The 140,615-nt window shown below is 47.9% G+C and overlaps 6 protein-coding genes across 13 annotated transcripts in view; 4 read left to right on the top strand and 2 right to left on the bottom strand.

Annotated features, from left to right (window-relative positions):
- The first annotated feature begins 29,669 nt into the window (after positions 1-29,669).
- On the top strand, positions 29,670-43,322 carry Kcng2 (potassium voltage-gated channel modifier subfamily G member 2). Its single transcript, XM_090352942.1, has 2 exons — positions 29,670-30,341; positions 41,984-43,322. The coding sequence occupies exons 1-2, from the start codon at positions 29,670-29,672 to the stop codon at positions 42,692-42,694; spliced, it is 1,383 nt and encodes a 460-aa protein (XP_090209068.1). The 3' UTR covers positions 42,695-43,322.
- Positions 43,323-45,483: 2,161 nt separating this feature from the next.
- On the bottom strand, positions 45,484-76,465 carry Slc66a2 (solute carrier family 66 member 2). Of its 2 annotated transcripts, XM_090352940.1 has the most exons (5): positions 75,632-76,465; positions 70,325-70,458; positions 64,790-64,843; positions 54,865-55,081; positions 45,484-46,598 (listed from the first exon to the last, which is right to left on the bottom strand). In XM_090352940.1, the coding sequence occupies exons 1-5, from the start codon at positions 75,832-75,834 to the stop codon at positions 46,391-46,393; spliced, it is 816 nt and encodes a 271-aa protein (XP_090209066.1). In that variant the 5' UTR covers positions 75,835-76,465; the 3' UTR covers positions 45,484-46,390. The 2 variants fall into 2 exon arrangements, with proteins under 2 accessions (XP_090209066.1, XP_090209067.1); XM_090352941.1 differs by lacking the exon at positions 64,790-64,843 and having other exon boundaries at positions 75,632-76,464.
- A 150-nt stretch (positions 76,466-76,615) lies between these two features.
- Hsbp1l1 (heat shock factor binding protein 1 like 1) lies at positions 76,616-92,467 on the top strand. 4 transcript variants are annotated; one of them, XR_016538800.1, is made up of 5 exons: positions 76,616-76,708; positions 82,248-82,329; positions 84,561-85,218; positions 85,744-85,824; positions 86,921-86,991. XR_016538800.1 is itself a non-coding variant. In XM_090352939.1 (4 exons), exons 1-4 carry the CDS (start codon positions 85,168-85,170, stop codon positions 92,435-92,437), a joined length of 219 nt encoding a protein of 72 aa, XP_090209065.1. In that variant the 5' UTR covers positions 84,213-85,167; the 3' UTR covers positions 92,438-92,467. The 4 variants fall into 4 exon arrangements, 1 of the variants encoding a protein (XP_090209065.1); XR_016538799.1 differs by having other exon boundaries at positions 82,205-82,329; XM_090352939.1 differs by lacking the exons at positions 76,616-76,708; positions 82,248-82,329; positions 85,744-85,824 and adding exons at positions 88,778-88,872; positions 92,432-92,467 and having other exon boundaries at positions 84,213-85,218; positions 86,921-86,987.
- A 2,068-nt stretch (positions 92,468-94,535) lies between these two features.
- Txnl4a (thioredoxin like 4A) lies at positions 94,536-108,450 on the bottom strand. 3 transcript variants are annotated; one of them, XM_090352937.1, is made up of 4 exons: positions 108,093-108,450; positions 103,632-103,702; positions 99,886-99,989; positions 94,774-94,883 (listed from the first exon to the last, which is right to left on the bottom strand). In XM_090352937.1, exons 1-4 carry the CDS (start codon positions 108,243-108,245, stop codon positions 94,867-94,869), a joined length of 345 nt encoding a protein of 114 aa, XP_090209063.1. In that variant the 5' UTR covers positions 108,246-108,450; the 3' UTR covers positions 94,774-94,866. The 3 variants fall into 3 exon arrangements, with proteins under 3 accessions (XP_090209062.1, XP_090209064.1, XP_090209063.1); XM_090352936.1 differs by lacking the exon at positions 103,632-103,702 and having other exon boundaries at positions 94,536-94,883; positions 108,093-108,444; XM_090352938.1 differs by lacking the exon at positions 108,093-108,450 and having other exon boundaries at positions 94,536-94,883; positions 103,632-103,696.
- Positions 108,451-108,516: 66 nt separating this feature from the next.
- On the top strand, positions 108,517-131,718 carry LOC150049529 (uncharacterized). 2 transcript variants are annotated; one of them, XM_090352935.1, is made up of 7 exons: positions 108,517-108,582; positions 114,064-114,127; positions 120,313-120,697; positions 121,535-121,706; positions 124,375-124,553; positions 128,423-128,519; positions 130,551-131,718. In XM_090352935.1, the coding sequence occupies exons 2-7, from the start codon at positions 114,116-114,118 to the stop codon at positions 130,705-130,707; spliced, it is 1,002 nt and encodes a 333-aa protein (XP_090209061.1). In that variant the 5' UTR covers positions 108,517-108,582; positions 114,064-114,115; the 3' UTR covers positions 130,708-131,718. The 2 variants fall into 2 exon arrangements, with proteins under 2 accessions (XP_090209061.1, XP_090209060.1); XM_090352934.1 differs by having other exon boundaries at positions 108,528-108,882.
- Positions 131,719-134,858: 3,140 nt separating this feature from the next.
- The window catches only part of Rbfa (ribosome binding factor A), a 22,779-nt gene continuing 17,022 nt past the window's right edge, over positions 134,859-140,615 (top strand). Inside the window, exons 1-4 of the mRNA XM_090352933.1 lie at positions 134,859-135,053; positions 137,792-137,834; positions 139,809-139,985; positions 140,602-140,615. The exon at positions 140,602-140,615 is cut by the window's right edge and continues 99 nt beyond it. Of these exons, the coding sequence (XP_090209059.1) occupies positions 134,890-135,053; positions 137,792-137,834; positions 139,809-139,985; positions 140,602-140,615 (398 nt within the window). The 5' untranslated portion in view covers positions 134,859-134,889. The remainder of the gene's footprint in view (positions 135,054-137,791; positions 137,835-139,808; positions 139,986-140,601) is intronic.

Genomic DNA, 140,615 nt, shown 5'->3' with positions numbered 1-140,615 from the left:
TGGGGGACTGAGAGCGGGGGATAAAAGCAGTGAACAAAGGTGGAAAGCTGAGAGAGCTCAAAGAGAGTGCTCGGCGATGGGAGTGCTTCATCTATCAAAAGCCCGGACAGCAGAGTGGACAAGAAAAAAGGCACACCTGACAGGGAGGCGCTCTCCCTGGAGGGGCCAGGATTACGTAAGGCCGGGGGGAGCTAATATGCTGCAGACATTCCAAAGAAAGATAGGAGACGAGAAATGCAAAAAAGACAAACATTTCCAATATGTTTGTCATTTATTGGTTGTATTATGTGGTCTTTTTGCTGATTTTTTAGGCTCTTTGTATATTCTGGATATTAAACCTCTATTGAATAGCAGGCAAAGATTTTTCTCTCATTCCAAACATTGTTACTTAATTCTGGTCATTGTTTCTTTTGATATGCAGATACAATGGTATTTGTCATTTTTTTTATTGTTATTATAGCTCTATTCACAAGGTGCAGAATCAGCCAGGGTGCCCATAAACTGATGAGTGGATGTGTGCATGTGGGTCTATTTGTCTGTGTGTCTGTAACAGAATATTATTCAGCCATAAAAAATGAAATTATATCATTTGTAGGAAAACAGGAGGATCTGGAGCTTTTCATGTCAAATGAAATAAGCCAAACTCAAAAAACAAATGGCACATTCTTGTAATCCTAGCTACTCAGGAGGCTGAGATCTGGAGATCCTGGTTTGAAACCAGCCCAGGCAGAAAAGTTTCTGAGAGACTCTTATCTCCAATTAACCACTCAAAAGCCAGAAGTGGTGCTGTGGCTCATGTGGTAGAACACTAGCCTTGAGCACGAAGAGGCTCAGGGACAGTGCCTAGGCCCTGAGTTCAAGCCCCACAACTGACAAGAAGAAGGAGAAAGAGAAGAGGAAGAAGAAGGAGGAAGAGGAGGAGGAGGGAAGAGGAGGAGGAGGAGGAGGAAAGAAAGAAAGAAGAAAGGAAGGAAGAAAACAAATGTCACATGTTTCACTCATTTATAGTATATAGACCTAAAATAATGGTGATGATGGTAATGCAAGAGCACAGAGCAGACAGACATCTAGGAAAAGACGGGCTGTGCAGCAGAAGTGGGGAGCCCCCAGGCTCTTCAGGCTTCTAGATGCTAAGCCAGGATCATGCTAGGACAGAGAAGAGATCAAGGCTGCCACCTGAGGAGGCAGGTTCAAGTCTCCTTGCTGGTGGCTGTGGTGATGGTTGTGAATACGGTGGGAGACTCTGGACCATCCACTCTAAATGTGTGACACGCACAGTGTCTAGTTCTACCTCAGTAAAGCCTTTGCCAAACACCATCAGACAGAATGTCATCCTATTTTGAAAAACAGCCAAAATGTAAAAATTATGGTAAGTATGGAGACTAAAATTACTAATTGGAAGTAACTCAACATATGTGGAGGTGGAGACCTCACCTAAGGAATCCTGCATAGACAAAGCTGGGAGAGCTTCCTGAGCACCTGGTGATTGCTTGTGAATGCCTGTGCTAAAGAGAAACAGAGTACACCAGATCTGAAACAGCTACCAAACTGAGTTACGCAGTTCAAGCTTTCCAGCAGAAGACTCTGCTGAAGTCCATTCGTCCTGGAATAGCCGCCTCCTTGACTCTGTCAGCCAAGCAGCTCTTGGTCATACACTTTTGGTTAGGGGCCGCTGGATCCACAAATCCTTATTTGCTCAGATGAACTCATTACAAACTTATTGTGCCTCCATTTATTTTATGACATGCTTAATTTACAACAGCCTCCGGCACAGCCTCACTTAAACATTCAGTAAATAACAGTTAACCACATGTCCTGGGAGACCCTTGGCTAAGGGCAACTGTGCATACAAGACACGTCCTGCTGGAGGCACAGAAACTGCACCATGGATGGGTACGTGTGCATACGAGCTTCCTGAGAACATGGACTGCAGGCGATGTTCTCCCCAGGGATTTTCTGCTCACATGTGTCTGTCAGGACTCAGCAGTGTGTTACGATGGTGAAGGAGGGAGCCAGGACAAATCTGAAGATGTTTATATCCTGACACATTTTTTTTTTACCAGTCCTGGGGCTTGAACTCAGGGCCTGGGCTCTGTCCTTGGACACTTTTTGCTCAAGGTTTTCACTCTGCCACTTGAGCCACAGCACCACTTCTGGCTTTTTCTGTGTATGTGGTACCTAGGAGTTGAGCCCAAGGCTTCATGCATGCTAGGTGAACACTCTACCACTCGACCATGCGTCCGGCCCTCATGAAGTGCTGCAGGTAGAATTCCATTTAAATGTCTTTAACATGGTGTTGAAAACTGGAAAACCCTGGAACTGTTCATTTTCTATTAAGTAGCGGGAGACAGTAGCCTTCTGGAGAGTGTGGCCGTCAGCCTCACGAGCTCCAAAGTCAGAGACCCTTCCCAGGGAGAAGAAAACAGCACAACAGAGCCCCCAACATTCCCTTCCCAGCCTGGTGCTGGGCCGGCGCTGGGGAGAAACGCGTCCATTTCCGCGCAGTCAGTGGTGCGGACACCAGGTCGACTCGTGCCCTCCAGGTCTCTCCAAGGCCACCTGGAGCTGGACAGCCCCCGTGCCTTGACTGGAAGAACACCTCTGCTGGCCTGTGGCTGTGGTTTGCTTCCTCCCCTGGGGAGAGGGTACGGGAGGGAGGTGGTTTGTGCCTCCGGCACGGCCCCTGGGGATGAGTGTGTGCGCACCGTGGGTGTGTAAGGATAAATGTGTCTGGATGGGCCCGGGCGTGGCTGGTTTGGGTGGTTGGGTCTTGCTCTGTGTCTGTGCCCGTGCACCTGTGCGCGGCAGGTCCCGCGGGGCGCCCAGGGCGCGCCGGCCCCGCTCCAGGTGCCCAGGAGCCCCGGCGGGCGCGAGGGGGCGCCGCTCCCCCGCGGGCGGGACGCGCTGGGCCGGCGGGCCGGGGGCGGCGCGCGGGGCGGTGCCGGACTCCGGGCTGCGGGCTCCGGGGCGCCCGCTCCGCCCTCAGGAGCCGCAGCGCCGCGCGCGGAGCCGGCGGCTCGGAGCCCGCGCCCGGAGGTAAAGTTGCGCTCGCCGCCGCCCAGGCCCGGGGTCGGGGGGCCGGGGCCGGGTCAGGGGTCGGGGTGGGGGCTCGGGAGCCGGGGGAGCCCGGGGCGCTGCGGGGCGCCGGGGACCTGTGCGGGCGCCGCCCCGTCCCTGGCTCGCCTCGCCTCGCTCCAGCCCTGGGCGCGCGGGCTCGCGGCTGGGCGGGCGTCCGTGGCCGGGGAGGGAGGCTCTGTCTTGTTGGCCCGCCTGGAAGCCCGGTTGGGAGAGGGAGGGAGCGCCCAGGAGGGGTCGGGGTCCAGGCTCCTCAGAGAGGACCGGGGCTCCCCGCGCACACCAGCTTGGAAGTGGGTGCGCCCAGCTGCAGAGAGAGGGCAGGAGGGCGAGTGCGAGGGACCGGGCCCTTTCCTGCCCGATGGCCCGGTAGTCCCGTGGTCTGGTGGTCCTGTGGTCCTGTGATCCTGTGGCCCGGTGGTCCTGTGGTCCGGTGGTCTGGTGGTCCAGTGGTCCTGTGGTCCTGTGATCCAGTGATGTGGTGGCCCCGGTGGCCTGTGATCTGGTGGTCCGGTGGTTCTGTGGTCCGGTGGCCCAGTGATCTGGTGGCCTGGTGATCTGGTGGCCCGGTGGTCCAGTGGCCCTGTGGTGGGGTGAACTCCCTGCCCACAGCCTGCGCCCCAGCCTTCCCAGCTGAAGGTACCCTGGGCGGGATGGGGGGAGAGAAGAGGGTGCCCGCCCTGCCCCACTCCACATGGGACCATGAGAAATGTGGGCGGGGGTCTGAGCCCTGTGGGCACCCCTCTCGACCCCAGCCTCAGAGTTCCAGGGACCTCCCCTCTCTGTGGTGACCCGTGGACCCCCCTCCTAGCCCCCGTGGCCTGGCAGGCAGGGGTCTGAGAACCATGCCCTGCATCTCCTCCGAAACCTCCAAGCTGTCTTGAGCCCCTAGAACTCGGGAAGTCCTCCCTTCTCCCCCAGCCTCTGCCCTCCTCTGCCTCTGGCCGCCCAGGTGACACAGGAGAGGAGTTGGAGTGCAGCGTCACACTGCATGGTGGATTCTGACCCCAGTGGGACATCTGCAGTGACCTGCGGGGTGGTCACTCCCGGAGGCCAGAGGGGGAGAAGCAGGCAGAGCCTCCAGAACACTTTCCATTTCTGCAGAGAAACCAGGGGGGAGTCCAGCATTCCAGAGGCTCTCGTCCCCTTCCTGCATCCCCATCCTCCTTCCCTCATCCCCTGTCCTCCCGTCCTCCCTCCCTCATCCCCTATCCTACCCACCTCCTTCCTGCATCCCCAGTCCTCCCTCCCCCACCCCCTCCTCCTTCCCTCATCTCCTGTCCTCCCTGTTGCATCCCTGTCCTCCTTCCCTCATCCCCTGTCCTCCCCACCTCCTTCCTGCATCCCCGTCCTCCCTCCTGCACCCCCTGTCCTCCTTCCCTCCTCCCCTGTCCTCTCTCCTGCATCCCCTGTCCTCCCACCTCCTTCCCTCCTGTCCTCCCCACCTCCTTCCTGCATTCCCTGTCCTCCCTCCTCCACCCCCTGTCCTCCTTCCCTCACCTCCTGTCCTCCCTCCTGCATCCCCTGTCCTCCCCACCTCCTTCCCTCATCCCCCATGCTCCCTTCTGCACCCCTGTGCTCCTTCTCTCATCTCCTGTCCTCCCTTGTCTGTCTTCCAGCATTCCCTGTCCTTTCCGTCTCCTTCCCCCACCCCCTGACCTCCTCCTCCGGTGCCTCTGGATGTGGGAGGAGCGTCCAGGCCACCCCTGGGAGAGCAATGGCACATTTGGGGACCCAGCCCAGTTGGCTGCTCAGCCCCAGATGCCTGGCCAAGGACTGTGCGGCACTGACAGAAATGACTTGTTTCTGTGTCTTTGCGGGGAGCTGTGATGAAAACAACTTTTAGATTTGTTCCAAGGCCAGTGCCAATTTATACATTCCTCTTCGCAAATTCTTTTTTATTTCTTGAGCTTTCCATAACTTAAGAAACAAATTGGGTGTTTGTAGAGGCAAGGGAAGAGAGGGGAGTGAGTTCCTAGCTGACATAGAGAGAAATGTGTGTTTTTCCATTCTCAGTGCCTGGCAGGGCCCTGTGTGGGCCAGATGCTCAGAAAATGTGTGCTGGTTGATTAATTGTTTGGGTTTTAATTAAGAGTTTCTACCTAAAGTATGACCGGGAACAGCATTATCCAAATTACAGGTGTGTGAGCCAAAATTAATAGGTCAGAACACAAAGGTTGGCAGGTACTGGTGAGATGGGGTTTGCCCTGCCAGCGCAGGGATCCAGGTTCTTCGCACCCTGGCCCGTGGGGCTGGCGCAGTCTGGGGCCTCGCTGTCCCATGCTTCTTTCTGGGTTGGTCTCCCAGGCACGAAGAGGACAGGGTGTCTGGAAGGTTGTCTGGAGTGGAAGGTGTTGGTTTAGAGCCTGTGCTGACTTGTGGGGGTTTATGAGGGAGCAGACGGCAGCCCTGAGCAGTGTGGGAGCAGAGGTGGGCAGGCCAGAAGGCTGAGGGCGGGTCCTAACACCCCAAGTGAGGGCCCACCCGCCTGTCCTCCAGGGGTGTTTCCTGAGGAAGAGACATTCTGGCGAGGCTCTTTCCAGGGGTTCTCCAGGAATGAGGACCTGCAAGCCTCCCTGTTCAGGGAGTAGAGCCCCTGACTGAGCAGGGGCTGCCCTCCATGAGAGGGGCAGCAGTGCCTGAGGGGTCTGTCCTGAGAGACAGTGAGAGGCCAGATGCCCATGCCACAGGCCTGGAGCAGAGCAAGCTCCTACCCAGGCCAGGGCCCGGCCCACAGCCTCCTGACTGGCTGAGTCAGAGCTCTTTGGAATGGCACTGTCTGTACCTCCAGCATGGGAAGCTTGGGGTCCCTGTGGGAGAAGCAGTACCCGTTCTCTCACCATCCAGCTACCTCCTTGGCAGGGTTCCAGTCATTCTCTCTCCCAGCAGAGCTGATGCAGATGGGGACAGGGCCCCTTACCTGCCGGGCACTCATGCGGGAAGCATTGTGCCATACCAGAGTAGAGCTAGTCATATCTTCACTCAGAAAGAAGCACCCAATGTTTTAATCTGATCGGGAGTTCAGAAGACTAATGGAGGTGTGGAAATAGGAGAGAACATCACATTGCTTTAGCCAATTAATGAGGGCAAAGCTACAGAGTAAAATGTGCCTCTGTGAGGGTAAAGGCCCAGCTCAGCCCAGGCTCCTACAGGACTTCAGACGGGGCAGCCCCCTCCCTGTCAAGTAGAGGCGCCCCTCTTCCTCCAAGGCCCACAGTTGTACTGGTCAGGCACCTGTGCAGTGCAGTCTCCACCAGGCCAGGCTCCAGGCAGGAACAGGATGCAGGCTTAGCCGAAGCCCAGCGCAGCTCCCGCCGTTCTGCAGCCTTCCTGGGTATTTTTAACTGGCTCAGATGTTTAAACAAAGATGCTTAAGGGTTAGATTAGACTTGGGTGGTGTCTCGAGAGTGCAGTCCAGAATTCAGGAGTTCAACAGAACCTCGGAGGCCTGTGTGTGACTAGATGGCTGTTTTAACTAAATTCCATCCAGAAGGAGCAGGTTTATTTTTGACGAGGCTGAGCCGTGGTGGGAGGTTTGTGTAGGCTACTTGTGCCTGACTTTTGGATCCGCTTGCCGACACCACAGGCGGATGGGCTTCTCCGGTGTCACTGGTTGCATTCCAGTGGAGTCCTGTCTCCAAGATGTTGTGTCACTCACCCTCTCTGTGTGGCTGGTGGAAGCCTGAGTCCTTGGCCCTGCTCTGTTCCAGTTAGGCAGGTGAGGAGTTACAGTCAACGTAGCAGAGCAGGCCTGGGCCGGCTGCCTGGACTGAGGGCCGTGTCCACAGACGGGGCCCCGTAATCAAGGCACGTGGAGGGCAGCACCCAGCTGTGCAGTGGTCTTTTATTCAGAGTTGCTGAGAGACCTTTGGGCTGAGGAATCCATGCAGAAATGTGCGTGTCTGTGGATCAGGAGGGGCCCGGGGGAGGGCAGTGCCCACAGAGCACTCCCAGTGGACAGGCTCATGGGCTCTGCACATGGCGGGCGCCGTGTCTCTGTTACCTGAGCTCTATCTACCACTCCCTTGGTTTCTTCCTGGATAGGCCTTTTCTCTCTCAAACGCTTTTGCAAAAATGTTGGCATTCATACTTGCTCAGAGGGAGCTTCAGATTCGCACGTCTCCTTGACATACTCTGGTGAGGACAAGGCAGAGCCAAGCCCTCTGTCTTAGGTGACGCTCACTTTTAGGCTGCAGCACAGCCCTCTAGATGGACACAGCTCACTCTCCTCGACAAGTTAACAGAGGAAATCACCCCTCCTCCTTTCTTCGTCAGCTCAAGGTAATCAGTTTTCAAAATGTGCATTGCCTCAGAGCTAGAGTTAGAAAGTTCATAAATGGATTTTATTCTCATCCTCCCCCCGCCACCCTTCCTCCTTTTCTTTTTGATTGGTTATAAGGCTTGACTCGAGGCCTAGGCACTGCCCCCTTCCTTGCTCAAGGCTAGCACTGTACCACTTTGATCCACAGCACCACTTCTCTGGTGGCTAATTGGTGAGAAGAGTCTCACAGCCCTTCCTGGACTGGCTTTGAACTGTGATCCTCAGACTTCCACCTCCTAAGTAGTTAGGGTTACAGGCATCGGCCACCAGTGGCCCGTTTGGTTATTTTTGTTCTGTTTTGTTTTTAACGTCCTTTTCACCCTTCCTCGGAGACCTGGGGTCTCTGCTGGACCTCAGATCTCTACTGCAGATAAGCATCCACATCTTTTCCCATGTGTAAATGCGAGAATAAAGCCGAAGCCTCTAGAACTCTGGAACTCCAGGCTCTTTCAGCTGGAAAGAGCTTGGACACGAGCAAGCTCACACCACGAGCGGGTTCCCATCTGTGGTCCAGCCCAGTTTTTCACTGTGAAGTGATTTGCACACTCTGTGCTCAGCTCTCACTTGTGTTCCCACCCTCTATTCCATTGCAGTGCAATCCAGTGCCCGAGGCGAGGATGTGTAGCTCTTAGCACTAAGAGGGGTGGAGATCCCACATCTCCTAAGTGAGTAAATTCCTTACGTGTCCTTCCGTCCAGCCTGTGTAGGAGTCAGCCTTTCTGTGGCTCCGAGCTGGGCCCCTGGTCCCAGCCTTAGTCTCTCTAAGTCACCATGAACCAGCCCCCTGCCTGAGAGGGAAGCACCAGGGGAGAGGCGCTGCGAGCCTCTGTCCATGCTCCTCAGGGTGCACTCGGGAAAGGCTTGTCTACCTAATGGCAGAACCTGAAGGCTTTTTCCCCCTGAGGGTTTTTTCAAGTGTGCCTTATTTGTACAGGAGGAATGGGTTTTATTATGACATTCTGCACATGTTTAGAATGCATGCTGATTGGGTCTACCTGTGATGATCTGTTGCCCTTCTGTGCATGCTGGGTCCTTTCTTCTTCCCAAAGTGCTCCCCTCTGCTTTTCATGTCTGTCTATCACTCTATCTCTATTCAGCAGAATCTGAGATTTTAAGAAGAAAAGATACAATGAAAGGCATAGAGAAGGAAATGTTAAGAGGAAGACTTAGGAAGGGAGAGGGCAGACATGGTACATCTGGCCTGGCAGTCGCATGGGGAAGACAAGAGGATGCAGATGCCCAGGCAACAAGAGCGGAGGGCACCAGTGCCCAGGCTGTGAGGGCAGAGGACAGAGGGTGCTGGTACCCAGGCCATGAGGACAGAGGACAGAGGGTGCTGGTGCCCAGGCCATGAGGACAGAGGGTGCTGGTGCCCAAGCCATGAGGGCAGAGGACAGAGGGTGCTGGTGCCCAGGCCGTGAGGACAGAGGACAGAGGGTGCTGGTGCCCAGGCCATGAGGACAGAGGGCAGAGGGTGCTGGTGCCCAGGCCATGAGGACAGAGGGTGCTGGTGCCCAAGCCATGAGGGCAGAGGACAGAGGGTGCTGGTGCCCAGGCCATGAGGACAGAGGGCAGAGGGTGCTGGTGCCCAGGCCATGAGGACAGAGGGTGCTGGTGCCCAAGCCATGAGGGCAGAGGACAGAGGGTGCTGGTGCCCAGGCCATGAGGACAGAGGGCAGAGGGTGCTGGTGCCCAGGCTGTGAGGACAGAGGGTGCTGGTGCCCAGGCTGTGAGGGCAGAGGGCAGAGGGTGCTGGTGCCCAGGCTGTGATGACAGAGGGTGCTGGTGCCCAGGCTGTGAGGACAGAGGGCAGAGGCTGCCTGTGCTCAGGCCATGAGGACAGAGGGCAGAGGGTGCTGGTGCCCAGGTTTGAGGACAGAGGGCAGAGGGTGCTGGTGCCCAGGTTTGAGGACAGAGGGCAGAGGGTGCTGGTGCCCAGGCCATGAGGACAGAGGGTGCTGGTGCCCAGGCCATGAGGACAGAGGACAGAGGGTGCTGGTGCCCAGGCCATGAGGGCAGAGGGTGCTAGTGCCTGGGCTGTGAGGACAGAGGGCAGAGGGTGCTGGTGCCCAGGCCATGAGGACAGAGGGTGCTGGTGCCCAGGCTGTGAGGACAGAGGGTGCTGGTGCCCAGGCTATGAGGACAGAGGGCAGAGGGTGCTGGTGCCCAGGCCATGAGGACAGAGGGTGCTGGTGCCCAGGCCGTGAGGACAGAGGGTGCTGGTGCCCAGGCCATGAGGACAGAGGGTGCTGGTGCCCAGGCTGTGAGGACAGAGGGTGCTGGTGCCCAGGCCGTGAGGACAGAGGGTGCTGGTGCCCAGGCTATGAGGACAGAGGGCAGAGGGTGCTGGTGCCCAGGCTGTGAGGACAGAGGGCAGAGGGTGCTGGTGCCCAGGCTGTGAGGACAGAGGGTGCTGGTGCCCAGGCCGTGAGGACAGAGGGCAGAGGGTGCTGGTGCCCAGGCTGTGAGGACAGAGGGTGCTGGTGCCCAGGCTGTGAGGACAGAGGGCAGAGGGTGCTGGTGCCCAGGCTATGAGGGCAGAGGACAGAGGGTGCTGGTGCCCAGGCCATGAGGACAGAGGGCAGAGGGTGCTGGTGCCCAGGCTGTGAGGACAGAGGGTGCTGGTGCCCAGGCTGTGAGGACAGAGGGCAGAGGGTGCTGGTGCCCAGGTTTGAGGACAGAGGGCAGAGGGTGCTGGTGCCCAGGCCGTGAGGACAGAGGGTGCTGGTGCCCAGGCCATGAGGACAGAGGGCACCTGTGCTGGTGCCACAGGCCGTGAGGACAGAGGGCAGGGGGTGCTGTTGCCCAGGCTGTGAGGACAGAGGACAGAGGGTGCTGGTGCCCGGGCCGTGAGGACAGAAGGCAGAGGGTGCTGGTGCCCAGGCCGTGAGGACAGAGGGCAGAGGGTGCTGGTGCCCGGCTGTGAGGACAGAGGGCAGAGGGTGCTGGTGCCCAGGCTGTGAGGACAGAGGGCAGAGGGTGTTGGTGTCTAGGCCGTGAGGACAGAGGGCAGAGGGTGCTGGTGCCCAGGCTGTCAGGACAGACAGCACCTGTGTTGGTGCCACAGGGAATCGCTCACCCACCAGCAAAACCATCTGTGATGCCAACTGATGTCAGGTACCTCGTGAGCCCAATGAGTAAAAGCAAGAAATGGGGCCAGCAAGATGAACTGAAATGTCTGTGGGTACATTACTACAATATCTAGATAAAGAGTCTATTCAACCTTAGAAACCACAGATGACCTTGTGCAACAAAACAAATTAGAACTTAAAATCAATGGTCAAACCTTACTGTGTTAGCTTTGGTTCACGTGTGTAACCCTAGCTACTCTTGAGGCTGAGGCTGTAGGGCTATGGTGTAAAGCCAGCCTTGAAAGCCTGGGAGACTGGATCTGTAACCAGAAGAATGCTGGGCTAGCGTAGCCCTCAAATGGTGGAGTATCCATTTCATGTAGAAAAGGTATAGTGCCAAATGCTTATGTTAGAGAGAAGGTTTAAAATCATAAGATAAATCACTAAATAGAATTAAAAGAAATCTACAGGAAATTTTCACTGGAAAATTCCACCAAATATTTAAGGAAGATGAGGGAACATTTTCTAATGATTGCATAACCCCATGACTACACTGACAAAAAAAAAAGCACAAAAAATATGTTTGAGTGAAGATTCAAAATTGTGTGTGTGTGTGTGTGTGTGTGTGTGTGTGTGTGTGTGTGTGTGTGTACACATGTGCGTATGTGTGTTACTGGAGCTTGAACTCAGGGCCTCACACTCTTTGTTAGCTTTTTGCTCAAGGCTGACACTCCACTACTTGAGCCATACCTCTACTTCTTGCTTTTGCTGTTTATTGGAGGTAAGATTCTCTTGGGGTTCGTCTGTTGGGGCTGGCTTCAAACCATGATCCTCAGATCTCATATCATCCTGAGTATCTAGGAGCCATTGAGCCCAAGCTAAAAACCTTTATAAAATATTTGAAATTAAGTCCAGAATGTATAAAGTTACTGAACCAAGTGACTTTTAATCCATTCAACACTAATTCAAGGCTCAAACATCAGTATCTATCAGTCAGTATTAACAGAAGAGGTAGTTATATTACTTGGTATGAAAGAGCATTTAACAAAATTCAACACTAAGTCCTAACAAAAACTCCCAGAAAACAAAGTTGACGCTGAACTTCATAAAAGAGAGGTACAAGAACACCCTGCCTGAAAGGCTAAGAGCTTTCTTGCTAGAACAATAAGGGGACCACCACTACACTGGAGGTTTACAAAGACAGCAAAAAGAACAAGTGCCATAAAGAAAGAAAAGCAACTCTCCCTATTGCAGGTGACATGATCTTATAGAAAATGCCACCAAATGTGTCTCCAGAAGTTTCCAGAAATAATAAATGAAATCAGCAAGATTGTAGCATACATGATCCAAAGAAAGGGGCAACTATGTCTCTGTGCCAGCAATTAATATGCACACCAAAATTTAAAACACAAGGCGGACTAGAAATATAGCTCGATGTTAGAGGACTTGCCCACAGTGTACAAGCACTGAAATAAATTATCATCGTTCCAAAACAAAAGCACTAAATATTTAGGTACAAACTACACAAAGCATCTGTATGCTGAAAGTTAAAGATATCAGAGGCAGCCTAAGTAAATTAAAAGAAATCCCACGTTTGTGGATTAGAACACTGTATGTAGGACAGAGCTCAGTGTCAAGATGACCTATAGCTTTTCAGCAACTTGAACACACATCTAACACGGCTTCTGTGCAGACACAGGCAACCTTATCCTAGTTCCTATGAAAACATGCGGGTCTTGTAAAGGAGAGCACCGTGGTAGAGTCTTCCTCCGTGTGTGTGTTGACTATCGCTGTGGCAAAAATACGAGCCAAGACGCTCTACTGGATGTACAGATGATAAAGCAGGATGTGACGATATGTCCAACACCATCAGCCACCGGGGACATGCAGATGAGACTAAGCTCAGGACGCACCTATGAAAAGGGCTACATGAAACACTGATGAAGAAGGAGAAAATGACCTTTCATTCAACTACTCTAAAAAATGCCCTGTCAGATCTTATAAAACGGAAAAGCCCGGCCTTGGGGCTGGGGCCTGTCCGGGAGGAGTAGTGACCCTCACCTGGAGCCTGAACCGAGGCGTTCCAGGCCGCCTTCTCACCTACAGTCAAAGCCTGGGAATCACCGGTGTCCTCCACCGGGCGCGTGTTTAAATGCGGGTGCTTGGGTGAGGCCAGACGCTGTTCTGCTGTGAGAATGAGTAGATTACTGGTCCATAGCCCAGCTGATCTCCAGGGACCTGGGTGGAGTGAAAAACCAATTGCCCCGTCATCCAGCCCCACCATTTCGTCTCTACAGCCTCCTGGAGCAGGAAGTGGCCGAAGTCCGGAATAGCAGAAGCCGGGTTGTGGAGGGCACGGGAGGGCTTTAGCGGGCTGGCGACCTCCTCTGCCCTGCTAGCAGGAAGGGCTGTCACCACTGGGGAGCCAAGTAAAGGATACAGGGGTGGCTCTGTGTGGTGGTCAGTGGAGCTTTCAGCATGAAAGTAACTTAAAAACTGTACACATAAATTTATTTATCATACACAAATGCAAAATACAAAATCTGGACAAAAAAATCACCTTAAAAGTGATCTCCTAGCCAGGCACGGTGGCTCATGCCTGTAATCCTAGCTCCTCAGGAGGCTGAGATCTGAGGACTGCAGTCCAAAGCCAGCCCGGACACTAAAGTCCATGAGACTCTTATCTCCAATTAACCACCAGAAACCAGAAGTGGCGCTGTGGTTCAAGGGGTAGAGCGGTAGCCTTGGGCTGAAGAGCTCAGGAGCAGCGTCCAGGCTCAGAGTTCAAGACCCATGACCACTTAAAAAAAAAAAGTGATCTGTGGGGAGCATATTTGACTTTGAAGAGTGGCCATTTCCCCCTTCTCCCTATAGAGACTGGCCAGGGAGTCCTATAGAGAGATGTCCACATTTTCCCTTGATGTCCCAGGGGCCTCTGGGCACAGGTCCAGACCACGGTCCAGACCACGGTCCAGACCAGCCCAGGGCAGTAGTTATGGTAGACCTCAACTTGCCTTTCCTTTTCCTCACTCCAGAGTCCCTGCCTGGGCAGCCAGCCCATCTCATGTCCACTCCTTTCCTCCCTGTCCCCTTATTGTTAACTCGTTGTTATTATGATGATCATTAACTAATCATAAAGAAAGCAGGGCAGGGTTCTTTGAGGCAGACCCGGATCCATATCCAGTTCATAGCTGAAGGACCTGGAAGAGACCCAGGGGCCTGGCTGGCCTGGGCTGAGCTGGCCCTGCTGGCTTCGCGGGCTCCCGCTCAGCCCAGGACCCCCGCCCTGCATTACAGCCTCCAGACGATTAATTAAGATTCATTTAGAGGCAGCTTTCCGAACGGAGACAGTGTGGGAATGAGACATTTGTATTATTCCCACTCATTGCTTTTCTTCCAGAAACGAATAATGGGCTCATTTCAAATTGAATTAAAAGGGTATTAACACATGCAGATGGGAGAATAATGTGTCGTTTTCTCTCGTGACTTTAGAGTCACTCCCATGCTGGCATAGTTCTGGGACATCGGGAGGCATCTCCTGACCATGGAGAACGTCCCGGGCGCGTGGAGGCCCGGGAGCTACGTGGGTCACCAGGACCCCAGCGGCAGTGGGAACCCCCACGGGGGAAGGGCCAAAGCCAGCACAGCAGTTCTGAACCCCACCACTGGCTGGACATGGAGAGCAGATTCCTAACAGCGGGTAGGGAGGCAGCCGAAAGCCACCACGGTCACCTGCTGTCACCCTGCCACACATTTGTCACAGCAGTTGCCACCCACTCCTGTCACTATCACACCCTGTTGGCATTGCTGTCATCACACAACCATCTCTCCCCAGTCATACCCACAGCTAAAACCTTGTTGTCACACCCTCCCATGTGTGTGCCCGCGTGCCCTGTGTCTCACACCCCTCCCGTGTGTGTGCTTACACCATCCCCAAGCCCGGTGTGGTCCGGTGTGACCCGGTGTGGCCCGGTGTGGCCCGGTGTGGCGGGGTGTGGCCCGGTGTGCTGGACCATCAGCAGCGACCATCGTGCTCCTGCTTCTCTTGTGCTTACTGCCGTGCTGTGAACAACTAAAGGAGCCATGGTCTCCCCAGATCTCCTGAGCAGAGGGAGGCAGCCACCACCGCTCCCAGACCCCAGGCTTGGCCCCCAAGCCTCTGCTCTTGTCCTTGGTTCTGAGCCTGCTGAGGCAGAGCAGGGCAGGCGTCCTTGGAGCGGCCCCAGGCTCCCTTTCCAGCTCATGGCTGGAGGTACCCAGCCATCTGCATGCCTGCACCGAGCTGCTCCTGGGCCCTGCTGGCCCTCTGGCTCCAGTCTACCCCAGGACCCCTGCCAAGGCTCTGGTCCATCCTAACAATATATCCACTCAGACCTTGGTGCCTTGCAATTTGACCCATCCTGGCCCTTTGTGGATCCATGTCTTTGCCTGACTCTTGATGTGCCTGGTCTGACCTTCTGCACAGGTCCTCCCTGGCCTTTGCTGCACCATTCCAGGCCCCCTGTCCAGCCTGTACACCTGGAGTGGAGACACAGGGCGGGGAGTGGAGGCAGAGTCCCCACTCACGATGGGATATGGGCTGGATCCTCAGGGAACTGTGACAGTCTTAAACCAAGTGACCTTCAGTTTCTTCAGTAATGTCTACCCCTAAACTCTATGTCACTGGTCAGCCTCTGGCATGGACCGTGACTCAGCTAGGCCGTGTCCCAGCCCGATGATGGGTCCAGCCCCAGTGAGGCAGAGCCAGTGGTGTGGTAGCCTGGCTCTCAGCTGAGCCACTGCCGGTGCCTTTGTCCACAGCAGGGACAGCTACCAAGGGCTCAGGGAGGAGGAGCACTCAGAGAAGGTGGGGTTGGGGCAGAAGATCGGCCATTGCACCCCCTTGTTGAGTCCGTGAAGCGGCTGCCTGCCTGCTCCCCTGCTGCCCACACCTCTTCACATACTGCCCTGTGGGCTGCATTCACATCTCTCTTTTCTAGGCTCTGGAGCAAAAATGCTGATGTGAATAACCATTTGGGAGGAAAAAATGGTTTTAGCAGTATATTCACATACAGATGTACTAATTATAATTCTCTTCCTTTTTGTTGGAACAGAATTAGCAGTCGCAGCTCTCCTAGAACATGATATTCTTAAACCCTCGGGTGTACAGATATGCAGAGATACCCAACTACAAAAAGGCATGTGCGAGTACACACATGCACACACATGTACTCACTGTTTTTGTGTGTGAGCATGTGTTTGTATGTCTGCCTGACTGTATCTCGTCTGTGTAGGTCTACCTGTCTGCCTGCGCACGTGTCTGTACAAATAGGAATTTATGTCCATGTGTGACTATGTTTGGGTCTATGTATGTGCCCTTTGTCCATATGTCTCTGGGAGCATCGAGGGTGTGACCCTCTGTGTCTGTGTGAACATGGTGTGAGTGTGGACACCTGTGTGTGTCTGTGTGAGCATGTGTACCATGTAGATCTGTATTGCTTGTCTGCTGTGTATGTCTCCTTGGCATCTGAGTCCAGATCCTCCTCTCCTTTGCATCAGGTGTGGCCTACATTTCTCAGGTGATTTGATTATGTGAAAAAGTTGGCAGCAACCTGAAGACAGTGTCACCTTGGCTGAGAATGTCTGACTGCTGCCACTGTGACACCATACTTGAGATGATGAACTTGAAGGATTGTCTGGGCTCAGGGCCTCAGTCCACGGTCACTTGGCTGAGATGATGAACTTGAAGGGAGACAGTTTATTTGGATTGTCTGGGCTTTAGTCCGTGGTCATTTGGCTGAGGTCAGGGCTGCAGTCTGTGGTCCCTTGGCTCCATTGTTTCTAGGCTGTGGTGAAGCAGAGCATCATGGCTGAGTGCATGTGGCAAAGAAAGGGCATTCCTCTCAGCAGGAGCGAGGGGCCAGGAACAAGGCTTAACCATCACAGCGAGGGTCCTTGGGGACCTGCTCATCCTGCAGGAAAGGCAAAAGACTGTGAGCCTGAGTGCAGAGGCTGGGGGCACTGGGAAGCAGGCAAGCCTGTGGCACTGCATCAGTGATAAGGGGCGAGGAGGAGCAGAGGAGGAGCAGAGTGACTGACTAGGCAGAAGGCAAAGATGAGATTCAGTCTGGTGCTTAATAAAAGCCAGTATGGCCAGAACCCTTGGATGTAGTGTGGCAGACATGGAGTCTCTTGGGAGCCAGTGAGCCTGGTGTAGGCGGGTCACAACAGTGGAGGGCGTGGAGACTTCCAGAAACACAGGTCACAGAGATGAGAGATGGCTGCTGCCTGGCGGGGGTCACAGATGTTGTTGGTATGAGAAGACAAAGCACAGGGCAAGAGCAGGCCCCAGAAAAAGTCCTTTCCCTGACATAGGAAGGTGAAGGAGCACAGGGCCTTAGCACGGGGCCTGAGCACGGGGCCTGAGCACGGGGCCTGGGCCTGACCCTGAGCTGGAGGAAGGAGGACATATTTCTTCCATTCTCTGTGTGACATTCCTGAACAGCTGTCTAATTTGTTCATGGAGATGGGGGACAGGGAAGGAGCCAGTACCAAAGAGCTAGGATGTTTTCATTTGTCTTGTCAAAAAATTACACGTGGAGACTGCTTCTGCAGAGAGGAGAGAGGATGTTGTGTGGGAAAGCACAAAGCACAAAGCCACGGTTCAACCACTGGGATCCCTGGGGCCCAAGCCTGAGCGGTTTGGGGATCCCAGAGCACCGGTAGGACCTGCAGAGCCAGGGAGGCAGTGGCTGGCATGTGCTGTGGGGAGATGGACTGACTTGGACTCTCACCAGTTCCGTCGCCTGCCCTGAACACAGACTTTTTCAGGGGTTCTAGAAGCACACGCAGCCTATGAGAAGGCACCGTCTGCAAACAGTCAACTGGGATGGTCCCCACGGGGCGACGGAGGGGGGGGACAGGACTGCCTTCCAGCCAGCGCTACCACCTGGAAACATGGAGCCTATCTTTAATCAAACTGTTGGGGACCTGAAAAGCACTCATTCTTCCGATTAGGTAACCAAACCTGGTGTTAAAATAGGAAGGAAGGAGACTGCTGGGGAGCGTGAAGATGACCACAGCCCACGAATCCCCGGGGCCCCGTTCCCTGGAGCCTGCTAGGGGCGCCGAGGGAGGGTGGCAGAGGGAGGGCATTCCTGGGAATTTCCCCCCGTCCTCCACAGCTGTCCCACCAGCTGCAACCATGCCAGCTCCACACCAAACATGAACGTTACTGGAATTAAATTCCTGGGTCCACTCCACCATCAGGCGCCCTGGGCAGAGCTGAAGTCCATCTGCCTCCCCCTGAGCACCTGTTTGCCTCCGACCCCGGGCTGCTGCTGTACCCCACAGTTTCCTCAGCACTGGGTGTCCCCCCCACCTATCCTCTCCCATCCCACCTCATGTGTCCTCCTTTCCTGCTCCTCCTCACCAGCCCCTCTTCTTCACCTGCCCAGGCCTCTCCCTTTTTGACATTCCTCTTCCATTCCTCCTCCTCCTCGCCCTCTGATGGTTCTGTTTTCCGAGTTCCCACATCTCTGGGTTGTGCACTCTTCTCTCCTAGAGACCTCTGTTAGAAGATGCCAATAATCACTTACGTGGCACCCGTATGAACCAGAGAGGTTGATATGCAAGGCCCAGGGCACAGCCAGGTGCCCCAGACCAGATGCTTCTCCTTCAGAGTTGGCCCCGAGACTCCCACCTGCTGAGGGTGAACCCTCTCAGGCAAGCAGGGGCAGTTCACACCGAGATGTCTTTTCAAAGAAAGGTGCGGTCTTTCCCGTAGCCTTTCCATGTGTGACCCATCCTGTCATTCATCCACCCTACCCTGAAGGGAAATCAGAGCCTACTTTCCCCTGAAAATTGGCCATGAAGAAAAGATATTTTATAACTCTTTTTTACCTTAGTATTTCAGTGTTTCTCAAACTCTAGTTAAGAATCCTATGACATTTAACCCAAGTCTCTTACAGTTTGATTTAACTGGTATGGTTGCCAGGAATTTTTATTGCAATTCTAATTGTTGTTTTCTTTTGACACCCACATTGTTGGTGCTGTGTTTGGGAAGTGAGAAATCAGAAACTGAGTTATAGAACAAAACCCAAATGTTTGGCCACAAACATGAGAACATTAGACAAAGTTGAGTAAATCAAAGTATATTGTGGGATTGGGTAACAGGTGGACATAGAGAGGGCCAGGGATGGGGCCAGAGACCTCCTGCCTGCCACTGCTTTTGGGGGGGGGGAGAGGAGGGCAGGAGCAAATCCAGCCAGGAGCATCAGAAAGCCTGGTGTCCAGAGCCGGGGAGCGATGGCTCAGACCTGTCATCCCAGCTGCTCTGGAGGCTGAGATCTGAGGCCCAAGGTTCACAGCCAGCCCGGGCACAAAAGGACCTGAGACTCTTATCCCCAGTTAACCTCTAGAAAACGGGAAGTGGGGCTTGGCTCCAGGGTAGGGTGGTAGCCTTGAGGGGAAGAGCTCAGGGACAGCGCCCAGGCCGAGTTCAAGCCCCATGACCCACAAAAAATAAAAGAAAGAAGGAAGGAAGGTAAGTCTGGTGTCCACCCTTCCTCAGAGCACAGACCATCCACTTCCTCTGAAGATGACATCAGGGACATAAGGACATCAGGGAAGTGTCAAGGGACCCCCACCTTCTCAGCCCATGGGTGTGGATGCCAGGAACACCCAGCTCACGCCCTGTCATGCAGAGCCCTCTCCTCAGGTATTGGCCATGGCTCTGAGCCACCTGGGCTTCCCTCCTTCCCCACCAGTCAGGAGTCACTGCTCACTAAGTCAATGGGAGCCAGCACTGTGGGGCCGGCCACTGACGATTGACCGCTGTGGGGCCAGTCACTGAAGAACTGACCACTGTGGGGCGGTCACTGAAGAACTGACCACTGTGGGGCGGTCACTGAAGACTGACCGCTGTGGGGCCGGCCACTGAAGACTGACCGCTGTGGGGCCGGCCACTGAAGAACTGACCGCTGTGGGGCGGTCATGGAAGAACTGACCGCTGTGGGGCCGGCCACTGAAGACTGACCACTGTGGGGCCAGTCACTGAAGAACTGACCACTGTGGGGCGGTCATGGAAGAACTGACCGCTGTGGGGCCGGCCACTGAAGAACTGACCACTGTGGGGCGGTCATGGAAGAACTGACCACTGTGGGGCTGGTCACTGAAGACTGACCGCTGTGGGGCCGGCCACTGAAGACTGACCGCTGTGGGGCCGGCCACTGAAGAACTGACCACTGTGGGGCCGGCCACTGAAGACTGACCGCTGTGGGGCCGGTCACTGAAGAACTGACCGCTGTGGGGCCGGCCACTGAAGACTGACCGCTGTGGGGCCGGCCCCTGAAGACTGACCGCTGTGGGGCCGGCCACTGAAGAACTGACCACTGTGGGGCCGGCCACTGAAGACTGACCGCTGTGGGGCCAGTCACTGAAGAACTGACCGCTGTGGAGCCGGTCACTGAAGAACTGACCACTGTGGGGCGGTCACTGAAGACTGACCGCTGTGGGGCTGGCCACTGAAGACTGACCGCTGTGGAGCCAGTCACTGAAGAACTGACCGCTGTGGGGTGGTCATGGAAGAACTGACCGCTGTGGGGCCGGCCACTGAAGACTGACCACTGTGGGGCCAGTCACTGAAGAACTGACCACTGTGGGGCGGTCATGGAAGAACTGACCGCTGTGGGGCCGGCCACTGAAGACTGACCACTGTGGGGCCGGCCACTGAAGACTGACCGCTGTGGGGCCGGTCACTGAAGAACTGACCGCTGTGGGGCCGGCCACTGAAGACTGACCGCTGTGGGGCCGGTCACTGAAGAACTGACCGCTGTGGGGCCGGCCACTGAAGACTGACCGCTGTGGGGCCGGCCACTGAAGACTGACCGCTGTGGGACCGGCCACTGAAGACTGACCGCTGTGAGGCCGGTCACTGAAGAACTGACCGCTGTGGGGCTGGCCACTGAAGACTGACCACTGTAGAGCTGGTCAGTGTAGAGCCAGCCACTGTAGAGGATACTATATAAGAAGATACTATATGAAAGGAAAAGTATTGATTCCCTGACTCATATAATTGTAATCCTTCTGTATATCACCTCTATAATGACCAAATTAATAATAAAGCAAAGACTTTATGTAACAGAAAAAAAACATGTAGTTTTAAAACATTCTGAGGCAGTTACTGGCGGCTTTGCTTATTTATGTGCCTTGTTCTGTGGATAAGAGTCATTAATCACCACGTTTTAGCATGACATATAGATTTAGAAATTATGTCTCATAAATCATAACAAAAAATAACGATCAATTTCTCTAGCAACAACATGGCTAAAACTGGATCTAATTAGCAAATTTTCTGTTTGGTTCCTCATATACTTGTATACCTAGTGAAAAAACCCTTTGTAACTGTGTCACTTGACACATAGAAAATAAATCCAGTTTAAAATGGAATAACTGAAACTTGATTATGAGTTTAAACGATTGGGAAGAAATGGTAGGAATAATGCTACTGCTGCTCCTTGGAATTTTATTGCAAACATCACCTGAGTCATATTGTACTTAAAATTATTTACTTTGGGCTCTTAACTCATAGGTTATTGTTTATGATCTCCTCTATTTTTTCTTTTAAAAATCATCTTTAAGCAGTTGTCAGTGGAGTTGCCATGTAACGCACGTTTATAAATATAATATGCCTTGATCAGTGCCACCCTTTTCAACGTTCTCCCCGTACCTCCCCTACCACCTCTTCCTGCATTCTTCTGAATTTTATAAGATATACGCTGAATTCTTGGCTGCATTCTTCCCCCTCCTCCTCTTCATTTATCTACCCTTTTCCCTTGACCCCACCCCACTCTTTTCAAGAACCTGCTTCCTGTTGTTTATGTTGTTGAACTTTGATTTGCACTTCCAGGGAATTACACTATAGACGTTCTCCCTTGAACCTACCATATTTCAGATAGTTCATTTGTTTATACTTACATACCACCCAACATGTTGACTTATAAGTTAAAGGTAGCTTCCACATGTTATTGAAGACATGCATCCTCTGTCTCTCTGGGCCTGACTCACTTCACTTAACAAAATTTCTCTAGGTCTTCCCCTTTCTTTACACCCAGCGCAGTACCACTCCCTCTAATGAATGAGTAAAATTCCACATGTATGTGAACCCCGTTGTCATCCATTGACGGGCATCTGCGCTGATTCCGTACCTGAGCCATGATGAAGAGTTCTGCAAGGAACATGTTGGATTTATTGTAGACTAGTTTAAAATTCTTAGATACATTTCCAGGAGTGAAACTGCTAGATAGAGTAGTTCTAGGCTTTTTTTTTTTTTTTTGAGGAAGCTCTACATTGCTTTCCAGAATGACTGAACAAGTTTACATTTCTGCCAAAGTATATGAGGGTTTCTTTTTTTTTGGTCTGTCATGAGGCTTGAACTCTGTGCCTAGGCATTATCCTTGAGCTCTTCAGCTCAAGGCTACCACCCTACCCCTTAAGCCACAGTGACACTTCTGGTTTTCTAGTTCATCGGAGATAAGAATCTCACAGATTTCAGTGCCCAGGCTAGATTTGAACTACGATCCTCAGATCTCAGCTTGGTGTGAGCCACCAAGCTCAGCTGAGGATTCCCTTTTGTCTGTCCTCACCAGCATCTGTCATGGTTTGTTTTCTTGATATAGCCATTCTAATTGGGGTGAAATGGGATCTCAGTGTTGTTTTGACTTACAGTGATGAGCATTTCTTCATGACTTCCACCAATACTCTCTTCAGTCATTTATTAATTGGTTTTGGGGGTTTTTAAAGGATTTTTTTTGTTTGTTTGTTTGCTAGGATTACAGGCGTGAGCCACCGTGCTGGGGATTGAGAGGGTTTTTTTTATTGATGCTGATGCTGGAAGATAGATAAGGATCTAGCCCCCGTTGTCTGCATGTGGATATCCAGTTTTCCCAGCATCATTTGTTGAAGGGGCTATCTTTCTTCCAGCCTGTGTTTCTGGTTCCCTTATTGAATATTGGAAGGCTATAGGTTGGTTTTACTTCTGGGTCTTCCATTCCATTCCATTGGTCCATTGCTTTTGTGCTCGTGCCAAGCTGTTTTCATTACTGTACCTCTGTAGTAGAGTCTGAAGTTTGGTGTTGTTATACTTACAACACTACTTTTCTGCCAAGGCTCACTTTTGTGATTTGGGGACCTTGATGGACCCATGTGAATTTTGGATTGTTTTCTCTATCTCACTGAAAAATGATGTTGGAATTTTCAGGTCTTCCCACTCCTTTATATCTTCTTCTATTTCCTTCTTTAAGTTTTATACTTGTCACTGTAGAGATCCTTCATGTTTCATCTTCATAAGTTTCATATTGCTTTCTTGATAGGACAAGATTGAGAAATGCAGATGCTCAGCAAGCAGTAGCCTGTGCCCTCTTTGTGACTGGACCCACTTACCTTTCAACAGCTCTCAGCTGCAGCCACTCGTTGTCTGCTGGAGGAACAGTGCCTTGCTTAGTTGCATTTCTTTGCCATGTGACCACAGTCTACGTGGTCTGTGTCCCCTCGCTGCCAAGTGGGTACCCAGAGAAGATTCCGCCTAGCAGAAGAGACAGGGACATCTCCGAGAGGCAGTGTCCTAGACTGCCCCACTTGCCATGAACCAAATTTATGAAGACACTGGAGGCACAAAGGGAAAACTAATCAATACCTTTCATTGGCAACATCTTAGCATGAAAAATTCCTCAAGTTCTTAAATGGTTTACTCGTAAGCTCAACCCAAAGCCTCTTTCTGCCTCCTGCTTGGTATGAAGGATCTCCCCAGTGTCTGTATTTACTCCCAGCCCACTGTCCTTTTACACACACTGGGACTTCCTGGGGCAGCCCACCCTCCACACCACCACTCACCACTAATACCCACACGTGTTGCCACGTGCCCCTGGGGGGGCAGTCGAACCCCGGGCCTGGGAGCCACCCAGGAATGTGCCCTATTACTCCTATCAGCCTGCATAGCACCTCCCTCCCCAGGCTGCTCACATGGCAGGGAGGCCCACTCAGAACAGCCACAGCAAAGCAGGGGTGACAATGGTGACCACTTGCTACTTTGCCCTTCCTCTAAGTCCAGACCTATCCATGTGTGTCCGTAGTTCAGGAAAGGCTGTCAGGGCTGGAGACACACTAAGTCTCCGCTCACTCACTCATCCAGCTACTGAATCACTGTACAGTGCTCACCACAGTGCGTTGGTCAGCAGTGCCCTGCCAGGGGTATGGGAGGAAGAGATCTCCTGCCCAGGAAGACTGCCCCTGAGTGGGGCAGCCATGGGTGAGGGGTCCCCAGTGCCCAGTCTGCCATGATGAGCAAGGGGGTCCCTGGGACCACATGATCTCAGCAGCAACTACAGGGTGGCCAGTAGTAATCCAGGCAGCCATTGTTTTTCACTTCAGTAGGGGTAGTCAGTCATTCTGTGAGGTGGTCAACACTTAACTGGCCTTTGTGTTAAATGCCTTTGCCACACCATGGGTCAGTGCTGGTACATGAACACACTTAATATGATGGTGAGGTTCAGCAGGTTATGGGCTTATCTGGTCATGAGATGTCATGAGCAGAGGAGCATCTTTCCTGTCATTTATTCTACCTTATGGGTTTGGAGTCTGAGGGTTGTTGGCAAGTGGTTTGGTGACTAGGTCAGGATCTAGGGCTTCTACCTACTCTTTTTGTGGGTGATGGGACTTGAACTCACCTAAGTGCTGTCCCTGAGCTCTTCAGCTCAAGGCTACCACCCTACCCTTGAGCCAAGCCCCACTTCCCATTTTCTAGAGCTTAATTGGTGCCGGGGCCAGCCGGCAGCAAACCAGGGTTCGCAGATTGGGATTCCTGAAATAGGGGCAAGGACTAGGAAAAATTAAAAGAGAGACAAACAGATGGAGTTCGGGAGGTCTACAGCCCAAGTCAGCAGTCCAAGAAGGCTGTGAGCTCCAGACTGCCGCCTAAGACTGTCCTGTTTATTTTAAGTTCCGACCTTAAATACTCTTCTTAAAACTAGGGAACTGCCAGAGGCTACATTCATACAAAATAGTAAACAAGTCACATATAGGATAAATGAGAAAGGATTAACATTGCTTAAAGTTATCCTGATAAGAACTGATTGACATTGCTTAAAGTCATCCTGATCAGAGTTACTTCCTTGTGTATACAGTTGTGTAGGTCCAAGGTCAGGTCCAAGGTCATTGACCCCACAGTCAGTCCCCAACAAATTGGGGATAAGAGTCTCAGGTCCTTTTGTGCCCAGGCTGGCTTTGAACCTTGATCCTCAGATCTCAGCCTCCTGAGTAGCTAGGATTACAGGTGCGAGCCACTGTGCCCAGCTAACTTTTTTTTTGCCAGTCCTGGGGCTTGAAGTGAGGGCCTGAGCACTGTCCTTGGATTTTCTCAAGACTAGAGCTCTACCACTTGAGCCACAGCACCAGGTCTGGCTTTTTCTATGTATGGGGCACCGAGAAATCGAACTAGGTCTTCATGCATGCTAGGCAAGCACTTTACCATTAGGCCAACTCCCAGCCTCAGCCTCCGCGGACTTCTGTCTGATGACAGATGCTGTGTCTGACCACTGGCCTTAGGAGAACACACACTTCTGATGTCATGTGATGACTTGGGTTAGGGCTAGAGCTGGGAGAACTCCAAGCCATCACACTGTGCAAAAGTAGCATTTAATTCGCACCAACAAACAATGTCCCCTCAATGGCCTTGTTTCAAGAAAGCTTTCTCTAGTTTTTATAAGTGTGGTGGCCTAGGGAGGAGATAATGTTGGCATGGTACTTCCACTAATACGCCATTAACCTCCTGCCAAGCAGAATGACACCGACTCTGAAATACTTAGCTCTCTGAGGAACATGCTATTTCCAGCTTAATCTTCATTGGAAATCTGTGATACAAGTCAATTCCAAGAGCCCCTGTGCCATCAGAATGTTTAATGACTCCTGATAACAGGGGCTTTCCCAGAGCCAGCCCCTGGGACCACACATATGGAAGGCTCAGGCCAATTCTGTGAGCATGTGAGGGTTTGGGCCTGCTCAGGATTTGAGGTGATTGTTCTGCCTGCAGTTCTGCACCCTGGGTAGCAGCCACTGGCCTTGTGGAATTGTTGACATCTGCATAGTATTTCATCTGCCATCCTCAGGCCAAGTGTGGCACTAGAGAAAGCCTGATCTGAACTCAACCTGCAGAGAGGGAAGTCAAGATGTGCAATTGCTGCGCAGCCAGCAAGTGGCTGGGCTGGAATGGTCCCAGCACTGTCTTTGGTGTCATGGTGTGAGTGCTGTGTCTGGCAGGATTTTTATTTTATCATCTATTTTTATTGGTGCTGTTAGGGTTAAAACTCAAGGCCAGTATCAGCGTGCACCAAGGTCAGAATGGACATATTAAGTTAGGGTGGATACGGAGGAATAGGCACAGATCCCCTGAGGGGTGACCAGGCCTGGGGTGGACCCACACCAAGGGTCAGGGGTGACCTGAACCTCTGCAGACTCCTTCAGGCTTTGCCCACACCCTCCAGGAGCCTCTGCTATGGGTCAGAGCCCTGGCTCTAACCCGGGCTACCTAGTGCAGGATCCCGTGGTAACGTAAGGCATTTGGTTCCGCTGTTGTGAATGAAGCTGAGTATCTTTTGCCACACTCAGAGCTTCTTTTCTGACTTGCCTGCTTTCACACCAGGCTGACGGATCTGGCTGGCACCTGCAGCGTCTGGATGCCAGCCTCCTTCCAACACAGGATAGGGATGAACAGATCTTGTAAAAGCCAAAGGACATTGACTTGAAAACACTTTCAGCATAGCATGAATACTGTCCATATTTTAAAAAGAACACTCTGGGGGAAGAAAACACTTTGTAGCAAAAGTTTCAAGTTTCAGCCTGCAATCCAGTGATCTGCCTGATTAATATAGCATAGCAAAACAATTGGAGACCACCTGTGACTAATGTGATGCCAGAATAGCCAGGCTGCCTGCAGACATGGCTCCAGGGTATAAAATGGGGCAGACAAGAGGTCACTTAGAGGGAGTGCTCCAGCCACCATAGCCAGTTAATTCCTCTGGGGAGCCTCTGCGCGCCAGGTAGAAACTGCTGTCCTCAGCTCTGACTTCAGCAGTACCGGAAGAGAACATACGCCAAGTCAACCCGTAGCCTGCAGGATTTGGGATTTGAGCAGCACTGGGATTGGCGTTTTAATTTCAGACAGAAGGCCATCTCACTGGTCTCTGTGCATTCAGCTTGACCATGGGACGGAGGTGCTAACCCACGCCCGTCAGAGGTTCATGACCATGGCAGCCAGGACCTGGGCAAAGGACTTGGGTCGAGTCCTGCCTGCAGCTGAGGATGTACAGGGCCTTCTGCCGTGGGAGGGGAGGACCTCACGCCTTGCTTCCCGGACAAATGGAGACAGCTGCTGTTCCTCGCCTGCAGCTCCAAACGCAGCATGTTCAGTGTTCCAATGTCTTCCTGCCTCATTAGCAAGTTCATCCTCCCAACTGATCTTGCCTGCTACAGCAGCAGCCCAGACATTTCTACCACAGATTCTTTGAATAAGTGAGCCTCCCTGCCCAGTGCTTCTCCCAGGCGCTCCCACCGGTGCAAGTCAGGGCCTCGTCCCCCGGAACCCTCCTCTCCCCACCTCCTGCACTGATCCTTCCTGGGTGCCATGCTCGTTTCTGGGGTGTCCTCAGCACCAGGACACTAGCATGCAGAGATGGACACTGACTGTTTGTGGAAGGGGTAAATGATTGGGGCACGAGTGCCCACAAGATCTCTGGTCTTGGCTGCATTCTCCTGGCCTCACAGGTGGACTGGCTCTTGAAGGTCACAGGTGACAATGATGGTTGGACATTTGCCCACCACTTTCTCCTATGTTCACACTGCATAATACAACTTCCCCTTGTGCAAAGCAACCCCCACTAGTTATAGGCTGGTGGCAAACGTGAGCTGTGCTTCATCATTCTCTCATTGCCCCATGCTCCCATGTGCCTTTGTCTGTAGTTCAGGTATGATGTTTCACTGTAGACCTCTGTGAATTTACCTAACTTGGTGCAGGTCACTGGCTGTTTTTTCCATCCAGTTTGAGGATTTTTGACATTGTTTTTTCAGGTGCTCTTCTCTCCCCTCCTTTTGGAACTTGTGTTATGCAAAGCTAGGCTGGCTTCCTGATTGTGTCATCACACTCTGCTCCTAATATAGAAACAGAGGCCCTCCTTCAGGGACTGCCTCCCTATTCCCCCCTCCCCCCGCATTCTTCTGTGTTTGCTACACCCTAATCTAGTGCCGATATTACTGAGACCTGTTAGGGAATTTTATTGTTGGAGTGCTGAACTGAGAGGGGCTGTCAGGTTAGTTCCCTGAGCTGGAAGCTAGGTGTGGACCCAGGATAAGACCCTCCCTACAAAGTTGATTGTTACTTTTTTTTTTCTTCTGGTCCTGGTGTTTGAACTCTGGGCGTGGGCACTGTCCCTAGTTCTTTTGCTCAGGGCAACCACTTGAGTCACAGCTCCACTGTGGAGACAAGAGTCCCACAGTCTTTCCTGCCAGGAAAAGTCAGTCTCCTGAGTAGCTAGGATGACAGTCATGAGCCACCAGCATCTGGGTTACCTTTTCTTAAAGTCCCTGTGGTCACTGGAAGCTATGTTAGTGCCCAGAGCTCCATAAACTTTGGAAATTTTTACTACCTTTTTCCTTGCTTTAGGGTATCGATAGTAAGGGCTGGGCCAGGCACACACTTTCCTGATGCTTCTCTTTTGCATCCTGAGCACACTGGGAGGGCACCATGCCTCCTGCAGGTCTGAGGTCCTCATAGCTCTCAGAAGCGCCATCCCAAACATCTGGGGACAGAGACATCATTCTGAGCAGCAAACCCCGGGGCCTGGAGCTGTCCTCAACAGCATGGGAACGTAGTGCTTTTATTGTTTTTTTAATTTTTTTTTGCCAGTCCTGGGGCTTGAGCTCAGGGCCTGAGCACTGTCCTTGGGCATTTTCCTCAAAGCTAGCACTCTGCCATTTGAGCCTCAGCACCACTTCCGGCTTTTTCTATGTATATGGTGCTGAGGAATTGAACCCTGGTCTTTGTGCACAGTAGGCAAGCCCTCCACCACTAGGCCTGCCTTTATCTATTTATTTATTTTTAAAATAAAATTATCATGGAAATATGTGTACTTCACAGGAAAGGGCTGTATGGACAATAGTTTGCACGCAAACTTAGAAAGCTTTCAAACCCTATGAAGAGTTTTTGGACACCAAATACGGAACCTCTGCCTTCCAGGAATCAAGGCCCACTGACAACCCTGACTCTGTGGGCTACCATCTCTCTAGACTCATGGTTTTCAACTTCTGCTGTGCAGTGAAGTTATCTGGAAACTGTGTGCAAAGCAAAGCAAGCCATTTTCATGATAGAAATGTTAGTAAGTGCACACAAAGGGATGAGAGTGCTGAGCTACAAGTGCCCACTCCAGCTCCAAGAGCTGTGACCCACAAGTCTCTCCCGCAACTACCAGTATCCCAGACACTACACCAGCTGAGAACACCCAGCTAGACCTCCAAGAAGAAACTCCCACTTACTTACATATCACAAGCCATTACCATGATTTTACTGGTTCCTGTGCAGGTTTCCTTGCTTACTCGGAACTGTTTTTTAATAACTGGTTCCTTCTGCACAATGCCAATGTGCATCTGATCACGTAAAATAATATCCAATAATAATATTGAACTCCAGGAAATGGGAAAGAAAAACGACTAATTGGTTCCTTCTAATCTGAATGCAAAACAGTGTCCACACACTGCGGTAGCTGAAGTGGGTTACTCCTGGCAGCTCCCGCCTGCCTTGTCCCTCTTGACATTTATATGCCGGGTCACAAATATGTGAACAATGTCACGCCTGGCCCAGAACTCTCCAAGACCTGCCCTCCCCACTCGCCCGCCGGAACCGACCGCGAGCACGCGTCCCTGTCTCTGAATGAAGGTCAGGTTGCTATTTCGATGGGATCGTCCAGAAAGCTTGCGGGCTCTGCTCTTTGGATTAGGTGCAAGGAAAGAAGGGATGCGACTGGGAGGGATGTGTCCGCCCCCAGCCCAGGCCCCGGGGAACCGTCGCCTCCCCTCTCAACGGGCGTCTTCTCTCTTGCAGGCCCAGTCTCCTGGCCTGGCCCTGCGCCACGACTTGGCGGCTGGCAGACCCTGGGCGCGCCCGGCCGGCGGATGGGGCGATGGCTCGGCTCTCGGGGCACGAGGAGCCCCCGGACGGGGAGCCCGGGGGTCGGCACGGCCGGGGCGCGGCCCGGGGCGCGGCCCGAGCCCGGCAGGTCATCATCAACGTGGGCGGGTGCCGGGTGCGCCTGGCCTGGGCGGCGCTGGCGCGCTGTCCCCTGGCGCGCCTGGAGCGCCTGCGCGCCTGCCGCGGCCGCGACGAGCTGCTCCGCGTGTGCGACGACTACGACGCCAGCCGCGACGAGTTCTTCTTCGACCGCAGCCCATGCGCCTTCCGCGCCATCGCCGCGCTGCTGCGCGCCGGGAAGCTGCGGCTGCTGCGCGGGCCGTGCGCTCTGGCCTTCCGCGACGAGCTGGCCTACTGGGGCATCGACGAGGCGCGGCTGGAGCGCTGCTGCCTGCGCCGCCTGCGCCGCCGCGAGGAGGAGGCGGCCGAGGCGCGCGCGGGGCCTCCGCGGCCGCCGGGCCCCGCGCCCCGGAGCAGCCCCGCGCGCGGCCTGGGCTCCGGACGGCTGGAGCGCGGCCGCCGCCGGCTCCGCGACGTGGTGGACAACCCGCACTCGGGGCTGGCCGGCAAGCTCTTCGCTTACGTCTCTGTGGCCTTCGTGGCCGTCACCGCTGTGGGCCTCTGCTTGAGCACCATGCCGGACATCCGCGCGGAGGAGGAGCGGGTGAGAGCGGGGTGAGGCGTGGACGGGAGGGGGAGCACGGGCGATGGACGCGCGCCTGGGCAGCCCGGGCGGTGGACGCGCGCCTGGGCAGCCCCGGGCCGTGGACGCGCCCCTGGGCAGCCCCGAGCCGTGGGCGCGCTCCTGGGCAGCGCCAGGCCCCAGACCTCTCTCGCTTAGGCCAGGGTGAGTTCCGGATGCGGCTTCCCGCGAACCCCCAGCAGCTCAGGCGGCCGCGAGCGCGCTGAGGGTCGGTCACTGTGTGCACGCGCCCAGCTTTGGTCCCTCCTGACCGCCACCACGTCTGCCGGGGGCAGCGAGGGTCACACACGCTCCGGCAGGTTCAGCCCCGGGGACGTTCAGGGAGCCTGAGGGGAGGGCGGCGTGGATGTGCTGCTCCAGAACTCCCTGCCCCGCTCCAAGGCGCCCTTCCCTGCCCGGATCTTCCTCCCTTGGGCAGAGCGGCTTGAGGTCAGGAGCCTCCCCTCGACAGAGCCCTGATGCCCAGAGCCTGCCATTGGGTCAACTCACTTTCCAGGGAAACAGACCCCACCCCTGGCAGCCTGAACTGCAGATTAAGGGTAACGTGTAGGAAACTGATTTGGCTTCCTTCATTGTTTGGTGCCCCAAGACTGAGCTGTCATTTCATTTCACATTGCCCTAACCAGCATCCTGGATTTGCTGGGTATAATTCATGCCAGACATGCATGAGCACCCACCACTCCAAGGTGTCAGTACTCTGAGTAGCCGATACCCCCGCACAGTCATTGGGAGAGAAAGGGGCCCAGGACAAACCAGGGCTTCCTCACCTTCTAAAGGGTCTGGGGGCCCGTCCCCTAATCCTTTGGGGGCACTCACCATCTCCCTGTGACCCATCTGTTCAGATTCCTTCTAGCACTGTCTTCTTAACTCCATCATCAAACTAGATAACAAGATAAACTGGGCATCAGTGGATTGCACCTACAATCCTAGTACTCAGAAGGTCTGGCTCAAGAGCACCGGCCATGACCAAAAACAAACAAAACAGCTGAGCAAGAGTGTAAGGTCCTGTCCTGTCCCAGGATGCACACACACAGCCCAATCTTTTTCCCTTTCCCCTCCTTCCCTCATCTCACTCAGATGCCAGAGGCTCAGGGGTTGCCAGGCAGGTTGCTAACCTGTTCAGTGGCCCCACAGACTCCATGATGGCACAGCTTGATGAGGAAGGGCTGCCAAGCCTGTAGCCCTGGATCCCAAGTTGGCCCAGGGAAAACGCCCAGGTTCAAGGCAGAAGGGTGGCGCCGTGGGTAAGGATCCAGGGCCCCAAACCCACAGTGATAACCACATTAATGGAAGCAGGCTTGGCTGCCAGGGAAGGGGCATGGCCCAGCACAGCGCCAGGCTGTGTTCTATGAGTACCCTCAGGAGTCACTAGAGCAGACAACACAGGCCTCACACAGGGCAAGCGGGTTCTCACACAGCTTTGCCAGGCGGAAGTTCACAATGGGTTCTCTGGGCTACAATCCAGGCTGCTGGCTGGGGTACAGTACTGACTTTTAGTGTGAGACCATCATGGCTCTTTACCACTGCCAAATGTACCCCCACGGCCTTTGACCCCACTGTTCCAGGCTCCCTCTCAGGCCCTGCCACCCAACCTATCCACCTGGGTGTCCCCAGGCAGCTTTCCACCCCAGCTCCTTAAACACTTGCCAGTGCCATTGCCATGTGTGATGACATGTTCCAAGGTCTGGACACTTTGGAGCAGCTGTTCAGCTCAGAACCATGACACACCCTGAGGGAGCCTCCCACCCTGGCCTCCAGGAAGAGGGTTGGATCCTATGTGCCTCCATTCGTGCTGGGAGCCAGACCTGCCCCTTGGCTCGGGAGCCTGGCACACCTCTGTCATCCTCACAAAATCAGGCGCACACAGGGGAACCTCTGCCTGAGACAGCGGCCAGGAGAAGTTCAAGATGTAGGGCTATAAAGACGCATGTTCACACAGCCTTCCACTGCTGCCCCAGTGCCACGCTGGGTTCATGACTATAACTTCAGCTACTGGGGAAGTGGGGACTGGGAGGGCCATGCTTTCAGGCTGGTCCAGGCGAACATTTTGAGAGAACCCCGTCTCAGCCAGCAGCGAGGCAAGATGGCACATCTGTGAAACCAGCTACACAGGAGAGGATTAGTTTCCACACTGGCCAAGCAAAAGTGTTTTTTCTTTGAGTCAAAATCTCAACACAACAAAACTTGCTAGGCATGGTTTGCATCCCAGATACTGTAAGACATAGAAATCGGAAGCCTTGGTTCAAGACATAGAAATAAGAAGGCCTGGGTTCAAGCCCACTGGGCAAAAAACAAAACCCTGACTCAAAGATAACCAAGAAGCAGGAGTCTCTGAGATCAGTACTGCCAGAAGTTGAGAGGGGAAGGGAGGGAGAGGAGAGAAAGAGAGAAGGAGGGAGGGAGGGGAAGGGGAGGAGAAGAAGGAAAAGGGAGAGAAAGGAGAGAGAAGCTGTCCTGAGATGCCTGTCTTTTTCATACTTCATGGCATCAGACTTCAGCAGTGCCCTGGGGCTTCCTGGACTGCCCATGACACAATCCATGTGGGCTCAGCCTTTGAGGTGCTCACTTAGTAGCTGAATCTTTCCTAGAAATTTTTCAGTGATTTTTGAAACCTACAATGTTCTCCTGCTGTGGAACCTGACTGTCTGTGGCTACAAAAGTTGCCCTAAACCCTAGTCCTCAAAAACTCCATTCTGGAAAACCCACCCAGCATGCTATTGTCTGTTCCTGGAGGAAGCCCACACAGCCATGTGCAGGCTCCCTGGCTCTGCACACCGGACACTTGCCTTTGGATGCTGTGTCTCAACACAGGAGGAAGCCGGAGTGCTGGGGGAGGGAGGGTCTTATCACCTCCCTCGCAGGTGGAGACTGGGCTCAGCACCCACTCCCTGCCATTGCCATACTGTGGGAACCTGTGCTGGGTCCCTCTGCTGTCAGAAACAAAACCTCCAGTGAATCTACAGCATTCACGAGAGAGGCGATGGAGAATTCTCTCTGCTGGCACCCATGCTGGCACAAAGGCTAAGGTGATGTCTTGGGGTCCAGCAGCCATGACAACAGCACCACATGGACCTACAGATCCTAGCACAAGCCCTGTTCAAGGCTGTCCCTAATCACTGAACCACCTGGAAAAGCAAGGAACCCCTGCCCAGAAACTGCAGTGTCCTGAAGCCACAACTGAGGTTATGAGCCATTTTGTCAAGCTAGAAAGTGCTCTTGGTAGCAAGAAGTGCCCAGAATAGGTTTCTAGGCCCGGTGGGTTCCTTTGTAAGGTTGATCATGGGTGATTTGTGACATATGGAGAGACGGTGGGCAACACATTTTATTCCAGCAGAGAGCTGTCAGGTTCCTCCTGTGGTGGCAGTCGTTAGTGTTAGTTGTGTTGCCTGGAAGGGGAGCTGAGGCCCGGGCCAGTGGCAGGGACAGGCTGTGCTTGCCAAACCTACCCGAGAACAGCTTGACAACAGCCTGTTGCTGCTGAGGGCCCTCGGGGTACAGGGTGGTTTTCAGAATCCATTGCCTCCTTCCACATTTGAGCATCTGGCTGTGTGAGTCCATGGGTCCCTCTAACTCACCTGATTAAATCAAGGCAGCATATGTAGTTGATTTCCTGATGGTGTTTCAGTGCGAAATTCACTGAGGACATTTTGTAATAACAATGTCAAAAGGTGGCAGAGTTTTGTTGCCCCTAGCACATGATTCAGGCCAGAGCTGTGTGAGCCTCTGGTGAAGCCCCTGGGGTGGCTAGTCAGGGCTCCCTAACCATGCAAGGGAAAAGGTGCTTACAGAGACTCCTGATAAGGAGTGGGTTCACAGAGTGGGGGTCAGAAGCCAAGATCTGCAGTCTCAGTTGGAGATCCAAGAGAGCCAGTGGGCTCTTGAAGAGGCAGAATAGGATGCCTCTTCCCATAGACAGAGTCCTTGTCACACAGGAGGGCGGGCCTTCTGCTAGGCATTCGTTTGACTGGACCAGGCCACTTTCTGGAGAGGGTCACTGACTGTGTCCCCTTCTCCCACCCACAGACACATATCTGGCCAGTGGCTGCACCCCACAGCCCAGGCTAGTGGATACACACTTCTCTGCACACAAGCTCCAACCTCAAACCCCATCCCTCACACCAATGGCTGTGTGGCTGGATCTGCTTGCTGACATCCTCGTAAAGCTAGGCCTGGACAGGTGACAAACCAGACTTCCCAGTTGACATGGTTTGTGTTTGTCCTCACCTGGCTTCTGGGTGTGTGGGGTGAGCTGCAGGCATGGGGGGAGCAGGACAGGGCCTGTCCCAGACCCTTACAGCAGAGACGCCTGGTCCCGGTGCACCACATTCAGGGGCTCTAGTGAAGAACTTGATTCTTCTGAAAAGAACAGAGGGACTCCTGGGAAAGCTCTCAGAGCCCAGGACTTTGTGTTGCAGTGGTGTACCAGGGATTGTTCTTCAGAAGGTGAGCAGGTCAGCAAGCATGGTGCACAGCAGTGGTTCAGCCGTGACTTGCCAGCCAGTAACACAGTCTCAGCCGTGACCTGCCAGCCAGTAACAGACACAGTCCCCCTCATAAGTGGCTGGTCCTTCTAAGCCTTCTTGGGATCTTCAGGGTTCTGTCTATCTTCCCTGTGCAGCCAGCCAACCAATAATACTGCTTAGTATGAGTTCCCAGCCCTGCTCATGTCCCTGCCTGCAGCCCATGTTGATAGGAGACCTTTGTCTCCTAGAGGCACAGGAACAGTTGAATCTAGCTAATTTTCAGGGAACAGGATGAAGATAAACCCCAGGGCACCCATTTCTCTACTTTCTGCAAACATTTGGCAGAGAAAAACTGGATTTGTTTTAAAAGATTCTTAGTCTGAAAAGTAAAAAGTCTCAAATGTCTAGACTAGAAGCTACCTTTTCTGTCATCACAAGAAGGAAAAAACAGATACTAAATTCTCACACTGCGCTGTTCTGATTCTCTTGTGTTTTTTCAAAAGGGGAAAACATTTATTTCTCCTCTTGAGCTTTGGTTGTCTCATCAATCAAATGTAGGTTCTTCAGAGATGAGACTGAATGATTCCTGTGGATTGAAGGATTTATTTTATTTACCTTTTTGCCTAATAGAATATGAATATTGCTGGGCATCTGTGGCTCACACCTGTAATCCTAGCTACTCAGGAGGCTGAGATCTGAGGGTGCAGTTCAAAGCCAACCCTGACAGAAAAGTCCATGAGACACATCTCCAATAACCTCTAGAAAACCAGAAGTGGTGCTATGGCTCAAAGTGGTAAAGCACTAGACTTGAGCAAAAGAGTTCAGGGCCAGTGCCTAGGCCCTAAGTTCAAGCCCTATGACTGGAAAAAAAAAAAAAAAAAGGTCCTCGATACTTAGATTTTTTAAAATCCTGTGTAGCATCTGGACTGGTTGGATATGTCTATTTAAAGTAGGAATTATGTCTGCAAGTGGTGTAATATACACACAGTTGTGTATTATATCCACTGGCTGTGGTATCATGAGGAAGTTTTGACTGAGTTAGTGAGATGCACTTACTGATGTGTGCAACAGACTTGGTTGATTAAATGTTTCACTATGACGAAAAAAATCCCGTGTAGGAGAAACTAAATCATATATGACTAATAAAAGAAAATGCCAGTGAATATATTTTTTCCTTTTGGAAGAACTCTTTTTAAGCTTGGTATAAAAGACAGAAACCATGAGGGAAAATATTGAATAGTACAAAAGTGTAAACCTGGTATAAGCCCTCCCCCAACTTTAAAACTGTAAGAATAAAACTACAACACAGATGACAAAGGATGATGTTATTAATATATAGGAAGTTCTAAATAAATTAAGAAGATATTAGTGTCATACTAGGAAAGAGGCCAAGCCTATGAACCAGAAATGAAAATCTGCAGTGCCCAAAGAGCATAGAAAAAAGATGTGGGGTTTTTGGGGGTGGGGGGGAGAGGGAGAGTAAGGACATTAAACAATGAGCTATTGACTTATCTCATTAGCTAAGACAAAATAGTTTGTCACACCAGGCACATGAGCAGTATTTAAAAATGGGCTTTTCTCCTACAGCTGCAAGAATGTGAAAATGGTGCGTCCAGCTGAGGAATGAGTGAACCCAGGAGGTCACAGGCTGTACATCTTAGAAGTTATGTTCCTAAACACATGGCTTATAATAAGTGAAGACCTAAAAACAGCGGTGTATGTGCTTTTGTGTGTATGCATGTGTACATGTGTGTGTGGTGTGTGTGGTGTGTATGTGTGCTAGGAACTATGGGCTACATCTAGTATCCCAAAGTATGGGATACTTATATCCTCTATTCTAAGTCACTGATGTAGAACACCAGTGTGGGCTATGGCCCAGAGGGAGCAGATGACATTAGCTGCTAAATGGAAAACAATGGCTCTGCATTTTGTGCTTTTATTGTGCTGAAAGGAGATCTGATCCAAGATCTAGGGCCTTCTGCCCTGGGTGGGACACCATCTCCACCGACTCAGGGGACCACTGTGAGTGTCCTGGCTCTCATTCCAGTTGCACCTTGCTCAAGGACCTCAGCACACTGCTGACAAGGGGATGCAGGAAGCTCCAGAGAGCACAGCAAGCTCATGGAGCTGGCAGCACATAGGTACACAACCGTGGGTGCCCCTGCGCTCAGGTCTTGTTCACCCAACCCTCTCAGTAGAACCCAGCAAGTTCTTCTGCTGGGGCTCTGGGAAGTCTCCTCAAGGTGCTTGAGGTAAGGCTGCTCATTTATTTATATAGCATAACACAAAACTACATAAAATGTTGGCAGGAGAGACTTATAGTTTGAAATGTAATTCAGTGTTTCTGCATAAATGCCTGCTTGCTGTTTTAAAACAATTGTTTCTCTTCAGTAGATTTGACATTCTTCAACTACTTTTCTGTTTGCATTATAAAGTCTGACTACAATGGTTCTTTGCCAGAGATAATTAAAATAAGCCTCAATTCAGCTCAAAGTTGAATTGTTATGAATTCATAGTTAACGAAATGAGTTAATAAATGTTTTGTTCAGGTATTACTGCAGCTGAAGATGAGGTCTGCACAGAATCCTAATGAATGAGGAGTCCTCAGGGGCCTAGAAGCTCACAGTGTCTGAGTGTGGACAGCACAAGCTAGGGTTGCCACCTCCCCAAAGCAGATAACTGGCCATCTCCCTAGCCACATAAAGTGAGTCATGGCTGATGAAGAGATGGGAAAGTGTCAGAAAATACACAGGCAGGGGTTAGAGATTTAGCTCTGTAGAAGAGCACTTACCTGGCAAGTGCAAGGCCCTGAATTTGGTCCTCTTCTCTGAAAAGAAAGAAAGAAAAAAAAAACAGAAAAGAAAGGGGAAAAAAAGAGAAAGTACACAGGCTGACAGGCTGTAGTCAGAGGGACATGGAAGAATTCTCGCTAGTCATAATGAAAAGGAAACTTCTTGCTGGGCACCAGTTGACTCACACCTGCAATCCTGCTACTCAGGAGGCTGAGATCTGAGAACTGTCTTTTGAAGCCAGCCCAGGAAAGAAAGTCCATAAGACTCTTATCTCTAATTAATCACAGAAAAGGCGGAACATGGTACTATGACTCAAGTGGTACAGTGCTAGTTTTGAGCAAAAGGAGCTCAAAAAGGAGTGCCCAGGCCCAGAGTTCAAGGCTCACAACCAGAGGGGGGAGGGAAGAGTCCATACAGAGCTTATAGAACAAGCAAATGTGTTAGGAAGGTCACCAGATTCAAAACAACATATAAAAACCTACTGCATTTCCATACAACGAAGTATAATTATAATTCAGATTTGATCTCTTCTTCAGCTAGCTAGCTAGAAATCTGATGCTTGCATGTGTAGCGTTTCATGAGCTGGAAATTACAAAACACAAATGAGAGATATCCAAGACAAAGTTAGTGGAAACAGACACCACAGCTTTTTTATATTTCATATCAAAGCCCAGCCTCTGATAGCAGGTCTGAAGACTGCTAAATCCTATCTAAAACAAGCTGAATGGCCAAGGAAAGGCAGAGGAACCAACTTGAAGAACTAGCTGGTGGACTCCCACCACTTGACTTTAGGGTTCACTGCAAAGCCCGGCTGGACCTCACGGCCCTGAGAAGCCAGACATGCAGATCAGCAGACACAGACGGAGAAGCAAATGGGGAGAAGAGAGCCTTCTTTAATAATGTTCCTGCAGTCACCGGACTGCCACATCAACCCCAGCCAAGCTGTGAGCCCAGTACTCAGGAGGCAAGAGGATCACAATGTCAAGGCCAACCAGGGTGTGACACAACCCTGCTCATGTTGTCTAGTGTTTTGGGTTTTATTTTGTTTGGTTTGGTGGTAATAAAGTTTGAACTCAGAGCCGCACACTTGCTAAGCAAGTCCTCTATCACTTGAGCCATGTACCTAGACCTTTTCTGCTTTTGTTTTTTCTAATAGTCTCATGTTTCTGTCCAGGGCCTCAGACCTCAGTCCTCTTCCATGTGGTCTCCTGTGAGACTGGGTATGAACCACAGCTCCTTGGCCCCATGCCTTACATTTAATATAAAAAATCAACTCAGGGCCAGGAGTCTGGCCTAATGGTAGCATGCTTGTCTAGCATGCACGAAGACCCAAGTTCGATTCCTCAGTACCATATACATAGAAAAAGCTGGAAAGAGTGCTGTGGCTCAAGTGGTAGAGCCCCAGTCTTGAGAAAACCCAAGGACAGTGCTCAGGCCCTGAGTTCAAACCCCAAGACTGGCCAAAAAAACAAAAACAAACAAAAAAAAAAACCTCCAAATGGCTCTAAAAATAAAATGTCAAACTAAAGCTTATTCTAAGAACTATAAAGATTTAGAAGAGTCCAACATAAAAAACATGAGCTATTGAAGAAAAAATGGTAAAGTGCACTTCATCAAAATTAAACACTTTTACCTGCAAAGGACAGTTACCAGAATTGGAAGACAGGCCTTAGACTGGGAGAAAACACTTGCAAACCACAATTCTGACAAAGGACTTGCAATTAAATTACGTAACAAGCCATATAAATTTAAGAAAGCAAAATTTAAAAGGGAACAAAAAGTTTGACAAATAGCACATACATGAAAAGATGTCTTCCATGTGATATACTAGAACCACACAAACCAAAACACAGTAGCCACCACAGCCACACCTTAGAAGGACTCTAAAGTGGGGAGGAAAAAACCAGAACTGGCAGGATCAAGTGCTGGTCAGGTGACAACACCTGGAGTGCCAGTTCCTGGGCAGCAGGGGGAGGGGACACAGTTGCTGTCTCCGGCTGGGTCAGTATTGCACTGTATGACCAAGCAGCCACAAAAGAAAGTGTATGTGCCACACAGATTTGCTCATGAATGCCTACTCCAGCTCCACTTATAATAGCCCCAAACTGTACACAAGTAAAGTTTGCATCCACAGATGGATGAAGGACAGATGAACAGGTGGATAGATAGATGGCAGGATGGATGGACATGCTCTGGCACACAGTTCACACTGTTCAGTGGGTCAGGAAAGGAAAACAAACTACTGATGCTTCTGCATGCACAGAGCTCAGAGCACACTGGGCTATGAAATACCACAGCCAAGGGGACAGCCCAGCCGTTTTACTGTATGACCACTGTCAGGACATGCAGGGCTCAACTGCTACTGGGAGAGGCTTATGAAACCATTCTAAGTCTTCCTTAGTGGGGGTGACAGGCCTCTGTGCTTTACCAAAGCTCATATAATGGGAACTGAGCAATTTCTAATAAGTATGAGAGCATGTCTGTCCTATAAATCTGCAATCCACTTGGGATAGCCCAGTGATGGATTCTGTAGTGGGCTTGGCTTTATGTGGTTTTTTTTTTTTTGGAAATAGTGAATGGTGTTATTTGCACTTGAAAACGTGCATCTGCTTGAACTCAGTATTCTTATGTATGCAGGAAAATGGGACGGTGGGCACAGGTCTGAGCAGCCACCTACCTCTTGGGTCCTGTTAAGCATGTCTACTCAGATGTCTGAATAACTCCATAACTGAGTTGCTCCCTGGGAGGCAACAGAGCTTGAGTTCTTATGAGTAACTGCAATGTCTTAGTTCTTGTTCTAAGAAGGAAAACAGGAAAAGGAGAAGCTGCCTGCAGCCCAGCTGGACTGTGACCAAGTATCCATATGCAGAAATTTGTCTTTTGTGCCTAGTTTCATGTCACGTTTCCAGGTCCTTAGGTTGCTGCCACTACTTCATTCTTGTAGCCCTGCCATAGTCCAATGGGTCTATATACTGCTTTTGTTTATCCACTGTGCGCATCTGTCACATTGCCCTTAGGCCCTTATGAACAGTGCTGTTACACAATTAGTGGATTTGGTTATGTGGACATATGCTTCTTTCTCTTGGACACTTACACACAAATGGAATTATGAGGTCAGTTGGTAACTGCGTCGTCGTTTAAGGAGCTGCCAGAATGTTCTTCAAAGAACCATGCACTTGTCCCTCCCGCTAGCAGGGTTTGAGATCCCCCGAACTGCGCACCCTGATTTTTGGTTCTGGCCACCCGCTAATTAAGCACTTTCCCATGTGCTTCCCACCTTCCTTGACAGGAATGAGGACGGTTCATTTCTTTTAGCATATTCCCTAGGACTTTCTATCCACAAAATCATCTGTGAGGGGCCAGGAGTGTGACCTAGTGGTGGAGGGCTTGCCTAGCGTGTACAAAGACCTGGGTTCTAGTCTTCTGTACCACATACACAGAAAAAAAGCCAGAAGTGGTGCTGAGGCTCAAGTGGTAGAGTGCTAACCTTGAGAAAGCTCAAGCTCTGGGACTGGAGAAAAACCACCTATTTCCTCTTTACCAACTTGAATATCTTTAATTGCATTTTTGCCTGTCCCTCCAGTTCACTTGTGTGTAGGAATGACAAGAGTAGACCTGATTGACGCTGGGGAAAGCATTTAGTCTTCTAGCATTAAGTATGATGTCAATTACTGGCCTCTGTGGGTACCAATATTTTTTTTTTTCCAGTCCTGGGCTTGAGCTCAGGGCCTGAGCACTGTCCTTGGATTTTCTCAAGGCTAGAGCTCTACCACTTGAGCCTCAGCACCACTTCTTGTTTTTTTTTTTCCTATGCATGTGGTACGGAGGAGTCGAACCCAGGACTTCGAGAATGCTAGGCAAGCTCTCTACCACTAGGCCAAACCCCCGGCCTGTGGGTACGATTTTAAGTTTCTGGTTGTCTCTGATTCCAGTAGTCTGGGTCTTCCCTCTTTCTCCGAGTCACACAGAGCTGTCAATTTGCTGCTCATTTTGAAGAACTCATTTCTGGCTTCCTTGGTTGCCTACTTAACTCCTGCTGCTCTCATCTGTATGGCTTCTTTCCTTCCGCGTGCTGTGAGTTTTGTTTTTGCTTTTTTCCAGTTATTTTAAGATAGCGTATTACCAGATTTTTCCTTCCTTCCTTGCTTCTTCCTTCTGTTCTTTTCCTTTCCTCCACTCCCTTCCTTCCCTTCCCTTCCCTATTTCCCTTCCTCCCTGCCCCCTCCCTTCCAACGTTCCTTTTTTCCAGCAGCCCTCAGGCCTCTCTGGGCACACTCCCCACCCTTCCCGCATGCTTCCAGGGCCGGGGCCTCCCGCCCATGCCCATCAAGCGTCCCTCTCCTTGCAGGGCGAGTGCTCCACCAAGTGCCGCCACCTTTTCGCGCTGGAGACAGTGTGTGTGGCCTGGTTCTCCTTCGAGTTCCTGCTGCGCTCGCTGCAGGCCGAGAGCAAGTGTGCCTTCCTGCGGACGCCGCTCAACATCCTGGACGCGCTGGCCCTCCTGCCCTTCTACGTGTCGCTGCTGGCGGGGCTGGCGGCGGGCCCGGCGGGCAGCAAGCTGCTGGAGCGCGCGGGGCTGGCGCTGCGGCTGCTGCGCGCGCTGCGCGTGCTCTACGTGCTGCGCCTGGCGCGCCACTCGCTGGGGCTGCGCTCGCTGGGGCTCACCGTGCGCCGCTGCGCGCGCGAGTGCGGGCTGCTGCTGCTCTTCCTCGGCGTGGCCGTGGCGCTCTTCGCGCCGCTCGTGCACCTGGCCGAGCGCGAGCTGGGCGCGCGCCGGGACTTCTCCAGCGTGCCCGCCAGCTACTGGTGGGCCGTCATCTCCATGACCACCGTGGGCTACGGCGACATGGTGCCGCGCAGCCTGCCCGGGCAGGTGGTGGCGCTCAGCAGCATCCTCAGCGGCATCCTGCTCCTGGCCTTCCCGGTCACTTCCATCTTCCACACCTTCTCGCGCTCCTACTCGGAGCTCAAGGAGCAGCAGCACCGCGTTGGCGCCCGCGCCGAGCAGGACGATGCCGGGGGCCGCCGGGGAGAGGGCCTGGCGGGAGGCCGGGCCTGAAGTCACCCTCCACGTGCCAGGGTAGCCTGGAGGGATCTCAAGCGGGCACGGTGCGCCGCGGGTCACCCCGCCTGTCCCTCACCAGACACTGCGCCGTGCCCCCCACTACCCCCTGCCGAGCTCCGGCCCCGGCTGGGGAACCTCGCCCTGACCTCTGGTCCCACCTGCGCTCCGCTCCACCCCGAGCATGCAGTCCTCCAGCCTTTCCCTGCCCTCCTTGCTGGCTTCTGGGGACGCCACATCGCCCTCTGTTGGAACATTTTCCCCAGAAGGGGCTCCAAGACGGCCTCTCCTCCAACCATGCTGCTTTTCCTTGGAATGAGTTATCACCCCAGAGAGGGCACCTGCAGGGCAGTCCTGCCCACCACACGCTAGCTTCCAGTAGGGAGGGCCTAGTGTGGCACAGAGGTCCATGTGGGCTCTTGTACTGTGCACACATCTGCAACTCAATAAAAGTACCAACCTCATCTCACAGCTCTAGACCAAGTTTCTCTAGCATGGCATAACTGGTCTGTGGGTTTGCGGAGCCTTAGACCCCAGGCAGGGGTCAGCACACCGGAAAGTTCCTGGGATCATGGCACAGCAGGAACTGAGGCCTCTGACGTCCCTGCCGACTGTGTACCCTCTCCTCAGCACCAAACCACCCAGGTGTATGCACTAAGCCTGGCATCTATCTGGTGGCCCTGCTTCCCTGGGTTGTATGGACCCACAGCTCAAGTGAGCCAAGATTCTCATGGTGCGCCAGGTTCTGCTTCGCCCCCAGCAACGCACGGGCATGTGCACAAATCAGCTCCCAGTGCATCTCCTGTCAAGGCCCAGGGACAAGAGATGAGGACCTAGGGGGTAGGAAAACTGAGATATATGCCTGATGCTGACCAGGCAGCCTTTCTGCAAGAAAACAACACAGGAGAACTCTCTCACAGCCGGCTACTTTTCAGGACACCCTGACTTCTCTCAGACCAGCATAAGCTTGTGACAAAAAACCTGCCCCTGGCAGACCCCCCCAGGAATAACAGCTAGGCCTGACACCTGTCCTCTCCCCACCAGCCAGTCCTGACACCTGTCCTCTCCTCACCAGCCAGTCCTGACACCTGTCCTCTCCCCACCAGCCAGTCCCGACACCTGTCCTCTCCCCACCAGCCAGTCCCGACACCTGTCCTCTCCCCACCAGCCAGTCCCGACACCTGTCCTCTCCCCACCAGCCAGTCCCGACACCTGTCCTCTCCCCACCAGCCAGTCCTGACACCTGTACTCTCCCCCAGCCAGTCCTGACCTGTCCTCTCCCCCAGCCAGTCCTGACACCTGTCCTCTCCACCAGCCAGTCCTGACCTGTCCTCTCCCCACCAGCCAGTCCTGACACCTGTCCTCTCCACCAGCCAGTCCTGACACCTGTCCTCTCCACCAGCCAGTCCTGACACCTGCCCTCCCCACCCCCAGCCAGGCCTGACACCTGTCCTCTCCACCAGCCAGTCCTGACACCTGCCCTCCCCACCCCCAGCCAGGCCTGACACCTGTCTCCCTGCCCCACCCCCAGCCAGTCTTGACTGTGAGATCTGGGTAGAGTCTCTTAAGCCCCTGGTTCTTGCACTCTGTCCTAAAGGAGGGCTCACTGTTCCCTATTGGGCCCCATACCTCTCTGGCCAGGGCCAGCTGAGTCTGTCAGGGACATGGAGAACCAGGACATGCTAACCCTCCCCCCCATCACCCCAACACATTCCCCTCACACGGGTGGGACATTATACACCAAAAACATGTACCTAGACTGCCCCTCAAGGGTAACTGAGGACTTGCTCAGGCCTCAGAAGTGAAAGACCTGTGCCAGAGAACAGCCTCGGTGACCCCCCAGGACTGGCCTCATTCAGGGTGCCTCTTCCCCGGCTATGTACCTCTCCCAGTAGAACCTGACCTTCATAGAGATGCCAGGAGTAACCTAGATCGCTGTCCCCAGGAAGACAAGGAAATGGTGGGAGCCAGGGCTTCTGCAGTGGTTCTGACCAATTCCAGGAACACCACAACCAGGATGAAGGCACCAGAAGCCACCCTAGGTGACAGGATAGAGGGCCTGCCCGCTGGGTTGCTGGGAGGAGGGGATGGGGAGGACACTTACTGTGGAGCTGGCATGCGATGCTTTGGCTCATCCTCTCTCAGAAGATCAAGCACGCTGCCCTGTTGCCCCGCTTCCAAAAGGACACAGGTGGGTCCGGGAACGGCCATGTGCTGTGCCCACAGCTTCCTATCTGCTTTCAAGGGACATGAGCTCCCTGCACTCACACTAACCTTCTTCCTCAGTGTTGACAGGAGCCACCCTGAGAGACCTGTGTGGGGCTTTCTTGTGCATCTGGTATGTGAAGTGACAGCCGCATGACTAAGCTAAGAAACAACGCTAGGCTGAGCCTGTTTCCACCCCAGCATCGACTGCTGAGGACAGGATGGGGTCAGCTGTGGCCAGCTGGCAGTGTGGACCACAATCAACATGTCGAGGGATTCCTAAACATAGGAACCCAGTGGATCCCCTCCTCCAAACCTGCACCACCCACCCTTCCCCTACACTGGCACCACTGGCCTCTTGTTCCACCCCAAGCCTGTGCCCTTCCCCTCCCCCACCCCCAAGCCTGTGCCCTTCCTCTCCCCATGCTCCCCAAAACTTGCACCAATACCCAAGCCTGCATCACTCGTCCAGCCCCACCCCTCCCTATCCTAGCCAGTCCACCCGCTCTAACTCCTCTCACCTTCCTTCTCCCACGCATCAGATCCACAAGCCATATGTCAACCTAGAAGTGCTCCATGGGTACATTCACTCAGCAGCCACCAAGCCTGCAGTTGGTGACACTTTAATTTTGAAGCAATTACCTCTACAGACATCTCCCTTCATTAAAAAAAATAATAAACATCTTCAAAGCATCTCTGGCTAAAGAGCTAAGCAGGAGTCGTCTCTGAAGGGAAGTTGGGATGGAATAACACTGACTCTTCGGCCAGCCACAGCTGAGCCCTGTAGCTGCCACCATCCAGGTGGCATGTGCACAGAAGCGACCCCTTCCACCCAGCAGAGGGGAGATGCCACTGTGGGAGGCATCTAGAACATTCTGGTCTAGGAGCTGAGAGGCCAGCATAGGGCTGCTGAGCACCGCACGGCCTCACGGCAAACTGAGAGAGGGAAAGAACACAGTAACAGATGTCAAGCCAGCAGCTCCTGCCTGCACCAGGCACAGCAGACAGCCGTGCCAGGCAGAGGGGAGGACAAACCGGCCTCCAGCAGCTGAGACCTGCTCTGCCCAAGGAGCCTCAGGCTGCCAGGCAAGGTCTCCTTGTTTGCCTGACGAGACGGGTTGGTGGGCTAGGGTGGAGAAGATTGTGGAGCCCCATGGCCCTTCCAATGCGACCAAGGGCCAGGATTTTCTGAGAGGTGAGGACTGCCATTTCCATCACCTTCAAAACATGGCCAGCCACCCTGGATTTGAGATCTGTTCTCACCATCCTGGTGGCAGCTGAACATGAAGGAACACCAACCCTGGACCCAGGCACCCTGAGTGCCCCCAGGCTGACACTGGTTGGAGAACCCAGCACCCAGTCTCCATCTCTGTCTGCCCACATTCCCTGTGCTGCCCACAGCGTGGGCTGCCTAGGCAGGCACAGGAGCACAGGCAGCCGGTCAGTGCTCAAGGCTGCGATAACATGTCCCTGTCTTCCCTGGACAGCTCACAAGGCCTTGGCACTGACGGGATGCACTGCGTGGGGCACCGGCTTCTGAGGATGATGGGCAAAGGCATAGGCCTGCCCCAGAATGGCAAGGTCCACCAGCACCTGCAGCAGCCCACAGACAGAGAACTGCAGGGGCGCACTGTTGAGCAGAAAATAGGCCGTCTTGAAGGTGTCGCCACTCGTCCACATGAGCACCATCTTGAGGCTGTGGGAAAATGAGAAGGAGTCAACGGTCACCCAGGGAGACAGGGGGGCATGGTGGCCGTCAGTGGTGTGAACCAGAGGTAGGGGCCACACCAGGAAGAGAAGGGTGAAGCACCGTCTGAATCAGTGACCCTGGTCCCGAAGAGGAGGGAGACACCAGGTCCCCAACCCCATGGGAGCTGCAGCACGGCTGAAACAGCCCGGCTTCAAGGACACCAGAGCCTCACTGTCAGTCAGCCTGGCCCAGGCCGGCTGGCTCCTTCCCCAGGCTCCTCCAACCCCAGATACTGGATCTCCATCACCAGTCCCAGGCCCTCCTGAAACAATGACCCAAGTGCAGACACTCCTCCTCACAAACCCACTGAGCTGTTGACATCTGTGGCAGACAGTGTACATGTGGGTGTGGGCAGGGTGTCTGTGTCAGGGCCGGTGTCCTGCACATCTACACATGGAACATTCTGTGCTCCCCCTGTCCCCTGCCCGTCCTGAGGGTTTACATACTGCCCACCAGGCTTTCTCCTCACTCAATTCTCTTCCAAATGTCAGATTTTATTTTACGGACACATGTGAACCAAGCTATAATGAAGGCACACTTAAGATGTCGTTGAACTTTTGTTTATGTCCTTTTATCCTCAAATCTAACTGGAAAATCAATTTCAAAAAGAATCCACATGAGTAAGCTGCAGGCACATCACCTGTAAAGGATCACAGGAGAGCCAGGCAGAGCTCTCTATTGGCTGGTATTTCCCACAACGTTCACATCTGGTGTCCAAGGCCAGGTTCAGCCGCTCCGAGGGCTGACATCACATCACACAAAATCACTACAGAATTCACTGAAAACAACTTTCACAGGGTCTTCCAATGGAATAATCAGACTGAGAAGAGAAGCTTTGAGTTCCCAGTCTAAACCAGGGAAAGCTGAGCTGTTGGGTTCTGAAATCCCAGGATGCCGACTAGATCCAGGAGACAGGCAGTCTATTATCAGTTGTCATGCAATGGCCTCCTAGATGCTTCCTGTGCCCAGGGAGGGCAGAGCTACTCTGCTGATCAGGACGCAGATGAGGTTACAGGCAATGCCTTACTGCCCAGGGCAGAGCCCAGGACCCCAAGAGCCCAATCCCTAGGACTCACCCAGATCCTTAGGACCTCCTCCCCCCAGGAGACAGTCACACTTGCCAGGCCCTAGGAAGCCCCAGAACAGTTATGGTTATGCACACCCAGAACAGCTAAAGCACAGGTGCATGGTTCTCAGTTCCAGCTCTAAGACTCAGCAGGGTTATAGCCCTGATTGACAGCAGGCTGGGCCACAAGTGGTACAACCTAGCTTACTGGGAGACTGGAATCAGGTGTGTCTCAGCTGGGCTTGTGCCTTCCCTGCTGAAGGTGACACGCTTGTACCTCAGCTAAGCACCCTCCAGGGTGGCCTGGAGGGCTCCAGTAGGCAGAGAGCTTACACAATCCAGCCCATGTCACACTGTAAATGGGTGTGGGATCTCCGTGCCCAACTTCAAAGTCTGGGACAGGGAGGAGGGGCCCAACCTTGGCCTGTCTGTCCCTTTTCCCCACTGCCTTCCAGGTGGCCCCCTCACCCACCCAGAGTCAGAACCTAAGGCCACAAATGCACAGGCGTGCTCTCCAGACAGCAGGTGGAGACTGAGGTCATCGTGGTGCTTGGTGCTGCTGGTGTCCAGGACATTCTTAGCTTGCCTTTGCCCTGCAGGCAGGATGGCTTGTGAGTGACGCCACTGCGGTTCTTCTCCCAAGAGAGAAACCTGAACTCACCAGGGCCCTGATCCCAGCCACAGTGCAGCGGGCTCAGGGGGAAGGGAAAGGGCAGCAGTTTTGGCTGCAGGGACCAAGTTATCTGCACATCACACCCCACAGTAACTGACATGCATGGGGGAGGCACCCGTGTCTGCGGGGACCAAGAGCATGGCCAGGATTTTTGGTGTTTTCCATTGTTGCCCATACTTGATTGGCTACAATCCCTCCCTCCAATAAAAAGTGTGAGTACTACAAATTCTGCTCCTCAATGGCTTCCTTATGCCACAGAGCCCGTCCTCAGCCTGCTGTGGTGAGCCTCGCAGTGGCGGGGGACAACCGCCTCCCTCCCTGGCTCTCAGTGTGGGAAACCCACCTTGGGAAGGACACCACCCAGAAAGAAGCCAGAGCCTGGAAGGGGACAGAGGCGGGGGAACTTTGGCTTCCAGGAGTCTATGTTTTCTGCTCTCAGCAAGGCACTAGTGGCTGGCAGCCTGGGCATGGCTGTGGCTCTCTTCACACCCCTCATTGCCAGCTGCTGCTCCTTCAAAGGGTCTCTTGACCTGACCTCTTTTCCCTCTCCCATAGCTTTATTCCAGGCTCCAGTGACCTCATTCTTGGCTCCAGCATTTTCCCTCCAAAGTAAGCTGCCAGATCACTATTCCTAAAATACTCCTTGCCTCATCCTGGCCCTGGTGTCAGTCAGCAAAGCCCGGAACCCAAGGCCCAGGAGATAAGAATCAACTCCTGCACTTGGTGATTTGCTTCGAGCCCCGGTGCACAGGTATGCGTACCATCTTGTTTCTAGCCCAGAAAAAAGGATGAGCTTCCTCCTTGCTTTCTACAAAAGCCACTCCAGGATTGAAACCTGCCCAAGTCATCTCTTTTCACACCCACCCCTGTCACCAAAGGAGCAGGAAAGCCCAGGAGATACTGATATCCAATTAACCACCAAAAAGCCAGAAGTAGAGATGTGGCTCAAGTGGTAGAGTGCTAGCCTCCAGGAAAAAAGCTCAGAGACAACACCCAAGGCCCTAAGTTCAAGCCCCAGGACTGACACCAAAAGAGGATGGGGAAAGAGATCCTGAACAAACGGTTTATCAAGAAACTTTAACAAGGGTCACATGAAAAGATGCTCATGGGCCAGGAGCTTGGCCTAGGGGTAGAGTGCTCACCTAGTATGCATGAAGACCTGGGTTCAATTCCTCGGTACGACATACACAGAAAAAGCCAGAAGTGAGGCTGTGGCTCAAGTGGTAGAGCTCTAGCCTTGAGAAAGCCCAAGGACAGTGCTCAAGCCCTGAGTTCAAATCCCAGGACTGGTTAAAAAAATCCAACAAGAGGGGCTGAGGGTAAATGAAGACCCTCATGGCTGGTGGGTGTGGAGTGGCAGAGCCACTGTAGAAAACAGGCTGGCAGGTCTCCGTGGGTCACACCATATGACCTAGCCATTCCACAACTAGTACCTGCCCCAAAGAAAGGAAATCATTCACGCCTAACATCTGGAGCAACATGGAACAGCTCAAATGTCCACCAACTGAAGAACAGATAAATAAAATCTGGCAATTCCATAGAATGAAAGGCTTGAAGCACAGATATGTTTACAACACAGAATAGCCTTCAAAACATTATACAAGGGGCCAGGAGTTTGGCCTAGTGATAGAGTGCTTATCTAGCAAGAACAAAGATCTGGGTTCAATTCTTTGGTACCACATATATAGAAAAAGGCAGAAGTGGTGCTGTGATTCAAGTGGTAGAGTTCTTGCCTTGAGAAAGCCCAACGATAGTGCCCAGGCCCTGAGCTCAAACCCCAGGACTGGCAAGAACAGAAACAAAAGAAAACATTATACAAGTGGGTACTGGTGACTCATTCCAGTAAACCTAGCTACTCAGGGGGTTGAGATCTGAGGATCATGGTTCAAAGCCAGCCTGGGCATTAAAGTCCATGAGACTCCTACCTTCAATTAGCAACCAGAAAACCAGATATGATGCTGTGGCTCAAAGTGGTAGAGTGCTAGTTCTGAACAAAAAGAGCTCAGAGACAGCACACGAGAACTGCATTTATGTTTCACAACCGACCAAAACCAAACAAACAAAAGCCTTTATGCTACATGAGAAGTCAGACACAGGCCATACACAGCCTGTCTCTACTTATGTGAGTGTTAAAGAACAGAAAAATCAGGGGAGACATGGAGTGGGTGAATGGTGGCTGGGGTGCTGATGAATCTGGGTTTCTAAACATTTACAGCAATGAAAGTACTCTAAAATTAGATCATGATGCACAAGCCTGTGTTCATACAAGTGTATTGAACACTATACTTCCCGCTTTTTCCTGTGCATGTGGTACAGAGGAATCGAACCCAGGGCTTTGTGCATGCTAGGCGAGCACTCTACCACTAGGCTATACTGGCGGCCCCTTTAACTAATTTTTGATTGTTATTATAAAGGTGATGTACAAAAAGAGGTTATTGTTTCATAAAGCCAGGTAACGAGTATATTTCTTTTTTGGACATCACTCCTTCCTTTGCTTACAGTTCTTCCCTCCTGTCCCTGCCCACAAGTTATATAGTTCATTTTCAACATAGTATGCATTGTATCTTAATAAAATTGCTGTCCTAAAATGTCACAGAGCTCTGTGGAATTCTCTTCCAGCCTCCTGTCACGGTGGGCAAGCTGACTAGCCTTTGCCTGTGTGGGCACTACATATAATGTGCATTCCACACAGAGCACACCTGCTGTTCAAACACCAGAGTTCCGCAGAGGTCTGGAGGGACAGATGCATTCCAAAGAAACATTGACCTCATTCACTCTGAATCCCCAAGGCCTGCTCTGGGATTAAGGTGAGGCCTGGGGGCTCTGGGAGCTGCAGAGCCTTCTGTGAGCCAGGCATAGCCTGGGTCCCAGCAGCCCTAAGTGGAGATGTCCCTGAGAGGACAGATAGCCCTCAGCTTCTTCCTCACTACCTAGCTGTTTGAGCACATGCCTGCCTGTTCCCGAAGCACTGTCCTGACACAGCCCCCATGGTCACTCACAACCAGAACCGCCCTGGTGGTGATCCTCCTGGATCACCAGGAGGGAATCCACCCTCCCCAGATCCTGCTACATCCCTGCCTCCATGTGCTGTAGTTCCAGTATCTCCAGCACCTTCCCCAGCACCCTCCTGCCCCATTCTTCAATAATAACATATTCTACTGTTGGTTGCTTAATGCCTGGTCCCCTCTTTATCTTTTACAACCACCCCTGCTCTCCAATAATTACTTAAAGAACAGTCTTCAAATCTAGTAAAACCAGGAGAAAGGAGAATGCAAATGCCACACAAAATCTTCCTTTCAGAGTTTGCTGCGTTAATTAGTAAAGTTACTTCAAAAGCATCCTTGTTTCTTATCATTGGTTCCAGAGCCACAACTACTTGATATTTTCTAAAAGGGAAATTGTTATTCAGAAATATCTCCTGAAGTTGCTCCAAGATAGTGAGAAGTATTTGTGCATGTATCTGTGTACACAGAGGCATGTGTGAGCATGTGTGCAAGCAAGCATGCATGCTGAGCTGTACACACATATAATGGCTATATATATGAGTGCATGGAGCATGTGTGGGGGTGCCTGTGTGCAGGGGACACGCGTAGGTGTGTGTAAGCTGCACATGCCCCCGTCTGTACGTGTGTGCACGGACGTCTGTACACATGAGCACTTCTGTGCTACAGCTTTCCAAGAGGTCTGCTACGAGCTGCATAACCTCAGGACTGACTCAAGGAGGAATCACTAGGCCTCTCCATTCTTGAACTCCTTACACACCTCTGTTCAAGGTACAGCTCGGACCAATGAGTGCAGATTCCACAACACTGACCCATTCCCAGCTCAGGGCAGTACTATGAAAAAGAAAACTGCATACTTTGGTGCGGTTTTCTGGGCTGGCCACCAAGCTCCTGGTTTTTGGTGGGTAAGCACCCATGTGCATGTATTCACATGTTAAAGGCATCATCTTAAATGGAATCCTTGGAGACCCTACACTATATGAACTCGTGTTCAGAAATCATCCTTCCAATGGTTCTAAATTCTACAGGATCTGTGGGCGCCATGAGCCCCATCATCTGGAGACAGGCACAGACAACATGAGACTTTAGCAGTGAGTCCCACCACAATCCAACATGTTTCCAGGAGACACATATGCAGGAGAAGCTTGACCAGAGACAGAACCCAGATGGGGGGAGACAGCTCCCAGGCAGCCCTCTCCAGTACCCCCACCCTTCCTGGCCCCACACCTCCCCACTGGAAACACAAGAATAGGCACCCCTGAGGACTGGCACAGGGTCTCTGAAACACCTCTTAGACCAGAAGTCAATCAGGCTTCCAGAAGTCTTGGGTGACACCGAGGCCTTGCCTATGTCTGAGTAACAGAAACCATGTCTTGGTGCTCCTATGTCAGGAGAGACTCTTATGGGAGCTGCCATCCTGTCTGATGGCTTGGGCTTGCCACAATCTGAATGTTCCTGTCTCACCAGAATTCACAGCGAACTCTCAGGCAACAGAACCAAGAACTAGAGCATCTCCAGAGCAGAGAAAGGACCAACCACAAAGTCTGAGCTTATGTCCTGTGGAATCGCTGAATGGCTTCCCATGTTCTCCACCTGATAAAGGAAGACACAGTGAACAACAGGGCCTACAGGGTATGGAGCACCTACCTTCCTCCAGGGGCTCAGAAAGCTCTCCACGAGAGCAGCCTTGCAGTGGTCTACACCAGAGACCTTCACCCTCCCTGTGAGTGCTCTGTCAGGTACTTCCTAGAGAGGAAGTGTGCTCTGTGAAGCCCTTACCAGTGGGGAAGGGACAGGACAGCCCGTGGTTAGGACCTGCCATCTTCACTACAGGGCTGCAACAATCCCAGGTGCCAGGAGATGGCCTGGGATCTCACAGAGCCTCCTGCAGAGTGGCTGAGGGATGCCAGCTTTCAGATGGCCCCCATCAGGGCTGAGCCCAGACTCAACCCTACAACTACTGTCTGTCTTTCTTTCTTTCCTTCTTTCTTTCTTTCTTTCCTTCTTTCTTTCTTTCCTTTCTTTTTGGGTGAGTCATGGGACTTGCACTCTGGGCTTGAGCTCTTCAGCTCAAGGTTACCAATCTACCTCTTGAGCCACAGCACCACTTCTAGTTTTCTGGGGGTTAAGTGGAGGTAAGAGTCTCACGGACTTTAGTGCCCGGGTTAGCTCTGAACCTCTATCCTCAGATCTCAGCCTCCTGAGTAGCTAGGGTTACAGGCGTAGCCACTGCACCTGGCATCCCACAGCTACTTTCTAACGACCTCTGCATATGTGCCTCCACCAGTGCCTCCCCTGTACACCCACCAGCCCCAAACAGGGCCTCGGATCCCCATGGCTCCCTCCACCACTTAGGAAACCACATAGACCTATTCAGTCTTCAGCCACACCAGCCTGGGCAATCGTGATCTACTGTCATTCCTTCACACCTCTGTGCTGAGCCCAGGACCGTACGTCCCACGCAGCCCTCTGGCAACATACTGTGCCACACAAAGCCCCCACACTACACCTTACACCAGCACCCACGTTTGTACCTACACTGCACAGCTGTAATCGCCGAGCTGTGTGAAGAGAACCACAGGAACTGAGGCCGTGCCCTGACCTGACCCACACATGCTGTGAAATCCATTCGGTCCTTTCTCACCTAAATCCTGTGTTGCCACCAGCAGGTATGTTTGATGGGCTGGGTGTGGTGACTCACAGCTAACAGGGAGGAAAGCCTGGAAGGATCCAGCCTGGGCAAACACAGCAAAACCTCATCTCAAACAAAGCCAGGCGTGTTGTCACTTTACTATAATCCTAACTATGTGACAGACATACGTAGGGGGATTGATCTTAGCTCTGGGGTGACCGGACGAAAGCTAAAACACCCAAAAAAGCAAAAAAGAGGTAGAGCACCTGCCAACAAATGCAAAGCCAAGAAGTAAAACTCCAGTACTATTAAAAAAGAAGGAGGAGGAGGGGGGTTGGGGGAAGGCAGGCAGAGAGGTAGGAAGGGAAAAGGGGAGGGGAGGAAGGAAGAAGGAAGGAAGGGAAGAAGGGAGGGAGGGAGGGAGGGCCTGCTTAATGGTACCATTCCATTGACCTAAATGAGCAGTGGGGAGCAGTGTCAGAGGGTGACTGGGGCTGTATACCACAAGCATCGAGTGCACACTGAAGGACAGACTCAGGCCTATCATCTTAGCTACTGAGGAGACGGAGACCAAGATGACTGCAGTTCATGGAGAACTGTGTGGGGTTCAGTGTTTTTGTTAGGTGTTATTTCCCTCAGGGTCTAAGTGAACCTACAAGAGCTGCCCTGTGGGGTGGGTGTCCCGGCTGGTACGGCTCCTTGATCCTCAAGACTCCTGCAGCCCGGGAGGCTTCTGAGAGCCTCTGCTTCCCTCTCCCACCCCACCAGGAGTGCAGGCCCAGTGGTTCCAAGTTGAGAACACTTGGTGTGCCTCATGCTGGGCCTGGGTGGCACCCTACCTCATGCCTTCTGTGGAGCGGTGGCAGTAGTTTCGGTACAGCTGTGGCACGCCCAGCATGGCCTCAGTCAGCACGGCAAAGAAGCCCAGCGTCTCCACAAACAGGGTGGAGTCGATGGACAGGTAGGTGATGTAGCCTGCCACCCCTGTGAAGGCCAGCACACACTGCACATAGTCTGCAAAGCTGCTCCAGTGCCAGAAGTGGTGAGGATCAAAATCTAGGGGGAGAAAGCGAGAGTCACCTTAGCTACATAGGCAGGCCGGGGTGCAGGTAGCTGGAGACACAGCTGAGAAGCAGGTAAGTCAAGCTGGTGGGAGGAGCACCAAGATCACCAGGCCAGTCTGTGTCAGTGTGAGGCCAGTGGGCCAGCAGATGAAGGCCAGAGTGGTGCAAAGAGATCAAGATCGGCCTGGGGTGCTTGAGAGACGTGAGAAAGTCAGTAGAGGGAGATGTGAGCTGTGTATTCTGATCAAGGCAACTATAAAATAAGGTTGTTTGAGAGAGTCTATATAATCCAGGCTCTTGAGCTCCTGAACCTCCTGTCTCTGCTTCCAGAGCACTGCCACCACACCTGGTCTGATCAAGGTTCTACTGAGGGAGTTTAGTACAGAAAGCAAACAACATAAAGGATGCTAGATTTCTTAATGGACTATGTTATTTCTCATCTCTTTTGTTGTCCCTTGGTTATTTCATATTGTTACAGTGTCTTACCTTGTTATCTGATTATATTGTATATATGTTTATTTATTTGAAATAAGATAGGGAAGGCGGAAAACAAGCCAAGGCGAGGGGGTGGGGAGGGAAATGGGGACAAAACCATGAGAAGGGGGTAGCAATGATTGTTAAGTAATGCACCTTCTATCTGGCAATATAATGTAACCCTTCTATTAATTACAATAAAAATATTTTTTTTAAAAAGATGCTAGACACCCCTCCCATAAATCCTATGCTCCCTCTACTCCGTTGCCGGCAGCAGTCCCCTCGGGAGTCCCTCCCAACATCACACTCGAACCAGCTGTACGAAGGGAGCCCCATAGACCAGGTGACAGCGCTGAGTCCTTTTACGATCTAATCCAAAAATCCTTTCTCCTCCTAAATTCCTCGCAACTGGCCCTTACTAAGTCCTGCTGGCTCTGCTATGACACCCAGCCCCCTTTTTATGAAGGGGTTGCTGTAAAGGGGCAGTGTCAGATCTCCTCAGACCTTTCATCCTGCCGATGGCATCCAGGGCCAGCCTCACCCTCACCCTCCAGCAAGTGCACGGCCAAGGGTTATGCATAGGGCAGGTTCCTGAGAACAACTTTCTTTGTAATGAAACTCAAATTTCACCCAGTACAACTGGATACTTGATACCCCTCAGTGACCCTTGGTGGGCATGTTCCACTCGACTAACTCCCTGTGCCCATATAGCAGTACTCAACCAAACAGGGTTTTGTGTGCTTGTCCACCTGAATCCACACTTAATTTACCATCAAGAGGGAGAAGTGTTTGATCCCCAGATAGTCCCACTAAACAGAAAAAAGAGAGAACCTATAACTGCCTTAATCTCAGTATTATATTGGGAGCCAGTTTGGCTGGTTTAGGAATGGGAACTGCCTCTTTCATTTCCCAACAGCAGACCACATAGAAAAAATTGAATCCTCTGTTTCCCACCTCCAAGAATCCCTCAGTTCCCTGGCTGAAGTAGATATGCAAAATAAGAGAGGACTAGATTTATGTCTACAGCAGAAAGGCCCCTGTGCAGCCCTTGGCGAGGCACGCTGTTTCTACGTAGATCATTCAAAGTTGGTTTGAAGCCTGGTATAGTAAATCCCCTCGGTTCACCACTCTTATGTCTGGCTTATTAGGACCCCTAGTAATGTTGTTACTTTAACTAACTTTTGGACCTTGCATTCTTAATAAGCCTGTGCAATTTATGAAAGAGAGACTGACCATTCAGTTAATGGTTTGGAGAAATTACTCCCCTTAGGTGAAATAACTAAGAAAAATAATTTCATAGAATTAGTGAAATATGACCCATAATTGGCTCCTCCTGCAGAACAATTGAAGGGGGAAATGAAGAGATGAAAAAAAGCTTCCCCCCATTTTGAGGCAGCAACCATCTTGTTGTTTATACCCAAAAGCGCCCATAAATTAAAGAAGCAGGATTGTGGTGTCCATAAGTTCCTGGAACTGACCTGTTAGTGTTAAAATTAAAAGTCATGTAAATTCCAAGGATAGCATTTGTTTTCCAAGCCATAAAACTACCCTCAGATATCTGAATAGGACTCAACCGGCATGGGAACTTCCCGTTAGCTTCCATTGCTCTAGAATGTCCCTAACCCCCACTTTATTTTATTCAAACATCTGGTTGCTTTTGCCTTTATAAGCCTTGTCAAATTTCAGCGCAGGGCTTCCTCCTAAGCTCCGCTGTGTCGGTGTGCAGGACGCAGCCCGAGCTGCAGCCCGCCTTGCTTTTGCATTTCAAAAAAAAAAAAAAAAGATGCTAGAGCAGGCATGTGGCTCAGGCCTGTAATCCTAGCTACACAGGAGGCTGAGATCTGAGGATTGCGGTTCAAATCCAGCCTGGGCACTGAAGCCATGAGACTCATCTCCAATTAACCACTAGAAAAGTGGAAGTGGCTCAAAGAGGTAGAGCGATAGCTGAAGAGCTCAAGGACAGTGCCCAGGCCCAGAGTTCTGTATGCCCAGGCCCACAACTGACAAAAAAGAAAAAGAAAAGAAAAAGATGCTACAATCCTTTACCTTCATTTTCATAGTTCTGGAAAGTTCTGGGATTCTACCTGGGCTTGGGCTCTGTGACTCCGAGTTAACTCTGTGCCTCAGTTGGTTCCCATGCAATAGCACCTTCTGGGATGATTCTGCTGCTGCTGTGACAACCTTGAGTCTTGTGCAAAGCACCCACCAGTGCACAGCTGCCGTCCCTGCACAGCTGTTAAATAGTGTCTCTTGCTCCATATGGATTATGTAGAAACCACTAGCACCAATTAGTGAACTCAGTGATACCCTGATGGAGAAGGAAATACTAGATCACTAGTCCTCCTGGACTCTTCCAAGCCTGAATCATTTTATGGGGACATCTTGAGGACTGGTACCCTCAAATGGGGATTAACCTAGGTCTTCACACATGTTAGGAAAACTCTACCACCAACAGGTTCTCTGCACCCCAACTCCAAGAGCACATTTTATCAAAGAAAGCATCTCCCACATAATGACATAAAAACTTGGTTGGTTGGTTGGTTTTTGTGTGTCATGGGGCTTGAGCTCAGCATAGCAGCTGTCCCTGACCTCTTCAGCTCAAGGCTACCACCCTACCCTTGAGCCAAGCCCCACTTCCCGTTTTCTGGAGAGTAACTGGAGATAAGAGTGCTTTCTCGAGGTTAATTGGAGATCAGAGTCTCAGGTCCTTTTGTGCCTGGGCTGGCTTTAAACCTTGATCCTCAGATCTCAGCCTCCAGAGTAGCTAGGATTACAGGCATGAGCCACAGCGCCCAGCTTGGGTTTTTTGTTTGTTTGTTTGTTTTTAATGTTCTGACTGCAGTAAAACTGCAGCTATGAGGTTTCAGAATTCCAGCCTGTCCTGGGAGTAGCTTCTCCGCATCTAAACAGTACAAGTAAATCCCCACGAACCTCCCTTCTGCCCAAGTGTGGGTAGGGAGGAGGGGCCTAACTTCAGTTACTCAGAATTAACACGGGAGTGGTAACTGATCCTACCCAGAAACGCATGCTGAGGTTCAGCTACTTTTCAGTGTCACCACAAAAGCAGCTCAAGCTAAAGATTCATGGCAAGAATGTGCCTCCACGTTCCCTACCACTTGGCATTGCTTGTACCTCGCCCACCATCTATAAGTGAGGTCTGTTTCCCACCCTACCTTCCAGGCAGGCTCAGGATTGTCACCCATCTCATCCCAGCCTGGCTCCAAGGAAAAGATCTGCCCTCCTGGGGTTGGCGTTTCCACTTGGCTCAGCCTTCACCTAGGTAGAGTCCAGGCAGCCCAGGTAGCTTACTGACCCAGTGGTGGAGCTCTGAGACAGAGTAAGTCCACAGGGCTGAGGCCCTGTGAGGGAAGCGGGTGCTATGCACAGGCCAGGCCCTCAAGCTTGCAGTTCATAATCTGTTCTGGGTTTGGTGGTCTTTGTGCTGTGTGTTCCACATGCCTAGTGCTGGTCTGTACCCCTTCCCAACTTGGGGTCATCCTTGCTGTGGCCTGCAGGGTGGGCACAGGGCTTCTCCCAGGTGAGGGGGTGAAGAGAGCTCACTCACGTGGCCTCCATCCCACCACTCCATCAGCTCTCCCTCACTCCTAGCCCTCAGGGAGCATTCACTGTAGGTCTTCAGAGGCAAAGCAAATTGATAACTCAATTTCTGCCTCTGGATGTGGCAGGCTGAAGCCAGCAGGCCAGTGTGCTATCTGAGGGTTAGTGGTGGTGCTCAGAGACCCAGGGGCCTCTGAAGAAGCAGCCCGAGATGGGAGTGAGGACCTGGACGAAGAATGCCTCCCGGGCCAATCAGTAACCTAGGGCTGAGAGCAAGCTAACAAAGGAAGACAGACTCTGTACTCTAGCTCTACCTCCAAGAGACAAAAGGCTGAGAAAAGCTTGAAAGGATAAAGATATTTTAAATATCACTTAGATCTCTGGAGGCAAAGAGGTAAATGCTCCTTCAGCACGATCTGCATCCACAGACAAATAGCTAGCTAGGCACAGTGGCTCCTGCCTGTAATCATGGCTACTTTGGAGGCAGAGATCAGATTGCAAGACACAAACTTCTCAAGACCTCATCTCAGTCAGGAAAAAACTGTGTCCGGTGGCAAACCAGCTACCCAAGAGGCATGATATAGAAGGATCATAGTCCAGGATAGCCTAGTCAAGACACAGGAAACAATATGAAAAATAACAATTCCTGCCTAGCAAGCATAAAGCCTGAGTTCAGCCTCCAGTACTGTCAAGAAGAAAAATGAAAATGGACGAAGGGTCCAAACAGACCTTCCTCCAAAGAAAGACAAACGGCAAGAAGCACACGAACAACACTCAGCACCAGTGTTGCTGCTGGAGACCCATCAAACTATTTTGGGGCAGAAAGAAGGCAAGTCCAGACAAGAGGGTCTGACCTGCACAGCCAGCTCCCGCCTGAGCAGGTTGAGGCCGATAGTGAGGGCAACCACCAAGGCCAGGACAGCTGTGCAGTGTGCGAGGGACGTGCAGTTCTGAGTCTGCTGCAGCCCGTTAGCACCCTCGTGTGGCCCGTCTGTCCCAGTTCAGGCCTCTCTTGTAGAAGCAGGAACGGAGCAAGGTGGTCTGAAGTGCTCCCATGGCTGAGGGCTGGACTGGTCCCTCTCCTCCTCCTCCTCCTGCCCAGCAGATGAGGCTGGTCCCTCTCCTCCTCTTCCTGCCCACCGGAAGACTAGAAAGATAAACCTCAGAGAGTAGAGCAAGACAAGACACAGGCCCTCCCAGTCTTGACACCACCCCTGAGAAAGTAATGCCAAGTTTCTGAGCTCCTGCTGCCTAACTACACATCAGGGTGAGCAAAGGTGCCGTGCCCTCGATGACCGCTGGTACCTGGAGGCTAGGGAGGATCATGACCACGGAGAGGCTGCTGGGAGCAGGTGACACAAATGAGCACCAGCACAAAGCTGGCCGACAGAGGCCACTGTAGAGCCTCACAGGTGCTGGCAGAGCCAGGAAGAGGGGTAATTAGCAAAAGCCATTTTGGAGGAAGAGCAGTGAAAAAGATGGCCTCAATGACCATCTCAGTCTACTGTGGAGCAGTGTCATGGTGCAGCGTGAATACAGTGGCTGGGTATGGCTGACATCGGGGCAGCACTCCCAGCACCTACAAGGGACCAGGGAAAGCCAGAGCCCATCAGACTCCCTGCAGGAGGTCAGGCTCAGACTCTCCCAGCCAGCCGGCCACTGTCCCATCCTGCTACATGAGAGTGACAAGACACTCTCTCCCAAGCAGGAGATCACTGTCCACAGCTGCCACAATATGTACCTCTAATGCTCACTTTAAACAAAAAAAATGGAGATATGCAAAAGGCAGGAAAACATAACTCATGAATGGTCGGGTGAGCAATACCAAAGCAGGGCACAATGGACACACAGGGCTTCTGATAAGGTGCTGGACTTCAGAACCAAACCTACAAAGTACATGGGCTAGAGATGTGGCTCAAGCAGCAGAGCATGAGCTGCAAGCCAAGTGAGAACCTAAGACTCTGAATTTAAGAACTAAATAGACAAATTCTTCCCAAACAGCTATTTTATATATGATTAAAGGAACCTACAGCGATTAGAAAGAAGGGGCACAAGGAGAGCATCTCACCAAAGAAAGAAAGAACATCAGACAAGCAGGGAATCATGAAGAACCTAGTAAGAATCTAGGAGACAAAAACTAGACTGAAGTAAGATTCAAGAAACAAGGCCATGTAGGACGAGGCTAAATGAAAGGACCTCTAGGACATGGAAACAAGAGCCATATAATGGATGATTGTTGTTCTTAATGTACTATGTAATTTCTCATCTTTTTTGTTGTCCCTTGGTTATTCTCATGTTGTTACAGTATCTTACCTTGCTATTTGGTATATTATATATATAATTATTTGTTTATTTGAAATAGGAAAGGGAACGGGAGGGTAAACAAGATGAGGGGAGGGGGTGGGGGGAGAGGAGGGGAGACAAAAACATGTGTGTGTGAAGTAATGCACCTTCTATCTGGCAAATATAACTGTAACCCTTCTATTAATTACAATAAAAATAAGATTCAAGATAACTAGAAAGCAGATCTGAGTGAACAGAAGATTCAGTGGACTTCAAAGATGGATTATTAGCCAGGTGCCCATGGCTTACACCCATAAGTTTACGCCCATGACTTACGCTACTCAGGAGGCTGAGATCTGAGGATCATGGTCCAAAGCCAGCCTGGCACAAAAGTCCATGAGAGTCTTTTTTTTTTTTTTTTGGATGGGTCATGGGGCTTGAACTCTGCCTGGGTGCTGTCCCTGAGCTCTTCAGCTCAAGGCTGAATTCAAGCCCCATGACTCACACACAAAAAAGAAGTACACAGGAGTGCCAGGTATTGGTGGCTCACACCCGTAATCCTAGCTACTCAGGAAGCTGAGATCTGAAGATCTTGGTTCAAAGCCAGCCTGGCACAAAAGTCCCAATTAACCATCAGAAAACCAAAGTGGAGAAGAGCCACCTAAAATGTCGTACAGAAGTTACCATTTCATAAGTCAGAGAATAAGTACATTTCTTTCTGGACAATGTCATTCTTTCTCTGAGCTTATTTGTTCAAGGCTAGTGCTCTACTACTTAAGCCACTGCTCCACAATTGAGTTTGGGTCATTAATTGGAGTTAGGAATTTCATGTACTCTCCTGCCAGGACTGGCCTTGAATCATGATCCTCAAATCTCAGCCTCCTGAATAGGTAGGATTATAAGCATAAGCCACCAGCACCTGGCAGTAAGATTTCCATATGTTACCAAAATTAGCATAAATTTGAAGGAATTAACCTTAAAGAGAATTACTTTGAGTGGTAAAGATCATTAAAGGAATTAAAATGCTATACTAGGATATATTCATTCAATACAAAAGAAGGCAATAAAAGAACAATGGTTAAGGAAAAGCTATAGGCATGTAGGAAACAAAAAGTAAAATAGCAGTTGTAAATCCAAATGTATCAAACAATTAGATCAAAGGGCAAAACTGACAGGCTAAAAAGTTAAATCCCTATATGATGTCTTACACAGAATTCAGATTTAGACACATAAGAAAGTTAAAAGAAAAGGAAATAACTAGCCACTCAAGTAGCAACCAGAACAGGCTTTACAATACAAAGTACCAGTAGAACAGAGTAACAAACCCATCGGGAAAATACAATAATCATGAATGTTTATGTGCTGAACAATAGCTCCAAAATACAGGAAGCAAGATGTGACAGAAATGAGAAGGGAGCAATACCATTTAAAAACAGGGACTTCATTTATCAGCTGTTGTAGCGGATACAACCATCAGGCAGATGAATAATTAGGAAAGAGAAGGCTGAGGAACAGGATAAACCACTGACTGGACAGACTTCTCACTTATGCTCAGCACCAAAGCCAACGCTTCTCATGCCCACATGGACAGACCATGCACTGGCCATCAAAATAATGTTCAATTTAAAGTACTGGAGGGCTAGGAAGGTGACTCAGCGATAGAGTGCTTGCCTAGCATATATGAAGCCCTGGGTTCCATTCCTCAGTACATAAACAGAAAAACAAGCCCAAAATGGTTCCGTGGCTCAAGTGATAGAGTACTAGCATTGAGCAAAATAAGCTCGGAAAGAGTGTCCAGGCCCTAAATTCAAGCCCCAGGACCATAAAAGAGAAAATAGATAGATAAACGTATTGGAATCAAAGTGTGTTTTGCAATACAGTGGAACTAAAGTAGAAAGAAACAGCAGGATGAAATTTGGGGAGTTCATCAAGATGTGGACACTGCAGCACATTCCTAAATGGCAAGTGGGTCAAAGAAATCTTGAAGGAAATGAGAAACTAGGGTGAACAAAAACAGAACCCAGCCAAAGCTCATCGTGCATTTCCAGAACTACTTACAGAAAAATATTGCCGTAAACAACAACATTTCAAAGAAAGAAAGAACAAAATCAGCTGTGCACTAGTGACTCACATCTGAATCCCAGCTACTCAGATTTGAGGATCTCGGTTAGAAGCCGACCCAGGAAGGAAAGTACAACTATCAAAAAAGAAAAAAACTAGAAGTAGAGCTGTTGCATAAGTGGTAAAGCCCTAGCCTTGAGCACAAATGTTCATGGACAGTACCCAAGCCCTGAGTTCAAGCCCCAGGACTGATAAAAAAAAAGATATAAGAATAAAAGAAGGATCATTATCAAAGCACAAAAATTAAAAGGGAAAAAAGTTCCAGCAGACAGACAACTGAAAGAAACTCAGGAAGAAACAGAAGACCTGGATAGATCTGTAACAAGACTATATTCCTAACTTTAAAACTTCCCATAAAGAAAAACCAAAGCATAGATGAATTCACTAGATAATTTAAAGATGAATTAACTCAATTCTTCACAAACGCTCATTTCCTAACTTATTTTATAAAGCTAATACTTAGGATAATACAGTTGTTATCATTAGGATTTATTAAAACAAAGTCATTACAAGAAAGCTACATATCAGGACAGGCCGGGGAGACTCATGTTTGTAACCCTAGCTACTCTGGAGGATTAAGGTTCAAGGCCAACCAGGGCAAAAAGGTCACAAGATTTCAGGTTATCAGAAAACATTGTAAGTGTTGGCACACACCAACTGTCCCAGCTACAGCACAAGAATAAACAAGGGCCTGTACAGATCAGCCCAGAACAAAACAAAATCAAAAACAAGACTCAACTAAAAATAATGAACGCAAAAAGGGCTGGGTATGTGGCTCTGTGGGAGAGTGATTGCCTAACAAGCACAAAATCCTGGGTTTGATCTTCAACATTTCAAAAAAGAAGTTGCAGGATACAAGATAAATATGTAAAAAAAAAAATCAATGTTTTTTTTCTACAGAGTAGCAATGAAAAGATGGAATTAGAAAAACAGCTTCATTTTCAATAATATATTAAAAAATTTGTAATACATTTCAAACTTACAATCTGGAATTTTCTCCTTCCTTCCTTCCTTCCTTCCTTCCTTCCTTCCTTCCTTCCTTCCTTCCTTCCTTCCTTTCCCCTCCCCCAAACCCAGCAGGCTCTACATCTCTACATACTTTTTAGTGAAGCAGCACTGCTCTAGCTGTGAGTGTGCTGTGGACAGGCCATGCTAGGTGAAGCAAGGAAAGGCAGGCATCGATGGAAATACTAGCAGAGGGACAAACTGCAGGCAGTGACACAGAGCAAGCAGCAGGGGCAGCCTCATGCAATGTAGTACATACCCAGATAGGGCCGCCTGGGGGGAACTTTGAGTTCTTCATCCTTACTGTCTGCAGCTACATTTAAAAGGGAAAAGAAGCAGGAAGAAAGAAAGAAAGAGAGAAAGAGAGAGAGAGAGAGAGAGAGAGAGAGAGAGAGAGAGAGAGAGAGAGAGAGAGAGAGAGAGAGAGAGAAAGAGAGCAGACTGGTTTAAACGTTGATTAACTGTCATTGTACAGCAAAAACAGAGACAAAACATTGGAACAGAAAGCCACAAGATTTGTATTTCTGGGCATTCAAAAATTCCCTTTCTTAGCTATTCTCCAAGCCTACCCTTTTCCAATATCCAAAAGACAGTGCACAGGAGTAAAGGGAAAAAACGTTAAGTGAAATCACTCAATTTCTAGCACATGAAGCCTTTGACAGAAAGCAGCATGCCAGCCCCTTTTACAGTATTCCCCGAAACTCAAGCAGACTGCAGTAGAGGCCAGTTTACCCAGAGCTGAAATGACCCTGAGGGCTGCTTGGTAGAGCTGTTTCAGATCACATGCAGCAATATGTCCACTGTCAACAGACAGCTGGGGTTCACATGGGAACTTTTAGCATGGGGCAGACACTCTGCCTGAGCAGGAATCTCCTACAGGGCAGCCCAGGACAACAGAAATAACTGGCCCTGGTTCAGTCTCCCTGCTAATACTTAACCAGTATAGCTGCCAAAGGCTGGCAAGGCTAAGGTGTCTCTGCAGCTGACAGAAGCCTCCAGTAGTCTGGGATTGCAGTGAACAAAACAGAGGTGTGATCAAAGGTTGTGTGTTCCCTCCTAGTACATTGCGGACTTTAAAGTGGAAATGCCACAAATAAGCATCTAAAAGAAAATACTACATGACCTCTGATGCCTGGATTTTGCAGACAAACCATCCAGGTACAGCAGAGGCAGTGCAAAGAGAAAGAGGGACCAGGAACAGTGCCTCACTCCTGTAGTCCCAGATACTCAGGAGGCTGAGCTAAATGTTATCAAGACTTCGTCTCAACCAAAAAGTTACGCATCACCATAGAGACTTGGAGACACAGGTGTGAAGGTCAGTCTGAGGCCAGTCTTGGCCCCAAACACATGATCCTACCTAAAAAGTAACTACAGCAAACAAGGGTTGGGGAAGTGGCTGGAGCACCTGCCTAGCAAGCTTAATTCAAATCCCAGTGTTGCTGAGAAAAAAAGTATTTTTTTTTAATGGACATGGGGTTTTAGCAAGAAGCTACAGACCAAAACACTAAATTTAAAAAAGAAGACTGGCTGGGCGTGGTAGCTCACGCCTGTAATCCTAGCTATTCAGGAGGCTGAGATCTGAGGATTAAGGTTCAGAGCCAGCCGGGGTACAAAAGGACCTGAGACTCTAGGAAAAGGGAAGTGGGGCTAGGCTCAAGGGTAGGGCAGGGCAGGAGCCTTAAGCTGAAGAGCTCAGGGAAAGCGCCCAGCCAAGTTCAAGCCACATGACCTACCAAAAAAAAAAAAAAAGACTGAAGACACATCACACAAAAATAACTGATAAAGACCCATCAACCATCACAGTATGTCTGTGCCTGGATCCCAAGCCAGGGAAACAAAAGTACCCAAAAAAGTTAGAAAATGAACTGGATGTATACAATGTTTGTGAGTAGAAATAGGTGTCAGATGTGAATCAAAGTCCAGTTACAGGGGTACCTTAACTGTGCTCTCCAGATTTTTGTCTCAGTGATAAATTTTATCATTAGAGTTACACTGAAGGTGCTCAAGTGGTAGAACACCATCAGTGAGGGGAGAAAAAAAGACCAGACAGAAATAAAACAGATATGATGAGACAGCCACATACTCATTCCCTAGTGTGCTTACAGAAGGAGTGACACCCCCGGACCCCAAAGGGTCCTCTTGAGCCCCATGGGAGACTCTCTCCCCCACTCCAAAGTGTACATGGCAGAGAAGTGGGGAAGTCTATGGAATGAGGTATATTTTTAGTTTGATTCCAATTTTGAAAATTATACAAATTTTGTGATAGACCACTGACTGCAAAACGAAATAACAGAAAATGCCCGAAATGCTTGAAGTTGTCAGCTGGGGGTGGGAGAGGGGGAAACTATTACTTCTACTCTATATTCCTCTGCCTTCTCCTAAAAGTGTGCACTTTGTATGTTCTTTATGTTCAAACAACAAATTACATAGTTTCTAATTAAACCTGCCTGTTCATTTATGTTTCTTTTATCTTAAAAATTAATGACTTTGCTGGGTGCTGGTAGCTCTTGCTATAACCCTAGCTACTCAGGAAGCTGAGACCTGAGGATCATGCTTCAAAGCCACATGAAAGTCTGTGGGACTCTAATCTCCAATCAACCCCCAGAAAACTATAAATGGTGGTGTGGCTCAAAGTGGTAGAGTGCTAGTCTTGAGAAGACAAGCTCAGGGACAGCACCCAGACTCTGAGTTCAATCCCACAACTGAAAAACAAAAAATTAGTGTCTTGCAAAAATTTAAATCTCTATAAGACAGCTGGAGACATTTTAGTCCATCTGACTATCCCATGGGAATATCTATATGGCCTATTCAAAAGCTTCTTCAGAAATTATTCTTAATTTCACAGAGCGTTTGCATGAATTTGTGCCTCTGAGGCACAAGGCAGCCCTGCAGGGTGTCTGTATTCTCGGGTGATACTCAAGGGTGTATTTGGAACTGACAACCTTCTTTGAGCTATGGAGCTGCTGGCAGGACCGGGTTGTCTTCTCAGCCTGTCTTCCCAGGGACTCAGCAGCCACGGGGTGGAGGCCATGGCTGTGTATTGGTGCCAGATCAGCGAACACAGGTTTCTGGGTTTTTTACACCCTCCCTCACACTTCTAGAAGACTGAAGGAAGTGAAGCCACACAGCTAATTAAGGCAACATGTTGAAATATGTTGGGGTCACTATTTCTCTTTTTTTTTTTTTTTTGACACCTACATTGAGCATTTATTTTGTGCCATGCTCTTTGCTCAGCTCTTTCCACACATTAAACACATTATCGTTTTCACAATAATCTCCTCAGATAATAAACCCCAAACATCTCTAGTTACAGATTCGCACACTGAAGCTTACATGAGATAATTTATAGCCATTGACTTGTAGGGAACTCATTCCATTCAAACCCATGCTCATAACCATACTCTTCTGACATTCAGCCACAGATGAGGAAATTTATTCGAGGCACTTCCTCATACCAGGAATAAAGGAAGGGAAAAGAGAAGTGCCATCTATGGCCAAGTAGACTTACTTTATTCTTAAATCTCAAAGTGTAACACCTGAGATGAGACATACCAAATCCTATTGACAAAATTCTTCAGGGTAGATGATAGGAAAAACTAGGCAAATATCAGAGCTGACTCAAAGCAGACATGAAACTGGCCATTGTGGCTCATGCTACTCAGAAGGCTGAGATCTGAGGATGCAGCTGGCCCAGGTGGACAAATACAAATGAGTCATCTCCAGTTAGTCAGCAAAGCCTGGCATGGGTCCTGTAGGCTGAGGCTGAGAACACGGATGTTTGGTACAGAGAGGGGAGACTCTCCAAGAAGCAATGCCAGAGTCCACAAAGAAAGTGCTTTGCCTGAACAGCTTTGCTAGCTCTGGTGTAATTTAAACCCGCATTGTAACAGGAAGGCAAAGAACGACACTCGGAGGAATATGCCATCAGTAGGAAGAAAGGGCGAGAACGCGTCAGAAAACAGACATCAGTGGCCATCTTTTTTAAGGTCACAGTCGTCCAATTGGTCTCCTCAGAGTTACTTATCAGAACAAGAGGCTGACCTACTTTCTACAAAAATGAAACGGTGCCATTTGTTCATCTAAAAATAGGCCCATAGGGGCTAGGAGTTTGGCCTAGTGGTAGAGTGCTCACCTAGCATGCACGAAGACCTGGGTTGGATTCCTCAGTACCACATACATAGGAAAAGCCAGAAGTGGTGCTGTGGCTCAAGTGGTAGAGCTCTAGCCTTGAGAAAGTCCAAGGACAGTGCCCAGGCCCTGAGAGTTCAAGCTCTAGGACTGGCAAAAGAAAAAAGAAAAAAAAAAAAAAAAACAGGCTCATACAGAAAGAGAAGGATCTTGCTAATGAAAAGAAAATAACAATCATTACAAGGACTCTCTTCCCAGCAGGCCCTAAACTAAACAAATCTGGGAAATCCTCAAAGCTGAGACCTCTCTCTCTCCCTCTTCCCCCCCCCTCTGATAAATACCAACAGGAAACTGAGTGTGGTGATACACATTCACCTAGTACTCAGGAGAGACTGAGGCAAAAAAATGGAGAGTTCAAGGCCAACTTGGGCGTATGATAGGTTTTGTTTTTGGTTTTGTTTTTTTCTTTAGAGGGGTATAGGTGGGTGTGGAGAGGGAGGGAGGAAAGGTGAATGGATGTGATCATGCTATCCAGCATACACTATGTGTAAAATGACCTATGTAACTTGTGGACAGGGATGATTTGGAGAAATTGGGAGAAAGTGAAGGAAAGGATGACATTGTTCAAAAAGAAAAAGATACTCATTACCTGACTTATGAAATGGCAGCCCCCAATATAACACCTTAATAATAATTAAAATAATTTTTAAAAACAACAAAAAAGAAGCCAGGTGAGGTGATTCACATCCATAATCCTAGCTACCAGGAGGCTGAGATCTGAGGATCAAGGTTCAAAGCCAGCCCTGGCACACACGAAAAAAAAACCCTGAGATTCTTATCTCCAGTTAACCTCTAGAAAATGGGAAGTGAAGCTTGGCTCAAGGGTAAGGTGGTAGCCTTGAGCTGAAGAAGAGCTTAGGGACAAGACCCAGGCTGAGTTCAAGCCTCATGACCCCCCCCCCAAAAAAAAAAAAGAGAAATGGCCTGGCTCAAGCCATGGAGCACCCTGTCCACATATGTGAAGCTGTGGGTTAAATCTGCAGCACTACAATGGAGTGCAGGTATTAGGAGGGAGTTGTTTCAGTTAAAGGAACAAATGAGAGCAGGGCTTTGACCTTCCTACACACAAGAAGCCCATTAGCATGCATACTCACTACAGCATGTCTGAGTAAAAGGAACATTTGCAAAGCAGAAGGCAAAAACAGGAAGCATTTCTTGCTTACAGGCTGCCTGAATTTGAGGGATGGATGAATGTACTAAGCACAAATGGACCCACCTATCCCCTATACCAGCAGAGCACCCACATGTGCTCTGGGGCCTGGAGTACCCACGCCTAATTCTGGATAGACAAACAACAAGGTATGTGAGAAAGAATACACTGGATGGTGGGAATGTGCTTATAAGCAGTCATCCTCAGCTCTGTCTTTCTGGGATAGAACAGAGCTATTCCAAGAAGTTGTTAATTCCTCATCCAGATTCCTGCACAGAACTTTTGTCTTGAATTTCACATTGAAACACCATTAATCTACCATCAGTTACAGATAACCACCATTTAGTGAAATGGAAGCTGCTTAGATAACACTAAAGTGGCTTTTCGTTCACCAAATGAACAGGGGACGTTTTGTTTGCTGACTTGGTGAGGCTTTATTTTGGAATGGTTACCCACCTGCAAAAGAGCGGCGTTTTAGGTTCAATTCATTTGCCACGCGTACTTCAGTGCAGAGTTTCAGCATCAGCAGCATGGTCAGGATCATGATTACGCTCTGCCACAGCAGCGGAGACTCAAAGTGCCTCCCAAACCTACAGAGGTAGGGAGACCCATAGTTAAGAAGGATGTGGGAGGTGAGACCCTGCCTAGGGAAACCTCCCCAACCTTTCCTCTGATCATTAGCCTGTTGAGACTCTCACCAAGTTAGCCACAGGTTTTGCCTCTAAAGGGAAAAACTACAATCCAGTGGCAGGCACAGCCAGAGTGTCTCTACTGCATCCATTAGACCACCAGGAGGAACTACAGCATTCAGGTTCCCACTGCAGATGTAGTCCTACCCCAACCCTACCATGCTGGCATGAAATCCTAGCTAAAATTTGCTGAAAGGTAGTTCGCACACTGAACTCAGCTCTATATACAGCACAATTCCCAACCTTTCCTAAAAACTTCAAGACCCACAAATGCCCAGAAGTACATCAGCCCTCTGCAGTCCCATCACTTTGCAGTCAGAAGAGATCTGATGCCTGAGTTTCCTAGGAAGATGGCAGAAGTGCAGCACTGCAGCAGGGCTGGTGGCTGCAGCTCTTGAGCCAGTGCCAAGCAGGTGCCTGGCCCTTATCAACATGGGCTGTTAACAGACTCAGTACCACTGGGCATATTAGCAGACACCACTGCACTCAGGCAAATGTATCAAGGTCTTACTGACCCAGGGCAAACAACAAGCTTGTTCAGGGGCTACTACCCCACCATACCATCTGCATGGCTGTAATGATAACTCACTGAATGTTCTATAAGTTAAAACAAAAAATGTGCCAGGTGCTGGTGGCTCACACCTGCAATCCTCACATTCAGAAGGCTCAGCTCTGAGGATTGCAGTTCAAAGCCTTCCTGGCCAGGCAAGTTTGTGAAACTCATCTCCAATTAACCTCCAGGAAATCAGCAGTGGCACAGTGGCTCAAAGTGGTAGAGCACTAGCTTTAAGCAAAAGAGCTTAAGAACAACACCCCACAAGTTCAGACCGCATGACTGACAAGACAGGTGTAGTGGTATATGCCAATAACCCCTATACTCAGGAATTTGCATGTTCCAAGCCAGCTGAGCTACATAGCAAGACCTTGTCTAAAAACAAAAGAAAAAACAGGGCCAGGAGTTTGGCCTAGTGGTAGAGTGCTTGCCTAGCATGCATGAAGACCTGGGTTTGATTCCTCGGTACCACATATATAGAAAAAAAGCCAGAAGTGGTGCTGAGGCTCAAGTGGTAGAGCTCTAGCCTTGAGAAGGTCCAAGGACAGTGCTCAGGCCCCGAGCTCAATCCCAAGAATGGCAAAACAAAAACAAAACAAACAACAAAAAAAAAAAACAGCCTGAGGAAGAAGTCACAGTAGCCTCAAAACAACAAAGCAAAGGGATTTTTTTTTAATTTTTTATTTTTTTTTGGTCCATCATGGGGCTTGAGCTCAGCCTGAGCTTTTCAACTCAGGGCTACCACTCTACCTTTGAGCCAAGCCCCACTTCCCGTTTTCTAGAGGTTAACTGGAGATAAGAGTCTTAGGTCCTTGGGGCTGGGAGTTTGGCCTAGGGGTAGAGTGCTTGCCTAGCATGCATGAAGACCCGGGTTCAATTCCTTAGCACCCCACATACATAGAAAAAGCCAGAAGTGGTGCTGTGGCTCAAATGGTAGAGTGCTAGCCTTGAGAAAGTCCAAGGATAACACTCAGGCCCTGAGCTCAAGCCACAGGACTGGCAAAAAAAAAAAAAAAAGAGTCTCAGGTCCTTTTGTGCCCAGGCTGGCTGTGAACCTTGATCTTCAGATCTCAGCCTCCTGAGTAGCTAGGATTACAAGCGTGAGCCACCCAGCCCAGCTTCTCAGTCTCTTGAGTAGCCAGGATTACAGGAGTGAGCCACCAGCACCTCGCTAGGAATGAATCTTTTAACTAAGGAGATAAAAGACTTCTATAGTGAAAACTACAAAACAGGGAAGAAGACACTAGACTATGGAAAAGCCTCTCATGCTCATGGTTTATCAAAATATTGTGGATGGCTATAGTACTGAAATAAATCTATAGATTCAAGATAGTCTCTACCAATCACAATGTCATTCTTCACAGAAAAGAAAAGAAAAATCAATACTAAAATTTATATATAGGCCTGGAGTTTGGCCTAGTGGTTAAAGTGCTTGCCTAGCATGCATGAAGACCCGGGTTCGATTCCTTGGTACCACATACATAGAAAAAAGCCGGAAGTGGTGCTGAGGCTCAAGTGGTAGAGCTCTAGCCTTGAGAAAGTCCAAGGACAGTGCTCGGGCCCTGAGCTCAAGCCCAGGACTGGCAAAAAAAAAAAAAAAAAAAAAAATTTATATATAAACTTAATCTACCCCAAACAACCAGAGAAATATTGAGTAGGTAGAATAACACTGGAGATATCACAATACTTCAAATTACGTTACAGAGACACAGGTACCGAACAATGTGGTACTGGCACAAAAACAGACATGCAGACCAGTGAACTAGAAGAGCCACAGAAAGCCATATAACCGTCTGATTTTTTCTTTACAAAGGAATCAAAAATATACACTAAAGACATCCTGGGGAAGGAAATGGGTACAAAAGCATGAAAAGGGGGTATCAATGTGTGAGAATATACCTACTACCTGGTGAATGTAACTGTAACCCCTATAGATACATTACCCCAACAATAGAAAAATAAAAAAGACAGCCTGTGCAATAAATGGTGTTGGGGAAATTGGCTATCTACATGCAGAACACTGAGACAAACCGTCTCTCACCCTGTACAAACTGTATACCAGGTAGATCAAAGACCTGAAACTCTGAAACTGCTACAGACAAAGCATTAAGATTCAGGCATAGGCCATGACTTTCTGAACAGTACTCTAGTTGCTCAGGAAATAGCAGCAAGAACTGACCGACGGCACCAAATTAAAAAGCCTCCTCACTGGGTGCTGGGCGCTTATATCTGCAATCCTAAATACTCAGGAGACTGAGATCTGAGGATCGTGGTTTGAAACCAGCCCAGGCAAGAAAGTCCGTGAGATGCTCATCTCCAATCAACCACCAAAAAGTCAGAAGTGGCACTGTGGCTTATGTGGTAGAGCACTACTAGCCTTGAACAAAAGAGATCAGGGACAGTGCCCAGACTCTGAGTTCAGGCCCAGGCAGGATCCAGGAGAGACCAGTTGTCCTCTGTCCCTCTCTTCTTCCCAGTCTTCTAGATAATACTAGGGAACAGGTGTCCTGTGTGTCCAAGCAGCCACAGAGGCATGGGTGGCTTAGGACAGCCTGAGGAATGTTTTTGCAGAAAAGGATACTGTGGACAAGGGGTGACATTCATGGAAGACAGTCCCTCTCCTCCAGAAATCTGCTCACAGGCCTCTCTGACGCCCTAGCCCAGCAAGGAGAACAGTCCCCATGCACCTCTCCACGTGGTCACAACAGGAAACTGGTCTCATTTCTGGCTTCTCCAAACCAGAGGCTCAGCTGTACATCCGATGTTTTGTTTTCTTTTACAACTTAGAGGGAGAAGCTCTCTAAATGGAAATTTTCACACTTGGTGGTCCAATTTCAGGCAGCTCTCCATTACTCTGGAGAGAATTTATTCCACAACCCTAAAAAGTGTAATGCCCCTTAACAGTTAAACACTAAGCCTGGGTGGCCTTTTGAAGGGCATGTTCCCTCCCATGTGTGCAGAGTAAACAACAGAATTGCACACAACTACATTTAGAAACCTGCTTCCACTTAACCTCAGACTGAATGAAGGCCGTGCCAATGATACCATATGGCAGCTGGGGGCCTCCAAACTGGGTGGAAGGAAAAATAGGAGGATGGGGGGGGAGTGGAGTTTTTCAGCTTTTGATTACACAAAAGTGTGAATCAATCATGGTCTCTCCTTCCAAAGTAGCTTAACCCAGAGACAAATCTCTGGGTGAAGCCCTCAAATGCTGTAGTAACACCCTCCCATTTCCCACCTCTCAAATGCTGTAGTAACACCCTCCCATTTCCCACCTCTCAAATGCTGTAGTAACACCCTCCCATTTCCCACCTCTCAAATGCTGTAGTAGTAACACCCTTCTATTCCCCACCTCTCAGAGTTGAACTGTCACTAGCTCATCTCCTAAGACTGTCAAAAACACAATCAAGCAATGGTCAAATGAGCCCAGAACTGCAGCAGAATGCAACGGAGCAGCAGAACTTCCTGTCCAAGAATTCTGAGACACATCCATCACTTATAGTTTAATGTAAATTTTAATCTAAATAAGTTTGATTTAAACAATAGTAAAAGGCAGATACATAATGTTTTTGTTTTTTTTTTGTGAGTCATGGGGCTTGAATTCAGCTTGGGCGTTGTCCCTGAGCTCTTCAGCTCAAGGCTACCACCTATCCTTGAGCCTCAGCCCCACTTTCAGTTTTCTAGAGGTTAACTGGAGATAAGAGTCTCACGGTCTTTAGTGCCCAGGCTAGCTTTGAACCGTGATCCTCAGATCTCAGCCTCCTGAGTAGCTAGGATTACAGGCCTGAGCCACCAAGCCTGGCTTAGATACATGATTTCTTATGAACAAAAAATCAAAAAGAGCTCTTCCAACGGCCACCTGGGCCCCTCTCCTAGATTCTCTGTCCATCATATCATGAGAACTGCCAGGCAGTTCTCCCAGGACACAAAGGCCTTGGGATCATCCAGCGGGAAGAACCTCAGGATGAGATTATGACATCTCTTTTCATTTCTCTGTAAACTCATCCTCCTCTCAAGTCTGTTTGATTTCAACAACTGTTAAAATTAATTGCAGTTTCCTTAGCAGAATGCAAACGGTAATGGTAAGCGGGTCCAAGAAGAACAAGAACTCTCATAGGCTAGTGTGACTTGCTACTTAAGAAACAAGACCACACAAGAAGGGCTTCCGGGAGAGCCTTCTGCACACAGGCCGACGAGGGCCTCCTGTACTCCCCGCTGGCTTGATTTCTCACCTCAGCACTGGGAAGGAGAGGGCAAGGGCGCAGTCTCCGGACAAGGCACACAGGAGCCACGTATCAGACGGCGGCTAGCAGGCCCTGAACGGGTGGGCAGATCTGCCGACTCCACTGGAGCCCTGCTCCGACCTGTCACCTTTCCAAGAACCGCTTCTAAGTTCAGTGACGCAGCCTGCGGCCGGGCGGACGCTGCGGCTGCGGCTCCGGGGCGCACGCTGACACCTCCACCCCACCCCTCCAGAGAGCCAGTTCCGGGAAAGCCCGGGTCCCAAAGTCCCCAACTTACCAGAAGAGTATCCGTAGGATATTGGCCACTAGTAACACCAGACACACGTGTGTGGAGAAGCCGTCGGCATTCTGAGTCCTGCGGATGTCCCTGTACTGCGGGATGTAGGGCACGACTCCTCCAAAGACCATGGCCCCGGCGGCCACCCAGGAAACCAGCTGGTGCAGCGGGACCAGAAGCCAGCCCAGGCCTTCGGCTTCCATCCCCGGCACCCGCACCGGCACCGGGGCTGCCGTGCGCCCCGGGCTGAGGTCGCCGGGCCGAAGCCCGTGCGTTTCCCCGGCTCCTCAACGCGCGCGTGGCCGGTCACCCCCACATCGCAGCCGCGACCCTGCGTAATTCTCCACGTCCTGTCCTGGCAAGAAAGAACGCAGGTGGCAGCTGGGAGACGCGGGGCCGCGCCGCCCCAGCGGCAGAGCACGGGCTGCGGGGCAGGGAGGCGGGGGAGGCCCGGCCGGGCCGGGGCGCGACGCGGGGCTGGCGGCGGGAGCAGGGCCCCTCCTCGGACCCGGGGCGCGCGAGGCCTGCGGGGCTCGGAGCTGAGACGAGGAGGGCGCCGGCTGCGGGGCGCGGGGCGGAGGGCGCGCGGCTCGGGCACGCCCGGCAGGGGTGCCGGACGCGGGCGCGGAGAGGAAGCGGGGCGCGCGCGACGCAGTCCCGGCAGGGGCGGCGCGGCCGACGCCGGCCGCCCGTGGGTGAGGGGCACGCGGGCCGCGCCTCCGGCCGCGGGTCCCTGGCCGCCCAGTCGAGGCTCCGTCGGGATCCCAGAGAGGGACGCGCGTCGGAGAGACCCGCGCCCGGGCCGTGCGCGCCGCGCCGGCCGCTCCGTCCGCGCACGGTCCCGGGAACGCCAGCCCGGCCCGCTGACGCCACAATGGAGGCCACGCCCACTTCGGGGCGCCGGGCGCCGCCGCGGGGTCCTAGTGCGCACTCGGCCGGGCAGGCGAGACGAGACGGGTGGGGGGGGGGGGGCGGGCGGTAGGCGGCTAGGTGGAGACTGGACCCACTGGTCTCGGAGGCGTTAGGGACCAAGTAGCGGCGCCAAAGGGCAGTGAGCACCCAGGTCGACGGCTCCAGGTAGGAGACGCCTGGCCAGCCAGAGGGGTGCTAGGGGCGCGCACGGTGGTGCACAGGGGCAGCGCGCAAGGAGGGGCGCAGGGTTGATGCGGGCCGTGGCGAGGCGGAGATGTGTTTACTGGGCACTGGAGGAAGTGCCAGGCCTGGGAAGCCACCCAGAGAGGTGGGACTTGACAGGGAGCCCCAGAATCCAGGGGTGGGAGCGCTGGAGGAACAAGCTGTGGGGCTGGACAGCCCTGGCGGACAGGAGAGGTCACGCACCCACGCGCGAGCCGAGGAACCGCAGCTCTGAGCCATCACCGCTGCCGGCTCTGGAAATCAGTCAGGTCCGGCACTGGGCTATTGGTTGGCATGGGCACTCCACAATTTGCCGAGCGTCCTCCACCGGATGGCTGTGGAAGGCCAGTCTTCAGGGTGCCCTGAAGCACCCTTCAGAAGCATCTGACCTCAGGGTGGATTGGTGCCACCGGAGTGCTGAAGCCAGAGGACCCAAATGGCCGGCCTGCTTACAGTCCTTGGACGGCAAACACAGGAAGCTCCGCCCCCATCAGGCCAGGCCTGACAGCCCTGTGGCAGAGGTGTGCAAGTGTTACCAGGGTTGGTGGGGGGCGGGGAGCTACGGGGCATGCCTCATGAGTCAGCTTCTTCAGTCTGTAGCTTCCAACTGGCCTGGCCTCCCACGGGCCATCTGGGTGGTTTTGCAGGAAATCATGGGAACACAAACAAGCAGGGAAATGAACACAGAAAGAAGCTGTGCGGGACCTGGGAGAGGGAAAGTAGGTGTTGTGGCTTAGCAGTATCTTCCCCAAGCTCCAAAGCCTCTAGAATGTTCCATCATAGACTCTTTGTGCATCCAGTGGTCACAGTTGTTAATTTTGTCTTGAATATAAAGAGGCTGTGGAGACCCCTGGAGTGAATTGGTGCTTCACTATTGTTCAGTATTGATAGGTAGTCACCTCCAGGAGCCCAGGCAAGTGGCACCCAAGACCCTGCCCCAACAGAGGCCCCTAGAGTGACCTGGTACTTCTTTTTCTTTTTTGCCAGTCCTGGGGCTTGAACTTAGGGCCTGGGCACTGTTCGTGGGCTTTCTCAAGGCTAGTGCTCTACCACTTGAGCCACAGCACCACTTCTGTTTTTTTCTGTGTGTGTGGTACGCAGGGCTTTGTGCATGCTTGGTAAGCACTCTACCACTAGGCCATGCTCCTGGCCCGCCTGGTACTTCTTAACAGCTGGATTCTGGATCCAAGTACAGAGTCTATACATTTGTGAAGCAGAAGAACAGTCCAGCTCCTCAGATACTGGCTGCATCTGGCTCCCTGCATTCCCAAGGGATGATCCCTCCCCACCCCCCAACCCCACCAAGTGTATGGCTGAAGAATAACAGCTCCTGAAATGTCATGTCGGTGTTACCCTATTGGGAACAAAACAAACACCTCATTTTTGCAGCTGTGATTTAAGGGTCTTGGAGTCCTGAACCTAGGATGAAGATTATCCGGGTAGGCCCTTGTAACAAGATGAGGCAGATTTGGTAACACACAGAAGAGAAGGCATGTGAAAGTGGAACAAGACTGGATCTGTGAACTTCACAGTAGAATTGAAGCAGCCACAAGCCATACATTGAAGAAGCAAGGAACAGATTTTCCCCTCTGGAGGAAAGAATGGGCTGTCAACGCTCAATGAAAAACTGACTTCAGACTTCCGATCTTCAGAACTTTGAAGGAATGAACCCGGCTGTTGAAGCCACTGCATTTATGGTCATTAGTTACAGGAGACACAAACTCCCACAAGGCCCCACAGAAGCAGAGCTACTCCACCACTAAATTTTGCAGTACTTTGTTAGGCCCACACAGGGAGGGTATAACTCAGCCTGTATGCTGCTGGTAACCAGCTTTACATGGTGCCCAACAAATGCTTCTAAAGAAGCACACACGAGCTGGGTGCAGTGGCTCACGCCTGTCATCCTAGCTACTCAGGAGGCTGAGATCTGAGGATCAAGGTTCAAAGCCTTGCACAGCCTGAGCACAAAAGGACCTGAGACTCTTATCTGCAATTAACTTCTAGAAAACCAAAAGTGGGGCTTGGCTCAAGGGTAGGGCAGGGCCATAGCCTTGAGCTGAAGAGCTCAGGGACAGCATCCAGGCTGATGATATCAAGTTCCATGACTCCCCCAACTCCACCCCCTAAAGCACACACAGGGGGGCTGGCTCCAGGGAGCTAGGGCATTATCATACCTTCCTTTTTTTTTTTTTTTTTTTTTTTTTTTTTTTTTTTTTGCCAGTCCTGGGCCATGAATTCAGGGCCTGAGCACTGTCCTTGGACTTTCTCAAGGCTAGATAGAGCTCTACCACTTGAGCCTCAGCACCACTTCTGGCTTTTTTCTATGTATGTGGTACCAAGGAATTGAACCTGGGTCCTTGTGCATGCTAGGCAAACACTCTACCACTATGCCAAACTCCAGGCCCTCATACCTTCCTCTTAAGAAAACCAAAAGGTGGTTGGAAACTGCCCTTGGGAAGGTGGGGCAGGGTGAAAATTCTACCAAGGACAGTTTCATAGTGCAGGGCTCACATTTGTTCCAGACTTTCCCATCTTCCCAGACTGAACTCTTATCCCCACTAAACACTCCTTCCTCCTCCCCAGCTCTTGTAGCCAACATTCCACTCTCTGCAAATTTGACTTTTCTGAGCACCTCACATTTGAAGATTTATGAGAAGGCAATTCTCCTTCGTTCACAGTATGCTACTACTGGGTCTTGAGCTCAGAGCCTTGAACTTGCTTTCACTTGGCCACTGCCCCCACCTCCAGGGTTGATGGTCCACACCTTCAGCTTTAAATCTGCCCTCCATTTCAAATTTCCTTCTCCGCCTTGCTAATTTCACAAGCATGGGGCCTCCAAAGTTGATCCTTGTTGTAATGTATCAAATGTGGTTTATTCCAAAATGTACCACATACATATATTTGCATTTGTACTTTGCTTATCCATTCATCTGTGGATGGACATTTGTATGGCTGCCTGTTTGAACTCTTGCGGATAGAGCTGACATAAGTATAGGTGTGAAAAATCTGTTCAAGATTGCATCCACGCTGGGCACTGGGCACGTGGCTCACGCCTGTAATCCTAGTTACTCAGGAGGCTAAGATCTGAGGATCAAGATTCAAAGCCAGCCCTGGCACAAAAGGACCTGAGACTTATCTCCAATTAATCCTTAGAAAACAGGAAGTGGGGCTTGGCTCAAGGGTAGGGCAACCTTGAGCTGAAGAGCTCAGGGACAGCGCCCAGGCCAAGTTCAAGCCCCATGACCCTCAAAAAAACAAAAAAAGAGATTATATTCACTCATTTGTTCTGATGTAGGCTTGCTGTATCTTACAGCCATTCAATGTTTAATTTTTCAGGAGTTTCCAGACATTTTTACAGTGGTTGCACAATTTAACATCCCCACCAACAGCATACAAGAATTTCCATTTCTTCTCTAACAGTTGATATTTTCTATTTTTTATCATAGTTGCCTGTAGTATCTTATTATAGTTCTGATCTGTATGTCCCTAATTAGCGATGCTCAGCATTTTTCTGTGCTTACTGGCCAGTGTCTTCCTTGGAAATGGAAAAATATCTGTTCATCTTTTCCTTTTTTGGAATTTGTGATTTCTGCTGTTTTTGTTTTTTCAAATTATAGGACCCCATTAGAGATTCAGAATATCCAGCCCTTATCAGATACATAATTTGCAAGTATTTTCTCCATTCTGTGGAGTTAGTTACCTTTTCATTGTGTTGATAAGTGTCTTTTGAGGCACAAAATTCTTAATTTTAGGAAACGTAACTTATGGAAGTGACTGTGCTTCTGGTGTCATATCCAAGCAATCAGTGCCAAGTCCAGTCATGAATCATTTCAAGTCTACTAGGGATTTTATCACTTTAGATGTTTTTACATCTTTTGTCCCTTTGGCTTTTTAAAAATCTACATAATAAAGGTACAATGTCATTCTTTTGCACATGGATGTATAGTTTGGAAATTATGTGGTTTTATGCCAGAGAATTGTCATACTTTTCATAAGATTGATGAATGGAAAGAAAAGAAAAATGAATATACAGCAGCAAATGTTCAGTTACATCATTGCATCTAAGGTCCTGATTTGACTTCTAAAAACAAGTCTGTGAGCCAAGGGGCCCTCTTTGGTCTTAGATGAAGGCTGCTAATTCTCTTCACCCAGAAACAAGAAGATGCCAGTGAGAGGTCTATGCGCAGCAGCTTCTGCCTTGATTCTTGCTGGTCCCAAGGCACTGGGGGAGGCACACTTGGCTTCTTCCACTTGCTCCTGGAACTTGTGGTCTGATCTCATCTCCCAGAGTCTAAAGTGAGCAACAATATTTGGCTCACATGGGCTGTTGTCCAGATTCACTGAATGTGGGACATAATTATTAGTCCCTCTCCCAGTGATGTCCTTGAAGCATCCTTCTTTGTGGAAAACCTTTCCTAGCCTCACAGGTAAATGGAGGACATGTTTGCTGAAACCTCACAGTATACCTGGGAGCATTATGGCCACACCAGTACCACACCTGCATCCACAAAGGATTATGAGGCATCTTTGGAGGAAGGTCCTGGAGCATGTAGTTTATAAGTTTTCTGAATGATCAGGGCTCTGCTAGCCATAGAGCTGTGCTGAGATGCATGTTTCTTATTATTGTAGAGGTGATGCAGAGGGGCTACATAAGTTAGGTAATGAGTACATTTCTCTTTGAACAGTGTTACCTCCTTCCTCATTTCCCTTGTTTTTCCCTCCTTCTCCCCTCCCTACCCTCCCCCTCCTGCAAGCTGTATAGTTCATTCAATATAGTCTCTTAAGTATCACTGCTGAATTGTTTCCTTTGTTCCACTGTTTCTGTGCTGAGATGCATCTTAATCTCTTACCTTCTCAGCTATGATCAGGGTCTGTCTCTGCTATTTACTAGCTGCATCAAAGATTTTGCTGTCCCCTATAATGACTCCAATTTTGGAATCTTTTGTTGAAATGCCTTGGAGTTTTTTGGGGAGAGGGGAGAGTACTGGGGTTTAAAGTCAGAACTTTCTTTGTGCTTGCTAAGCAAATACTCTAGCACTTGATCCACTCTACCAATCCCTTTTTGTGTTGCTTGCTTCAAGATAGGCTCTCATTTCATGTGTGAGTCAAATTGGATCCATCTTTCCCTTTTCTGTCGGGAGGCATGTACCAATGTATCCATCCACTATGCTTCCCTCGTAGCTTGAGACACTGGCTACTTGAAATGTCTTGTGAGCCCTTCTCATCCAGCTCTTAACTCCTCTGTGTTCTTTCTGTTCCAAGCTCAGAGAGGGGCCATTACCCCTCCAGAAAGGCCCTCTTCCCCATCTCCCTTCATGAGCCTACCAGGCTTCCTGTGGGGTAATCCTGGGTTGTCCCCATCAGACTCACCTAAGAGCAGACTCCTACTGTCTGCTCAACCTTTTAGGCTTTGTGGGAACTGGGGATCTTTTGTTACAGCCCACAGTCCTTCCTGCACTGTCTGCATGCCATATGCCAACAGACCCTGCTCAGGCTGATCTGGATGTTTGAAAGTCTCTGCATGGCTGGGTCAGATCTCTGAAGCTCCTGGGAGGCTCAGGCAGGTAAGACAGAGGCCCTTCCAGGCTGTACCTGGAATCCTGACTACTGGGCTCCAGACTGAGCTCCCTGCTTGTTAGGTTATACAAAAAGTACATGCAGGCTGGGTATCGGTGGCTCACGCCTGTAACCCTAGCTACTCAAGAGGCTGTGATCTGAGGATCGCTGTTCAAGGCCAGCATGGATATGGAAATCTGTGAGACTCTTATTTCCAATTAACCACCAGAAAACTGGAAGTGGTGCTGTGGTTCAAGAAGTAGGACACTAGTCTTGAGCTGAAGACAGGATTAGGAATAGCACCTAGGCCAAGTTCAAGCCCCATGACCAACCCCCTTCCCCCTCTAGAAAAAGTACAAACGTATGTGCATTCATAAGCTTGAGTCATATCTGTACCCCTAGCTCTGACTAAATCTGGCCCTGAGTGCCAGTCAGCTCAAGACTGCCTTTTATGTTCACAGTAGGCATCCTAAACAGATCCAGTTCTACCAGCTGCCAAGGGAGAGGTTCTAGTGAGTGAGGAAGCAATCCTGTGCCCTCAAGATTCACGAAAGGCTACTTGTTCTGTGTCCTAAGCTTCCTATAACAAGCCTTCCTCTGAAATAAGCAAGCAGAGGGTTCAGCTTAAGAACAAGCTGGGTAGCCTCCTAACACTTTAAAGACAGGGTGTGGTCCTGGAATTTTCCAGAGAGAAAAAAAGCTGTTGGGCAGGTTTCTTGCCTTGAGCTGAAGATGACCTACTACCCCACCCACTCATGCCAAGCTGTAAGCACAGCTCAGCATGCCCAGCACCGTTCCAGTCCAAGGACCAAAGCATTTGCCAAAGAGGCCCTGAGGGGCTGACGCCAGGCCAACTGCCCGGCCCCTCCCTCTTGTCTTTCCTGAAAACGATCTCCCCTTTCATTCTTTTTTTTTTGGGGGGGGGGGTCATGGGGCTTGAACTCAGCCTGGGTGCTGTCCCTGAGCTCTTCAGCTCAAGGCTACCACCCTACCCCTGAGCCTGGGCATTGACCCTGAGCTCTTCATCTCAAGATTATCATCCTACCCTTGAGCCAACCCCCACTTCCCAGTTTTCTAGAGGTTACCTGGAGGTAAGAATCTCAGGTCCTTTTGTGCCCGGGCTGGCTTTGAACCTTGATCCTTAGATCTCAGCCTCCTGAGTAGTTAGGATTATAGACGTGAGCCCATTTCATTCTTAAATTGGCTCAAATGAGACTCAGTCCTTCAAAACTATTGTGTATTTCTTACACCAACCTTTGGACTTTTTACTACCCATATCCAACGTCTTCTGTGGGAGGCTGCAGCCTTTTCTCCCCAGACCTCCTGCAATTTCACAGCCATTTTCAAAGAAAACCCAGATGGAAGCAGAAATAGGAAAGTTGTTGGTTTGAAGTTAGCCCAGGCTACATAGTGAAGCCTTGCCTCAAAAATGGAGCAAGCCAGAGCTGATGGCTCACAGCTGTAATACTAGCTACTCAGGAGGCTGAAACTTAAGGATTATGGTTTAAAGTCAGACCAGGCAGCATAGTCTGTGAGACTCTTATTTCCAATTAACTACCAAAAAGCTGGGAGTAGAACTGCAGTAGAGCATTAGCCTTGAACAACAATGTTTAAGGTACCCAGGTCCCCAAGCTCAAGCCCCAGGATCAACACAAAAACAAAAACAAAAAGCAAAGACCAACCAGTAATCTATATAGCAAGCTACTCAGGTGGCTGAGATCTGAGGATCATGGTTCAAAGCCAGCCCAGGCATGAAAGTCCAAAGTCCATGACACTCTTACCTTCAATTAACCACCAGAAACTGGAAATGGTGCTGTTGCTCAAATGGTAGAGCACTAGCCTTGAGCTGAGGAGCTCAGGGACAGTGCCCAGGCCAAGCCCAAGCCCCATGGCCAACAAAAAAAATTTTTTTTGTTAAAGTTAATGACTACATTTTAAAAATTGCCATTTTAGCAGCTTCATTGAGGTATAACATAAAAACCTATAACCATGACATAAAAACCCAAACTAATACAAGTTTTTAAAAAGAATATTCATAGGCTGTATTGCACTCTAAATGTCCTTCAAGACGTCATCCTGTACCTAGTGAACAAACTTCCTCCGTTATACTTGTGACTTCTATTTTGTGTCTCTGTAACTTGTCAATACTTTAATATATGGTCTTTCCGCTACTGTTTTCGATGCTTACCCAATGCATTGGAGAGCATGTACTGGTGTATCATTCATTCCTTTTTCGTAGTATTTCCACCACACACCACATCTTCCAGCCCGCTCCTCTGCTCTGATGGCTTCCGGTGGTTCTCCCTGTTGACCACTCTCAGCAGGGCTACCAGGACCTTGGTGGACCTAGCAGCCCCAAGGCCAGGGGTAAATCTTAGTCTGTGAAGTGGGGGCGTCTTTTCCTGAGGCACACACCCGGGGGGTGACCGGCTGCAAGCCTGCTCCCTCAGAGCCACAGCTCCCGGCTACGAAGCAGGGTCTTGAGATCTTTCCTCCAGACGCTCCATCACTGCGCTCGGAGCCCTGGGGGTGCGCGGGCGTGCGCTGAGGCATTTGTGTAGCTCAAAAGGCGGGTGTGTGTGGTCGGCCTCCTGGGCCACTCATCAGGTAAGCTTGTACCTAGTAGGAGGGAGAGCTGCCGGCAGGGGCGCGGGCGGACGCGGAGACCCGGGTCGGGACTCCTCCCGGGCCGCCTCCGCCTCTGAGGGGAGGGCGGCGGGCCGGTCCACTCCGCTCGCTCCCCCGGCTCGGAGCAGCGCGCTCGGCCCTGCGCGGTGGCCCCACGCCCCGGGAAGCCCCCGCCTCGCTCCGCCAGCGGCCGCCCCGTCACTGCCCTTGGAGAGCACATGGAAGCGTGGAAGCCCGCGGCCCCGCGCGGGGCAGAGCTGCGGAACGAGGTAGGTACGAGGTGGACGGCTCCCCCTCCGGCCCGCGCGGCCACCCTAACTACAGTCCTCGCTTGGCTGGGGTTCTCCTGCCCGGCCCGGCTCGGGAGATTCCACTCGGGCACCCCCGCCCCCCCGCCCTCCAGCAGCCCGGCTCCAGCCCCACCCCGCGCGCTGCCCACGCCCGCTGGGAGATTCCACCCCGCCCCCAGCCCCACCCCGCGCGCTGGCCACGCCCGCTGGGAGATTCCACCCCGCCCCCAGCCCCACCCCGCGCGCTGGCCACGCCCACTGGGAGATTCCACCCCGCCCCCACGCCCCACCCCGCGCGCTGGCCACGCCCGCTGGGAGAGTCCACCCCGCCCCGCAGCCCCGCCCCCAGCCCCACCCCGCGCGCTGGCCACGCCCCCTGGCCGCCCCCTCCTAGGCTGGGAATTGGGCCTTACCCTAAATCCCCGGCATCCAACCTGGCTTTCCTGTTTGACAAAGCAAGCTGCAGAAGAAAGGAAGACTAGCAATTCCGTTCTGTGTACGTAGGCTAGGGGGACGTTACCTCTGGGGACCCAGGCCTAAAGAACCCCTCCTCTCTGCTCCGGGCAGCAGGCAGCGCAGACCCAGGTGAACAACAATTACACCCGTGAGACCGAAACCAGTCAGTAAACAACCAAAAGCCAAGGAAGGCAGCACCGTTTCCATATGCTGTTTCTGAAGAATTTGAGAAATCCAAGTTACTGAGTCTTGACGTACTGTCCAGCGGCTTCAACTCTGGACCTGGAGCCGTCCCTTGACCTTTGCTCACGGCGGATGCTCCACCACTTGAGACAGTACCGCTTCACGCTTTTTTGGTCATTAATTGGAGATAAGTCTCAGGGACTCTCCTGCCCTGGCTGGCTTTGAACCATAATCCTCAGATCTCAGCCTCCTAAGTAGCTAGGATTATAGATGTGAGCCAACACTTTTTTTTTCCTTTTTTATAGTTCAGCTCTCACATTTTTAGGTGAAATGAGAAAAGACAGGGCCTTCCTCCCCTCCCCCAGATTGTTTCACTATCTCATTTTCCTAATATTTGGCACCTTAGTTAAAAATCAGTGGACTATGCCAGACGCCAGTGGTTTATGCCTGTAATCCTGGCTATTCAAGAGGCGGAGACCTGAAGATTAGTGACTCAAATCCAGTCCAGGCAGAAAAGCCTGTAAAATTCTTATTTCCAATTAATCAAAAAATAGCCTGGGGCTGTGAGTGTGGCCTAGTGGTAGAGTGCTTGCTTAGCATGCTCAAGGCCTGGGTTCGACTCTTGGTACCATATACACTGAAAAAGCCAGAAGATGCTGCAGCACAAGTGGTAGAATGCTAGCCTTGAGCACAGAAGAGGTTCAGATCCTGAGTTCAAGCCTCAGGACTGGGGGGTGGGGGGGGGTGAATCCTCAAATAAAATCCTAAAGGACAGCAACAATGCTCTGAGTTCAAGCCTCAGTACAAATACACACATCAATGGACCATAGACAAATATCATGGTACAAGGCTGTAATCCCAGCACTTGGGAGCTGAGGGAAAAGGATTGAGAGTTCAATGCCAGCCTGGGGTAGGATGCGTCCTCATAAATCAAAGCATGACAAATTAATGGACCATGTAAGATGGGAATAATTGATATTTACAATGTCCTGCATTAATAATTAATATTCAGCTTATAGTGCTTTTTTCTTTTTTTTTTCAGGCAGAAAATCTACTTCAGGAGCTTCAAGAACATTTTCAAGCTCTTACTTCAATGTTAAACCTCAAAAATATCCTTTTCTATTTTTAGTACATACAAATATATTTGGATTTGCCAAATTACTATGGGCCTTTTTAGCCTTTCTTTTTTGCTTAGGATTCCCAGTAGATTTTTTTTTTTTGCCAGTCCTGGGATTTGAACTCAGGACCTGGGCACTGTCTCTGAGCTTCTTTTGCTCAAGTCTAGCTAGCACTCTATCACTTGAACCCCAGCAACACTTCTGGCCTTTTCTCTTTATGTGGTACTGAGGAATTGAACCCAGGGTTTCATGCATGCTAGGCAAGTACTCTACCACTAAACCACATTCCCAGCCCATAACAATTGTTTTGTTTTGTTTTTTTGGTCAATCATGGGGCTTGAACTCTGGGCCTGGGTCTCTGGAGCTCTTCCACTCAAGGCTAGCCCTCTACCATGGTTTTCTGGTGGCTAATTGGAGGTAAGAGTCTCACAGTGTTTCCTGCCAGGGCTGGCTTCAAACCACAATCTTCAGATCTCAGCTTCCTGAGTAAATACAATTACGGCCATAAGCCCACCAGCGCCTAGCACAGTTGTGTTTTTATGTGGCATGATGATTCATCTGTAGCACAGAAGGTTCTCATTACTTCTGGGTTGGCCACACAGATCATTTGAATGATGAGTATAGAGTTCCAGAAGCAGAAATGCACAACACCCCACTGTAGGGTAGGGCTTACCCTCAAGACTAGCTGGACAGTCTGTCTACAACACCAAGTCATAGGTAGTCAAGAACGACAAATGTCCAGTAGAACATTAGACACTGAGCACTTTGACTAAAAGTAGCTCACAGTCTTAAGAGACATGAAACAAAACAATGTTTCCAGCTTCAGCAAATCCAGAGTAACATCTGCCCTAAAACTTTCTCAACTTGATCTTACTTTACACAATGTTTCTTAAAAACTGTGCAAGTACCAGGCACCAGAGGCTCACATCTGTAACCCTAGCTACTCAAGAGGCTGAGATCTGAGGACTGGGGTTGAAGCCAGACCAGACAGAAAGTCCATGAAACTTTTATCTCCAATTAACCACCAGAAAACTGAAAGTGAAGCTGTGGCTCACAGTGGTAGAGTGCTACCCATGAGCAAAAGAACTCAAGGACAAAGACTCAGCTGTGATGTCCAGCCCCACAATTGGGGAAAAAAAAAAATGTGCAAAGTATTTGCATTTGGACTCTGAAGATAGGTTCAGGGCACAAATTATTCTCAAATATGATCAAATTAAGCCACAGAGAAGTTAGTTTTCAATTTCCATTATATTTATACTCAGTTTGTTAACACATACTGAACTCATATCCCCACGTACATGCCCAAGGAAAAGGAATCAGATTTTCAAAAACAAAAACAACTCATTCCCAGGCACCAATCAATGGCTCAAATGGCTCACATGTATAATCCTAGCCATTTGGGACACTGAAATCCAAGGGTTACGGTTCAAAGTCAGCCCAGGCAGAATAGTCAGATGCTGTCTCTAATTTCAGCTGAGTTCAAGCCACCATATCCATGCTTTAAAAGAGAGAGAGAGAGAGAGAGAGAGAGAGAGAGAGAGAGAGAGAGAGAGAGAGAGAGAGAGAGAGAGAGAGAGAGAGAGAGAGAGAGAGGAGAGAGAGAGAGAGAAGCTCAGGAGCTGATATACACTGACATTACCCTGTCTTCAATTCCTTCCACTTAAAAAGTGCTCTGCTGTGGTATATGCATGCCTGTGGAGGTTTAATTTGCAGCAGGTTTTTAAAGACATGGTTGACTGGCTGGCACATACTTTACTTCTGTAATTCTCCTAACATTGTACTGGAAGAAATGGGAAATCGTATTGAGGATTTACAGAAGAATGTCAATGACCTCATGGTACAAGCTGGGATTGAGAAGTCTTTGAAAGAACAAATGGTAAGGTTATATTAGGGTTACAGACCCTTTAGCATCTCTCCTGATTTTTTTCAATTGAAAAATACAATCCTACACTTGTTTAGTATGTAATTATTCTTTCGGCACCACATGAAAACCCTTAGTAAATGCTCTGTTCTAAATATACCAAGATGCTCATAATTCCTTAAAGAGTGCACATTTTAAGCGAAAAAAAAATGTATTTTGTTATTTTTGGTCATGGGGCTTGAACCATGGGCCTAGGTGCTGTTCCTGAGCAATTCAGCTCAAAGTGAGTGCTCTATTACTTTGAGCCACAGTGCCATTTCCTGGGAAATTTTATTGCAAAACTCAGATTTTAAAGCTGGGGGTTTGTGGCTCACACCTGTAATCCTACTCATTCAGGAAGCTGAGCTCTGAGGATCACACTTTAAAGCCAGCAAAGGGGGTGGGGGTGGGGGGGGTCTGTGAGACTCTTTTGTGTGTGTGTGAATAGTGGAGCTTGAGCTCTTTAGCTCAAGGCTACAACCCTACCCCTGGGCCTGGACATTGTCCCTGAGCTCTTCAGCTTGAGCCACAGCCCCACTTCCCATTTTCTAGTGGTTAATTGGAGATAAGAGTCTCTTGTTCTTTAGTGCCTGGGATGGCTTTGAACAGCAATCAGTGATCAGTGATGATCAGTGATTGATCGATCATCAGATCTCAGTCTTCTGAGTAGCTAGCATTACAGGCATGAGCCACTGCACCAGCTAAGTCTGAGAGACTGTTACCTCCAATTAACCACCAGAAAACCAGAAATGGCACTGTGGCTCAAGTGGTAGCGCGGTAGCCTTGAGCTGAAGAGCTCAGGGACACCAGCCCAAAGTTCAAGCCCCATGGTGCACCATTAAAAAAAAAAACCAAAAAACAGATTTTAGGGGCCTGGAGTATGGCCTAGCAGAAGAATGCTTGTCCAGCATGCACAAAGCCCTGGGTTCAATCCCTCAGTATCACATACACAGAAAAAGCCAGAAGTGGTGCTATGGCTCAAGTGTTAGCCTTAAGAAAGCCAAAAGACAGTGTCCAGGACCCAAGTTCAACCCCCAGGACTGGCGAAAATAAATTAACTAATAAATAAATTGGGAAGTGGTGCTGTGGCTCAAGGGATAGGGCAGTAGCCTTCAGCTGAAGAACTCAGCAACAATGCCCAGGCCCAGAGTTCAAGTCCCACAACAGACAAAAAAAAAGTTAAAAAGATAATAAAATCAGATTTTGGGGCTGGGAGCTTGGCCTAGTGGTAGAGTGCTTGCCTAGCACTCACGAAGACCTGGGTTCGATTACCATATACATAGAAAAAGCCAGAAGTGGTGCTGTGGTTCAAGTGGTAGAGCTCTAGCCTTGAGAAAGCCCAAGGACAGTGCTCAGGCCCTGAGCTTAAGACCCAGGACTGACAAAAAAAAAAAAAAAAAAAAACAACAACAACAAAAAAAAACCCAAATCAGATTTTATTAGAGTATTTTTCACCCCTACTTTTTTAGTTTTTTGGCAGTATTCAAATCACAATGAACTTGAGGTTGGAGTTATTAACTGGTAGTTCCTTTTTGAGATAATACACCATATAACCACTTAAGTCATATGAGCTCTTAACACATGCCTACAGTGGCCCTGAGGATCCCACTCAGTCCCTCTGCAATTGAAATATTCCCTCTCTAATCAGTTTTGCAGTCTTGTGGAGGCAAAAATGCTGTTTGATGTCTCCAACTCAATTTATGGCATTGTAACATGCATGGAGACATAGAATTATGAATATGACCAACCATGTTTTCATTGAACAAATTGCTTTTGTTTCACCCACAATTGTTAACCTGTGTCAGATATTAAGTTACAACAAATGATCACTTTATCTGGCTGAATTGTTTGCTCATGATCAGTGATTAATTTAGTTCTGCTACTTGAATTCAGGGCCTGTGCCCTCTCTTGGCTTTTTTACTCAAGGTCGGTGGTTACCACTTGAGCCACAGTTCCTCTTCTGGGCTTTTAGTGGTTAGCTGGAGACAAAAAATCTTATGCACTGGGAATGTGGCTAAATGCTTACCTAGCATTCATGAATCCCTAGGTTCCATTCCTCAAACTGTAGAGTGATAACCTTAAGCAAAAGCAGCTGAGGGACAGTACCCAGACCCTGAGTTCAAGCCGCAAGACTGGTTAAAAAATAAAGAATCTTATGTGTTTTCTTGCCTGGGCTTTCTTTGAATCACTATTCCTAGACTTCGGCCTCCTGAGCAGCTAGGATTACAGGTTGAGCCACTGGTACCCAACTATCATCAATGAATTATTAATGTCTGAATCCGGCATTCTGGCTAATAAGACCACTGTGCAAACCTTATCCTGCTACCCAGGATTCAAAAACATGGATTATGATGGAGCTCTAAAAGCTGAAGTATACAGAGGGGCTGAGGTGAGAGGATCACTTCCACCCACCATGGGCTCTGGGTGACATGAGACTCCAACCTCAAGATCAGTTTTGGAGCTTTCATTCAGGGCCTGAGAATACTGACCCTGAGTATTCTCAAGGCTAACACTCTACTACCTGAGCCACAGAACCACTTCCAACTTTGTGTGTGAAGAAAGTAGTTGTCCGAACTTCACCCTTAAAGAGGCACATTAAGGCAACATAAATACAAGGTCATACATCTAAAAGTTTAGAAGTTAATAAGGCCAAGCTTGGTGCTAGTGGTTCATGCCTGTAACTCTAGCTAGTCAGAGAAGGCTAAGATCTGAGGATCCTGCTTCAGAGACAGTCAGGGCAAAAGATTCTATGAGATTCTTATCTCCAAATAACAACTACAGCCTGGAAGTGGAGGCATGGCTCAAGTGGGAGAATGCCAACCTTGAGGGAGAAAAAAAAAACCTAAGGGAGAGCACAGGCCCTGAGATGAAGCTCCAGTGTGCACACACACACACACACTACCCATAAGGCCTTTTATGTGAAAGAATTATCTGTTCTTCACCAGGGCTTGTGCTTTGACCTTTGGGATTCCTCAAGCCTCCGCTTACATTGGGGAGGACAATCTGTGATGCCTACTAATGACCCCTCCAACTTGTAGAATGGGCATTTTATCTTTCACCTATAGTAAGCTACATACTTTTCTAGCATGCACTACAATGTGAATGTCGTTTTTACTGAGATCTGAACACACACTGACGCCTGATGCAGGCTGAATTTAGCTTATATAAAAGTTATAGAGGAGCTGGGTGCTAAGGCTCATACCTATAATCCTAGCTACTCAGGAGGCTGAGATCTGAGGATCATGATTCAAAGCCAGCCCAGGTACTAAAGACTGTTGAGACTCTTCTTTATCTCCAATTAACCTCTAGAAAAGTAGAAGCAGCACTGTGGCTCAAGGGTAGGGCAAGAGCCTTGAGCTGAAGAGCTCAGGAACAGCGTCTAAGCCCAGAGTCTAAGCCCCATGACTGACACATACACCCCCCCCAAAAAAAAAGTTATAGAGAAAATGAGTGTACTTTATTGAAAACTACATGACATTAACTGGAATATTAATTAGTATAATAAACTAATCAAATTTAATTTTTTTTCTTACAGACCTGAAGATGTTATTAAACATGTCATGTAAAACAATGAAGTGAAAACTGTTCTTTTGGAGTAATAACCTATTCAATAACCGATGCTTTTTTTTTTCTTTTTGGCCAGTCCTAGGACTTGAACTCAGGGCTTGGGCACAGTCCTTGAGCTTTCTCAAGGCTAGCGCTCTACCACTGGAGCCATAGCACCAGCTTCCAGATTTTTCTGTGTATGTGGTACTGAGGAATCAAACCCAAGGCTTCCTGCATATTACCACTAGGCCATGCTTCCTGCCCTGATGCTTACATATTTTGCTAACAGTCCTGGGGCATGAACTCACTCAGGGTCTGAGTGCTGTCCCTGGGCTTCTTCAAAGGCTAGTGTTCTACCACATGAGCGACAGAGCCACTTTAGACCTTTTCTGAGTAGGGAGTTGCAACTTCTGCATGTTGATATGGACTAAGTGTTTATGTCACCCCAAATTCCTATAATGAAACCCTGGCCCCAGTGTGGCTGGGTAGTAGCCTCAGGAAGTATTTGAGATTAAATGCAGTCAGAAAGGCAGGACCCTAGTTCAGTAAGACTAGGGTCTTTGTAAAAGACAGAGTTCCCTCACTTTTCCTGTGTTCATGCTAAGACTAGGACCATGATATGAGAAGGCTAGGGCATGAGTCCTGAAACTAAACTGCTTGGAACCTTGACTTTATTAAGGAAAAAATAAACCTTTGATGTTTATGTTTCCAAGTCTAAAGCCTTTTGTTCTATTAGCCCAAGAAGACTGACAGGAAGTTACAGTAAGTAAACTGTTTGCTAATCTTGTTCTGATAACAGCTTATACAGCTATTATCAATAAAGTATAATTCACATACCAAAAATTTTATCCAATCAAGGCACCAGTAGTTCACAGCTATACTTAATATTAGCTACTCAGGAGGTTAAGATATGAGAATTATGGGTTCAAATTCAGATTAGACAGAAAGTCCATTAGATTCTTACCTCCAATTGGCCACCAAAAATCGGAAGTGGTATGGCTCAAATGGTAGAGTGCTAGCCTTGAGCACAACAGCTAAGGCTCTGAGTTCGAGTCACAGGACTGGCACACAAAAAGTATACAGCCAGGTGTGGTGGCTCACGCCTGTAAATCCTAGCTACTCAGGAAACTGAGATCTGAGGATCACAGTTCAAAGCCAGCCCAGGCACTAAAAATCCATGACTCTTATCTCCAATTAATCATTACAGATGAGGTCATGCTGGAGTGATGTCCTTTTGACTGGTGTCAATGTGAATGGTGTCCTTCACAGAAAGGTAAAATTTAGCAGGGTGTCAGTAGCTCATGCCAGTAATCCTAGCTACTTGGGAGGTCTGGGGATTCAACACCAGCCAAGGCAAGAAAGTCCATGAGACACTTATCTCCAATCAACTACTAAAAAGCTGAAAATGGTGCTGTGGCGCAAAGTGGTAGAGCATTAGCCTTAAGCACAAAAGCTCAGGAATGGTACCTAACCACTGAGCTCAAACTTCAAGACTGACACCAAAAGAAAAGTTAAACTTAGATATAGCATATATAGGCTGGGAATGTGGCATAGTAGTAGAGTGCTTGCCTAGCATGCATGATATCCTCAGTTCTATTTCTCAGTACCACATAAACAGAAAAAGCTGGAAGGGGCAGTGTGGCTAAAGTGACAGAGTACTAACTAACCTTGAGCAAAAGAAGCTCAAAGACAGTGCATAGTTCAAGCCTAAGTTCAAGCTCCAGGACTGGCAAAAATAAATGAATAAAATAAGAGACAGCACATGAAGATAGCACACAGATTAGATTAAAAATAAGAGATTGTTAACCTCTAGTCAGGAGGGAGGTCTGAGACTGATTCTTCACATAGCCTCAGCTGGAACCAAACACGAGACACCTACACTTCAGGTTTGTCTGCAGAACTGAGGGACCACAAGTTTCTTTGCTGAGGTCACTCAATTTGTGGTACTTTACTATGACAGTCTTAGCAAACCAACCAAATATGCAGGACTAAACAAGTCACAAAAGATGCATTCCTTGATTTACCTCCAAGAGCAAATACAGTAACCCTTCCTATCGAAACATTCACACACCAAAGTTTCTGAAGACAATTACCACTGTTCCTTCATTGTAAGTTTATTTGCTTCAGCTAGTTAAGGCCACACTGCCCTTACTTCAAAAACCCTTCCACCCTTGACTCACACATACTTTCCCAAAGGCTTTGAACAGCTGAGATTATTTCCACATGGGAATGACTCCAAATATTTATGTGCAGCTTATGAGGGCTATGCTCAGTATCTGTACTTCGTGGAGTAGTCCTTGGGAGACACCACCAATCCCCGTCCTTTGCGGGCACCGCGGTACACGGTCTCTATGATGTCCACCATCTCCTGCTTGTCTTCCATGGCCCAATTAATCTTGTTGTTGTTACCAGTGCCCAAATCAATCATGATGTGCTTGTTCCTGAAAAACAAAAGGAAGAATTCCACAAATTGCCCCATTTTTTTCTGCTGTCCCAAGCTCTTCATTGGTATCACTTAAGGACATACATAATTAAGAGGAGAGATCGTGCCTTAAAAGAAGATAGACAATGGGCCAGGAGTTTGGCCTAACGATGGAGTGCTTCTTTAGCATGCATGAAGACCCAGGTTCAATTCCTCGGTACCACATACATAGAAAAAATCGGACGTGATGCTGTGGCTCAAATTGTAGGATTCTAGCCTTGAGAAAACCCAAGGACAGAGCTTGGGCCCTGAGCTCAAGCCCAGGACTGGCAAAAAAACAAAAGATGGACATGACCTATATGCCACTTCTAAAATGCAACACTGTGACCACTACTTACCATATTTTTTGTACTTCCTCTGGACAGATGTCCTGAAGAATAAAGGGCAAAGACTGAGTTTTGTCCTTTGGAAAGAAAGACACAGAATCTCCCAAAGAGTTGGACTAGTTTTCCTTGAAAACAATTCGTGAGTTTTCCATGTTATACTCTCAGGCACTTGATACACATTTTGCTAAAAGCGTCACCTCTTTGAAACGCCTATCTCCATGACCATGAAACAGATGACCCTTTATATGTTTGTCTTTCAAAAGGCTAGCAATTTGTATTTGCACTTGCCAAAATAAAGATTCTATCCATTTACTGTACCTATAGGACTTAGTCCTGGTTTACTGAAGATCAACTTTTATAGGTAACTTTTTACTTCTACAGGATTATGTATTTAGCTTCAACCCTATTCTAGTAAGTGTTCTATGTGAGATCTTGGTGCTTAGCAGCCAAAAGTCTGGTATAAGAGAACTCTTCTGGATCACTTTCCTGGGTCACTTTTTTTTTTTTTGGGGGGGGGGGGGTCATGGGGCTTGAACTCGGCCTGGGCACTGTCCCTGTGCTCTTCAGCTCAAGGCTACCGCCCTACCCTTGGGCCTGGGCATTGTCCCTGAGCTCTGCTGAGCTCTTCAGCTCAAGGGTACCACCCTAACCTTGAGCCAAGCTGCACTTCTCATTTTCTCATTTTCTAGAGGTTAATTACAGACAAGAGTCTCAGGTCCTTTTGTGCCCAGACTGGCTTTGAACCTGAACCTCAGATCTCAGCTTCCTGAGTAGCTAGGATTATAGGCGTGAGCCTTTTAACACCTTGTATCTTTTGAGATAATCATTTGATTTTTGTGTTTATGCTGTTTATGTGCTATATTATGTTTATTAATTTGTATATTTTAAATCATTTTTGAATCCCTGGTATGAAACCAACTTGATGGTAGTGTCTAATATATATATTTTTTGCCAGTCCTGGCTTGTACACAGGGCCTGAGCACTGTCCTTAGGCTTTCTCGAGGCTAGAGCTCTACCACTTGAGTCACAGAGCCACTTCCAGCTTTTTTCTATGTATCTCACAATTCACTTTTAAGATAACCTCAGACAGCCAGATTCCTGGAATAGGAACTGCATCTCCTATCACTTTCCATCTCTCAGCTCTGACTCAACCTGTGCCACATTTCTGGTACCAATCTCATCTGTAGTAAACATGACTTCTTTTATGTATCCTTACAGCCCTGCGCAATTTAAAATAGGCCTCTTTAGCCTTTATGTCTCTGTAAATACCTGTGTGTGTGTGTGTGTGTGTGTGTGTGTGTGTGTGTGTGTGTGTGTCATGGGGCTTAAACTCTCTGTAAATACCTGTGTGTGTGTGTGTGTGTGTGTGTGTGTGTGTGTGTGTGTGTGTGTGTGTGTGTGTGTCATGGGGCTTAAACTCTGGTCCTGGGCACTGTCCCTGAGCTCTTCAGCTCAAGGCTACTGCCCTACCCCTTGAGCCACAGTGTCACTTCTAGTTTTCTGGTGGTTAATTGGAGATGGGTCTCATAGACTTTAGACTTGAGTGCCCAGCCTGGCTTTCAACCGTGGTCCTCAGATCTCAGCCTACTGAGTAGCCAGGTTTACAGGCATGAGACATCACGCCTGGCTTGTCCTCTAGATTTCTATAACTGTAGGCTTACTGCTTAGCTGTTCCTTCTGTTATATAAGGTTGTATAATAACAGGACCCCATCTTATGCCCCAGTATAATGTTATTGTTATAACTAAGGTGTTATACAGAGGTTACCAGTCCATATTATAAGACTTCTTAACTGTGATTGTTATATGACATTACAAGGGAAAGTGCACACATGTGATTAAAGGTCCAAATCAGTTGGCTTTAAAGTTACTAAAGCCAGGTGCTGGTGGTTCACGCCTATAATCCTAGCTACTCAGAAGGCTGAGATATAAGGATCATGGTTCAAAGCCAGCCTAGGCAGGAAAGTCTATGAGATATTCATCTCCAATTAAGCACCAGAAAATCTGAAGTGAAGCTGTGGCTCAAAGTGGTAGAGCACCAACCTTGAGCCAAAAAGCTTAGGGATAGCACCGAGGCCCAGAGGTTACTTATATGTCTAACGTAAACATCAAACCCGCTAAAGCAGAGGCTAAGTCAAGCGAGACAGTGGAAAGAACACACTCCTTGATGCTGTTTGTGAAAGTGGGGGCCAGGCTGACAGTAGTGAGGAGTGAGTAGGGAAAGAGACCTTGGACAGATTCATAAGGTGGGTATGTCAGATCTGTCTAATCATTTCAATGGAATAAAGCAGGCTTGGATCAAGACCTTTCAGATAAGGACAAAGACAACAACTTAGGCCTGAAAGATCTGGAACTGAGAATCCAGCTGACCTTATGAGACCTTGCCTCAAGAGCTATGAGCTTTGGAAGCTGGGTACAGTGAGTCATGCCTATAACCCTAGCCACTCAGGAGGTTGAGATCTGAGGATCCCGGTTCAAAGCCAGCCCCTGGGAAGTGGGGCTGTGGCTCCAGGGTAGGGTGGTAGCCTTGAGCTAAAGAGCTCAGGGACAGCGCCCAGGCCAAAATTCAAGCTCCATGACCCTCCCCTGCCCCCCCCCCAAAAGAACGATGAGCTTGGGGGAGGGGAAATGAGAGAAAAGCATGAGAAGGGGTAACAATGCCCAACAAGAAACGTACTCACTACCTTACGTAACTGTAATCCCTTTCTACATCACTCTGATAAAATTAAATTAAAAAAAGAACTCTGAGGCCGGGAGTTTGGCCTAGTGGTTAAAGTGGTTGCCTAGCATGCATGAAGACCCGGGTTCGATTCCTCGGTACCACATATAGAAAAAAAAGGCCGGAAGTGGTGTTGAGGCTCAAGTGGTAGAGCTCTAGCCTTGAGAAAGTCCAAGGACAGTGCTCAGGCCCTGAGCTCAAGCCCAGGACTGGCAAAAAAAAAAAAAAAAAAAAAAAGAACTCTGAGCTCACCAATGGTGTTGATTCATGAGGATATATCTGCAAAAGACAAAGTTAACACACATCTATACAATCTACCCAGATCTTCTAACCATTTAGGGAATTGAGCTTTAGAAGGGTGGCCTAATGCTCATACTACTATGTATCAATTTTCTAGAATAATTCTAAGAATCTTGACATATAAAGGCAATATCAAATGGTGGTCTCTTTTTAAATTAAATTTATATATTGGAAAATTTGAGCTGATAATCTTGTATTTACAACCAACAGGAAAATTCAGCCTTTCTTTTGACTCTTTTTTTTAAAAGCAGGAACTATGTATTTAATTAAAACTACATCCAATATTTAGAAAATACATTTACCATTCTTCAGACATCATCTACAACATAAAAGAAGTATAGTGGCACATAGAATTTTTCTTATACATACTGTGTATTCAGTGGAAAGAGTTATCTCTACTCTCTCCATTTGGTTACCCCATATACAAACATACAATCATATGAAAATTTTCAAGCACACAGAAATCTGAAGGAATTTATAGAACTCACTCATACACCTACCACCTGTAACAATATGCCATATTTGCCTTATAACATAGTTACCCTTTCCTGTCTATTCTTTAACTCATATATTAGACGTATTTCAAAGTAAATTTCATACATTAATATACTTTCCCCAAACTACTTTAGCATGCTTACTAGGTTTGGGTGGGAGGTTTCCTGGTCCTGAGGCTTGAACCCAGGGTCTGGGTGCTGTTTGTGAGCATCTTTGTACTCAAGGCCACCACTTTACCACTTCAGCCACAGTGTCATTTCCAGCCTTTTCTGAGTAACTTATTGGAGGTAACAGTCTCACAGACTTTCCTGCACAGGGTTGGTCTTAATCTGTGATCTTCAGATCTCGGCCTTCAGAGTGGCTAGGATTATAGGCATGAGCTGCCTAGTTGTTTTCTTTTAATATAAAACTCATATGTTGTGAAAGAGACAAATATTGGAGAAACATGAGCAAATTATTGAACTCATGGGCTTCAGTTTTCCAAAGGATAGAGAATATTTCTCCACAGACTCTTTTGACTTTTAAAAGACATCAAATACAGTTAATGGCATTATATTTAATGAGTGAGTTATCTTAAAACAGTTTTCATCAGTAGGAGGTTATGCTTAAAGATATCTTAGACGTGAGAATGTCTTGTATTTATATTTTGAATGGGGTTTTTTGGCAATTATTTAAAAAGTAATTTGTTACTGAGTAAATGCTTGCTAAAATGGAAACTGTTGTTTTGAAAATTATTTCAAAGACTCATACTTCTGTGTGTACAATCTGCATTGTGGTAAGACTGCATGATTGACTTCTAAATAATAAAAGAATCTGGTCCTGGGCCAGGAGCGTGGCCTAGTGGTAGAGTGCTTGCCTAGCATTCATGAATGCCCTGGGTTCAATTCCTCAGTACCACATACACAGAAAAGGCCAGAGTGCTGCTGTAGCTCAGGGTAGAGTGCCAGCCTTGAGAAAGCCCAAGATAGTATCCAGGCCGTGAGTTCAAACACCAAGACTGGAAGAAAAAAAGAAAAGAAAGGAAAGAAAAGGGAAAAAAAAAAGAAAAAAGAATCTGTCCCATTACATCAAACTTCCAAACAAGCAATCCCTCCATTTTATGAACAGCTTTAAAATAACGTACCTGAAGAAAAACATGACAGTACATGGATCATATAACTCATACATTTTGTTGAAGTCAGGAACTTCTGTAATATCCACAAGATAAATAACTGCAAAATTTTTAACCTAAAAATAAAGGAGATTTAAGAATCTAAAAACAGATTGATTTGGCTTTTATAACAGAAAAGCAAAATGAAACAAAAGAATTTGCATAAATTGGACCATTTTTAAAAAGCAATCTAACTTTTTTCCCACAGAGCGATTACCCAGAAAAACTACATCATTAGAATCCTGACCAATGGCTGTTTACAACTTTTCTATTCCTTTAAATTGTTTATAAATTAGATAAACTTGATTCAAGTAGCAACTTATGAAAGTTCTGAAGAAAATATCCCTCTGGGTGTTTATATGCTGATCAGTACAAATACTCATTACATGGGATACTAGCAGTATCCAAAGTAATCTACACCTGTTGGCTAGTTTGTTCCTTCCTTCCTTCCTTCCTTCCTTCCTTCCTTCCTTCCTTCCTCCCTCCCTCCCTCCCTCCCTCCATCCCCCCAACGTCCCTCCCTTCTTTTTCTTTTTTTTGTTTTAAGTACTAAGGATTGAACTCAGCCTCTTTCTCCCACCTTGGCCTTTTTAATCACAAGTCCAGGTCTAGCTTTTTGCTGGTTAACTGAAGATTTAAAAGTCTCACACTGTTTGTCTGCCCAGGTTGACAGTATTTAAGAAGTCATATTTAATGAGGCATCTTAAAACAGATTTCAGCCTCCTGAGTAGCTAGATGTTAGCCACTGGTTCTCAGCTCTGTAATTTAACTACAAGTTCATCAAAGAAATTCAGGAAAAACAGAATAATTTTAGAAGAGATTACAGTCATCTCCAATCTCACACTTATTGTGTCCTTTTTTTATACAGGGATACTTAACAAAATCTAAAGACAGGTACAGTGGCTCACGCCTGTAATCCTAGCTACTCAAGAGGGTGAGATCTAAGGATCTCAGTTCAAAGCCAGCCTGGGCACTGAAGTCCATGAGACTCTTATCTCCAATGAACCACGAGAAAACCAGAAGTGACCTTGTGGCTCAAGGGATAGGGCGGTAGCCTTGAGCTGAAGAGCTCAGGAACAGTGCCCAGGCCCAGAGTTCAAGCTCCATGACTGGGAGGGAAAGGGAAAAGGAAAGGGAGAGGGAGGGGGAGGGGGAGGGGGAGAAGAAGGAGGAGGGAGAGAAAGGGAGAGGGAAAGAGGGAGAGAGAGAGAGAATGAATAACGGAGGTAGGTAGATCAGGTACATGCCTATACCCCTCAACCTTTTGGCTTTAGTTCTTTTTCAGACAGATCTCATGTTTTTGCTGGGAGCCAGCTTCTGTGAATACCTACTTAACTCCTACGTGTAACTGAGATCACAGTTGTGTACCACCATGTCTCGTTTGTGGGTTGAGATGGAGGTCTTGCTAACTTTTTGATCAGCCTGACCCCAAACTATAATCCTCCTGATCTTTGCCTCTCAAATAGTTGGGATTATAGCTGTGAGCCACAGTGCCTAGCCCTTATATTTTCTGTTATAGAAAACTAACACTTACTAGGCTTGGTGGCTCACACCTGTAATCCTAGGATTATAGGATCTTAGTAGTCTGAGATCTGAGGATTGCAGTTTGAAGCCAGCCTGAGCAGGAAAAGTCTATGGCAGTCTTATTTCCAAGTCACCACCAAAAAGCCAAGAGCGGAGCTGTGGCTCAAGTGATAGAATGCCAGCCTGGAACAAAGAAGGCTGGCACTCTCCCACTCGAGAAAAGCACCCAGGCCCCAAGGTCAATCCCCAGGAGCAGCCTTAAATACACACATACATACATATCTATGTACGTACATACATGCATGCATACATACACACATACTTACATAGACACAAAGTTCCATTACTCAACCATACTTGCCCTAGAAAATAGCCCCGAGGATTACAAAGCTGTGTGACTAGATGAAGTGCTCAACTAACAGCCTGTTATCACCATCATGTGCTCGCATCACTGAACATTCTTATTGTTCCAAACTACAAATAGTTCTAGCTGAGCATAAAGCTATGCATATCTTTCCTTGCCCAAAAGAGAGGACAGTTTCTGGGCCTTAAGGCATGACTATTCTTTTTATTTGTTCCTAGGGCTTGAGCTCAGAGACTGGGGTGCTGTCCCTGATCTACTTCCAGTATTTTGTGGTAATTAATTATAGATAGGAGACTCATGGACTTTCCTGAGCAGGCTGACTTCTTTGAATCATTATCCTCAGATCTCAGCCTCGTGTCTGGCTAGCATTACAGGCATGAGCCACTGGTGCCTGGCAGTATGATAATTCTTAATACTATGCACAATACTTTGCCAAAAGAGGCTATCGGTTTTCTCAATGAACATTGTACTAACTCATCCCTATTAAACATTCTTTAATCTTTTTTATTGTTGGTCATGGGGCTTGAACTCAGGGCCTAGGCCTTTTCACTCAAGGCTAGTGCTCTACCACTTTGAGCCAGTTTCACTTCCAGTTTTCTGGTGGTTAATTAGTCTCAAGGATTTTCCTGTCTGGGCTGGTTTTGAACCATGATCCTCAGATCTCAGCCTCCTGAGCAGCGAGAGCCAAAGCTACCCAGCCTTTTAATCTTTTTTTTTTTTTTTTTGCCAGTCCTGGGCTTGAGCCCTGGGCCTGAGCACTGTCCTTGGACTTTCTCAAGGCTAGAGCTCTACCACTTGAGCCTCAGCACCACTTCTGGCTTTTTTCTATGTATGTGGTACTGAGGAATCGAACCCGGGTCTTCGTGCATGCTAGGCAAGCACTTGAACCACTAGGCCAAACTCCCGGCCCATTTTAATCTTTTATATACTTAAAAAACAATGTATTGTTTAATAGGGTTTTTTTTTGAAGTTTATTTAATCATTGGTATTTCCTCCTTTGCCAACTTCTTTGTTCATTCACTCAAGGTATTTTACACAGAAGCCTTGCTATAAAGTCTTACGGACTTTCCTGCCTGGACTGGCTTTTAATGGAGATCCTCAGATCTGGTTTAGAATTATAAAAGTATGAGCAACCAGAGCCTAGCTATCTACTGATGTGACCATCTACAACTGTAAACACTTTTCCCAGCCCTGCTGCCAACACAACTCATCTTCATGACTTCCTTCAGTGATAGTGTTTAGCAGGGCTTCGGGCCACAAGGACTATCTACAACTTAGAAGTAAATAACATCTGCAAGACACTCCGGTAAATGCTAGTACATACTGCCATGTCAACAACAGTTATATACAGGGTCCCTAAACTCACTCTTAATAACCTTCATAAACATTTGCCTCATCTATAATTTTACTAAAATGCACTATGTGTTAATACATCACCATTGTTATTTTAAATGTTATTTGCATAGGCATTTTAATACATAAAAAATTCAACATCTCATTTACGCCTATTCAGCATTTGATTTAGGAAACAGTGATGCCAAAGGAATTGTTGGGATAAATTGTATTTCTACAAAATGGAAGAACAGTTCAAAGACACATAAAGTCTTCTTTATGCATGAAATCAGTTGCTTCACACAAAATTTATTCACTAAGCTCTAAATATCTGTAAAACTTTAAGCATATAAACTTGCAGATTAACTTTAAGTATTCAGCTCAAAAATTAGTCTAGTATGAAGTAGGGTAAGCAATGTACAAAGAACAGGTGATATAAGACATTCAAAGATAAACAGGTTACTTAAATCCAGCCTGAACACGGAGAACTTTTACTCACTTTAAAACAGCTGGAATATCCAAACAGGGCTCGTAGCAAGATGAGGAAGATTCCCCCACTATCTGCCAATTCTGCAGAGGTAGATTTTTAAATAAAGAATTATACTGTTTCTTTACACTAAAATCATAAATTATGAAAATTCCCATTGAACACCAAAAAGGTCTTCCCCCTCATGTTAGGAAAATTAAACATTACTAGCCCTTTAATGTACTTCAAATTTGCATTATTAATAGCTACACTGTAACACAGCATTATAAATTTAAAAAAAAGTAATCCTGAGCTAGGAATGTGGCTCAAGTGGTACAGCATATCTGTCTATCAAGTTAGGAGACCCAAGTTCAAACTTTAATACTGCCAACAAAAAAATATATAATAAACCAGGAGTGGGGAGGTGGGGGTGGAGAGGGAAATGGGAACAAAAACATAAAAAGGGATATTAATGTCTGCGAAGTAATGCACCTTCTATCTGATGAATATAACTGTAACCCCTCTATACATTGAAATAAAAAAATTATAAGGCCAAAAACATTTTTTTAAATAAACCAGGAGCAAGTGGCTCATACCTGTAATTCTAGCTACTCAGAAGGCTGATATTCGAGGACTGTGATTCAAAGACAGCCTAGGCACTAAAGTCCATAAGATTCATTCCAATTAACCACCAGAAAACTGGAAGTGGCACTGGGGCTCAATGTGGTAGAGCCTTGAGCTGAAGAGCTTAGAGACAGAGCCTAGACCCTGAGTTCAAGTCCCATGTCAAGAAGAAGGAGGAGGAGGAGGAGGAGGAGGAGGAGGAGGAGGAGGAGGAGGAGGAAAAGAAGCAGCAGCAGAAGCAGCAGCAGTATCTCTTGGACTTCTCTGACTGGTTTGGCTTCAAACAGTGATCCTTAGATCTTGGCTTCCAGAGTAGCCAGGATTACAGGTGTGAGCCACCAGGGCTTATAATGCATGGTTTTCAATGTCACCCCTTCCACTATTCTCCCCCATCTTTCTTCATCCCTGCTCTCAGTTACTTAGTTCAATTCTTACATAATGTACTGTTGACCCCCTCTCCTGGGAAGTTTCTGTAATAAGACTTTCTGAGCCAGGTGCCAGTGGGTCAGGCCTATAGCTACTTGGAAGCTAATAATGGGAGGACCACAGTTCCAAGGCAGCCCAGGCAGAAAAGTATGGAAAATCCCCTTTCAACCTATAGCTAGATACAGTGGCACATATTAATCATCTTAATCTACATGGGGAGCTAAATGACAGCAGTTCCAGGCCAGCCCAGATGGAAAAAAGATCAAGAGATTCTATCTCAACAGAGGGAACTAGACATGGTGGCATACACCTTTCATCCTACCAATAACTAAAGCCTAAAATAGCTGAGATTGATGTCCAGAAGCCAGACCTGGGCTGAAAGCAAACCCTATATCAAAAATAACCAGTGAGGCTGGCTTGGTGGCTACTCAGGAGGCTGAGATCTGAGGATCAGTTCAAAGCCAGCCAGGGCACACACACACACAAAAATGAGATTCTTACCTCCAATTAATCACTAGAAAACAGGAAGTGGGGCTTGGCTCAAGGGTAGGGTGGTAGCCTTGAGCTGAAAAGCTCAGGGACCGCACTCAGGCCCAAATTCAATCCCCATAACCCCCACCTCCCCCCAAAAAAGAGAAAGAAAAACGGGAAGTGGGGTTGTGGCTCCAGGGGTAGGTCGGCAGCTTTGAGCTGAAGAGCTCAGGGATAGCACTCAGGCCCAGAGTTCAAGCCCCATGACCCACACAAAACAAAAACAAACAAAACAAAAAAACAGTGAGGCAGTGAGGGACCGGGAGTTTGGCCTAGTGGTAGAGTGCTTGCGTACCATGTAAGACCGGGGTTCGATTCCCAGTACCACATACATAGAAAAAAATCCAGAAGTGGTGCTGTGGTTCAAGTGGCAGAGTGCTAGCCTTGAGGAAGAAGTGTCCAAGGACAGTGCTCGAGTCCTGAATTCAAGCCCCAGGACTGACAGAAAACAGTGAAAAACATGGCTCAGAGCTGGGCGCAGTGGCTAACGCCTGTAATCCTAGCTACTCTGGAGGCTGAGATCTGAGGATCAAGGTTCAAAGTCAGACAGGGCACAAAAGGACCTGAGACTCTTATCTCTAGGCCTCACCCCAGACTAACCCAAATAATAGAATCTCTAAGATATCTTGCAGAAACATTGCAAATCACCTTGATGACTGAAAAAGCTAACCAAAAATGAGTTTCCTTTCTAAACATAATAAAATGTTCTTACTAATTCTTTTTTGTTGTTTTTTTTTTATTTTTTTACAGAAGAAAAAAATTTACCTCTATAAACATTAAAAATAAAACTATTTCTTCCAGATTGGGTGATATGTACATTTCTTTCCCTTTGCTTAGTATCAATGGTTCCCTCTTTCTCATTCCCCCCACTCACATTACCACTCTTGTGTTGCTTAGTTCACTTTCATCAATTAGACAATTTTTCTTTTCTTTTCTTTTTTTGCCAGTCCTGGGCATTGAGCTCAGGGCCTGAGCACTGTCCTTGGGCTTTCCTCAAGACAAAAACTCTATCACTTGAGCCACAGCACCATTTCCAGCTTTTTTCTATGTATGTGGTACCAAGGAATCGAACCGGGGTCTTCATGCGTGCTAGCCAAGCACTCTACCACTAGGCCAAACTCCTGGCCCTGGAAAATTTTTCTTGAAGAATTACCCTGTGTTCAAGCTCCAATACCATAGGGAAAAAAAAAAGAATAAGCTGTGAAATTACCTACAAAATACCAACGTTATTAACACTTCATAATCTTTGCCTTTTGACTTATTCCTACAACTGCAAAATATTCTAAAATATTCTAAAACTGCCAAAAAGAATTTTTAGGAAAAGAGCCAGATGCCAGTGGTTCTCCTAGTTACTCACAAAGCTGAAATCTGAGGATTGAGGTTCAAAGCTAGCCTGGGCAGAAAAGTACTTGAGTCTCTTATCTTCAATTAACCAGCAAAAAACTGGAAGTGGAGTGTGGTTCAAATGGTCAAGCACCAGCCTTAAGTGAAAAAGCTCAGGTATTCAGGTCCTGAGTTTAGTTAAAGTCCCAGTACAGGCATAAATAAAAGAAAAGAAAGGCACAAAAAGAATAAAATTCTTGTTGATATAATAATGCCTTACACAGTAGCCTTGAGCTGAAGAGCTCAGAGACAGTGCCCAGGCAGAGTTCAAGCCCCAGGATCCACAAAAATAAATAACGCCTTACAATTCCACTTAGCTTTGGTGCTGAGGATTGAACCCAGGGCTCAAAGGTAAGCACTCTACCACTTGAATTATTCCCAGCCCTTTCTTTTCCTTTCTTTCTTTTTTCTTTTCCTTCCTTCCATTGTTTTAAGGAGTTACAAAGAAGTTTCAATTTAGCATGTCAGATTATAAGTACAGTGCATCTTGACCAACATCACCCCATCATTCTCCAAGTCTCATAGCTACCTTTGCCTGGGTTGCCTTCAAACCACTGACCTTTCTGCTTCCTCCTGCCAAGTAGCTGGGGTTACAGACTTGTACCATCATTCCTGGTTCCCAATTGCACTTTATTGTCAGACAACAAGTGTCACAGCTGACTTGGAGTACTATGAAACAGTTACATTAGTTCTAATAAAACATAAAGGTCGGGGCTGGGAGTTTGGCCTAGTGGTAGAGTGCTTGCCTAGCATGCACGAAGATCCGGGTTCGATTCCTCGGTACCATATACATAGAAAATAAAGCTGGAAGTGGTGCTCTGGCTCAAGTGGTAGAGCTCTAGCCTTGAGAAAAAGTCCAAGGATACTGCTCAGGCCCTGAGTTCAAGCCCCAGGACTGGCAAAACAAAACATAAAGGTAATTCGCCTTTCTCCTAATACTTAGTCGTTCCAACAGACAAATCAAATGACTTGCTTGCAAAGGGTGTGGAAAGATAAAGGAAAAACCTATCAAAGGGTTAAATGGCTGTTCCTCCTATAATCCCAGCACTTGGGAGACTGAGAACAGGGGATCTCGAATTTAAGGCCAGTTTGGGGTATTTAGAAAGACCCTGCCTTGTAGGTAGCCCTGCCCCTTCTACGAAAAAAAAAATCATTTACCATGTGATTAACCTAAAAGTTCTGCGAGATAGATACAACACAAGGCACCAATCCATTTAACGCAAAACCCCAGTCAGCAGCTTGCAAATGCATGTTGTTCCCTGCACACAAACCTTACAAACACACAGTGCCAAGGCTGGGCGTGGAGGCGCCTGGCTGTTACCCAGCGTGTGAGGCCCGCCGCGTCGGTGCCGGGGTGGTCTAAGGAGGGTCTCACACGAAAGCTTAAAACACAACGAAACAAGCCGCCGTCCGCCGGGGTGGCCCTTGTCCAGGGACCGGCTCATAAATCTCTTCAAAATTAAACACAAAACACGCACACGGAAGCGACCCCGGCGGCCACCACGGGGCCCCGCGCAGGCGCCAGACTACCTTTTCAGCGATGCTGTACAGGACCTCGTCCATCTTCATGCAGGTGGGGTCCCAGTCGTGTCCGAACCGAATGACCACGACGCGGTCCTCCTCCGAGAGGATGGCCTGGTCCACCTGCCAGCCATTGTGCAGGTGCGGGAGCATGTACGACATCCTGGCGAGGTCCGGCTCCGCGGCGCGCGGCGCCCTGCCTGCCCGGAGGCGTCACGCAGCCCCTGACCGTACGGCTCCACGGGGCCGCGCCGCCGGGCTCCCTCGCACCGCCGGCCGGCTCGCACCGTGTCCCAGCTTCCTGCCGCACGTCGCAGGCCTGGTAGCTATGGACGGAGCCCGAGCCTCCCGCGCAGCGGAAGCTCGAGGCGTGCGGGCTGACGACATCCACGTGCGCCGACGCACGCGTACGCGCTGACGACATCCGCGGGCGCAGAGGACGTCAGGCGCGCGCGGTCAGGGAGGTTCCGGAGCCTCTCGGCGTCCTGCTTCCCGCGAGGTGCGAGTCTCCCTCCAGCCTGCTCTGCCGACGGCGCTTCTGGTTCCTCGGCCTTCTCCCCACCGGTCTCCGCAGCCGCCCGCCTCGCCTCGCGCCCCTGCCGAGTCGCGGAGGCCGCGGCGGGGCCACAGCTCCGCACTCCCGGCCTCGCGAAGCTGGGCACTCGCGGCCGCGTTTCGGCGTCCTGTCCCAGCAGCTGTTGGCACCACAGCCCCGAACAGTCTTTCTGAACTAGTTGTTCCGTTTTCCTTTCTTCTTCTTCTTCGTCGGTCCTGGGCTGGTACTCAGGGCCTGGGCGCTGTCCTGGAACACTTTTTTGTTTTTGCTCAAAGCTAGTGCTCTGCCACCGGAGCCACAGCTCCGCTCTGGGTTTTTCTATGTATGTGGTACGGAGGAATCGAACTTGGGGCTTCGTGCGTGCGCGACGAGCACTCTATCACTAGGCTACGCTGCCAACTCTCTTTCTTTCTTTCTTTTTTTTGGGGGGGTGAGGGTGGCGAGGAGGAAGGGAAGTCTTGGGGCTTAAACTCAAGATCCGGGTAGCGCTGTACGGCCTGAGCCACAGCGCACTTCTGGCCTTTTCTGTTTATGTGGTACTAACATGCATGCTAGGCAGGCACTTTACCACTAAGCTACATTCCCAGCCCTTGTTTTTTTTGCTTTTTTGTTTTTTGGCCAGTCCTGGGCCTGAGCTCAGGACCTGAGTACTGTCCTTGGACCACTTCTGGCTTTTTTCTAAGTATATGGTACCGAGGAATCGAACCCGGGTCGTTGTGCATGCTAGGCAAGCACTCTACCACTAGGCCAAACTTCTGGCCCCTCGTTTTCTTTTTAAAATTTTGTTTAAAACGTTATATAGTGTAGTCCGGCCTTCATTTTCACCGTTAGTTTTGTGAATGTTGAGAATACAGGCATGGACCATGGGCTCTGCATTTTGCTTTTTGCTCCCCTTTGTGGCTTTTGCCACATTAATTTGTGTGGGGGTTTTTTTGTTTGTCTTTTGTTTTATGTTGTTTTGGATTCCCTATTTTGTAATATATATGACAGATTCTTTGGCCAAACGTTAGCCAGGCTCCTGATTCTTACTCCTAGGCCTATTTGTACACTTCAATGTAAAATCTAGTTTTAGTGAAAGAACTCTGCTAGGTCAGCAAGAACCATCCTGGTCTCTGAGCAGGCTTCTTTTCTCATCCTCTCTCCCTGATGTGACCTAGGCATCAGTAAATCCCTTCCTTGCTCTTTAAATGCCTACTTCCTCCTGCTGTAGAGGGAGTTGAACTCCTCCCTGCTGTTGGATTTGTAGTCAGTTGCCATGTGTTCCAAGAAATTTCCTTCAACTGTCCCTAGTAGCAGTGACAGTAAGCTTATGAGGACTGATCTCCTATCCCCACCCCTTTAAGTGTCTTGTGTTTCCTGAGCCATCATCCCTTGGCAAGTGACAAGACCAAGTAGGCATTTTAGGAAGGTACTTCTGAAAGTCCTTTACTGTCTATTCCAGGTAACATGAACAGGTCTTGAAACCCACAGTGGTAGTAGCTTTTTCCACTGAGGCCTATGAATTTTAGCCAAAAAATTCATTATGGGTTTTAGCAACAAATAAGAGTCCCTTTCTGTAGAGCAGGCTTGTGATCCAATTTGAATACTTGTGACACTTGTACTTGGGTATATGCTGATAATACATGGGTCCTATCATAGCCAAGCAGGACCATTGGCAATAGTCTCCACTTAAACACACCCAGTGTTCCCCAGCACTATGCATATGCTGGCCACTAGTGAAGATGCCTCCAGTATAACCTCAACTTGATTGCTTTGTATGCTGGAGTGAAAACCTGTGGTATCATCAGCAGTAGGAATTAATCCAGTTCTGGCATGCAGCCATATATTAACACAGGCAATAGCCTCTATGGTGTGGAGAGCCTCAGGAACCTCCTGGCCAACAACTCATAGGAAGGTGGTCCATGCCTGCAAAACAATTTAAAAAATGGAAGGTCACTTTACTTAAAATCTTCAGCTGTTATTTTAAGAAGCATGCAACTTTTGTAGCTATTTTTCATAGTGGATGTGATTATTTTCATATTTGCTTAGTTTATGTTTATTGGTACTAACTACCCTACTATATAGGGTAGGCATTCTTGTTGATTCCCACTTCACCAAGTCAAATGTTACAGTCTTTACTTTTCATACCCTCAGGCAGAGGATACACCCAATTAGGGTGTGCAGGGATGACCCAAGAAGCATATCTACCCTTAGTATGCTTTTTTGCTGGAAAGAAATAGAAATAATGTACTCTCAGCTTTTGTACTTGTTTTGTTCTACCTCTGTATTTAGCTATTATCCTCTGTGTTTGAGGATTGTTATGAATTAGGGTAAGTCCTTTTTGCCTTGGTGTCCACCAGTTGCTATGTGACATTATTAGAAACACAATACATTAAGAGTTTAATATGAGGTCTTCTATTATATATATATATATATATATACACACACACACACATACATACATACATATGCCAGTCATGGGCTTTAGCTCAGTGCCTGAGCACTGCCCTTGGACTTTCTCAAGGCCAGAACTCTACCACATGAGCCTCAGCACCACATCCAGCTTTTTTCTATGTATGTCATACCAAGGAATCGAACCTGGGTTTTTGTGCATGCTAGGCAAGCACTGTACCACTAGGCCAAACTCCCAGCCCCTATAAAATAATATTTTAATGTATCCTGTTGCTTTCTGAGTTCTGGTACAATGCCATGAAAAGTTGGACATATGGGATTCTTCTAACATCTTATAAAACAGGTCTAATTGCTCCTACTTATAAGCCAGAACCCCTCATAGGTGAATTTTTTGAAGCCAGTAAAAAAACGAAGTTCCTGTTCTGTCCCAAAGGTAAAATGATAATAAATTCCACAAACACTGAGCTAATGGTGAACCAGACCACACTTGTGACTTAAGACTTTTTAACTATACAGACCTTCCTTACTCTCAGCTCCTAGTACTCTCTAACCTGAAGCCAATGTCTGCATCCCTGAAGGCAGTGGAAGATGTACTTACTGAAGGGCTGGCTTCTCATAGCTGCCATGGAATAGATTTTTCTCTGTCCCAAAAAGAAAGAAAGAAAGAATGAACGAACTAGGCATGTAGTGATAGAGTGCTTGCCTAACATGCATGAAACCTCAGTACCACATACACAGAAAAAGGTAGAGGTGATTCTGTGACTCAAGTGGTAGAGCACTAGTCTTGAGAAAGTCAAAGGCCAGTGCCCAGGACCTGAGTTCTAGCCCAAGGACTAGAAATAAAAAAGGCAAGAAAGAAACATGAAGCCACTAGTAATAAATTGGTTTTATATATTATTTATATACATATGAAACCAGTGTCAGCTATTTAAAACTTATAACTTTTCAATTTAAATATGTATGTATGTATGCATGCATGCTTGGCAATCAGACACTAGTAGTTCATGTATATAATCTTAGCTGCTCAGAATGCTGAGATCTGAGGATTTTAGCCCAAAGCCAGTCCAGGCATGAAAGTTAACAAGACTTATATCTCCAGTTAGCTAGCAAAAAATGCTGAATTGGGGCTAGGATTATAGCTTAATGATAAGTGCTTGCTTAGCATACATGAAGCCCTAGATTCTTTCATTCCTCAGTACCACATAAACAGAAAAAGGCTGAGATACGAAGATCGTGGTTCAAAGCTAGCCCAGGCATGAAAGTCTGTGAAACTCTTATCTCCAGTTAACCACCAGAAAACCAGAAGTGGTACTGTGGTTCAAGTGGTAAAGCATTATCCTTGTTACTGCAGGACTCAGAGAGAGCACTCAGGCCCAGAATTCAAGCCCCATGACTGACAAAAATAAATTAATTAAAATTAAATGAAGGCCGGGAGTCTGGCCTAGTGGTTAAAGTGCTGGCCTAGCATGCACGAAGACCCGGGTTCGATTCCTTGGTACCACATACATAGAAAAAAAGCCGGAAGTGGTACTGAGACTCAAGTGGTAGAGCTCTAGCCTTGAGAAAGTCCAAGGACAGTGCTCAGGCCCTGAGCTCAAGCCCAGGACTGGCAAAAAAAAAATAAAATTAAATTAAATGAAATATTTCAACTTCAGATTATTCATGACTAATACACAAATGTACAGTTAAGGGTGGAGATGTAGCACAGTGATAAAGTGCTTGTCTAATGTACACAAGACCCTGAACTACAAAAGAAAAAAGCAGATTTTGGGCCGGGAGTTTGGCCTAGTGGTTAAAGTGCTTGCCTAGCATGCATGAAGACCCGGGTTCGATTCCTCGGTACCACATACATAGAAAAAAAGCTGGAAGTGGTGCTGAGGCTCAAGTGGTAGAGCTCTAGCCTTGAGAAAGTCCAAGGATAGTGCTCAGGCCCTGAGCTCAAGCCCAGGACTGGCAAAAAAAAAAAGCAGATTTTGTACACTGTTCTTTCATCTTGCAACCTTGATACACATATATATTTGGGGGGGGGGTCATGGGGCTTGTACTGGGCCTGGATGCTGTCCATGAGCTCTTCAGCTCAAGGCTAACTGCCCTATCCCTGGGCCTGGGTGTTGTCCCTGAGCTCTTCAGCTCAAGGCTACCACCCTACCCCCTTGAGCCAAGCTCAACTTCTCATTTTCTTGAGGTTAATTGGAGATAAGAGTCTCAGGTCCCTTTGTGCCTGGGCTGGCTTTGAACCTTGATCTTCAGATCTCAGCCTCCTGAGTAGCTAGGATTAAAGGCGTGAGCCACCCTTGATCAAGGCTAACCTTGATCTTGTGGATAAGTTTTTTTTAGCTGATTCCTTATGATCTTCACATATCATGCCATCTTAAACAGAAACATTATTGTTTCTTCCTTCCCAATCTAGATGGCTTTTACTTTCGCTCTATTTTTTGCTTAAGTGCCTTGGCTTAAGTATCCTATATAGTTGTAAATAGAAGTAGCTAGAGCACTTGTTCCTGGTTTTAGTAACTAGTCTTGAACCCCCAGTCCCCCTGTCTGAACCTGCTGAATGTTGGGCTTATAAATAGTCTTTCCTGGGGCCCGCAGTTGGACCTAGTGGTAGAATGCTTGCTTAAATGCTTCCCTAGCATGCATGAAGACCCAGGTTTGATTCCTCAGTACCACATACTTAGAAAAAAGCCGGAAGTGGTGCTGTGGTTCAGGTGGTAGGGCTCTATTCTTGAGAAAACCCAAGGACGGTGCTCAGGCCCTGAATTCAAGCCCCAGCACTGGCAAAATAACAATAAAAAGAAATGTAAAAAAAATAGTCTTTATTTCTGGAGTAAGTCTTTTGGAGTTCAGTCTGTTTGTTGCACCTGATCCTGGTACTTCCGGCCCTAAATATAGGAACACTATAGTGCCCTCGGCTCAAAGGTCTACAGAGCAATCAACTGCCAGAACACTGTGTCACAATCATTTATTTGGCTTTCCTTTGAAATAAGCTGTTGGAAATTCATTTTATTTTTCTTTCTGTACCCTATTTTCCAGGTGCTTTAAAAGGCAAAATCTTGAATTTTGAGTCTTGAGTCCATTGAATGCAATGTCAGCAAAGGTAAGTGTTTTAAAAATAAATAAAATTAGCAATCTCTTAAAAGGAAAAAGCCCTCATTTTTAGCTATTTGAACATATCAAGTTAAATAGCATGAGGATAATGTGTATAGCAGGAAGGAATGTTAAACCTGCATTATTTATGCTAGGCAAAGATAAATCTGTAGAAATTCTAATTTTATTTTCCAAGTGAGTGCTTTATCATTTTGTATCTCATGAACTGCAAGAGTTCAGTTGAGTTTTCTTTTGTTTTCTGGACGTGCCCAATTATCAGTAATGTTCACACTGCCCAGAACAGAATACTTGTCCTCTTGATCGCATTATGTAGAAACTATGGAAGAGAAGGAAACGGGATACTAGGAAGTGTCAGGTGCTGTGAAGGAAGAGAACTCAAGAAGGTTGAGTCCAGGGGACAATGCTAGCAGTTCCAAGGTCAGAGCTGGTTTTGCCAATCCTCTGGCCCTCCACAGATGGTTCTTTGGGATAATTTCACACAGGCATTGTTTTCCATTTGGCTTGCTCTCAGACTTCTTTTCTAGTCTATGGTTTACAATAGGTCAAAGTCTGTTGCCTATGGAGCAAGAGGCTGAGGTAGTTAGGGCTCAGGGGCAGTGCTCACAGTTAAAGTCTTATTTCTCCCTGCTGGGCTAACTCTTTTCTCTCATCATCATCATCTTACTACTACTACTACTACTGCTACTGCTACTGCTACCACCACCAGTCCTAAGGCTTGAACTCAGGGCCTGGACACTGTCCCTGAGCTTCGTTTGCTCAAGACTAGTCCTCTGCCACTTGGGCCACAGTGCCAGTTCTGTCTTTTTCTGTTTATGTACTAGCTGAAGAATTGAATCCAGAGCTTCATACATTCCAGGCAAACACTCTACCATTAAGCCACACTTCCAGCCCCTTACTCTTAACATTAGACAATCTCCACCTTTTCCACATGTAGATATAGACATATGACCATGCTGCAGATCTGCAATGAAACAGACACTGACAACAACAGAGTGATGGGAGTGGTGCCTTGGTCACTGGTAGTGTTGGTGTCTTTCACCCTTCAATCAGTGCTGGGAGTAGTCAGAAACACAGACTCAAGCCTGGCACTAGTGGTTCATTCTTGTAACCCTAGCTACTCAGGAGGATGAGATTTGAGTATTGAGGCTCAAAGACAGCCTGTGCAAGAAAGTCTGTGAGACTCTTATCTCCAGGTAACCATTGAAAAGCCAGAAGTAGAGCTATGGCTCAACTAGTAAAGAGTTAGCCTTGAAAGAGAAAAAAAAAAGCCCAAGGATGGCAGTCAGAACCTAAATTTTTGTTGTTGTTGTTGTTTTGTTTTGTTTTTACCAGTCCTGGGGCTTGGACTCAGGGCCTGAACACTGTCTTTGGGCATTCTTCAAGGCTAGTGTTCTACCACTTGAGCCACAGCACCACTTCTGGCTTTTTCTGTGTATGTGGTACCATGGAATCGAACCCTGGGTGTTTGTGCATGCTAGGCAAGTACTCTACCTCCAGGCCACGCTCTTGACCCCAGAACCTAAGTTTAATCACCATGATTGGTGTGTGTGCATGCACATACACACACACACTCACTCACTCATACACCCAAACTAACAAATGCAAGAAAAAAATCCCTGAAGAAATTCCTATGTAAAAATGTTCCTTTTGCCTACCCCCAGTTGCTCATGCCTGTAATCCTAGCTACTCAGGAGGCTGAGATCTGAGGATTGTGATTCAGAGACAGCCAGGGCACTAAAGTCCATGAGACTCTCATCTCCAATTAACCACTAGAAAACTGGAAGTAGCCCTGTGGTGCAAGGGGTAGGGTGGTAGCCTTGAGCTGAAGAGCTCAGGGACAATGCCCAGGTCCAGAGTTCAAGACCCACAACCAACCAAAATATTTTAAAAATAAAAATAAAAGCCTTCTCTTCAGGGGCCCGGAGCGTAGCCTAGTAGCAGAGTACTTGTGTAGTATGCATAGAGCCCTGTGTTCAATTCCAGTACCACATACACAGGAAAAGCCGGAATTGGCACCTGTGGTTCAAGTGGTAGACTGTGAGACTTGAGCAAAAAATACCTAAGGCCAAAGAGTACAAGAGCGAGGACTCAATAACTGCATACCCAAAGCTATGGACATGGTAATGGAAATACAAACATAACTATATAGACATAAAAACCTATGACTCTATAGACATAATGTTTTATTTCATAAATTAATGTTTCTATGACATACAAACCCTTAGCCTAATTGTGTTTAAGTTCTAAATACTAAGTCCCAGTGATTGTAAATAGTTTCCCTCCTTGAACACTTGTATGTTAAACTTGTCATTTAAAATATGATGTAAAAATCAACATTAATAAATTCTTTTAAAAAATAAAATAAAATATGACATTTCTATAATGAACTACAAAAAAAATACCTAAGGGCAGTGCCCAGACCCTGAGTTCAAGCCCCAGGACTAGCAAAAAAAAAAAAGTTCTCTTCAGCATAATGTGATGGAGGGTACCTTAAACCCAGCACTAAGGAACCAGAGGTAGGAGGAACTGCAATTCTAGGCCTGCTTAGGCTACACATAAAAAGAACACAAGTGTTCTCTTCATGAAATGACCAGGAAGCAAACCTTGGAAGCATCCTATTGATTTTTAAAGTTTTATTTTATTATTATTAATTATGGAAATTTCACTTCCATAATTATGTATGCATCTTGATCAGGTACTCATTGCAACGTTCTCCCCATTTTTCTCTTACAGTCCCTGTCCTCAAATTATGTAGTTCAGTAATGACTATTTGCTTACCCTTCCTTCATTTGTGGGCTCCGCAACATGTTTCAGCTTCCTGGTAGTCATTAGTTATTCAGAGAAGTTAGACCATTGGATTCCTCCCATAAGTAAACCACCCTTTAGTCAGTGTGTGTGTGTGTGTGCATAAAACCCCGAATATATTATCATAGATGTTCGTGTTTTAGACTTGCACATATAAGAGAAAACAGACTGTTTGTCTCTCTGAGCTGACTTACTTCACCTAACTTATAGGTTCATCTTTTCCCTGAAAATTACGTTATATTCTTTCTGATAAATGAGAAAATTATGTTATATGTAGTGTGTATATATATACATTATATATAATGTATGCAAAATACAAATTTATATTTTTTTTCGTGATCCACTCATCCATTGTAGGATATCTGGGCTGTTCCCATAACTTAGCTATTGTCAATAGTGTAGTGATGAGCATGGATGTGCAAGTGTCTTTTTTTTTCCCCATGGGGCTTGAACTCTGCTTTGGCACTGTCCCTGAGCTCTTCAGCTCAAGGCTAGTACTCTACCACTTGAGTACAATTAACTGGTGGTTAATTGTAGAGAAACATCTCACAGACGTTTGTGCCAGAGCTGGCTTTTAACCACAATCTTTAGATCTCTGCCTCCAAGTAACCAGGATTACAGGTTTCAACCTCTGGCACCTGACAAGTGTGTACTTAAAATATTCTGAGTTTATACACATGAGCAATACCACTGGACCAAACTAAACTTTTGCATAGTAGTTTTTTTTTTTTTTTTTTTGCCAGTCCTGGGCTTGAGCTCAGGGCCTGAACACTGTCCTTGGACTTTCTCAAGGCTAGAGCTCTACCACTTGAGCCTCAGCACCACTTCTGGCTTTTTTCTATGTATGTGGTACCGAGGAATCGAACCCGGGTCTTCATGCATGCTAGGCAAGCACTTTAACCACTAGGCCAAACTCCCAGCCCCGAGCATAGTAGTTTTTTTGTGTTGTTGTTCTTGTGTTTTGTATTGTTTTGGTTTTGTTTTTGCTTGTTGGTTGTGGGGCTTGAACTTGAGGCCTGAACTCTTTTGCTCAAGGCTCCACTTTGAGCCACAGCTCCACTTCGATTTCTAATCGTTAATTGGAGATAAAAGAGTCTCATAGGCCTTTACTACATGGGCTGGCTTTGTACCATGATCCTCAGGTCACAGCTTCTTGATTAGCTAGGATTACAGATGTGAGCTACCAGTACCTGGCTTGTTTAGTTTTTGAAGAATCTCTAAACTGCCTTCCAGAGTGGTTGTACTAATTTACATTCTCACTATTTCTTTTTCCCTATATCCCACCAGTGTTTATTATTGTCTGTACTGTAACAGAGATTCAGTGTCTAAATATGGATGTCCAGTTTTCCCATCATCATTCTTTGGGAAAAAGGCTCTTTTTTCCAATGTGTATATATGGCTCCCTTGTCAAATATCAGATGACTGTAAGTTATATGGATTTATTTCTGGGTCTTCCAGTGTATTCCATTGGTCTTCAGACCTATTTTTATGCCAATACCAAGCACTGGTACTGTAGTAAAGTTTGCAGTCTGGAATTGTGATACCTCCAGTGGTCTGCCCAGATTTACCTTGGTTATTTGGGGTCTTCTGTGAATTTTTTATTGTTTTCTCTATTTTGGTGAAAAATGACATTAGAGTTTTCATGGGCATTGTATTGAATTTGTAAATTAGCTTTTGCAATAAGACCATTTCACCACATTAATTCTGCTGATTCATGAGTATGGGAGATCTTTCCACTTTCTGGTGTATTCTTTGATTTCTTTCTTCAGAGTTTTATAGTTTTCACTATAGATGTTCTTTGCTTTCTTGTTTGGTTTATTCCTAGATTTTTAATTTTTTTTATTTTTAGGCTATTGCAAATGGAGTTGTTTTCCTGATTTCTCTCTGTGTCAGTTCCTTGTTGTTATACAGAAAAGCTACTGATTTTTGTGAATTAATTTTATATCTTACTACTTTACCAAAGTTATTAATCATGTCTAGAAGCTTAGGGATGGAGTCTTTGACAAAATACCTTTGATTGGTTCAAACACAACATTTCATTTGCATAATTAGAGGTAGTGCAAATTTAAGAAGATTGTTATGAATAGAGACAGGTATATTTGTTCCTTCCCTTCTGTCTTTACAAGTAGCTATAATACAACATCATGACGTATTGAGAATTATACTCTTTGCTGTCCTCAGGCACTTCTCTATGAGCTAACTGCCCTAGCCGAAGTGCCTGGTCTTACCTCTCACAAAATACTGTTCATCTCTATAGGTTTGTGACTGTTTCCCTGTAGGATCCCACTTTTTTTTTTTTTGCCAGTCCTGGGCTTGAGCTCAGGGCCTGAGCAATGTCCTTGGACTTTCTCAAGGCTAGAGCTCTACCACTTGAGCCTCAGTACCACTTCCGGCTTTTTTCTGTGTATGTGGTACCAAGGAATCGAACCCGGGTCTTCATGCATGCTAGGATCCCACTTTTTTAGGGAGTGCTCCATGGTGGGGAAAAATTTGGACTTAAAAAGTGAAGTTTGCCTCCTCGACAGTTGCATACATAAATTATCCTGGAACTTAATGATTTGGATGATAATAAATCACAGTTCTTTTTTTTTTTTTCCGTCATGGGGATTGAACTCTGGGTCTGGGCATTGTTCCTGTGCTCTTCAGCTCAAAGCTATGACCTTACCCCTTGAGCCACAGCGCCACTTCCAGTTTTCTAGTGGTTAACTGGAGATAAGAGTCTCGGACTTTAGTGCCTACGCTGGATTTGAACTGTGATCCTCAGATCTCAGCCTCCTGAGTAGCTAGGATTACAGGTGTGAGCCACCACATCTGGCACATCACAGTTCTTGAGATCTGAAAATCAAGGTGGTCTCACTGGACGATTCTGGCTCAGGGTCTTAAGGCTGCAATTCAGATGTTAGCTAGAGCTGCTATGATCTCCAGTCCCACACAGCTGTTGGCTGGCCTCAAATGGCTTCCAGTTTACCATATGGATTTCTGCATAGACCTCTGCATAGGGTAGTGTCTGAACACTCCACAGAAACAGAGACAGAGGAAGAGACAGGGAAAGCAAGTAAGGGAACAAGAAAACTCAAGATGAAAACCTGCCCCGTGATGCTAAAGAGAAGTAGCCACTCCCTTTGCTGGGCAGATTGCCTGGAGGGGCCTTGCAGGTCATCTCTAAGGGCAGATTAAGGGCAGAATACCTGCACAAAGTAGGAGGAGGAGATTATAATGAGACATCAGTGTTGGGGTTCTGGGCCTGGAACTTATCTAGGAAATGGATACATTCTAGTCTAGATTTAGAGAATCTATGAGAGCAAGCATGCATATAGAATTCCCACTGATTCTTCCTTGATTGTGGATGTTGTATCCTACATTCTGCAGGAGGCAGGAGACCAGGATTTGCCTGGGGTTTTGGTGTCAGAGTTTGAAGGACTACGTGGCATATGTGAGGATCACCTTGGAGAGCTGCAGAAGTACTTCAGCCTCATTACCATGGAAGAGTTTTTGAAAAATAAAGCCAAACTCAGTCAAAAGATCAAAGCTATATATATATGGGGTGGAAGGCCAGTGATCAGCCGGGAGCTCCTCCTGAGCCTGCCATCCCTGAAGCTTATTGCCAGTGCAGGCGTAGGTTTGGATCACCTGGACCTGCCACTCATCGCCAGCTGTGGTGTGAAGGTGGCCAACACCCCAAGTGCAGTATGCAGCCCCACAGCAGACCTGGGAATGGCCCTGTTGCTGGCCTCAGCTCGCAGGGTGGTAGAAGGTAAAAAATCTTGTTGTGGCAAGGTATTAATAATATATATGTTAAAATAATTTTAAAGTATACAGTCAGGTCTCTTCAAATAGCATGCTCTGACTTCTTTATATGGGCATGTAGATCTTCCTATTTGTAGTCATTCCCATTTGTGTGCAGCTTCTGTCCCTGTTAAAGTCCAGGACTTGGAAAATTCCATCCAAAGTAGTCTCTGTGGCCGGGAGTTTGCCTAGCATGCACGAAGACTGGGGTTCGATTCCTCGGTACCATATACACAGGAAAAAGCCAGAAGTGGTGCTGTGGCTCAAGTGGTAGAGCTCTGGCCTTGAGAAAGCCCAAGTACAGTGCTCAGGCCCTGAGCTCATGCCCAGGACTTGCAAAGGAAACAAACAAACAAAAATAACCAGACTTTTTCTGGGTGGGCAACAAATGTACCCCCAAAACAGATGATACCAGAAATCCTTCTGATTGTGATAATGTTTTTTGTTTTTTTTTTTGCCAGTCCTGGGCTTGTGCTCAGGGCCTGAGCACTGTCCTTGGACTTTCTCAAGGCTAGAGCTCTACCACTTGAGCCTCAGCACCACTTCCGGCTTTTTCTATGTATGTGGTACCGAGGAATTGAACCCGGGTCTTCATGCATGCTAGGCAAGCACTCTATCACTAGACCAAACTCCCGGCCCCTATGTTTTAAAGCATTCTCTGAGAATGGTGTGGTTTTGTTTTGAGAAGCTCCTGTTTATTCCTGTCTTTGGAATCTAGAGCAAGAATGTACATGGTCTGTAGCATTAGCCTGGCTCTCTGTCCTATTGGTGCTATTTCCCCAGCTTATTCTGCTTTGTGTCTCAGGTCACAAGCTGGCTGTTTCACCATGCACAGAAGAATTCCCTATAAACTGGATGGGGCAAGATGTATCAGGTGCCACTCTGGGGATAGTTGGCATGGGCACTATTGGCTATAAGATTGCTCAAAGGGCCAAAGCCTTTGAAATGAAGATTCTGTATCACAACAGGAACCGCAGGTAAGACTAAGAAAGTAGAATCTCAATTGATTTAGCAGAGCTTTGGCCAGTTCCCTTCAACATGGCCAGTGTTTATCTTCAGCTTCGATATAGCCATATTCTTCTTCTCTAATAGGGACTTGTGAAGAATTAGTCTAGACATTCTAACAATTCTCCAGAAATGCAGTCTGACTTATTTTTTTCTTTGCAAATATTTGTATTGTTATTATGAAGGTGATATACAGAGAGATTACAGTTATGTAAGTCAAAGCGTACATATCTTAGCCAGGCGTGGTGGCTCATGCCTGTAATCCTAGCTACTCAGGAGACTGAGATCTGAGGATCGAGGTTCAAAGCCAGCCCCGGCACAAAAGGACCTGAGACTCTTATCTCCAATTAACCTCTAGAAAATAGGAAGTGAGGTTTGGCTTAAGGGTAGGGTGGCAGGCCAGGAATTTGCCTACCATTCACAAAGGCCTGGGTTCGATTCCTTGGTACCATGATGGTAGAAGTGATGGTGTGGCTCAAGTGGTAGAGCTCTAGCTTTCAGAAAAGTTCAAGGACAGTGCTCAAGCCCTGAGTTCAAGCCCCACAACTGGTAAGAAAAAAAAAAAAAGGGTGGTCGCCTTGAGCTGAATAGCTCAGGGACACAGCACCCAGGCCGAGTTCAAGCTCCATGACCCACAAAAAAAAAAAAAAAGAAAGAAAGAAAGAAAGAAAAAAAAATAAAGAGTACATATCTTGTGGACAATGTCACCCCCTCCCTCATTCTCTCCCAGTTTTTCCCTCCCATCCCCACCCACAAGTTGTATGGTTCATTTTCAACATAGTGTTTAGTTAGTACCCCTGCTGCATTTGTTCACCATTTCTGTTCTCCCCCACCCTCCTAAAGACAGACATGAACAAAAAAGTAAAAAGGAAACAAAAACAACAAAGAAAAAAAACATTTCCTGAAGTTCTCAAGGCTACTTACTGTCCTACCCTGGAGCCAAGCCCCACTTCCCATTTTTTAGAGGTTAATTGGAGATAAGAGTCTCAGGTCCTTTTGTGCTGAGCTTGCTTCAAACCTTGATCCTCAGATTTCAGCCTCCTGAGTAGCTAGGATTACAGGCATGAGCCACAGCGCTTGGCTCAATAAATATTATTTTATGTAATCATAAGCAAATAGACATTGCACCTTTGTATTTTTTGTGTGCGACTACCTAAAGTCCTGTATAATTTATCATGTCCTGGCATATTTTAGATCTTGCTTACCACATATGAGAGAAAAAATGTGCTGTTTGTCTCTCTGAGCTTGGCTTACCTCACTTAAGATAGTCTGACATTTTTTTTTTTTTTTGCCAGTCCTGGGCTTGATCTCAGGGCCTGAGCACTGTCCTTGGACTTTCCTCTAGGCTAGTGTTCTACCCTGAGCCACCACACCACTTCTGGCTTTTTCTATGTATGTGGTACCGAGGAATCGAACCTGGGTCTTGGTGCATGCTAGGCAGGCACTCTACTACTAGGCCAAACTCCCGGACCGGTCTGACATTTTTTTTTGCCAGTTCTGGAGTTTAAACTCAGGGCCTGGGCACTGTCCCTGAGCCTCTCTGTACTTAAGGCTAGTAATTTACTACTTGAGCCATAGTGCCACTTCCAGCTTTTTCTGTTCATGTGGCACTGAGGAATCGAACTGAGGGCTTCATGCATGCTAGGCAAGTACTCTACCACTAAGCCACATTCTCAGCCTTGGTCTGACTTCTTGTGTAGTAAATTTCAATAGAAATAAAAGAGGCTTTAACTTGTCTACACAGTGAGTTCTTTGAATTTCCAAAGTGGCTTTTGTTGCCAAGAGACATCCACACTCATTGAGCTGCGGTTAATGCCATGGTGCATGCAATGCCTTGCTGTAAGGTTTCTGAGACCTGAACAGTTCTCTAGCTTTCCCTGGACTGTCTAGCAGAACCTGTGGCATGTTTGTTGGTATCTTAATAGTCCTGCTTAATAGGACCCAAAAAGACAAGCAGCTTTGGGGTCTCCTACAGTTCCTGCTCCCATCTTCACTGGCTCTCAGGGTACCATTCAGCTTAGGTACTTCACAGGCTTATCATAGTCAAGGCCCAAGCTGACCCCTGAACTTCTGCCCCCAACTAATATTACCTCCTTCAGTTAGTGTTGCTCATTTCTGTATATGGCTCCCATCCATTTCACCCCTCAGGCTCTCATCTCTCATGATCCAACTCCCCATCCTAGTGACTCATCTACAAGACAGTTCACGAACCATCCTGGTTAGGCTGCCCTCTACCTTTACCTGAATATAGCACCCCGTCCTCTCCTGAGCATAGGGCCATCCATGCCTTATCTGGACTTAGGATCCTTATCTCTTACCTAGACTCAGCACCCTTTTGTCCTTAAGCGTTTTGTGTTCAAGGCTAGTGCTCTACCATTTGAGTCTCAGCTCTACTTCCAGTTTCTTAGGGAGTAGCTAATTGGAGATAAGAGTGTCACAGACTTTCCTGCCCAGGCTGGCTTCAAACTGCAATCCTTAGATTTCAGCCTCCTCTGTAGCTAGGATTACAGGTATCAGCTACAAATGCCTGGATTTTTGCATAAATTATTTACACAAAGACTTTTCATTGTTATATTTTCATGCATGCATATAAAGTACTTTCATCAAAGTTTATCCTCAAGAATATGATTTTCCTCATAGGAAGATGGAGGAGGAAGAAGCAGTTGGGGCTATTTACTGTGAGAGGCTGGATGACCTGCTGCAACAGTCTGACTTTGTGATGTTGGTCTTGAGCTTGACACCCCAGACCCAGGGACTGATTGGGAGACGGGAACTACAGCTGATGAAGCCAAGCGCTGTGCTCATCAACATTGGCAGAGGTACAGTACCATTCTGTTTTTAGACAGAATGGCTGGGAAACAAGGCCAGCAGGGCATTCAGCTCTGCCTTATGCGTGTCGTGACCTGCTCTCTCCTTTTTTTTTTTTAACCTGTATGGCCACCAAGATTTTATTTAAAAAATCTACTCCGATTGATAACTATTAAGCAGGTGAAGTAATTCACCAATAGGCAAGTAATATGATGCAACACAGTTTATTGATTTAACATAGCTTAGCAAAGTTAACACAGTTACTATGTTCTAGTCCTAATTCTATCCTGCCTATCCAACACACCCCGCTGGACTCACCTCTCTGACATCTCTTCGTCCTGAAGTTGAACAGGGCCTGCCCGACAGTTGTTGGACACAGTTCCAAGTCCTGTTGCCGGGAAGCTCTAAAGCTGCACAATGAGTCTCAGTCCTCGTTGGTCGTCTTGGACAAGGAGCAGCTCCTGCAGGCCAAAGATCCTTGAACCACAGTCTCGGTTAAGGACAGCAGAAATGCTGCCCCTCATTTTAAGTTCTTTGCTTATATTAGTCCTTGGCTAGTCCTCTCTGGCCCAAACTCCTTGCTTGATTTGGGTTGGTTACACCCTGGCCCAAACTCCTTCTTGCCTGATTCTAATTAGTTATGCCTAGAAAAGTATCTTTCTGATTGGTTGTGCCCAGGAGGGATGTGTTGGTGTCTTACTCTATCTCCTATGGCCAGGTGTCTGGGCTCTAAGCCATTTTACATTATCTTGTGTGACTGGGTGCTGGCTATTTCCATGGTTACTCCCATATGCCTTGTTCTAGTGGTTTTATCTCTTATGGCCACATGCTCTTAAATACAAGTTGGCACTGACAGTGTAATTCCTTAAGTATTTTAGCTGTATTTAATGCCATTGTTTTTCATTCTAATCATATTCATTATGCTGGTATTTTCACATCATATTCATTATGTTAGTATTTTCACAGTATTTTTATTATGTTAGTATTTTCACATCATTACCCCCTGTTTTACCTTCACATCTTTATGCTCATAACAGTAACAGATGAAGGAAGGAAATTTTACATTCTACTTAGAAATAGTTCTGCTTTTAGTCTTTAAGTTACTTTGAGCCTCAAGTTACTTATGGGATATTTTATTTGTTCAGGATGAGATGTGTCCCACTTTAGGTTTTGTTTGTTTGTTTTGTTTTTGTTGTTTCATTAGTTGTGGGGCTTGAACTCTGGGACTGGGCACCATCCTGAGCTCTTCAACTCAATACTATGCTCTACCACCTGAGCCACAGCAACACTTCTGGTTTTCTAGTGATTAGTTAGAGATAAGAGTCTCAAGGACATTCATGCCTGGGCTGGCTTCGAACAACAATTCTTGGACTTCAGCCTCCTGAGTGGCTAGGATTACAGATGTGAGCCACCAGTACCCCAGGTTGTGTCCCAGTTTTATTCTTTGGGGTAATCTTTTTTTTTTGCCAGTCCTGGGGCTTCACCTCAGGACCTGAGCACTGTCCTTGGGCTTTCCTCAAGGCTAAAGCTCTACCACTTAAGCCACAGCACCACTTCTAGCTTTTTCTATGTATGTGGTACTGAGGAATCGACCCAGGGCTTCATGAATGCTAGGCAAGCACTCTACCACTAGGCCAAACTCCCCACCCTCTTTGGGGTAATTAATCTTATGGGAATGAATTTTTTGAGTGGTCATTTTTTAAAAAGATTCAGTGTTACTTTGGTTAGGGGGCACTTACATGGCTGGAAGTAGAAGACTCTACTGTAAACAGGTCTTAAGATAGGCAAGGTATGGAATTTAGTAAGAGAGATGATGATCTTTTGAGCCAGTGTAGTGGTGCATAAGAAGACAGAAGCCAAAGACAGGTATCCAGGCAACGTGCCTTTACTTTGTGGGGAGCCAGAGGACATGGTATGAGGCCTGTCACTGCTAACAGCCTGTGTGCTTCTCAGTTGAGTTCTCTCATTTGCATAAAATGAAGCCTTGTAGGCCAGTCTAGTATTTTGAGAGTTGTATAAAAACCTGTACCTTCCGGGCCAGGAGTTTGGCCTAGTGGTAGAGTGCTTGCCTAGCATGCACAAAGACCCGGGTTCGATTCCTCGGTACCACATACATAGAAAAAAGCTGGAAGTGGTGCTGAGGCTCAAGTGGTAGAGCTCTAGCCTTGAGAAAGTCCAAGGACAGTGCTCAGGCCCTGAGCTGAAGCCCAGGACTGGCAAAAAAAAAAAAAAACCTGTACCTTCCATGTAATAGTACACATTATATGTTTTCAGAAACATTGAGGCTTGGTAAGCATGGTATTAAAAAAAAAACAAACATGAGAACAGATCAGCATCTGGTGATCTGTCACCCTTTTTTCAGTAGGCCAGGTTGCCCCCTTCTTTCCAACAACCTCATTGGTCAAGTGAAGGAATACTAGTTCTGTCCTTGAAGCAGTGTTTCTTGGACAGTTTGCAGACAGGACTGTGGGCTCTTTACCAAATCTCAGCCAGTGCTGCTGAAACATCATACTGGATTTGTTGTTGTTGTTATTGTTTTAACAGGACACCTCCAACTTTACTTATTATGTCATGTAAAGAAAAGACCAGGGTTTTTTTTGCTGTAAAGACAAATTTTCACAGACAGACATTGACATCAAGTAGGACAATATTATTGAAGAAGTCTGTGACCATGGTGGTAGGAGCTGACATTTCTAGGACCTACTGCATAAATGTCCAGGTACCATTCCAAGAATTGCACCTGTATTAGGGTAATTTGAATCCTCATGACAGTTCTGTGAGTTAGGTAATGTTGTTAATATTTTGCTTTTTAAAATATTTGTATATTGTCATCATGCTATTTTTTTTGTCGGCCATGGGGCTTGAACCCTGGGCCTAGGCATTGCCCTGAGCTCTTCAGCTACAGCTCTGCCCTTTGAGCCACAGCACCACTTCGTTTTTTGGTGGTTAATTGGAAATAAGAGTCTCAGGGACTTTAGTGCCTAGGCTGGCTTTGAATTGTGATCCTCAGATTTCACCCTCCTGACTAGCTAGGATAATAGGCATGAGCCCCCACACCCAGCTTCAATCATGCTATTTTAGTTGAAGTCATTCATGCGTTGTTTGCATTGCTCAGGATCATTTGTTTAAGCAAGAAATTTGAATTGAGGGACTTCTGTATGCAGTCTACAGAGTGTACCACTAAGACGTATCTCCAGCCATTACTTAGTTTTTATTTGTTGTTGTTTTGTGCCAGTCCTAAGGCTTGAACTCAGGACCTGGACACTGTGCCTAAGCTTTTATGCTGACGGCTAGTGCTCCACTACTTGAGCCACAGTTCTACTTCTGGCTTTTGGTGGCTAAATGAAGATAGGCGTCTCATGTACTTTCCTGCTCAGCTGGCTTCAAACCACAGTCCTTAGCTCTCAGCCTCTTGAGTAGTTAGGAGGATTATAGGTGTAAACTACCAGCTCTTGTTTAGTTTATAAATGCAAGTGTGAAATTGGAATCTCTGTTTCCTCATTCAAACCCTGTGGTGGGGATTTGAGATAGGATATGGACCCAGGCTGTGGTCAGACAGGAGCTCAGATCCGGGAATGATGGTGGGCAAGTTTGTAACCTATGAGCTTTAGTTTCCTCATCTGCACTATAAGCCAACCTTGGGGGTTACTTGAGAGTTTATAGAGAATGTACATGGATGGCTCAGTTTTCTTACTAGCTTAGCTTGGGCCTAGTTTTGTTACATCTGTAGATGCATCAGGCCCTGTAAAGACCATACATTCATACTCTGGCTATCTTTAAACATGTTACTGAAAGAAAATGAAGATGTGTTTGAAACTACAACTAATGTGACCAGAAGTTCTTTCGTTTGTGTTAATAACAGGGTTGTGTTTCAATTCAGGTTTAGTAGTTGACCAGGATGCCCTGGTAGAAGCTCTGAAGAATGAGGTCATTAAAGCTGCAGCACTAGATGTGACTTACCCAGAGCCCCTGCCAAGGTAACAGGACCAGATGAACTTCGTGTTTCCTCTGCTGCTTCTGCTGGCATAACAGCCATGTCCCCTCAGCCCAGAACTGAGGAACATTGCTTCTGTCTGCCAGCCCACACTGTCAGGTGTAGCTGACTTTCCTGCTACTAGTTAGCATCTCTCAGATGCTAGATGTCAGGGCCCCAGATGCAAAAACCCACAGGTTCTCATTCCATGAATCAGAGCAGTCTCACATTCACTGTTCTGGCACCATGGAATGGAGTTAGCTATTTTCTTTCAAAAGGCTTCATGTTTTTACTGAGTTTCTTCATCATATCATGTTTGATGCTAAATATTCCTACACACTTTGATTACAGCTATGTAAATACAGCACTTTAGATCTTAAGATCCTGTGGAAATATATTCTTTCTCTTGTTTGTTTAGCATTCCTGGGGTTTGCACTCTGGACCTTGTGATTGCTATGTAAACACTGTACCATTTCCTCCTATTTCATATTATAAGCTTATCCTAACACACACACACACACACACACACACACACACACACACACACACACACACAGTTTTCCTGATTCAAAGTGTATGTGAGTAGGAGGGGGGGTAGTAATGGAGTTTGAACTCAGGGCCTAGGGTTACAGGCATATCCTAACACATAAACACATACACAGACACAGAGTTTGATCCAGGAAGGCTTTTTTTTTTTGCCTGGAGCTTGAATTCCTGGAGCTTGTCCTTGGGCTCTCGTCAAGGTTAGTGCTCTACCACTTGAGCCACAGCACCACCTTTGGCTTTTTCTATGAATATGGTACCAAGGAATCAAACCCAGGTCTTTGTATCTGCTAAGCAAGCACTCTACCACTAGGCCACACCCCTGGTCCCCAGGAAGGCTTTTTATGTATGTATGATAATGTGTTTGAACTCGGAGCCTGCATTTGTAAGGCAAGAACTCTACCATTTGAGTCACACACTAGCTGGGGATGGATCCCAGGACCCTGGGTATAGTAAGGTATTATATATTGAGATACATCCTCCAGCTTGCTGTGTATTGACCTATTGAGTCAATTTATTATGACTAGAATCTTGGTTCTGTCACTAAGTAAACTAGATTGTGTGTGTGTGTGTGTGTGTGTGTGTGTGTGTGTGTGTGTGTGCATGGATTAGTGCTTGACTTCAGCGCTTGGATGCTGTCCTTTAGGCTTTATCCCTCAAGGCTGATGCTCTACCACTTGAGTCAGGGCTCCACTTCTGCTTTTTCAGATACTGTAACAATATTAGAATAACTAAGGGGCAACAAAAGAGAAATAACATAGTACATTAAGAACAACATTCACTCATTATATAGCTCTTGTTTCCATGTCCTAGAGGTCCTTTCATTTAGCCTCATCCTATATGGCCCTATGTATTTAGGTTTTGAGCTATTGTAATCCTCTGCTAGGAGAGTCCAAGTGTTGTACTACCTATTACAAATGAGGGAAACCATTGAGCCTATGTTCCTTTGGGTCTGGCTTGCTTCATTTAATATGATTTTTTCCAAATCTTTCCATTTCCTTAAAAATGGGGCAATGTCATTCTTTCTGATGGCAGCATAGATTCCACTGTATATAAATACCACATCTTGTTGATCCAGGCTGACTTCTTATCTCTTGCCTTTCTCTTGGAAGAGAGTCTCCTTTAACCAGCTAATTTTAATTAATAAGACTTTTCCTCCTGAATGCTACTCCTTATTAAAAGCGAATTCAGCTTGTGCCATAATGACCAGACCAGACCTTTGCTGGTTAGATCAATCCAAATCTCTTTGCTGATATTACCACCATGAATAGTGCTGTTTGTACTATTTGCCATTAGAGTACACATTTAGAACCCAAAATCCCGGGTCTCCAAGACCAGGGTTGGATGAGTGGTTGTGGCTACACATAGGTGCAGTTGAGTGTGAGTGCACCTGAGACCTGCCCTGTCTCAGGTAGTTCCTGGGAATGAAACCAGAGTATAAGGTTAAAGAGGCCAACTCTCTCCTAACAGTTTTCATCACTCCATATTTCAGGGAGCATCCTTTGTTGAAACTGAAGAATATCATTCTGACGCCTCATATTGGGAGTGCAACTCATCAAGCCAGACGACAAATGATGGAAAATTTGGTTGGAAGCATCCTGGCTTCTCTCAGTGACCTTCCCATTCCTAATGAAGTGGTGCTTAAATGATTCATGCGAACTGAACATTCCTGGGATGAAAACATGGCAGATTAAAATGGAAAAAAAACCTATATCTTTCTGTATTTTGTATGATACACTCATCATGTAGATTAATTTGATACTGCTGAGATGGAAATGCTTGAAGAGCAGTAGTAATAAACTGGGCATTGTGGTTCACACTTGTAATACGAGCTACTCAGGAGGATAGAGGTTTTTGGTCAGAACAAGCAGAACTTCTCAAAACCTCCATTCATTCGATTGTTAGTGCAACAGGTCTCTTGGGCCTCTCGATATCGTTAATGTTACAGGTGCCTTGCTCAGCATGCTCTTCTAGGCAACACTAGACCCAATTAATGAGGCAGTAATTAATCAGATTCCACCTCCTGTTACCTTGGAGATGGCCCTCTTTTAGGGCAGGTATAACCATATAAGGCAGCAAGATCTCCTTAGAGTGACCTTTAGGCCTGAGCAGCTGCAAGACCCCTTATCTATCTCTTTGGGCAGTTGCCATAAATCCTAGCTACCATGATGAAATTCTAAGCCTTCAGTGTCCACACCAGGTCCCTGCCTCCTAGGGTGTGTGTGTTGGGGGGGGGGAGGTCACTAGATTATAAGTAGTGCTTCAGTCAAAGACAAGCACTTTTTCTTCCTGCGAAAATTGGCCTTGTCAGTGTCTGTTGGGAGCTGGAGTGTGGAGTCAGGCTGGCCCATCAATCTGCATCACTGAGTAAGATAACAACACAAAGAAATGAGATGTCATGGAAAACAACTTGTACCATGACGCCATGCCTATGAACTTTGAGCTACGTCAACTGTATTGTGAACTTCCTGGCCTTATTGCTTGTTACTTCTTGCTTGATTGATCTGAGACTTGATTTTTATTTTGTACAAAAGTAACCCCTGGTAGTTTTCTGCTTTTAGGGCAGTCTGTAAGACTGGATTTAGAAATAAAAGGGGCTACAGTCTTAAGCTCACAGCCTTCTTAGGCTGCTGACTTGGGCTGTAGTCCTCCCAACCCCATCTTTTTCTTGTCTTCTTCTTTTCCAGCTCCTCACCCCCTAAATAAGGAATCCCCATTCGCTGCCGGCTGGCTCTGGCAAGTGTCTCTGCTGGCATAAACTTTTTTTTTTTTGTTCTAGGTTGGAGTTGAATCTTACAGTGGTGGTATAAACTTATCATTCTAGCTACAATGTAAAGCATAAATAGGAGGACTGTGGCCAGGAGAGCCCAGACCAAAAGCAAGACCCTATCTCAAAAATAACCAAAGCAAAAGGGTTTAGGCATAGCCCAGGTGGTATAATGCTTGTCTAGTAAGCATGATGCTGAGTTCTAACTCTAGTACTTCTGAAACAAAGAATAGTAATAATAGAATATTTACTGCTTTACTTCTGTTATCTAACTTCATCCTCAAGACAGCTCCTGAAATTCATTGTTCCTTTTCTATGGGTCCAACCTTCAAACAGATTTAAATAAAAACCCTAGGCTTGGGGCCGGGAGTTTGGCCTAGTGGTAGAGTGCTTGCCTAGCATGCACAAAGACCTGGGTTCGATTCCTCGGTACCACATACCGGCAAAAAGCCGGAAGTGGTGCTGAGGCTCAAGTGATAGAGTGCTAGCCTTGAGAAAGTCCAAGGACAGTGCTCAGGCCCTGAGCCCAAGCCCAGGACTGGCAAAAAAAACAAAACAAAACAAAACAAAAAACCCTAGGCTTGGTTTTTATTTGAATTTGGATTAACACTCCCCTGTGTTACATCTGCAAATTTTCCTTCCATCTTGTTAACTTCTTTTCCTCTTTTTCTTTTGATGTGGAGTCTTGCTATTCAATTCAGACTGGCCTCTAATTTGGGATCCTGCTGCTTCAGCCTTCAAAGCACTGAGGTTACAGGTATGTGTCATCACATCCCTGTTTTGTTAAAAATGCTGATTGCTTTTCTTTTCTTTTCTTTTGCCAGTTCTGGGACTTAAACTCAGGGCCTGGGCAATCTCCTTGGACAATTTTTGCTCAAGGCTGGCACTCTGCCACTTGAGCCACAGCACTACTTCTGCCTTTTTCTGTGTATGTGGAACATCGGAATCAAACCCAGGCCTTTGTGCATGTTAGGTGAGCATTCAACCACTAGGCCATGATCCCACCCCTTGTTAAAATACTGATCACTTCCTGGAATAAATATTCTTCCTGATACTGGAATCAGTATTCATTTATTTCAATCATTCAATAAGTAACTGTTGAGAACTTTCTCTGTCTCAAATTTTGTTCTTAGTGCCTGGCTCTCACAGGAAAGAAAATGTAGTCCTTGCTAGGGATGGGACAGGGCATACTTTTTATCAGAGGAGACACCTAGTAAAATTGTTCTGTCAGCTGGTGATGGGTGAAAGGAGAGGAAAAGGTTCAGGAAGTACTTCAGATAAGTCTACCTTCAGGCATTAAGTTCAGGATGAATATACCTACTTTTGGAGTAGTCTATTATCTTCTATCAAGATAGGCTGGTAAGGAAATACTGCAGGAGGAAAATTGTGACAGGCAGGGATAGGGAAAGAAAACAGTTCCTGGAAGACAGTGGGACTCTTTCAGACAGGATTTCCTTGTCTGTGCAGTCCAGGATACACCCTTTTATTATTACTTTGAGCAGTTCACCTTATGTTCATTTTGCATCTTAAATACATATTTAAATTTTTATTAAGTAGTAGTACAAAAGGATGTTTTGGGGCTTGAACTCAGGGCCTGGGCAGTATTCCTGAGCTTTCTCAAGGCTAGCTAAGGGCCACAGCATCACTTCCAGCTTTTTCTTTATATATGGTACCAAGGAATTGAACCCAGGGCTTTGTGCATGCTAGGCAAGCACTCTACCATTAGACCATACTCCCAGCCCAAAAGGGTTTCAATTCTAGAAGTCAGATTATATGTGCAGGACATCTTGAACAATGTTACCCCTTCCATTCATTATTCTCCATCTCTCCCCACCTCACCCCTACCTTCAAGTTACATAGTTCAGTCTCTACATAAGTTACATTGGATGACTGTATTTGCTCATCCTTCCTCCCTCCAATCTTGTGCCCCCCTCTTCTTGAGCCCCCAACATGTTTCATTTTTCTGGTATTCATTCATATATTCATAAATGGTTTGTTAGTTGTTCTGAGGAATTACACCATTGGACTTGTCCCCTCAATGAACCAACCTTTACAGTTTGTATGCATAAACCCCTGTTTTTATGTATATTTGTATTTTAGATTTAACCTCCACATATGAGAGAAAATATGTGCTATAAAAACATTTTTGAGGGGCCAAGAGTTTGGCCTAGTGGTAGAGTGCTTCCCTAGCATTCATGGTACTCAGCTTTGATTCCTTGGTATCACATACATAGAAAAAAATGGAAGTGGTGCTGTAGCTCAAGTAGTAGAGCTCTAGCTTTGAGAAACCCCAAAGACAGTGCTCAGGCCCCGAGTTTAAGGCCCAGGACTGGCAAAAAAAAAAAATGCACATTTTTAAATTTTATTTTTTTTAAATTGATAAGATAAAAATATAAAGTCTGCTGGGTGCTGGTGATTCATGCCTGTAATCCTAGCTTCTCAGGAGGTTGAGATCTGATTAACCACCAGCATACCGGAAGTGGCACTGTGGCTCAAGTGGTAGCCTTCAGCTGGAGATCAGAGTTCAAGCCCCACGACTGACCCCCCCAAAATATATATATATAAAGTCTGTTCATACAAGCATGTTACATGAGCTGTTTTCGTTGTTGTGTTTGCCAGTACTGGGCCTTGAAGTGAGGGGCTCAGGTTCTCCCTTGGCTTTTCTGCTCAAGGCTCACAGGCTAACACTTGGACCACACATCTCTGCTTCTGGCTGGTGATGAAATCAAAGTAAGTCTTGCAGATTGTCCGCTCAGGATTGCTTCGAACTGGGATCGAGAGTAGCTAGGATTTCAGATCCTATTTTAAATACACTGCATAAGGTTTGAGTGTGTGAAGCCCGGCGCCACCGGCCTCGGCCCCCAGCCCCAGCCCCGCCTCGCGGGTCCAGTCGTAGCCCCGCCCATACATTAAGCAGAAGCCCGCCCCTCCGTACTTCTGGCCGAGGCCCCGCCCCTCTCACGCACGACGGAGGCCCCGCCCACACGGCCCCTGCGTAACCGGCGTGGAGGCCCCGCCCACTCGTTCCCGGGGCGCCGTCTGGAGCCCGCGGTCCGGCCGCGGCATGTGGGCCTCGCTGGCCGGGCGGTGCGTCCGCGGGGCCGAGCTGCGGGCCCTGCCGGGTGTCGGGGGTGCTGCTTTCCTCCCGAGTCGCGCGCGGGGCTTGCACGGTTCCGCCGTCGTCTTCGGCTCGAAGAACTTGCTCAAGAAATTTGCCTGCAAAACCAAGTACGCATGGTGGGGGCGCGGGTCGGGGAGGAGGTACCTGCGGGCTCCGGCGCCGCGGGGACCGGGCCCGGGGCGGGGCAGTGTCCGGTGGGCGTGACCGCGGAGAGGAGCTGCTGTGCCCGGCCGGAAGCTAGATGCGGAAACTCGTCCTCTGCCCAACCACGCGAGCCCCAGGGAGGGTCGATCCCTAGTGGGCAGCAGCAGGTGGGAGCCCAGACTGTCTCCACGTAGTAATGGAGCTGGCGGCTCGAGACGGAGACCCGAGGAAAGACCTCCAGTCACCGCCAGAACGCAGGAAGTCGAGCTGTGGCTTGAAGAGTGACCCGGACTTCAAGCACCACAGGCGCCAAAAAATAAATAAATAAAATTGCCGGGTTCACACTCACCCTCCTGCCCCTTTTTTATACCACTTTGAAGTCTTCTGAGAGCATGTGGGGTAAAAGAAAAATCAACAAAATGGTACATCATTCATTTCTACTCTTGTCAGCAGAAATATAAAAAAAGAATAATTTCCTCCTTAAAGTGCCCTCTGCATGGTCTTGATTTGATGAACAATGCTCCCTCTTTCTTTTCTTTTTTGTGAGTCCTGGGGCTTGAACTCTGAGCCTGGGCGCTGTCCCTGAGCCCTTCAGCTCAAGGCTATCACCCTACCCTGGAGCCAAGCTCCACTTCGGTTTTCTTGAGGTTAATTGGAGATAAGAGTCTCTGGGCCTTTTGGTCTCGGGCTGGCTTTGAACCTTGATCCTCAGATCTCAGCCTCCTGAATAGGTAGGATTACAGGCGTGAGCCATCCGGCCCAACTGAACAATGCTTCTTCTATGTGGTCTTACTTTGATGAATCAAGTTTGCCTTGGTGGGGCGAGTGTGGCCTAGCAGTAGAGTGTTGCCTAGTATGTACAAAACCCTGGGTTCGATTCCTTGGTACCACATACACAGTAAAAGTTGGAAGTGGTGCTGTGGCTCAAGTGGTACAGCACTAGCCTTGAGGAAGCTCAAGACCCTACTGGACGTTGTATTCATAGCCTTGGCTTGCTAGGCAGATTCTCTGTTACTACTTGAACTGTGCCCCTAACCTTACATGCTTTAGTTCTTTTCCAGGTAGAGTCTTGGATTCTTGCCTGGAACTGGCCTCAGATTTCAATCCACCAAACCTGGACTATTGGTTTGAGTGACCACAAATCTCAATCCTCCAGACTCTGCCTCTAATCAGATAGGATGATAGGTGTGAGCCACAGGGCCTAATTTATTTCTGTTTGGAACTGTGTTTTTTTCCCTCTTCCCCCCCCCTTCTCTCCCCCTCTCCCTCTCTTTCCCTTCCTCCCTCCCTCCCTCCCCCTCCCTCTCCCTCCCTCTCTCTCTCCCTCCCTCTCCCTCCCTCTCTCTCCCCCTTCTCTCCCTCCCTCTCCCTCCTTTTCTTTTCTCCCTTCCCTCCCTCACTCCTTCCTTCCATCTCTCTCTCAGCTCTCTTCTACTTTCTCTCTTTTTCTCTTTATTGACCAACTCACCTCTCTCTCCCTCCTTCCTTCCTTCCTTTCTCTCTCTTCTTTTCTCTCTCTCTCTCTTCTTTCTTTCTTTCTTGCTTGCTTGCTTGCTTGCTGGTACTGGGCTGTGTATACCCATCTGCTTAGCATCTCTATACTATGTGTAAATGTCTAGAGTGCTGTATAATTTATTATGCCCTGGTATATTTTAGATCTAGCTTCCACATATAAAAGAGAGCATATGCTGTTTGTCTCTATGAGCATAGCCAGAATGTCCCAGGTTTATATGTACTCTTATCTCAGCCCTAAAATCAACCAGTTCTCCACAGAGCTCTGATTATTAGTAAGTGGTGTTGAAAGCCATAGTCTGAGAGCCAGGTGTGCTCTGTATACTGCCTTATTTAGGAATGGTTTTGTATGAAACCACTGTCTAGTATTTTATGTGGATCATTTAATCTCTTCATCTTACTGTCCCTCCCTCTCAGTAACAGACAGAGAAGAGGATTTTCCCTGTTACTTAACTTGTGCTATGGTGTACATATCAGAAACACCCTCTTGTGACTCCCTGTGAAACTGACTACTTGTTCAGCTAGGCAAAGTGCTTACATGCTGTTTGGAATATATGTTTTTGTTTTGTTTTGCCAGTCATGGAGATTGAACTCAGGGCCTGGGCATTGTCCCTGAGCTTCTTTTGCTCAAGGCTAGCACCCTACCACATGAGCCACAGTGCCACTTCCAGTTTTTTCTATTTACGTAGTAATGGAACCCTGGGCTTTGTGCATGGTAGGCAGACATTCTACTACTGAACTACATTTCTAGGTCAGAAGATATTTTTGGTGTTTGCCAGTCCAGGGTCTGAGCACTGTCCTTTGGTTTTCTCAAGACTAGAGCTCTACCACTTGAACCACAGCACAAGTGGTACAGCACAGCTTTTTCTATGTATGTGGTACCAAGGAATCGAACCTGGGTCTTCATGCATGCTAAGCAAGCACTCTATTACTGGGCTACACTCCCGGCCCAGGAAGATATGTTTAAAGGGCCTCTTTCTCTGACCTTGAGAGTGTAGATAAACTTTAAGTAAAAATTAATTTAAAACTCTCTTCTCTCCTACCCTCATATGCCCTGTTGTTTCTGTTAAATATCTGGGTTTCTTAGGCCCTAATGCCTCCTCCATTCTGAATCCTAGAATCACTCTATGTAACTCTTTCTTCCTAATTTACCACTGTTATCCTACTTAATTTTTGTTTTTCTACATAGAAAGAAGTTTTGGTATGAAGGTCCTTCTCTGGGGTCTCACCTGGTAAGTAATAAGCAACATCTATTACCTTTATAGTTGTGAGGTAGGAGGGAAAGTTAAAAGTTGGCAAGATTGTAGTGACCAAACTTTCCATTTCTAACCTTGTTGAGCTCTAGCGAGGTGCTACTGCAGCATGGATTTCAACACTTTCAGAGAAAAAAATAATATTAATGGTTTTCTTGAATGTTCTTTGACCAAATTCTAATATTTTAATGTATGGTCAGTTTTTAGTGTATGTGCCACAGGTGTTGATATGATACAAATGGTTTGGGATGTAACTTAATGGTAGAGTGTGAAAAAGGTCCTGAATTCAATCCCCAACATAGCAAAGAAAAATAAAAGGTTTCCAGAGTGAACTTTATGGTGTATAAATTACATGTTTTAAGGAAAAAAACAAAACAAAACAAAATAAAAAACCTAGGTTCCAGTGGCTTACATCTGTAATGCTAGCTACTCTCAAACCTGAGATTTGAGGATCACAGATCTAAGCCAGCCTGGGCAAAAGACTTTTTTTTTGTTGTTTGCCAGTCCAGGGCCTGCGCACTGTCCTTTGGTTTTCTCAACACTAGAGCTCTACCACTTGAACCACAGCACAAGTGGTACAGCACAGCTTTTTCTGTGTGATACCAAGGAGTCTTCATTCATGCTAAGCAAGCACTCTGCCACTGGGCTACACTCCCAGCCCAGGAAGTTATGTTTAAAGGGCCTCTCTGCCCTTGAAATTGTAGATAAACTTTAAGTAAAAATTAATTTAAAACTTTCTTCTCTCCTACCCTCATATGCCCTGTTGTTTCTATTAAATATCTGGGTTTCTTAGGCCCTAATGCCTCCTCCGTTCTGCATCCTTCTTTTTATGTGGAAAAACAAAAATTAAGACTTTTTTTTGACAGACTTGGGGCTTGAACTCTGGGCCTGGGTGCTGTCTATGAGCTCTCCAGCTCAAGGATAGCACTCTACTATTTTGAGCCACAGTGCCACTTCCAGTTTTCTGGTGGTTATTTGGCGATAAAAGTCTCATGGATGGCTGGGAGTTTGGCCTAGTGGTAAGAGTGCTTGCCTAGCATGCATGAAGACCTGGGTTGAATTCCTCTGTACCACATACATAGAAAAAGCCAGAAGTGGTGCTTTGCTCAAGTGGTAGACCTCTAGCCTTGAGAAAGCCCAAAGACAGTGCTCAGGCTCTTAGTTCAGTCCCCAGGACTGGCAAAAAAAAAGTCTTACGGACTTTTGTGCCAGGTTGACTTTGAATCACAATCCTTAAATCTCAGCCTCCTGAGTAGTTAAGATTACAGGTATGAGCCACCAGTGCCTAGGTGTGAGACTCTTACCTTCACTAAACTACTAAAAAGTCAGAAGTGGAGCTGTGGCTCAAGTAGTGTAGCACTAGTCTGAACATAAAAGCTCAAGGACACCACCCAGGACCAGAGTTTAAGCCCCAGGACCAGCATGTGCACACATGTGGGCACACACACACACACACACACACACACACACACAGTCACACAAAGTGAAAAAAATTCTAATTTTTGGTGGTTCACAATTATAGTCATAGCTGACATCTGAGGATTTGGTTCAAAGCCAGCCTAGGCAGACAGTCTGCAAAACCTTTATTTCCAGTTAAGCAGCAGGAAGCTGGAAGTAGAGGCATGACTCAAGTATAATAGGGTGTTAGCTATGAGTGAAAAAGCCAGGCAAGAGAGGAAGGCTCTGAATTCAAGCCATAGTACTGGCACATATACAAGCAAGCACACATATACACTTAAAACAATTAAATAAATTAAAAAGTAGCCAAATTAGCAGCACTTTTAGTATTGAAGTAAAATCTGGAAGGATCTGGTTCAGTGATTAGAAAGAAATGTCTGAGATTAGCATTTGTGTCTGTTGGTCTGTCAGCTGAGCTCTGCCCTGGTATCTACTGTAAGTCTTGAAGTTAGTCATAGAAATAATGCTGTCCTTGGTATGCTCTTATTAATGGAGACCCACAAGTCATCCAAGCTGGAATTTCTCACCAAGAAGACCTCAAAGAAGACCACCAAGGAAAACCATGTGCGTCTGAGGATCCTGAACGGCCTCCTTTTCCAAGTACTGAGCGATTTGCTGTGCACCCCTGAAGTAAGCCAGGAAGTGTATGACCTGAATGTGGAGCTCTCCAAGGTAGGTGACAGACCAGGCCTTTCAGTCTTGCCTCATCTTCTCACTGTCATGGTTTTCATTTGGGGCAACAGGAGTTATACCCAGTTCGATCATCTTAAGTCCTAGAGGACACCCATGTTGTGGTGCAGAGACATCCACCTTCCTTCTGTCCTGGTAGGGGACTTGGCATGTTGTCAGACACCTAGTCAGTGTCAAAATATGGCCTAGATTGTTAGAAGTCTAAGGATGTGCTGGGGTGTAGACATGCTGCCTTTAACCCAGCATTAAGACAGAGAGTCCCCCTACCTCTAAAACAGTTGAGGCAGACAGCAGACAGCATCATGGCAAAAGGATGTAGCCAATGTCCCATGGTCAGAGTTGCTGGCTAAACAGGTAATTGGTGGGACCTAGAGAGAAGGAGCAAGTTTATTTTACTCTCAGCCACGACATCTCAGCAGGTGGTGGTCCCTGGTGGGCCCCACAGAAATGGCACTCAGGCACAGAGAAACTGTGGTTTTTCATCTCAAGACCGTTATCTGTTTGAGAACCACTGCACACATACAGTGACCTATGGTCAGGGTGGGTCTCAGGTCTCCTCGACCACACATGAAGTGCCCTGTGTCTGGGTGGGTTTCAGGTCTCTCTGACTTC

This window comes from Megascapheus bottae, chromosome 19 (genome assembly GCF_031878675.1).
Source record: "Megascapheus bottae isolate mThoBot1 chromosome 19, mThoBot2.hap1, whole genome shotgun sequence".
Lineage (NCBI taxonomy): Eukaryota > Metazoa > Chordata > Mammalia > Rodentia > Geomyidae > Megascapheus > Megascapheus bottae.
Note: the sequence above shows the minus strand (reverse complement) of the source record. Positions and strands in the feature narration are given on the sequence as shown.

Excerpts from the sequence above, each read along its gene's own strand:
- Txnl4a (XM_090352936.1), bottom strand. The coding sequence starts at position 108,245 with ATGTCGTACATGCTCCCGCACCTGCACAATGGCTGGCAGGTGGACCAG. Across the intron at positions 99,990-108,092 it reads TGTACAGCATCGCTGAAAAG|GTTAAAAATTTTGCAGTTAT; the intron begins GTAGTCTGGCGC and ends CTTTATTTTTAG. Across the intron at positions 94,884-99,885 it reads ACTGTCATGTTTTTCTTCAG|GAACAAGCACATCATGATTG; the intron begins GTACGTTATTTT and ends TTTGTTTTTCAG.
- Kcng2 (XM_090352942.1), top strand. The coding sequence starts at position 29,670 with ATGGCTCGGCTCTCGGGGCACGAGGAGCCCCCGGACGGGGAGCCCGGG. Across the intron at positions 30,342-41,983 it reads TCCGCGCGGAGGAGGAGCGG|GGCGAGTGCTCCACCAAGTG; the intron begins GTGAGAGCGGGG and ends CTCTCCTTGCAG.
- LOC150049529 (XM_090352935.1), top strand. Across the intron at positions 121,707-124,374 it reads TATCACAACAGGAACCGCAG|GAAGATGGAGGAGGAAGAAG; the intron begins GTAAGACTAAGA and ends TTTTCCTCATAG. Across the intron at positions 128,520-130,550 it reads TACCCAGAGCCCCTGCCAAG|GGAGCATCCTTTGTTGAAAC; the intron begins GTAACAGGACCA and ends TCCATATTTCAG.
- Hsbp1l1 (XM_090352939.1), top strand. The coding sequence starts at position 85,168 with ATGGAAGCGTGGAAGCCCGCGGCCCCGCGCGGGGCAGAGCTGCGGAAC. Across the intron at positions 85,219-86,920 it reads GGGCAGAGCTGCGGAACGAG|GCAGAAAATCTACTTCAGGA; the intron begins GTAGGTACGAGG and ends TTTTTTTTTCAG. Across the intron at positions 86,988-88,777 it reads TTCAATGTTAAACCTCAAAA|TGGAAGAAATGGGAAATCGT; the intron begins ATATCCTTTTCT and ends CTAACATTGTAC.
- Slc66a2 (XM_090352940.1), bottom strand. The coding sequence starts at position 75,834 with ATGGAAGCCGAAGGCCTGGGCTGGCTTCTGGTCCCGCTGCACCAGCTG. Across the intron at positions 70,459-75,631 it reads ATCCTACGGATACTCTTCTG|GTTTGGGAGGCACTTTGAGT; the intron begins GTAAGTTGGGGA and ends CTACCTCTGTAG. Across the intron at positions 46,599-54,864 it reads CGCTCCACAGAAGGCATGAG|CCTCAAGATGGTGCTCATGT; the intron begins GTAGGGTGCCAC and ends ATTTTCCCACAG.